This window comes from Pelobates fuscus, chromosome 5 (genome assembly GCF_036172605.1).
Source record: "Pelobates fuscus isolate aPelFus1 chromosome 5, aPelFus1.pri, whole genome shotgun sequence".
NCBI lineage: Eukaryota > Metazoa > Chordata > Amphibia > Anura > Pelobatidae > Pelobates > Pelobates fuscus.
In genome coordinates, this window is record NC_086321.1 from 367,336,962 (window position 1) to 367,452,698 (window position 115,737).

The following is a 115,737-nucleotide window of genomic DNA, read 5'->3' on the forward strand; positions in this document are numbered from 1 at the left end:
GGTGCGGATTAGGGTGGACCGGGATGACCCCCACCGGTCCAGGGGGGGGGGGAAACAGGGCACTTCTTACAGGCTTGGGAGGGCACTAGGTCGCACAGAGCGGGGGATCGGCCGCCTCACCCGTCCGGCGCCACTGCTAGGCCTCACTCCCGGCACCCTCTGTGAACGCTCCGTGCACCCGTGGGCGGCAGACCCGGGGCACCTCGGCTGGCTCCTGAGGTAGGTGCAATATGTTTGTGCGAGTCCTGGCTGGCTGGAGTGCAATTATTCCGGCTCGGAATGGAGATTAGGCTCGGAGCTCGCACGAGGCACGTCCAGCCGCCATGAAGCTCAGGCCCCGCCCCCTCCTCGACTTTTTAATACAAACTTTTGGAGGATCATGGCCCCTCATCCCTTTCTATATCCTTTTGGAATCTGAGGGAAAATATTGTCTTCCAAATTCTTTTTTTTTTCCTACCTAGGAAGTTCCCAGCATCCAACCTATCATATGACATATCACTGGAATGCCCAGGGTGTCCTTTTTACAATACAGCAGGGATTGATAGAGTAGCTCAAAATAAAAAAAGGAGATAAATGTGAACGAAATGACCAGTACAGATGACACAAGTTAATGGGCTGAGTCTCATGAGGATATCAATTGAAAATCTAAGATGGCACCGTTGCTCCAAACTTTGTGCCAACCATCATGTTTGCTGTTTGGTTCTCCTGCATCAGATACTGCTGCTATCTTTTCTCCTCCGGCTGTTTGTCAATACTATATTATATGAAAGCTCTACATAAGGAATGACTATAACTGAAAAAAATAAGTTACCGGAGGAAGTATTAAAATTCACAGAATTGTAAATTTAGATGTAGCTGGATTCCGGTAGAGGCATGTACAGGTTTTGTAGATGCTCAAGCCTTAAGTTAAATGAAAATGCCAGAGTCCACATTAACGAGAAAAGTAACGTCTCAATCCATAGGATTCCATTGGAAGAAAAGGAATCTTTATTGTAGTAGTGACACCTCAGCTCCAGTACACAGGGGGTAGGAATGAATCGATCTGGTGCGTTTTGTGCAAAAATATTTAGGAGGAAGTGCCACCTGTATACTGTAGCTGAGATGTCACTGGAACAATAAAGAGCTCCGTTCTCTCCGTTCTCTGATTTTCTATGGATTGTTATTTTTCTCTTTTAGTGTGGAATCGGGCAATTTCATTTAAATTTAAGTAATGGTTATTCAGAGGCATGCCAGGATACTGAATGTCACTTGTTTGAGGCTGTGATAGACCTCCTTCTAGCCAGGATTATTCTCCCTGCCTGAATCTTTCTAGGATGCGCTCTTCAATGTAAGAAACAAAACAAGACAACACTAACTTTGTGTTGTCTTGTTTTCTTTGTTATCTTGTTATGTGCATTGTCTAATGTTTATGTTTTGATTGGCACACTCAGTTGTCGATGGAGAAATACAGAACTCACCAAGGGCTACTCATTAAACCGTACATTTCGAAACGTTTCCAAATATTGGCCTAAATACTTGAAATTCTCTGGTCGATTCCCCACAATTCTCAGTTTAGTAAATAACCCCGATGGACTTTGTATTCTAAGAACAAAACTGATTCATTCTCCCAAAATATCAGCATGGCTTCCCCTATGCTGGTGCGACTAAATTTAAAACGCCTAATTAGATTTAAATAAAACATTTACTATTTGCATTTCAATAACCCAGTTACGTCTAATATAAAATCAGCACATTTTGCATCTGCCATCGTTTTTTAAGTGCACGTCGTTCACCGTGTTTAGGCTCTGTAAAGGTTAAAGTGATGTGTTCTGTGAGCTTGTGTAATGACTATTTCTTGCTATCATTGGTGCAGCCATCTCCAAACCATGTAAAATGCTTACGAATTTTGAGAAGTCAGTCTGCATCTTTCTTTGGGATACAAAGAGCTGGTCTTTTGCCAGTGTCATTCCAGACTGCTGTTTTAAGTGCTATAGGCTATGTCATGCTGGGGGATGTCTTGTGTGTTCCAATACTATTAATAGGCTTGAAATAAGGAGATATACTGCTCTTTATTGACCAAATATAGAACAAGACTTTGTGAGTGAAAGCAGGGACCCTTTATAAAGGAGTCAACACATGGATGGACAGATCAATCCATCCTTCTGCAGACTAAGGTATGTGACAACTGTACTATATTCAATGTTATTTCTTTATTATTTAACCCAGGCCGGACTCGATGTGCTTTCTGTTTGCTGAATCCAATGGTAGTTTTTATTTAACCCTGGTAGATGTATGTATGGTCTACTCTGAATTCATTTAAGGTCTTTAATTAATACATCCATGCAGAATTGTGAGTGATCTGTCTCTGCTGAATTCATAGTTTTTTTTTTACATTGGTACTTTTGTGCAGACAGAGCTTTCTTTGTGCTGAATTTAGTAGTGTTAGTTTAGAAATCGCGTGAAATAGGATTATTGCTCGTTCTGCTGAATTCGTTGTTTTTTCTTCATTGATAAAAACTTGTATAGAGGACAAGTGCTCTATGTTTAATTCACTGTTGTGTTCTTAGTTAATACGCTTGAGTACTTAGGAGTGCTGTCTCTGCTGTTCACTAGTACTTATTTATCAATAACTTCACAAAGAGCTATGAGTGCTCTCTCTGCTGAGCTCACTAGAATGTATTTACCAACAATAAAATGCAGCGGTATGAGTGCTCTCTCTGCTGAGTTCAATAGTACTTATTTGCCAATAATTAGACACAGAGGTATGAGTGCTCTCTCTTCTGAGTTCACTAGTATTTATTTACCGATTATTAGACCCAGGGGTATGAGTGCTCTCTCTGCTGAGTTCACTAGTATGTATTTGCCAATTATTAGACACAGGGGTATGAGTGCTCTGTCTGCTGAGTTCACTAGTATTGATTTACCAATTATTAGACACAGGGGTATGAGTGCTCTGTCTGCTGAGTTCACTAGTATTTATTTACCAATTATTAGACACAGGGGTATGAGTGCCCTCTCTGCTGAGTTCACTAGTATTTATTTACCAATTATTAGACACAGGGGTATGAGTGCTCTGTCTGCTGAGTTCACTAGTATTTATTTATCAATAATTAGACACAGGGGTATGAATGTTCTCTGCTGAGTTCACTAGTATTTATTTACCGATTATTAGACACAGGGGTATGAGTGCTCTGTCTGCTGAGTTCACTAGTATTTATTTACCAATTATTAGACACAGGGGTATGAGTGCTCTGTCTGCTGAGTTCACTAGTATTTATTTATCAATAATTAGACACAGGGGTATGAATGTTCTCTGCTGAGTTCACTAGTATTTATTTACCGATTATTAGACACAGGGGTATGAGTGCTCTGTCTGCTGAGTTCACTAGTATTTATTTACCAATTATTAGACACAGGGGTATGAGTGCTCTGTCTGCTGAGTTCACTAGTATGTATTTACCAATTATTAGACACAGGGGTATGAGTGCTCTCTCTGCTGAGTTCAATAGTACTTATTTGCCAATAATTAGACACAGAGGTATGAGTGCTCTCTCTTCTGAGTTCACTAGTATTTATTTACCGATTATTAGACCCAGGGGTATGAGTGCTCTCTCTGCTGAGTTCAATAGTACTTATTTGCCAATTATTAGACACAGGGGTATGAGTGCTCTGTCTGCTGAGTTCACTAGTATTTATTTACCAATTATTAGACACAGGGGTATGAGTGCTCTGTCTGCTGAGTTCACTAGTATTTATTTACCAATTATTAGACACAGGGGTATGAGTGCCCTCTCTGCTGCGTTCACTAGTATTTATTTACCAATTATTAGACACAGGGGTATGAGTGCTCTGTCTGCTGAGTTCACTAGTATTTATTTATCAATAATTAGACACAGGGGTATGAATGTTCTCTGCTGAGTTCACTAGTATTTATTTACCGATTATTAGACACAGGGGTATGAGTGCTCTGTCTGCTGAGTTCACTAGTATTTATTTACCAATTATTAGACACAGGGGTATGAGTGCTCTCTCTGCTGAGTTTACTAGTATTTATTTACCAATTATTAGACACAGGGGTATGAGTGCTCTGTCTGCTGAGTTTACTAGTTTTTATTTATCATTAATTAGACACAGAGGTACGAATGTCCTCTGCCGAGTACACTAATGTTTATCAATAAATAGACACAGAGGTATGAATGCTCTCTCTGCTGAATTCGCTGATATTTATCAATAATTAGACACAGAGGTATGAATGTTCTCTGCTGAATTCGCTAGTATTTAGCATCAATTAAACACAAAGGTCTGAATGTTCTCTGCTGAGTTTAATAGTATGTATTCATCAATAGTTAGACACAAAGGTATGAATGCTCTCTCTGCTGAGTACACTAGTATTTATTTATCAATAATTAGACACAAAGGTCTGAATGTTCTCTGCTGAGTTTAATAGTATGTATCCATCAATAATTAGACACAAAGGTATGAGTGCTCTCTCTGCTGAATTTGCTAGTATTTATCAATAGTTAGACACATAGGTATGAATGCTTTCGCTGCTGAGTACACTAGTATTTATTTATCAATAATTAGACACAGAGGTCTGAATGTTCTCTGCTGAGTTTAATAGTATGCATTCATCAATAATTAGACACAAAGGTATGAGTGCTCTCTCTGCTGAATTTAATAGTTAGACACATAGGTATGAATGCTCTCCCTGCTGAGTACACTGGTATTTATTTATCAATTATTAGACACAGAGGTATGAATGTTCTCTGCTGAGATGAAAAGTATGTATTTATCAATAATCAGACACAAAGGTATGAGTGCTCTCGCTGCTGAGTACACTAGTATTTATTTATCAATAATTAGACACAAAGGTCTGAATGCTCTCTGCTGAGTTAAAAAGTATGCATTTATCAATAATTAGACACAAAGGTATGAGTGCTCTCACTGCTGAATTCGCTAGTATGCATTTAGCAATAATTAGACACAGGGGTATGAGTGCTCTGCCTGCTGAGTTTACTCGTATTTATTTACCAATTATTAGACACAGGGGTATGAGTGCTCTGTTTGCTGAGTTTACTCGTTTTTATTTATCAATAATTAGACACAGAGGTACGAATGTTCTCTGCCGAGTACACTAATGTTTATCAATAAATAGACACAGAGGTATGAATGCTCTCTCTGCTGAATTCGCTGATATTTATCACTAATTAGACACAGAGGTATGAATGTTCTCTGCTGAATTCGCTAGTATTTAGCAATAATTAAACACAAAGGTCTGAATGTTCTCTGCTGAGTTTAATAGTATGTATTCATCAATAATTAGACACAAAGGTATGAATGCTCGCACTGCTGAATTCGCTAGTATGCATTTAGCAATAATTAGACACAATGTGTGATTGCGATCTCTGCTGAGTTCATTAGCATTTCTTTATCAATAAATAGTCACAACGGTATGAGTGCTGTGTCTGCTGAATTAACTAGTGTTTATATATTATTAAATGCAGAATTATAAGTGTCCCATCGCCCCATCCATGAGTGTGATATTCATGTAATTACCGTATGTGTTTTGTTTTTACAGAATAAAGTCTGTATCCCTATCTCCATTCATCAAGCCTTCGCTAAGAGTGACCGTACTAAAGCAGGTACTTTTCCCGCACATTTAATTTATTTATTGTATTAGATAAACAAAAAGATTTAAAAAAGACAACAAAACATATTGGGTTTCTTCCAATGTATTTGCTTTTTTTTTTACTACTTGAATGATGGGTGAATGTGCTCAATTCTTTGCATCACTTGTGAGTCGAACTTAAGTAGGCAATGCCATCGACTTTAGCCCATGGTTTCTCTGCACTTAGACAGATAATCTTGAGTAGGTGATGTCATTGGCTTGAGTTCATATTATACTTGTCGCTGCCACCTGTCTCTGAGGTCTGTTAGCTAAACATTGTGTTCAAGACCCTCCTGGTAAGGAAGGGGGGGACATGACTGATGCAGAGATAAGGGGATGGGACAATAGGGATACATTGTGACAATATGGGGACTGGATATATAGGGGACAGCTGGGTGGGGACTTACCGGTAAGCTAGGAAAACTGCAGACTATACTTGTCGCTGCTACCTGTCTCTGAGGTCTGTTAGCTAAACATTGTGTTCAAGTGAGTTAACAGCTGACTTGGAGCCTTTAGGGCAAAAGTTGGGAAAAAAATCCTCTTGCTTCCAGAATATTACTTATAGGAGACTAGTGTCATTGGCGCCGGGAAGGTTAATCGTTGTGGAGTTCTATTTACTAAACAGCAAATCACAGTGAATTGAAAACTGAATTATAAACTTTAGGTCCAAAAAACTGGATACGGAAAAAATTCTCGGCCCGCTTTAGTCAGCTTGGCTTTTTCAGCTTAAGGTTTAGAATAGTTTTTTCAGTACAATTCAGTTTGGTGTTTAGTGAATAAACACGTCTGGGCTTTGTGAATCATTTATTGGGTATCGTTTCGTAGATCAATCAATCAATTTTTAAGTTTTTTTTTCCCCCCTTGGGATATATAATATCAGAATGTATAAAATGATTTGGGCAGTTATTTTAATATTTTATTAACCCCTTGTGGCCAGTCAAGCTAAATCTGTATTTGTGAAGGAATCTGATTCCAATCATTCCCGACATCTGGCTGTAATCCTCCGCCTCGCTCTCTATAGACTTTCAAAGCAAGTCTGGAACTTGGAGAAATGTGAGCAGATTCGAATTCTAAGCTGATCTTCACATTGATGATTTCATGGAATGTAACTTAGTAAAGATGTGTTGATTCAAGGACTAGCCTCATCCTTTGGAATCAACGATAAAAAAGCTCTAAAACAACTGCTTCCTCTGCTTTGATGGACAAACTTTAAAATCCCATCCTTCCAAGAATGCAAAAAATCTTCTTGTCCATCACAGAGTAAAAATATAATCGCTTCTTTAGGAGCAGGGATAGATGGAATGTTCCACTTTTCCTCTTTTACTCCATTGCAATCCATTCATTGGTGACTTAAATCACAGATTTGATAGTTCACACTTGGTGAAGGATAGGTTTAAAGGACCACTACAGACACCCAGATCACATCAGCTCATTGAAGTGTTCTGGGTGCCAGGTCCCCCTAGTTTTAACCCTGCAGCAGAAAACATAGAAGTTTCAGGGAAACTGCTATGTTTCACTGAGGGTTAATCCAGCCTCTAGTGGCTGTCTCACTGACAGCCACTAGAGGCGCTTCCGCAATTCTCACTGTAAAAATCACAGCGAGAAGACGCTGGACGGCCATAGGAAAGCATTGAGTAATGCTTTCCTATGGGTGTTTTTAATGCGCATTTGGCTCCACTTGGGAGCCAACGTCGGAGGGGGAGGAGAGGCTACCAGTCCCGAGGGAGCCTGGCGCTGGATAAAGGTAAGTGGCTGGCGGGAGAAGGGCCATGAGGGTGGGGACACACACCCAAAAACGACATAGTGCCAGGAAAACGAGTTTGTTATGCTGGCACTATAGTGGTCCTTTAAATGTTGCTGCTTTGATGTATGTGACAAATAAAGGATTGCAACTCGCTGTTATTTCCCTGTCTTGGGGAATTCTGTTTTAGGAGTTAGTACAATTTGAAATGTATAAAAGTTCTATTTTCTTTAAAGAGTCTGTAAGACCTAATAGTAAGGTTCAGTTATATAAAGTTACATTTCAAACAAATGAAAATACATATCTTAAAGGACTTGTTTTCCTGGCACTATAGTGCCCTGAGGGTGCCCCCACCCTCAGGGACCCCCTCCCGCCGGGCTCTGGGATGAGGAAAGGGTTAAAACTTACCTTTATTCCAGGGAGCTCTCCTCCTCCTCTCCGCCTCCAATCCTCCCTTTCGGCTGAATGCGCATGCGCGGCAAGAGCTGCGCGCGCATTCAGCCGGTCGCATAGGAAAGCATTTTCAATGCTTTCCTATGGACGCTTGCATGCTCTCACTGTGATTTTCACGCAAGCGCCTCTAGCGACCGTCAGTGAGACAGCCACTAGAGGATTTAGAGGCTGGCTTAACCCTATTATAAACATAACAGTTTCTCTGAAACTGCTATGTTTATATAAAAAAGGGTTAAACCTAGCTGGACCTGGCACCCAGACCACTTCATTAAGCTGAAGTGGTCTGGGTGCCTAGAGTGGTCCTTTAAAAGTAATTTTTTTTACATTTTACCTACCAATACATAGTCTTTATTGTAAGTTAATTTAAGCAGGACCAACATTATCTATCTTTTGTTCCTGTTAACATTGGTAATAGCTCGTCTTTAATTTATTGCTTTGCTCCTTTTTCAAAATGTATAATGTTGGTGCCATATAAACGATAATGTAATATAGATTGCAAGCTTGTTTGACCAGGGTCCTTACCTACCTATTGTCCTTGTAACATTTCATTATTGTCTCGTTTGTTAAATTCCTCTTTTAATGTAAAGCGCTGCGGAATAAGCTGGTGCCAAATAAATACCAATAATAATAATAGGCTAAAAATAAGTCTCAAATGTAAAAACGTATCGAATTAGAAAGCTGGAATGCAATCTCTGGTATGTCCAGTTGGGGGCAGCAACACACCATTAATTCTTTTTTTTAGGTTAGCCTGCAAGGTTAGGCTCTCAGAATATGCTGTAACTTTTATCTCACCCCTGCCTACAGCATGATACATACACAGACCCTATTCCAACAGGTTTTGTGTTAGAAAAGATCAGTTTGCAACTCTCTCCTGCAGTTCATTACCTTCTGCTAACGCAGAAATTCCAAATATGTACCTGTGTTATCAGGGCTGCCATCAGAAATTTTGGTGGCCCCTGACACAGCTCAAGGTCTGGGCCCCCCGGCGCCTGCACCCGAGCCCCCCCCCCCCCTGAGTCCGCCCACAGGGATGCAGTGTCTGCAGGGCCGGTGCAAGGATTTTTGCCGCCCTAGGCAAAAGTAAAGTTTGCCGCCCCCCCATGTGACATCACAGTGCCCCACCCATATGATCTGCCATGTTAACTAACACAGTGCTGCAGTGCCGCCGTGTTTACAATAAAAGGCCTGCAGGGACAGGCTATAGACACCAGAACCGCTACATTAAGCTGCAGTGGTTCTGGGGACTATAGTGTCCCTTTAATGTGAGGTAAATTAAAGATTAGTGCCACGAATAATATACTAGATTGCCTACTTACAACCAGATGAGGATGATGATGGGCTTCAGCTGCCGTCTGGCTCCACTGGTCTGGTGTAGAACAGGCTCTCTGGAGGCGGTTTGTAACTGTGGTCACAAAAATCAATGTTCTGGGAGAACGAGAAGCAGCTCCATTTTTTGAGGGCCCTTTACACAGCTCAAGGTCTGGGTCCCAGGGTCCACCTTCATGTTCCACCAATGAGTTTGTTCACAGGGGTGTGTGTGTGTGGGGGGGGGGGGGGGTGCATTGTGTGTGTGTGTGTGATGGATGTCAATCTCTCCCCCTACCCCCGTCAATTTCCTCCTTCTCCCCCTCTCCAATTTCCTTCTTCTCCTCCTCCCTCTCATTTCCTTCTTCTCCCCCATCCTCTCATTTCCTTCTTCTCCCCCTCCCTCTCATTTCCTTCTTCTCCCCCTCCCTCTCATTTCCTTCTTCTCCCCCTCCCTCTCATTTCCTTCTCCCCCTCCCTCTCATTGCCTTCTCCCCCCTCCAATGTCCTTCCTTCTCCCCCTCCAATTTCCTTCCTTCTCCCCCCTCCAATTTCCTTCCTGCTCCCCCCTCCAATTTCCTTCCTTCACCCCCCTTCAATTTCATTCATTCTCCCCCCTCCAATTTCCTTCCTTCTCCCCCCCTCCAATTTCCTTCCTTCTCCCCTGATGTCCTGATGTGTGTAAGGAATGCATTGTGTGAATCTGTGTTTGTATGTGTAAGGGCTGCAAGGTGAGTTTGTGTATGTATGGGATGCAGTGTGTGTGTCTGTAAGGGATGCACTGAGTGTGTGGAAGGGGTGCATTGTGTGTTGCTGTGTGTAAGGGATGCATTGCTTGTGTATGTGTGTCTGTGTGTAATGCATTGTGTGTTTTTCTGTGTGCAAGGGGTGCATTGTGTGTGTGTGTGTGATGGATGTCAATCTCTCCCCCTACCACCGTCAATTTCCTTCTTCTCCCCCCCTCCAATTTCCTTCTTCTCCTCCTCCCTCTCATTTCCTTCTTCTCCCCCATCCTCTCATTTCCTTCTTCTCCCCCTCCCTCTCATTTCCTTCTTCTCCCCCTCCCTCTCATTTCCTTCTTCTCCCCCTCCCTCTCATTTCCTTCTCCCCCTCCCTCTCATTGCCTTCTCCCCCCTCCAATGTCCTTCCTTCTCCCCCTCCAATTTCCTTCCTGCTCCCCCCTCCAATTTCCTTCCTTCACCCCCCTTCAATTTCATTCCTTCTCCCCCCTCCAATTTCCTTCCTTCTCCCCCCTCCAATTTCCTTCCTTCTCCCCCCTCCAATTTCCTTCCTTCTCCCCCCCTCCCTCAAATTTCCTTCCTCTCCCCTCTCCCTCAAATGTCCTCCCTTCCTCTCCCCCCTCAAATGTCCTCCCTTCCTCTCCCCCTCCCTCAAATTTCCTCCCTTCCTCTCCCCCTCCCTCAAATTTCCTCCCTTGCTCTCCCCCTCCCTCAAATTTCCTCCCTTCCTCTCCCCCCTCCCTCAAATTTCCTTCCTCCCCCCTCAAATTTCCTCCCTTCCTCTCCCCCCTCCCTCAAATTTCCTTCCTCCCCCCTCAAATTTCCTCCCTTCCTCTCCCCCTCAAATGTCCTCCCTTCCTCTCCCCCCCTCAAATGTCCCCCCTCCCTCTCCACCCTCCCTCAAATTTCCTCCCTTCCTCCCCCCCCTCAAATGTCCTCCCTTCCTCTCCCCCCTCAAATGTCCTCCCTTCCTCTCCCCTCCCTCAAATTTCCTCCCTTCCCGTCCCCTCCCTCAAATTTCCTCCCTTCCTCTCCCCCCCTCAAATTTCCTCCCTTCCTCTCCCCCTCCCTCAAATTTCCTCCCTTCCTCTCCCCCTCCCTCAAATTTCCTCCCTTCCTCTCCCCCCTCAAATTCCTACCTCTCCCTCCCCTCCCTCAAATTTCCTTCCTCTCCCCCCCAAATTTCCTACCTTCCTCTCCCCCCCAAATTTCCTTCCTCTCCCCCCATCAAATTTCCTCCCTTCCTCTCCCCCCAAATTTCCTCCCTCCCTCTCCCCCCCACTCCTCAAATTTCCTCCCTTCCCTCCCTCTCCCCCCACTCATTCCAATTTCCTCCCTCTCCCCCCCACTCCCTCAAATTTCCTCCCTTCCCTCCCTCTCACCCCCACCCACTCAAATATCCTCCCTTCCCTCCCTCTCCCCCCCACTCATTCATATTTCCTCCCTCCCCCCCTCCCTCAAATTTCCTGCCTTCCCTCTCCCCCCCGCTCATTCAAATTCCCCCCCCACCCCCTCAAATTTCCTGACACCCGGTGACCCGGCGGGCGCGCGAGGGAGCACACTCCTCTGAATGCTTCCTCTTCAGCTCCCTCGCGCGCCGCGTACTGATGCCGGAGCCGGAAGATGATGTCATCTTCCGGCTCCGGCATCAGTACGGTGCGCGAGGGAGCTGAAGAGGAAGCACTCAGAGGAGAGTGCTCCCTCGCGCGCCTGCCGGGTGTCAGCAGGGCCAGCCTCTGGGGGGCCCTGAGGTGACCGGCTGCTGGGCCCCCCAGGAGAAGAGGCTGGCCCAGTGGGAACATACCGGGGTCCCAGGGCCCCCTGCGACCCGGTATGTTCCCACTGAATGTGGGGCCCGGACGACCTGAGCAGTCCGGGCCCCCCAGGACCGCCGGGCCCATGACAACCGTTGCGGTTGTCATGCCCTGATGGCGGCCCTGTGTGTTATGGTTACTGACAGCAGCACAGCATAGAAAGGAGGAATATACAAAACTGGACAATAAGAAAATACTCTCTTTGCATTTAACATTAGAGTTAATATACTAATTAAAGGAACCCTATAGGGTCAGCAACACAAACATGTATTCCTGACCCTATAGTGTTAAACATACCATTTAGGTGGCTTGCCCCCCTCTCAGCCCCCTTAAAAGGAAATAAAACTCGTCTTTTTTCCAGCGCCGCTCGGGACTGCCGGTACTGGCCCTGCCCCCGATCCGCCTCCTTTATGGCATAATCAGAATCGCCGATTTTTAGCCAATCCAATCCCATAGGGAAAGCATTGGATTGGCTAAAATCGGTATGGGGCAGGGCCAAGCACAGTTTTGGTCAATCAGCATCTCCTCATCTGAGGAGTGGCCAATTGGAGGTGCCCCTAGGGGCAATGTAAACACTGCATTTTCTCTCTCCCATGGTATTTCATTTCTTATTGAGCTAGAATATGGTTATTCAGTAAAGGGTTACAATTCCCCAGCTCCTCTATAGGCTCAGCGTGGTCATCTAAGCCCAAATAATGCAGTTTTTTTTTTTCAGTTATCTACCATTTAATGTTTAGTGAATAATATTTAGGGTGTTGTTCACTAAAGAGGGAAATGGTGGGGGGAAAAAAAAAGGAAATTGCAAGTTTTTTTTTTCTTTTCCCACCAGATATTTAATTGGCAACATTTCACAATACAGGTATTTTGACATTTATCTAAATGCTAATAGTCGAGAAATATTCTATTGGTTCCCATGGTTACTGGTCCTTACTTAGCACTTTGTATTAGAATAGCACCTATTTTCTGTTTGTGGTGTATTTGTCTGAGCATGGTCTGTTTTTGGTAAATACTCTGAATGGACCGCATTGCGTTTGTTCTTTGATAGCACAGAGAATAGACGTTCTTCTGAGAGTTACACAAAAAAACATCTGAGAGATCACCGTGTACTCACACCAGAATCCAAATCAACATGAATATTATATGTAATTATTGTAATAGATGCCTGGAGAAATACGGGGTAGAAATCATGAAGAATATAAAATTACAAGAAAATCATACCAGCATGGCTGACTTTGGGTTACAACCCTTACATATGTAAGGGGGCCTGACCCTGACAAGAGAGTTGTTTCTATACTGTAAAATGTCACTAGGCTCGTCTGGCTGTCATCAGTACTCCGCTAAGGGGCCTGGCCGATCAATGGCCTGTATGGACCAGGCCCCTTGACAGACATCACTAATTGCCTGATCTTCACTCCTGAATGGCAACGCAGGGAGCAAGTGATGTCAGATTCCTTCCGTCCAACGCTTGTGTAAGCGGCACGGGGGAAGAGGAGCTTAGAGCCCACAATCCGGTGCCCTGTCCCAGCCTGATTCACACTGGACACAGGGAAGCCACATGCCAACTGCAAAACGGTAATTAAAAAGGAGGGTGGCTAAACTAAACATCACTTTAAATGTGTGTACGTATATAGTGTGTCTATAGCAATGTGATTCTGATGAGCCGCAATCTATCCTAGCCATAAGATAAGAACAGGGACTAATGAAAGTATTTAGAAAATTGGGCAGATTAGATGGGCCGAATGGTTCTTATCTGCCGTCACATTCTATGTAATAAGAATTCTTGGGTCTCATTACAAACATAAACACACTGAGACAGAGATAGACATACATGTGTCTATATATAGACCTCATTACACACCACCAGACACACAGAAACACATTGTTAGACACACACACACACACACACATTAAACATATGCACATACAATCTCACTGATAAACACACACCCTTGTACACTCAGTGCATATTTATATTGCAACACATACATACACATATATTGATAAACATGCCACCAACTACATACATATACAATGTTACACACATATAATTACGTAATCAAACACAGCTGCACACACACATTGCTATAGACACAAGCTATATCTGTACACGAACACACACACATTTCAAATTATGTTTAATTTAGTCACCTTTTAATGGCCATTTTGCTGTGGCTATTTTTGGAGGGTGGCTTCCCTAGGTCCAGTGGGGATGTGGCTGGCACAGGGCTCCAGATTGTGGGCAGAAAGCTCCTATTCCAGCATTCTGCTCAGCTTCCACAAAAACTGTGAGGAAGATATTTGACATTACTCCCAGCTCTGCTATTCAGGAGTCGAAACAGTCAATAAAGTCCGTTAAGGGGCCCAGTCCATATAAGCCCCATTGATTAAGCAGGCCCTTGAAAGCAGCACTGTCGCCCCCTGTGCAAAATGAGTTTGTGACTGTGTTGTGATTTCACTGAAATTCCTATCCAGTCAAACGATATACTGAGACAACGAAAGGACTACCCTGTCACAGTATTTCTCCTCCACCTGACGCTTTTAAAAAACTTGGCGCAGCTACTGTCATCTAGAATTGTCAGTCCCCCAGCTGTCACCAGTGAGATCGCGGGATCCTTCACAGATCTCAATGCTGTACTCTCATGATGTGAGAGAGTATTGCATTAACATCGGTCCCTGGCACTGAAGCTTTAGGAGCAGAAGGGGACCAGTCGGAAGAAGACGGAGGCGCCCACAAGGGACAGGTTCAGGTAAGTTAAACTCACATTCCCCGGACCACAAGCAGTGATGTCATTCTAAGGGTCTTTGCATATTACGCAAAGTCCTCTGACGGTGACAGTGTCACTTTAATGGGGTACTGATGGTTCAGAGTAGAAGAGAGGAGGAACCCAATAAGTTCTTACTTTACAGTTACAAATTGTTGATTGAGGGGGTTAGTACCCCCTGATAGCTGCCCTGTTCAGAAGAGACATAGCTGCTTTACCTTTACTGAATCAGGCCTACTTTCTGTCTTAGTTCTAAGTTACCGATAGAAATGTATCATTCTAGCTTAGCGCCCCTGTCTGACTTATAAATGCTGACAGCTCGTTAGCGCCTTTAGAATATTTTTAGTAGGGCAGGTTCCCAGATCGTGGATTTATAGCTGCCACTGATTTGCGATATCATATCATTGAATTTCTAGGATGCGTATGTACAAAGAGACACAATCCTCTTGGACTGTAGCCTATGGAAATAGTGTAAGCTGTTAAAGGGGCTCAATAGACTGGGACCGAAACATTTTTTTTTTTTTAGTGCGTTTAAAAAAAGAAAAATAATCTAAAATAATAGAGGCTAAATAATAATGATGGATAAAAAAAAAGATACTCACTTTTAAAGCTGCTACTCTTTTTTTTTGTATCCTTACACATATAATTCTTATTCCGCTCTATAGCGTAAGGACTGTTGCACATTTTTAACACAACAAGGCAAAGGTTAAAGTGTGAAGGGGGCTTGGCTTATTAGCTCTCTGTATAGCCTTGGTTCTGCTCAGAACAAGAGTTTCTGAGACTTGTAGTTCAGTAGGTGGCTTAAAATGTATTGAAGTAGATGAACTACAACTCCCAGAAAGCTTTGCAGTGTGTCCTATGACGTAGGCAATGTATTGGATATTGCTGATACTATTGGACACTGCAGGTTAGGAGGGTAAGGACTGAAAATTAGCAATATACAAGTGCAGGAACCAACAAGAAGGGGTTGTCTTAGACATGGGGGAACAGGGATAGGTAAAGCAGGGCTAAGATCCCAAATATATATATATATATTTTTTTTTTTAAGAAACCAGTTTTTCCCCTGTTATACAAAGCTGGACATGTAAAAAAAAAAATGCCAGAAATGAAATAAATGTCAGAAAATTGCTCTGAAATGCCTTGTTCATGGGTAAAAATCATGTAGTGAAAATTATTTAAATTTAAAAAAAAAAATGTTTTTAAAACAAAATGCATCTCTCTCTCTCTCTCTCTCTCTCTCTCTCTCTCTCTCTCTCTCTCTCTCTCTCTCTCTCTCTCTCTCTCTCTCTCTATACATAAGTTGTTCACGGGGAGAAAATTAATGACATGGGTTAATGAGATCACCATTATTTTATTCCATGATAAACAGTTGATTTTAAACTGAAATAGTCACTGTTGCAGAGGGTTGTGGTATATGCAGAGTATTTGCTAGTGACAAATAATGTATCCCGCATTTAAATGTGGTTTTGGCTCTGGCCATGAAACTGCAGTTGGAAGCAATTATGAGTTTCTACTTTAGGAAGCCCTGGCCCCGTACCCTGGCATCGCATACAGCAGGCATATTACTTCTGAGATTAGCACCATTCTTATTATCTTGTTGGAATACGATGATGCCAACTACATAATTTCCAAGCACCATTTTGAGAATCTTACTACAACGAGTTGATGCCAACTATGTGATTTTATAATCTTCTTCACTCACTACTGCATTCCCAGAGACAGCCACGTGGCACTTGGCACAGGACTTATTCACTAACCTGTGAATCATGGAAAATTGACCAGAGAATTGAAAACACTTTGGGCAAAAACAGATAAATTTGAATAATTCACTATTTTAATATTTGGGTAGAAATTTGTGATGCACTTATAACTTCATCTCATGATTTATCAATTTAAATTAAAGGGACACTATAGTCACCTGAACAACTTTAGCTTAATGAAGCAGTTTTGGTGTATAGAACATGCCCCTGCAGCCTCACTGCTCAATCCTCTGCCATTTAGGAGTTAAATCCCTTTGTTTATGAACCCTAGTCACACCTCCCTGCATGTAACTTGCACAGCCTTCCATAAACACTTCCTGTAAAGAGAGCCCTATTTAGGCTTTCTTTATTGCAAGTTCTGTTTAATTAATATTTTCTTATCCCCTGCTATGTTAATAGCTTGCTAGACCCTGCAAGAGCCTCCTGTATGTGATTAAAGTTCAATTTAGAGATTGAGATACAATTATTTATGGTAAATTACATCTGTTTGAAAGTGAAACCATTTTTTTTTTCATGCAGGCTCTGTCAATCATAGCCAGGGGAGGTGTGGCTAGGGCTGCATAAACAGAAACAAAGTGATTTAACTCCTACATGACAGTGAATTGAGCAGTGAAATTGCAGGGGAATGATCTTTACACTAAAACTGCTTTATTTAGCTAAAGTAATTTAGGGGACTATAGTGTTCCTTTAAGAGATATTAAAGAAACCTTCCACTGGATTGATTACTGTTCTTCCATATGAATAAATTTTATATAATTTGTTTGAAATATATATACTTTTTTCAAATGTGCCACCAGATGTGTTTTCTATTATTTTGAGACTTTTATACTACATTCAAGAGGTAATAAACTCCTACTATCAAATACATTTTTTTTTCTCTTTCTATATTTCAGACACTACACAACCATGAGTGGGGACCGAGATATGTTGGCATTTGGGGAAGCGGCACAGTTTTTGCGCAAATCTGAGCAAGAACGCATTGAGGCTCAAAATCAACCTTTTGACGCAAAAACTTATGTTTACGCCGCTGACAGCAAAAAACTGTATGTGAAAGGAATAATTCAAAGTCGAGAGGGGAAGAATGTAACAGTCAAAACTGAAAGTGGAAATGTACGTAATTAATCTGTAATTTTGGAGAATTGATCAGTAAATGGCACGTTTCGTCAACAAGCTCTCTACGAGCTGTAAAATAGATGAATTGGATACATTTTCTTTCTTCTTTTCATTCAACGACTTTGAGCTGAAATATGCAAATTTGTAAATTTCCAAATTAGTGATGACATTCTTTACTTGTATTTTATTTTAGTGTATTCACTATATAGTTTTTATAATATATTTGTGTGTGTGTGTATTTATTTTTTTACAATTTTTTTAATGAATTTTTTTAAATTTAATTAAAAAAAAAGTTTTTACATTCACTAAAATTTGATTATTGCTAGTAATCCTGTACACCCCACATGATTAGTATTAATACACTACCTGCACCCTGTTATACTTCATTCATTACTCCTATAAATGTAATTCTCTGGATTCAATTTTTCTTTTTCTTCAGGTTGTTACGGTTAAGGAGGATGACGTTTTCCCAAGGAACCCTCCCAAGTTTGACAAGATTGAAGACATGGCTCTGCTTACTCACCTCAACGAGCCGTCTGTCCTGTACAATCTCAAGGAACGATACGCGGCCTGGATGATCTATGTACGTTATAATGTTCATTAATGTTGCTGAAACCGTTGGATAGTTTGGTGTCCAAGTACAAATTGTAAACCCTACCTCGCCCTCCTATCCAGCCCTCATTTATTTGTTATATCTTTTATAATCCAGTACCCTTACTCTATTGTTGTGGTTTTGATTGGTGGTGGTGGTTGTGATTTTTTATCTTTCTTTCTTATCCAGTTCATTACATTGCTATGTCCTCTTTTCTCTTGTGCTTTAGTGCCTCGTTCCGTATTTTAGCACATTGCTTGCCTACCAGAAAATGACTCTTAGCATTTTGCACTCTTTTGCACTTCAATATTACTGTTTTACTACACTAGTGAATAAGTGAGTAAAGGCCAGTATGTGGGTATATGTCGTTATTTATTTTGCTCTGTCCCCTCTTCTGTCCTTCTCACATACCCCTAGAGATACCTACAGTTGGTAGTATGTTCTTTAACGTTTTGAGCTCTGTCCTTAAATAGCTCTGATCCCCGCCACTGATGTCAACATGACAGGATGACTGTTAGAAAAACATGTATTTCTGGAGTCTTGGCTGGGTACAGGATGATATACATTGTTGTCTTCACCATAAGCTTGTGTACCAGTGTGATTTAAGAACAGATGCCTTCTTGATGTTGCCCCAATCCACTCTGTAATATTAATGCAGTGTAGCAAAACCTCATTGGGTCCTTACAGGACAGGACGGTATATGATACAATTTACCTTTTCACGCTTTCATACAACGCATTTATTTGCAGGACCCATAATTCTCTGTATTTTATGAGTCAAAGTCCAATCTCCTCACTCAGTGATGATACTCTGTCAGAGCAAAGTGTACTATGAAACAGTAATTCTGTTTTATATGCTAAGATTTCTGTTTAATGCTTCGGCTCCCTTGTCCTATAATTCAAACTTCTATCCAGTAATTAGAGGACCAGATTGTTTACCACTCTTTAGAGCGTTTTTTAATGAAGTGTCTGTCAAAGACAGATACGTGTGGCGAAGACTTTCTCTGTCGGCTACAGTGTGTGTGTTCAAAGAGTGATGCACCTAACTCCTACCATCCTAAACCCAGATCCATTGGGTTCAGGACTATATTGATTATTATTATTACTTATAAAGTGTAGCGCTGTACAAAAGGTGGACTAACAGACAAATATTCCCAACAAGACAAGAGGGCCTTGCTCAAACAAGCTTATATTCCAGAGGGAGTCGAGTAAAGTGGCACGAGGGGTAAGGGTAGGATATATTTCATGTATAACAAAAGTAGGTTGCTAGAGGTGTATTCAATGAAGGCGTAGTTGCTCGAGTATTGTTCTTCTCGATTTTATATTTTGTAATATTTTCAGAATCCCTAAAGTGGATGATTGGCACTTTCGGACGTTATTATTAGTTACTCTGTTGTATATTAATTGCTATATTCTTACGTGATAGAAAAATCTCAATAAACAGTAAAAACCACTTGTGATCAAATACTCGGCATATGATTGGGGAAAATGATAAAGTGTAAGACATGTTGCCTTTTGTTTTGTGTTCAATCTAGACCTATTCCGGCCTGTTCTGTGTCACAGTGAACCCCTACAAGTGGCTGCCTGTGTACAATCCCGAGGTGGTCAATGCTTACAGAGGCAAAAAACGTCAAGAGGCCCCACCACACATCTTCTCCATCTCTGATAACGCCTATCAGTTCATGTTAACTGGTAAGATATGAAGTAACTACCCACTGGAGAAGACAGGACAAATATGTTCTCAATGACGGAGAAATAATAATAAAATAATAATATTGCAATATGTTCTGTATGCAGAAACATGAAAGTAAAATATCTTCTATACATTTTTTAAACGGGGTGGGGGGTATATAAATTACATATTCAGTTATGTCATTCTCATGGTTTTGGGCTATTTCCAATATATGTACCATTTTTATTTATTTTTATTTTTTTTGTGTGCAGATCGGGAGAATCAATCTATTCTGATCACGTAAGTACAGTATTATCAATTATTACCTGAAAGGATAATGTGAAGTAGAATGTACATATTTATTTTGTTTTCTAATAGTATTGTTTTAACATTTCTGTCTGTTTAATCTAATATAATTTTCATTTGTCTTTTTTTTTTTTATCTTTGAATTTTTAGGGGAGAATCCGGTGCAGGAAAAACTGTGAACACTAAGCGAGTTATTCAGTATTTTGCAACAATTGCAGCTACAGGAGATGCCGGGAAGAAAAAAGAAAGTGCTTCTTTAAACAAGGTACGGATTGCCGAATGTACGAGCGCTATAATTAACGTATCCAACTGACTGTGCAACAAACTGCCAGGTGGACATTGTTTTTACAGTTGTGTCATGATCTCTTGTAACCCAAACAGTGAATACACTGCCTTTAAAATATTCATTAACGAAAATTAATTTAATAAAAACCTTTATGTATATGTGTGTCATGTTACTAAGTTACATGTTTGAGAATTAAGGAATCAAAGACAAATACAAGACAAGGTCTACAAAGGCACTTGACGCACAATTTTAGGAACGGATGATAGTTCTGTATTAGTCTATTTTTTTTCCAGATTAAATCAGCAGGACAAAGAATAATTCCATTCACAGAGGGGTCGTTTCACCTGTTATTTAATTTCAGGGCACTCTGGAAGATCAAATTATCCAGGCTAACCCTCTACTTGAAGCCTTTGGAAACGCCAAGACTGTGAGGAATGACAATTCGTCCCGTTTTGTAAGTTTGTATTTAAGCAATTGATAGGAGATTTGTGGAAATAACACTTGTGTAGCTGATCACATGTGTGACCACATTCATTAATCCCTCTTTTTTTTGGAACCAGGGTAAATTTATTCGCATCCATTTTGGAGCCACTGGAAAACTGGCATCTGCCGATATCGGAACATGTAAGTAGAATGTGTTCTAGGTTTATTGGAACTTATAGTAGTGCCAGTTACCAAGGTATCTAATAACCAGCTTCCTCCCTTTTCCCATTCTTTCATTTCATATGTTGTAGACTTTTGAGGGTAATTTAGGGGAAATCAGATTGTTTTGTCAAAACGTAACACAATTTCATTTGCCACAACCTGTGATGTCATTCAGTTTTGAATATCTGCTGAATCCACTTTTTGAAAATATGTGGTTTTGGGGGATTATTTGACTATTTCGGAAGCCAAGTGACTTGGAAAATTTTTTCTTGTGGGTTTTGTAAAAATACATCATATTCTACAAGATATCCTACATGTATTGAGCAGCATCTATTCTTCACAATTTTTAATATTCATAATGCCAGTTTGTTTCATTATGCTTCTATCTTAATACATAATGAACACTCTAACTTAAATTAGGATTTTAAGAACAACCGAATTTATCCTGGGAAAAGATACAATTTAGTTAAGTTTAAAAAAAAAAAAAAAAAAAAATTATTTACGGTAAGTAAATTGTGTGGTGAGATTTGATACAAACAAAAAGAAAAAAGAATGCTCAAAACTGTACTGACAAACTGTACTGACCTCTTGGATATTCTATGTTTAAACATTTCCTGGCACCAAAATAGGTAATTTTACATTATGGCAAATTTTTTGATGGTAATTTTTTTCCCCATGTTTATTAAGCTGTATATATCATACTTAAAAAAAACATAAACTAACTAACAAGGAAACCTATTTAACAGCAAATGACTAATTAATTGTGATTAGAACGTTAGTGTGTTTGGACTGAAGTCAAAGTTAGGCACGTTACAATGTTTTATTAATTGTAGATTTGCTGGAGAAGTCGAGAGTAACGTTCCAACTTCCTAATGAACGGAGCTACCATATATTTTACCAGATACAGTCCAACAAGAAGCCAGACATAGTTGGTAAGTAGCCGCAATGTATTCATTTTTTTTTTTCAATCAGCTACCTTAAAACTGGGTTTCTGGTCACTAATTTCAAGGCATACCTTTTCTTAGACTTGGGAGAAGTACCAGTGTCATCTGTCAGACTAGTGCTAAAATGTGTTACTAGGAGATGACAGAGGTCTTACTGTTGCAAGTGCGTTTCCATTACAAATGTCAGAGGGCATACCAAAGGCCTACATGCATCAAACCCTGTCTTAAAGGGCAACTGACACTTTGTTTTGATGTATTATAATCTACGAGGATTGCCCAATAACTAAATACCAAGATAGTCTAGAGCTCTCAGTATGCATTGCCAGCCTTCGCACCCCTGGTATCTTTACTTAGTAAATACTATTGTTGTATATGGCGTAATCAAAAATATACCAGACGTGCGTGTAAAATAGACTTGCCTTTTAAACCGCTGCGGGTCGAAGGTGGCCTCATTTTAACTAGTTAATATTTAAATATTCTGCTCTGTATGCATATCTGTTTAGTTGTGCCATGATTACTTGTCATTGTGCTGCGCTGTGGAACATTTTGGGCCTCTATAAATAACAATACGAGGTTATTAAGTAATTTCCAATTGTATAAAAGATGAGCTAGTACTTGATTTAATGCTCATAGAGGATATTGTAGCAGGCATATGTTTATAGAAAATAAGTCATGTCTGAGAATTACCTTATTTAATCCAGGGTAAGGCAAATACATTTTGTCATGAAGGCACCATTGCTATTTGCAGGTTCTAACTGAGAACAAAGATCACTGTGGAACAATGTTAGCCCCAACTGCTAAACACCATTCTAAAAAGAATATTCTTCTTCCTCTTTTTTATTTTTTATTTTTAATTGACATTTTCAATCGTTTAAAACACACCGGTTATCTAAAACACAAAGGCATGATTAACTAGCAAGGAAGCATTCGACACGCTGGGTGTAGCAAGACAGGTCTGAAAGAAAAAGTGAAACATAATTTACAGCTAATTCATAAAGAAACACAAGATCGTAACTTAAGAACAACATAAGGGTGCATTATATATCGAGTTATGTTTACAGCAATTAGTCAGGTAATACAATTTGTTAACGTGCTAACGGTGCCCATTATGATTGACGTGATTGAGAAACCACTTAACACTAAAATAGTGTAATGGTACTGGCCAGTCCGTAGGTATAACTGTTTTTTAATTTGTTCTTAGCAGCTGTGCTTAAAGGGACACTATAGGCACCTAAACCAACTCATTACAATGGTCCCTGTTACCCTTAGTCCTGCAATGTAAAACACTGCAGTTTTAGAGAATCTGCGATGTCTACATTGCAGCACTAAGATAGACTCAGCACTAAGATGTGCATTAGCCGTCCCTTCCCCCGTCAAATGATGGAGAAGGAGACAGAGCGCTGACCCAGCGCCAAGGGACATTGGTGCTGAGCCGGTAAATGAATAAAGGGTTTTTAACCCTTTATTGGGTGGAGGAGGGCCATGATGGAGAGGGGAATCAGAAGGAACTATAGTGTTAGGAATACAGATTTGTATTCCTAACACTGTAGTATCCCTTTAATAGTGCAATCTCGCAGTGACTGAGGATTTCAATTGATAGTTATGTGGAGCTCATTATGAGCAAAATCTTTAATCAAAGTACAAGTGCCACATGATAAATGCTTGCTGTCCCTTTTAGACATGTTACTGATTACCACCAACCCTTACGACTATCACTACACCAGTCTGGGAGAAATCGCTGTCAAAAGCATTGACGATGGAGCAGAACTAATGGCCACAGATGTAAGTGAACGAGCAGAAGTGCAGTTTTCTGCATTTTAAAGTGAAATGAATGACGTTAAAACATGCTTGTAACAAGTGGAATCTGGAGAACGTGAGACATTCCCCATTGTTTTTTTTTTTTTTATAGGAGGCTATTGACATTCTGGGTTTCACGCAAGAGGAAAAAATGAGTTTATACAAACTGACTGGTGCGGTAATGCACTATGGAAACATGAAGTTTAAAGAGAAGCCGCGGGAGGAGCAGGCAGAAGCTGAAGGCACACAAGGTACAGGATACTGTTTTACATACAATTTTACGATGCATATGGGAGGCAATGAGATCACCAAGAGAAAATTAGAATGTTGGCTTATTTCAACGTGTAACATTTCCACCTTTGAAACTTCCATACAGTGAAGTATTTTAGGATAAAGGTTTAATTAACCTAGTTGGTAATTAAACAAATGGCCGAGATACTACAGATGGAGCATTAACTCGCATACAGCAGAGGACATGGACATTACATTAAGAGCAATAAAGATGCGAAATTCTAAAGAGGTTGTCTTACCAGATTCTATAGATATGTTTAATAAAATGCCTGGATGCTTTTTTTTGCAAAAAACAAAAAAAAATATTTAAGTATTGCATTTAATATGTGTGTGAACTGGTTGTTGATCCAGGGAGAAATCCGATTGCCACTACTGAGAGAAGGAATTTTTTCCCCTTTTGTTGCATAATTGGAAAATGAATGCTACACTTGGGTTTTCTTTGCATTCTTTAGGAACCATAGCAAAAAAGAATGGGTTTTAAAGGCTGAACTTGAAGGACTCTTTTTCCAACCTAGATTACTATGTATCTGGTTCCAGTATCTCCCAGCCCCACTAATTATGTGTATGTTCATTGCCCTGTAGATGCTGACAAAGTGGCTTATTTGATGGGCCTGAATTCCTCAGAGCTGGTTAAATCTCTTTGTAGCCCTAGGGTCAAAGTTGGAAACGAATATGTTACAAAAAGCCAGAGTGTTCAGCAGGTAAGATGATGATATGATATCCTATTCTTTATTACCGTTGGTGGGTCAGCCAGGGTTTCTTGCAGAGTCTTAGAATTTTGATATTTGTTTCCTATAAAATCTTAAGCATTATGGGGGTTTACGTATCTCTACTCTTTTTTTTTTTCAGGTTTACCATTCTATAAGTGCTCTGGCTAGGTCTGTTTTCGAGAAGCTGTTTTTATGGATGGTAACGCGGATCAATCAACAACTTGATACCAAACAGCCGAGACAACATTTTATTGGGGTTTTGGATATCGCAGGCTTTGAAATTTTTGATGTAAGTAAAATGTGACCATTTTCTACACTCCTAGCTTTGTGAAATATTGTGAATTTGCATGTGTGCAAGTTGTACAAAGTTCGTATAGACTTTAGAAAGATTCTACTACCAGAAGAGAAATTATACTTTGCTATTTAATGACGAGCAAATTGTTGTATTGCTAAGTTTTGCAATTATTATGTACCATGAATATTTCCCCTTTCCTCCCAACATTCAGTTCAACACCTTTGAGCAGCTGTGCATCAACTTCACCAATGAGAAGCTGCAACAGTTCTTCAATCACCACATGTTCGTCTTGGAACAAGAGGAATACAAGAAGGAAGGAATCGAATGGGAGTTTATTGACTTCGGAATGGATTTGGCAGCCTGCATCCAACTCATTGAGAAGGTAACACTTTCGTTAAGCTGGTAATTCCTTTAAGTAAGATATATAATGCTGAGTTGGAATTACCTGAATATTCTACTTACTCTATCATACCAGTTAAATGTGAGCTCCAAGTTGAATTGCATTTTATTAAATTGAAGGTGGTTTAATAATTTTTTGTACAATGCTAAAGTCCCTATCACAAATTCTCATTAGGATTTAAGAGGAAAGATTATTTAGATTCCATAAATATATGCCTATGGCCCAAACCATCACTTCCGACAAGAATCATCTTGAATCATCAGGTTAAAGGTGTTCCATATGACCAGTCTGCAGTTCTACAATGGAACAAAAAAGTAGTTTGGACACACCAAGTAGTTTCTTCAGCAGGTAGAATTTTTTGTGGAGTACAACAAATTAGACAATGTTTGGGCTCCACTGAGGTCCCTTCTACAATGACTATATGCACTGTTAAAAAGAACAGTAAAACTGTTTGGCATGTGTAAGAATACTTTCTCACGTTTTCCCACAGCCCATGGGAATATTTTCAATCCTTGAAGAAGAGTGTATGTTCCCAAAGGCCTCAGACACCACCTTTAAGAACAAGCTTTATGACCAACATCTTGGGAAATCACCCAACTTCCAAAAACCCAAACCTGGGAAAGGCAAGGCCGAAGCTCACTTTACACTGGTTCATTATGCTGGCATAGTGGATTATAATGTCACTGGGTGGCTGGAGAAAAATAAGGACCCATTGAACGAGACAGTCGTTGGACTTTACCAGAAGTCATCATTGAAACTTCTTGCTTCTCTCTTTTCCAGCTTTGAAGCAGGTAGGTGACAATGAAGCAGAACGTGTCTTAAGATAAATTTATGTTGTGTGTTGTACAATCCCATATCTCATTATTATTATACATTATTTGTTCCAAGATGGATCTTGCCATTACTTAATTTTAGACTGTGCTATTTGTGTTAACCGTATTTTTACTCTGATTTTAGGTTCTGGAGGTAAAAAAAGGAAAGGATCCTCATTCCAGACCGTGTCTGCATTGTTTAGGGTATGATGTGAAACATTTGGGTGAAATGTCTATATCTATATAGACTATATCTATAATAACATTTTTTTCCATAATTTTTTTATGCAGGAAAACTTGACTAAATTAATGACCAATTTGAAAACCACTCACCCCCACTTTGTTCGTTGTCTGATTCCGAATGAAACAAAAACTCCAGGTGCAGTATATGTATATAATAAATATAGGCATTATGGAAATAGCTAAATCAAATTTTTTATAGTAAATTGTATAAGCTCAGGTAAAGTAAGGATAATAGGACAAAATTGGGTTTAAGAGAAAACTTAGTATAGACAAAAAACAGTGGATTGTCCTTAGTACCCACTCTTTCTTGTATATGTTTTAGGTTACTTGTGCTATTATAGAGAGAACCTGTACTATACTATTTGCATATTAGACCAATCCCACCCAGCATGGCTATCAATTACAGATATGCTAGCCAGGTCCAATCTGCATGCGAGGTACAATAACCCAAGACAGTTTCTGCCTTGTTTGGGCCTCATCAATGAATAAAAGCTGGTCATAGGCACATTTAGATGAGTGTTTATGGGATAGGTATACTTGAATGGAGGAATTATAGGGAAAAATAAGGGAAGGAATAATGAGAATGGGTTTTAAGACCAGGAGAGGGAAGGTGTTTTGGAGGGAATAATTACAGAACCAAATAATAATTAGAGTCATTAAAGAGAGATTGCAGAAGTTGTGGTTGGAAGAGTTACAAGGACTCATTTTAAGAGCCGTAGGGGGGAATAGCTTGATTATAGGAGCAATTGAGGGGTCCGGTTATAATTCGATGTTTTTCAAGCAGTGTGTGAAGAGTTCTAGGATGTGAATGTAGGTTTAGCTGGGATTGGGATTACAGAATAGTGATGGAGATATAGGATGTGGATGTAGGTTTAGCTGGGATTGGGATTACAGAATAGTGATGGAGATATAGGATGTGGATGTAGGTTTAGCTGGGATTGGGATTACAGAATAGTGATGGAGATATAGGATGTGGATGTAGGTTTAGCTGGGATTGGGATTATAGAATAGTGATGGAGTTATAGGATGTGGGTGTAGGTTTAGCTGGGATTGGGATTATAGAATAGTGATGGAGATATAGGATGTGGATGTAGGTTTAGCTGGGATTGGGATTATAGAATAGTGATGGAGTTATAGGATGTGGATGTAGGTTTAGCTGGGATTGGGATTACAGAATAGTGATGGAGATAGAGGATGTGGATGTAGGTTTAGCTGGGATTGGGATTATAGAATAGTGATGGAGATATAGGATGTGGATGTAGGTTTAGCTGGGATTGGGATTACAGAATAGTGATGGAGATATAGGATGTGGATGTAGGTTTAGCTGGGATTGGGATTATAGAATAGTGATGGAGTTATAGGATGTGGATGTAGGTTTAGCTGGGATTGGGATTATAGAATAGTGATGGAGATATAGGATGTGGATGTAGGTTTAGCTCGGATTGGGATTATAGAATAGTGATGGAGATATAGGATGTGGATGTAGGTTTAGCTGGGATTGGGATTATAGAATAGTGATGGAGATATAGGATGTGGATGTAGGTTTAGCTGGGATTGGGATTATAGAATAGTGATGGAGATATAGGATGTGGATGTAGGTTTAGCTGGGATTGGGATTATAGAATAGTGATGGAGATATAGGATGTGGATGTAGGTTTAGCTGGGATTGGGATTATAGAATAGTGATGGAGATATAGGATGTGGATGTAGGTTTAGCTGGGATTGGGATAAGAGAATAGTGATGGAGATATAGGATGTGGATGTAGGTTTAGCTGGGATTGGGATTACAGAATAGTGATGGAGATATAGGATGTGGATGTAGGTTTAGCTCGGATTGGGATTATAGAATAGTGATGGAGTTATAGGATGTGGATGTAGGTTTAGCTCGGATTGGGATTATAGAATAGTGATGGAGTTATAGGATGTGGATGTAGGTTTAGCTGGGATTGGGATTACAGAATAGTGATGGAGTTATAGGATGTGGATGTAGGTTTAGCTGGGATTGGGATTATAGAATAGTGATGGAGATATAGGATGTGGATGTAGGTTTAGCTGGGATTGGGATTATAGAATAGTGATGGAGTTATAGGATGTGGATGTAGGTTTAGCTGGGATTGGGATTATAGAATAGTGATGGAGATATAGGATGTGGATGTAGGTTTAGCTCGGATTGGGATTATAGAATAGTGATGGAGATATAGGATGTGGATGTAGGTTTAGCTGGGATTGGGATTATAGAATAGTGATGGAGATATAGGATGTGGATGTAGGTTTAGCTGGGATTGGGATTATAGAATAGTGATGGAGATAGAGGATGTGGATGTAGGTTTAGCTGGCATTGGGATTATAGAATAGTGATGGAGATATAGGATGTGGATGTAGGTTTAGCTGGGATTGGGATTATAGAATAGTGATGGAGATATAGGATGTGGATGTAGGTTTAGCTGGGATTGGGATTATAGAATAGTGATGGAGATATAGGATGTGGATGTAGGTTTAGCTGGGATTGGGATAAGAGAATAGTGATGGAGATATAGGATGTGGATGTAGGTTTAGCTGGGATTGGGATTATAGAATAGTGATGGAGATATAGGATGTGGATGTAGGTTTAGCTGGGATTGGGATTATAGAATAGTGATGGAGTTATAGGATGTGGATGTAGGTTTAGCTGGGATTGGGATTATAGAATAGTGATGGAGATATAGGATGTGAATGTAGGTTTAGCTGGGATTGGGATTATAGAATAGTGATGGAGATATAGGATGTGAATGTAGGTTTAGCTGGGATTGGGATTAGAGAATAGTGATGGAGATATAGGATGTGGATGTAGGTTTAGCTGGGATTGGGATTAGAGTATAGTGATGGAGATATAGGATGTGGATGTAGGTTTAGCTGGGATTGGGATTATAGAATAGTGATGGGGATATAGGATGTGGATGTAGGTTTAGCTGGGATTGGGATAAGAGTATAGTGATGGAGATATAGGATGTGGATGTAGGTTTAGCTGGGATTGGGATTAGAGTATAGTGATGGAGATATAGGATGTGGATGTAGGTTTAGCTGGGATTGGGATAAGAGAATAGTGATGGAGATATAGGATGTGGATGTAGGTTTAGCTGGGATTGGGATTACAGAATAGTGATGGAGATATAGGATGTGGATGTAGGTTTAGATGGGATTGGGATTAGAGTATAGTGATGGAGATATAGGATGTGGATGTAGGTTTAGCTCAGATTGGGATTAGAGAATAGTGATGGAGATATAGGATGTGGATGTAGGTTTAGCTGGGATTGGGATTAGAGTATAGTGATGGAGATATAGGATGTGGATGTAGGTTTAGCTGGGATTGGGATTATAGAATAGTGATGGAGATATAGGATGTGGATGTTGGTTTAGCTGGGATTGGGATTAGAGTATAGTGATGGAGATAGAGGATGTGGATGTAGGTTTAGCTGGGATTGGGATTACAGAATAGTGATGGAGATATAGGATGTGGATGTAGGTTTAGCTGGGATTGGGATTACAGAATAGTGATGGAGATATAGGATGTGGATGTAGGTTTAGCTGGGATTGGGATTAGAGTATAGTGATGGAGATAGAGGATGTGGATGTAGGGTAAATTAGTATCTGTATGGCCGTCTACCGCTGCCCTATAGTGATCCCTGCCTAAATGATGTTTTAGAATGATCCCTTTCCATTAATCACTAACAATGTTTCTGCTAACAGGTGAGATGGATAACCAGCTAGTCATACACCAGCTGAGGTGCAATGGTGTGCTCGAAGGGATCCGGATTTGCCGCAAGGGTTTTCCAAACAGAATCCACTATGGAGACTTCAAGCAGCGGTACTTCCAAAATAATTTATTCTAATTACTGGTCATAGACCATTCCACCAATTCTAGTGCGATGTACATTGGTTTTCACTAAGCTTTAATGGGATTATTTCAAAGATAACTAACTAAAGTTAATAATAGGTTCCGTCAATCTTTCTTGTGATAGGTATAAGGTTCTTAATGCCAGCGCGATACCTGATGGCCAGTTCATTGACAGCAAGAAAGCCTGTGAGAAGCTGCTTGGATCTATAGATATTGACCCCACACAATATAAATTTGGACACACTAAGGTTTGTACAATGCTGTAGGCATCGAGCATGCTGATAGCTAGATTGGTGGCATTCTGGAACTCAATTAGGGAGACTTAATTTTACTTCACATTGGGTCACACCTCTAAACACACTGCACTGGGGATGATGATACAGGTGTTTAAAAATCAGTTGTTTACACTTTTGGGGTTTGCTCACTAAACTTAGAATTGTGTCAATTTAAGAAGACACTTCCAAATATTAGCCTAATATCCAAAGTGGGAATGTCTCTAGTTTGGCTATTATTTTGGAGACTACCCTTTTTATCTCCAAACCAAAATAAAGCATGTTCCGTTACATGAGCCATGAGCAATCTACTTAGAAAATGTATTTTGGCCTTTCAGTCCCCAAGACATTAAATTCAATTCTACCCTCTTTGTTCCAGAGGCATTTTTAAATCTTTATATGAATTGTATTGAGGTCAGGTTTGTTGGATGGATTGTTTGAGAGAATAGAACATGTGTAAACATGGTTTGCTTTTCTGTTGCAGGTCTTCTTTAAGGCTGGTCTCCTTGGTCTACTAGAAGAAATGAGAGATCAGCGTCTTACTCAGCTGATCACACGTACCCAGGCCATGAGTCGAGGGTATATCATGAGGCAAGAATTTAAGAAGATGATAGAAAGAAGGTAAGAACTGACAGCTGATTTGATTACAGGCCAAAGGGAGAATGTAGATAGCATGGGGTATAGAATTAATGATTTTCTGGTTCTCATAAGAAACCATAAGATTGATAATATGTCCGCTTCGTAATCAAGAAATTGTATGTCTGTGTGCAGCAGCCATTTTGAACTGATGCAGACTCACCGCAATTCAGAACTGAATGTATTAATAAGTAATAACTTGATATCAGTACATACTTATTCATATGGTTAGCTCACTAGTTGTTATGCTGCCTAGAGTGCTGTTTCCCATGGGCTGTCCCCCGGTTTAATATAGAACAGTTTGGGAATGAATGGACCTAAATCGGTGCTCTTCTTAGCTACTACTCCATGTCAACCACGTTGATAAAGCACAATTAACACTTCTGCATTAATAATGTAAATTAAGGCCAACCTAGACAACTTTAGTTTTCTAAGAGTGCTGGGCTAACCTTCGCCATGTTTTTAAAATCCAGGTTGGATGAAATTGACACCAATATAATAAAATTAGCAATTCCTTTTGCTTAAACAGCCATCATTCTTAAATTGTGTGATGTTAACTTGGGGATGGTGCCAGATCCCTTTAGACCAGGAGGTAGGCAACCTTTGGTACTCCAGATGATGTGGACTACATCTCTCAAAATGCTCTTGCAGTGATAATGCTGGCAAAACACAGGGGAGATGTAGTCCACAATGTCTGGAGTGACGAAGGTTGCCTACCCCTGCCCTGTATAATTTGTAGACATAAAAAATAGCACTTGGGAAAACTGTGCAGGTATTTAAATCTCCATTTAAAGGTTGGAGTTTTTCTTCCGTGCATATTTGACATGTGACCCTTTTTTTTACAGAGATGCCATCACCACCATTCAGTACAACATCCGATCCTTTATGAACGTCAAACACTGGCCTTGGATGAAGCTGTACTTTAAAATAAAGCCTCTCCTGAAAAGTGCCGAAACTGAGAAAGAGCTGCAGAACTTGAAAGAGGAACTTGAAAAAACCAGAGAGGAACTTGCAAAATCTGAATCCCGCAGGAAGGAGATTGAAGGGAAACTGGTGTCAATCACACAGGAGAAAAACGATCTCTTACTCCAAGTGAATTTGGTATGGTTGTGCCATTCTGTAACTCACTGTCTTTATTTCACTTTGCAAAAATAAATCTTTAAATGAACACTAAAGTGTTAGGAATACACACCTGTAAAATGTTAGTGTCCCTGTCTCTAATTGTAGTAGCCCCCCCTCCTTGTGTGACATAAAAATAATAAAACTATGTTTTTTACTTCCATCTTTCAATTGCCGATGTTCCCTCAGCGCTGCTTACCTGTCCTACTGTCACAAAGTTTTGGGGGAGGCATGGCCTTCTCTGCCAATTTTTGTTTTTTAGGAAGTGCATAGGGAGACTGTGTGAATTACTAGTAGGACCATGATTTGTGTACCAAAACCACTTCATTAAACTAAAGGAGTGTTGTTGCTTAAACTGAAATGTTTGTGGCAATAATTTAAAAAAAACATTTTAATAATTACAGAAAGTAATGTAATATTATTTTCATAAAACAATGCTTATGCTGGTATGTAGTTACTTATAATGTGACAAATAATGGTGCATTGAGTTCCAAGTAAATTTGTTAAATTTCTTTTATACAGGAGAATCAGAACCTCTCGGATGCGGAGGAGAGGTGTGATGAGCTAATTAAAAGTAAAATCCAAATGGAAGCCAAAGTCAAAGAACTGGTGGACAGACTGGAAGACGAGGAGGAAATGAGTGCAGATCTCATTGCAAAAAAGAGGAAGCTGGAAGATGAGACCAGCGAGCTGAAGAAGGACATTGATGACTTGGAGCTTACGCTAAGCAAGGTTGAGAAGGAAAAACATGCAACAGAAAATAAGGTATGGATTAGTATTGTTATCGATTTGGTTGGAAATGATAAATTAAAAAAAGACCTCTAAGGCTCACAGAGTACTGTAATCATAAATAGTTACCCATTAGAAGGAAACTTGGTGGGCAACCTGAAGAAACCTTAAGGGGACATTTATTTTTATGGTAATTTAGAATGGTCAGAATTGTAAGGCAGTAATTTTTTATTTATACAGCACCAACATATTCTGCAAGGCATAACACATTTTTGTTGAGGATATAAAGCCAATATAATTCACAAACAAATTAAAGGTATCAGACACAAGAGACACAAAGTGGCTTGTTCAAATTTGTTTGAAATTTAGGTGTAAGGTTCAACACTGCAAACTGTTAATTTTGTATTTAGATGCATTTGATACTTCTGGGGAACTAAAACATGCAATATTTTTTTTTATTATTATTTGCATTGTCTGCAGAATGTTTATTATTTTTAAGTATTTTGGCTTTAATAGTGCTTTGTTGTGCAACTTGCGGTGGTAGGTTAAGAATTTGACGGAAGAACTGTCTGCACTGGATGAAGCCATCATCAAGCTGAGCAAAGAGAAGAAAGCCATTCAGGAAGCTCATCAGCAAACCTTGGATGATCTCCAGGCAGAAGAAGACAAAGTCAACAGTTTAACCAAACTGAAGTTTAAGCTGGAACAGCAAGTCGATGATGTGAGTAACCTGGATTTACATGTACTATGGATTATCCAATTCATATACCTTTATTGTATTAATTTCCCCCAATGAAATTCCATGTGTACTCCACATTTTTATGCATTATTATCCTCTTTGCCCTATGCCTACAGATCCTTACCGCATAATTCTCTACTTCTTGTAGTATAAGATGGCTCTATGGACCCATCACCCTTTCAGGGAATTAAAAAATGTCTTGCCTTTTAGTAATTCAGATGTCAGTGGTCTTTTTTTATATATATACAATAACAGTGGAAGTGATAGATACTTCTAGTAGCTTTAATTTAATTCTGCTAGGCAATATGGCCATTTCTATTCATAAGACTATCCCCAAAATAGATTCTGCCCATATGTTTATATTTAATGTTGGCAAATTCAACCTCTTTATTTCATATGCTGTACCAGTTGCTCTGAGCTTCTTACCAGTCATTGTTCCTATTTTGCAACTTAGGATGATGAGTATAGTATGTTCTACTCAGTAAGTGTCAGGTTTGTTATTTCAGTCTCATTTCCATCTCTGTCTTTATGTTCCACTTGCTGTCCTGGATCCATGTCCATTAGCTTGAAGGAAGTCTAGAGCAGGAGAAGAAGCTCCGTTTAGACCTTGAGAGAGGAAAAAGAAAGCTAGAAGGAGACTTGAAGCTGAGTCAGGAAGCGATTATGGACCTGGAGAACGACAAACTGAATTCAGAAGACAGACTTAAAAAGTATGGACTTTTTCACAGTATCATGAAGTTTGTGTATTTGATTTCCCACTGGTTCGTAGGTCCATATTGACCATTCATAGTGACTTCAGACAAATATTCTGACCTTTTGCTATTGTGAGTTCATTCATTCATTCATAAAATAGCAATTTCAGAGAATAGGGAAGAATTTACCTACTCTTAATCCTTTGCCATAATTACCAACTCTACATCCCTAGACAGGCCTCAAAATCGGGTGTAGGCAGGAAGTAGACAGAGGAGGGAGGAAGTGGTAGCAAAATGGTGGACAACAATGTCATCATCATGCAAATGCACCCACAAAGCCATACAAAAAATAAGAACATGAATATTTAAAATAATTAGTGGAAATCTCTGGATTCTATTAAATTGTGATATAAATATATATTTTTTATGTCCGTAATGTCACAGGAAAGATTATGAGGTCTCAGAGTTACAGAGAAAGATCGACGATGAGCAAATTATCAATGCACAACTGCAGAAAAAGATTAAAGAGCTCCAGGTGTGTATATTTCATGATAAATATATTTTTATGATAAATTCTATAAAAATATAATGCTTGCATGATTATTTGGTTCCTATAGTGTAAGACATTTTTTTTTGTTAGTTTGTTTTACTTTTATTGGTAACATTAATAGGTCAAAGCAGGCTATTTACGATATCTCTTTGTCTCTGACCCAATGGATTTTGCTTTATTGTAGGCTAATAATGAAGAATTCCAAGAAGAGATTGAGTCTGAAAGAACTACACGTGCTAAAATAGAAAAGCAAAGAGCAGAACTTGCCAGGGAACTTGAAGACATCAGCGAGAAATTGGAAGAGGCTGGTGGGGCAAGTGCAGTCCAGGTGGAAATGAACAAGAAGCGGGAGGCAGATTTTTATAAAATGCGTCGGGATCTAGAGGAGGCCACACTCCAGCATGAAGCTCAGCTTGCCTCCCTCCGGAAAAAACATGCTGATAGCATGGTGGAACTAGGGGAGCAGATTGAAAACCTGCAGCGTGTGAAGCAGAAACTGGAGAAAGAGAAGACTGAGTTTAAAATGGAGGTTGATGATCTGGCTGGTAACATGGAATCTGTTGCAAAGTCTAAGGTGAGGACATTTACGGGCAAAATTCAATGCTTATAAAAAATGTACGTTGGTCAAGATCCTTTTTTTTTTTTTTTTTTTTAATTCCTTTGTTTATAAGAAATAATAGACCATAAATAGAATATATAACATAAAATTAAAAAAACACTCTACGCACCAAAACTACTAGAGCTAGGTCAATTTTGTGCAGTTTTTCAGAGCATTCATTGGCTGAAGGCTTCAACTGAAGGTACATATCATGAAAGTGTTCTGTATTTTTTTCAGTTATCATTATAATAAAGTAGGTATTTTTATCTTCATCTCTGCCTTCTTCCAGACTTTGACTAGACACAAAATGTCTGAGAAGTAAAATTGTTGTATCTCCTCATCAGCTTTAGAGCTTTCTAATCACTCTCCTGTGCTGGAGTATAGAGCATCATTCTAGACAGATCGATGAACAGATAACATTGTGTTCATATCTCCTTGTTGTCATGCCGCAGGCCAATCTGGAAAAGATGTGTCGTGTTTTAGAAGATCAGCTCTCTGAAATAAAAGCCCAAAACGATGAGTACCAGCGCAGTGTTAATGATTTCACAATGCAAAAGGCTCGACTCCTGAATGAAAATGGTATGTACCCAGTGCTTGTTAGCCCTTTTATCTATTGTCGGTTAATGACGACTAGATAATATATTTTTGAATTAAGCCCATTGCCACATCTGCAGAAAATTTCTCAAATTCAGGTCTTAAAATGTAGTCTCACTTTTTAAGTTTTCCCCCCGGCAAGTGTGTAGCTTTATTTTAATATCTGCAAAATTATCAAATATATTGCGCACAGCGGCCAACATATATTGGCTGATTTTTAGGATGTAATGATAAAATGTACATCTTGATGAGGCAAGTAGCCTTTTCCCCATGTTTAGGACATGCAACGTTTACCCTGTATTAATGTAAATTCTAGCATATCAAAGAATATACATATCATTTTCAGAAACTTGCCTTGAGTTTCACTCTTTTTTCTTTGTGTAAAGTGGACCCATTTAATAGGAGAAACAAATTACTTTGAAAAAAAAAAAAAGAACTATTAATAAAGAAAAACAACACTCAGAAGGTGGATACTATCATCAGTCTACCAAAGCGATTTGTAGTCCCTTGGCCTACTAAATCCATGTGTGACCTGCTGAGTATTTATTTAACCTCCACATAAATTCTTCGCTATTACGGTACTTATTCGGGACATTGAAGGGATGAACAGAGCTGATTATTTGTGGCGTGATAGTGTGATACTACTAATTGTATTTTTCTGGTAAATCGTATTTAGGAGAGTTTTCTCGTTTGGTGGAGGAAAAGAATTCTATCATTTCTCAGCTTAGTCGGGGCAAAGCAGCCTTTACTCAACAGACAGAGGACTTCCGTAGGCAACTTGAGGAGGAAACGAAGGTATGGTATTTCACCTAGCAATGAGTTAATTCTCATGCCCTACCTCTTTAAAAATAGAGATAAGTAATCCCTTTATGGCTAATGAAATGCGAGATGCCATGGCGAAAATGTAATTATTTAAATGATGCTTTGTAGATTAAAATACACAATGATCTTTTTAATAACACAGGCCAAAAATGCTCTAGCCCACGCCTTGCAATCTGCTCGCCATGATTGTGATTTGCTCCGTGAGCAATATGACGAAGAGCAAGAAGCCAAGGCAGAGTTACAGCGCACGCTATCAAAGGCCAATAGTGAGGTGGCCCAGTGGAGAACCAAGTATGAGACAGATGCCATTCAACGTACAGAGGAGCTGGAGGAGGCCAAGTGAGTTTGCTGGCTGTTTGTAATATTGTTATGTACATTTCAATTAAAAAAAAAAAAATTTTAAGCTATGTTGTGAAGGTCTAATATTTTATAAGTCTGTATGTATGCGTTCCATACATTGGATGTTTCAGACACTGTAAGATGCAGGGATTTACGTCTTCACGAAATTCAGCTGTATAATTGTGTTTAATTATAGAAAGAAGCTAGCTCAACGTCTCCAGGAAGCAGAGGAACAAGTGGAAGCTCTAAATGCCAAGTGCTCTTCTCTGGAGAAGACCAAGCTGAGGTTGCAAATGGAAGTAGATGATTTGATGATGGACGTAGAAAGGTCAAATGCTGCAGCAGCTGCCCTGGACAAGAAGCAAAGGAACTTTGATAAGGTGATTGTAACTTGTTGGCAACATCCTTTATTAGCTTGCATTCCGTGACTCTTTGAATAGCATTGTCACCACTAGCAGGCCTTTAGAAACTTATATACCCAAATTATGTTCAAGAGGAGAAGACTTTTGTGTCCATTTTATACACTGATCAGTCACTAAATTAAAACCACTAACACGTGAGGTGAATGTCATTGATTATATTGTTACAATGGCACCTGCCAAGGGGTGGGATATATCATGAAGCAAGTGAAAACAGCAAGTCGTGGGGGGTGTTTCTGCTATGCAGTGGTTATAACTTATCAAAAGTGGTGCAAGATAGGAAAACCGGTGAACCTGTTTCAGTCATGGGCGCCCAAGTCTCATTGATACATGAGGTCATAGCTGAGCTGCCGCCTGCATTATAAATGGTTCTAGAGGCCAAGTATTGAGCAGCAGCATTTACTAGAAGAGGTTCTAGAGCTCAAGACAAATCCACGGTATTCACAAAAGTGTATTCTAACGGCTGAGTTGATGTGCACTGTTCTAGATTCCAAAACTCAGCTGCTATGTACATTACAATGGTTTCGGGGACAAGGCTGAGCTGATGCATATGAAAACACAGACTTTGGGTGATATAGTATATTGCTTGCACTATGCATGTCTATATTCCCCACTGACCTTTGACCACATAATGTTAATAATTTCAGTTTTCTATGTCTGTTTCAGATTTTGGCTGAGTTTAAGCAGAAGTGTGAGGAAAGTCAAGCAGAACTGGAAATGGCTCTTAAAGAGTCGAGGAGCTTGACCACAGAGCTTTTTAAACTGCGTAATGCTTACGAGATGAGTCTGGATCAACTAGAAACTGTAAAACGAGAAAATAAGAATCTTCAACGTAAGTTCATTTAGGTTTGTCTTCATTTGCACTTTTGAACAACTCTCAAGACAAGAAAAAAAAATGTTCTTACCCAGCTGAAATAATATAAGTTACTTTGAAATCTAATCATAATTTAAATCTAGAATATGTCCATCTAGCATCTAGCTCCAGGTGTGACTTCCCTCGAAGTGATGGGACAGCAAGAGAGTTGATGGCAGAATACAGAAACAGGGCATCGCTTGTTTTCACATTAGCATCATATTTGTAGCTATTTTAATTTTAAGATGGCATTCAAAGTCGTGTTGTCCACTTTGTTTACCAGATTTTTATTCTAACGCGTTTGTAGCAACTGTACCCAAAACAACACAGAATAGGCGCTCAGTGTAATAACAGGGTATAAAGCAGCAGTGAACCAGCAGGTATTCCCAAACCTTGCTAGAATTCAAAATGTGACAAAAGAAAGATGTGCTAAATAGTTTATTAAACACTGTTTTTTCATATACACTTTTATCTTTTGGCGCGGTTGACCACATTTTTTGTTTCCTGTCACGATGTGTAGCAACTGGAGGCATTGCCCTTTAATAAAAAGGTGAACGTTAAGGTTAACTATGTTATATTATTTGAGAGTTTAACGCCCCTCTTATGTGGAATCAATATATCTTGTATTATTTTAAATAAATGATTTCTTCAGCTATGACAAACAGTGAATATGTTAGAGTATCATTATAGGACTAGGCACTGTTACTGCTTTATCTAATTGAAGTGGTTATAATGTCTGGAGTCCCCGGGTGCTGTTCTTCCATTCAGTGTTAAACATGTTTAATGTTTTAACTCTAAACCAGTCCCCAGAAGCCCATCTACTCTGTGCTACTTCAGCTAATGTGAAGCATTAGCCTGAGCATCAATGAGCGGCTAATTCAGATTCTCATTCAGTTTTAAACTGCTCAACAATGGTTTACCATTAAATGGAAGAACAATGTCAGGGTACTCCAGGTATTATTGCCATTCAAAAGGATGAAATGGTTCTAGTGCTTACAGTGACCACTTACATGCAGACTCAGGTGGCGATCTACTATGCTTGATATTAGCTCTTTTTCACTTTAAATAAGGCTTCTGCATTGAGTTTTTAACTATGTTTTGATATTAGAGGAGATCACGGACCTCACGGATCAGATAGTTGAGAATGCAAAGAACATAAATGAACTGGAGAAGAGTCGGAAACAAGTGGAGCAGGAGAAGGCCGAATTGCTTTCTGCTCTGGAAGAAGCAGAGGTAAGTTAGATTACTGGGAAGAGGGGAAGAGATTTTAATTCAGGTGTGGCTAACCAAAAAGTGCGGCAGGATTCTAAAAATGGCGCAGTCAGCAGGAGCATTCCATTGGTGTCAATGCCCCACTTTTCTCGTAGTGACAGAAGTCTTCATAGTCATATTTATGTAATTAGCATTAAGTCGATAGTTTTATAACATTTTAAGCAAATATATTTTACTTACATATTCCCTCCTTATTGTAAGTATCATGTTTTATAACTGGTGCATGTACCAGGTGAGAAGAGGGTCTGGGTAAAAACCCAAAATGTTCCAAGCATAAAAAGTTCAAGTTAAATATGTTACATGATAAAGTTAGTGGGAAGACAATGTGTAATAAAAATTTGCTTGTAAATACTAAAATATTTGGTAGTATGTGTGTATATACTTGTGTGTGTGTGTGTGTGTGTAACATCTATACTGTGTTTGTGTGTTAATGATTGCATGGGCCTTTTCAAAAACTTTAATAAAATCGCTTTAACAGGGAAGTCTTGAACACGAGGGGGCAAAAATCCTGCGTATACAGTTGGAACTTAACCAAGTGAAATCCGAGGTGGACAGGAAAGTTGCAGAAAAAGACGAGGAGATTGACCAGATTAAACGGAATAGTCAGAGGGTGATCGACACACTTAATTCCACTCTGGAGTCTGAAATAAGGAGCAGAAATGATGCCCTCAGAGCCAAGAAGAAGATGGAAGGGGATATTAATGAGATGGAGATTCAAATGAGCCATGCCACTCGCCAACTGGTAGAGACTCAGAAGCAACTAAAGAATGTTCAAGCCCAGCTGAAGGTTAGTCCTGGCTCATACCCCAGTGTTCAGACCAGCTCAGCGTTGGCACTGACTCCTGGCACAAGCCAAGTTCAGGGCAGGTAGTGGTTGATTGCTGCCATCATTTATTTCCATATTGACCTTCATAAGACCATGGTGATCATGGTTTCAATACATCTTTATAGCTTTTATTGTTGACTTGCTTAAAAGGTAAAATCTTGCCAAGTCTTGCTTGAACTGATGCCTTGTACATGGTTTTAAATGTTGTTCTTTATGTTTTTGTGTCAGGATGAGCAATTGTTGCTTGATGACTTGGCTCGAGACAATGTGGAGTTGAAGGAGAATTTGGGCCTGGCTGAACGTAGGAACCACTTACAGCAAACCGAGATCGAGGAAATCACTGCAGCACTGGAGCAAACAGATAAAGCACGCAAACTGGCGGAACAGGAACTTATTGATTCTAGTGAGCGTGTCCAGCTTTTACATTCACAGGTATTTCTCTTCTGCAAAACATCAATCACCAAATGCAAATTTTGAGACAAAAAATGTCTGACAGGTACTTATTTTTTTGGTATGTTTATTTTTAATGCTTTGTTCCTGGTCTTACCTATTTTTCTTTTTTTGTTTTTGCAATGTTTGTAGAACACAAGTCTGATTAATGGTAAAAAGAAGCTGGAAAGTGATGTGTCTCAGCTTCAGATTGATATGGAAGAAGCCATCCAGGAGATGAGAAATGCAGAGGAAAAAGCGAAAAAAGCAATCACAGATGTGAGTTTTTTTTGTGGTATAAAAGATTTTCGCACATTTATCATAAGCGCAGAGCTGGTAGGTTATTACCTATCTTCCAACTAAACACAGAATACAGGAAGACCTTTTGGCTGGATCAATGTCCACTCCAGAGAATATTTTGCCAGTTTTTCATTCGGGCATAGAATCTGTGATATATAGAGATTGTGAACCCTCGTATTACATTTTTTTTTAAAACTTGCCTCTCTCCATTAATCCACCCTAGTTGATATTTCAGAGAACAGAAGTTATTTTTATACCGTTATTATATTCTATGACCATAACAGGTGCTGTCTGTGAATTCTAGCAACACGAAGGAAAATTCAAAACTCAAGTAAAACTACAGTAGATCTCTAGTAAGCACATAGGGTGTGAGAGACATATGCCACATCATGTATTTTATTACTTGGCCCTTCTATTAATACGGGCAATTTGCTTGCCAAGTTATCTGGTTGTACTGAGCAGAAATGCCATCTGACACTTTTGGTGAAATTGAATAGGACTCTATGTTAATGCCTGCTAAAATGTTGATTTGCTTTGTCATCATAGTGTTTATTGTATCACTCACTACCTGCAATTTTCATCCTCTTATCCAATACTAAGGGCAAATATTTTTGAATAATTAGTAAAAAAAAAGTGCTTTGAATAGTTATTTACTGTACTTTATTATGAAAAGACAACAATTGGTTTATTTTTAAAACCATAAAAATCTGCAGTGTAAAATGAAAAGACACCAGTAATTCAAAAGTTTTTTTTTTTTTGTGTGATTCTGTTTCGATTTTCGCGGTTTGTGATAGAAACCCCTAGATGTATTGATCCTTTAGCACGCTTCTCTCTTTTCAAAGGCTGCTATGATGGCTGAGGAGTTAAAGAAAGAACAAGACACTAGTGCTCACCTCGAGAGGATGAAGAAAAACCTGGATCAGTCGGTGAAGGATCTACAGCATCGTCTTGATGAAGCTGAGCAGCTGGCATTGAAGGGTGGCAAAAAGCACATCCAGAAGCTGGAGACGAGGGTGAGCAGAAAATAATGGGAAATGTGAATAGAAGTTCAAAAGGGTATCACTATAGGGAATCTCTACTGCTTCACCAGGAATGTTTGGAGGCAGTGGATGTACAGTACAGCTTGTAAGTGGTTTGTAAGCTGTGGCTGTTCATCTGACCCTGAGATGTTATTGGGGCCCAAAACATTACTATGGTAAACGTCTAATATTTACTGATGAAGATAATTCCTTTCAGAGACATGTTACACATGAGACTGTGCTGGAGATGAATGTGTTTTTGTCTTGTCAAGCGGAACAGGTTGTAAGATTGAGCATGAAGTCCAGAAATACAGTATCATTTACCTTTCAAACAGTTTTCATAATAATGGTTTGGTTTTATTCATTTAAGGTACGTGAGCTGGAAAATGAGCTGGAGAACGAACAGAAACAGAGTAACGAAAACATCAAGGGGTTCAGGAAAGTGGAAAGAAAACTTAAAGAAATCACATACCAGGTGTGTAACTAGTTTGGGATAGCAATATGAATTGTATTCTGTATACATACCATTAGAAACGGTCTTGGATAACTTTTTGGGGAGTTGAATCTTCCAGTCCAACTTGCTTTTTATGTTCAGAAAAGGAATAACCATAAGTTGACCCTAGGTGGCCGCCTAGGGCCCAGAGGGTAGATAGGGTGCCCCACAAATATGAATTTTCTTGGCTACATTTACCATCCCAATTTGAAGAATGAAGGAAGGGGGAATCTGAAACCTTCTCTGTTTATGTTGGTATCTTCCCTCTTTAATATGTCTACCCATATAATACCGTATTGACCGCATAACCTAAATTGTATTTTAAAACCTTGATGTATCCCTCAATAAACTACAGCTTGCGTGTGGATAAGTTTATCTAATGTTTTGTGGGTTTTTTTTGCAGTCAGAAGAAGATCGCAAGAACATTCTGAGACTTCAAGACCTGGTCGATAAATTACAATCAAAAGCCAAGTCCTACAAGAGACAGGCTGAGGAATCAGTATGTATTTGAAAGATTTATGTAAATTGAGGCATGAATAAAAAGTTTTAGCCTTTGGGCAGTTCCAGTTTAACACATAAATAAAAACAAAAACAAAAAAACTAAATATGAATTTAAAATTCCAAAATGATAGGACTAATGCAAAGTACACTGTTTAGTTTTTTTCGTACACACTTAATGGAACATTAGATATAACCAAAAGAAAAGTGCAAAAAGACTTAGATCAGAGGATTCTCACTTTAATTAACCTCCTATCTCTAATGCACTTTTTCTGGAGGTGCAGATCATAACTGTTAGGATTTGTTAATTTTACTGTTGAATCCTATGTTCTGTGTATTAGGAAACTATAAAAGGAATGGGGAGATCTATATTCAATGTTATGTTGCAAAAATTCTAAAAGAGCGAGGTGGGATAAAAGAGCAGAAAGTCACTAGACACAGAGCTAGACACAGAGGCCTTGAATGGGCAAAAAGAACAGTGAGTGTAAACAGGGCCTGAGTTCCTGTTAGACGGAGTAGGTACCGGCTAGGAGTATACCTGGTGGTGATACCTGGTGATGGTGGTGCAGCAGGTCCTACTCTGCATGTTAAAGCCCCCTCCCCACCTGAACAGAGGCTGCAGGACTCTGGGATCCATGTGTTCTGTCTGAGAGATTTTAGTGTATTAGCATGTTATATATTCACAAATGGCTCTCAGATATTGTAGTAAAATAGAACTTCTCTTTACTTCAGTACACACACATAAAATGACATAACACAAGAGAGACTAACACAACAGAACAAGTGCATAACTTCACTATGCTGCCATCTACTGGAAGGTGGACTGCATAAACCTCAATACATCACAGAGATCGTGATCTGCTCATGACCTCGCCTACTTAGACTGGACAAAGTAATCTGTGCATGGCTCTGCCCGGTAAGATAGAACACAATGATCTGTGCATGGCCCCGCCCCATCAGACTGGACACAGTGATCCGTGTCTGGCCCCTCCCCCACGGATCGGACACAGTGCATGGCCCCATCCCCACCCAGACTGAACACAGTGATCAGTGCACGGCTACGCTTACTGCTACACACAGTGTTACACTCACACTGCTAAACATACTACTATCCACCACATTGTACAGAAACAAAGACTATTACCTACACTATATACAACACAGAACTACACACACATACTGCCACACGCACACCACTACACATGCTGCTAACCACAATGTCGTACGCACTTTACACATGCGCACAAAGATATGTATTCAGACATATGCACACACTTCTACACATGCGCACTCTACATGCGTGCGTGTAGTAACCTGATGGAGGTGGTGTAACTCTAGAATCACATAGACACACAAGCAAACCTACTTTAATACCAATTACAAGTAAAATATTTAGTATTGTTTGCATTACACACTATATTTATACTATAAAAGCCTAATTTAAACTACATTGTATCGGGATACAAGAAAAAGATACACAGCCTATTTGGGTTCTAGTTGTGAAATGTCTTGTTAGTCCTAATCATCACAGCAACGTTTTTCTAACACAGGATGAACAAGCCAATACCCACCTTTTCAAGCTCAGGAAACTTCAGCATGATTTAGACGAGGCAGAGGAACGGGCAGATATTGCTGAATCCCAACTGAATAAGCTCAGAGGAAAAAGTCGAGATTTCGGTGGGAAAGTGAACGAGCTGTGAGAAGTTTTACTACAAAGAGTAAACAAAAGGCAAGCTTTATACTATTGTTAGAATAATTGACAAATGCATACAATGAGAGGAGATTTATAGAGGTAAAATCTGGTGGCCATCACTAAAACTACTGGTGATTGCTCCACTTTTACACCTTTGCACCACTTTTCAGATCATGGAACTTTGATACATCTCCCCGACTGACCAGCTTTACAAAACCTTATTATACAGACTGTGACAGTGCAGTACAGGAAGGTACTCCTGTCCTCCAAGCTAGCAATCTAGACCATACTTTATCAAAATTGTCATAAAAAAAAAATGAAATTCCGTTACTCGCGGGTTCTCGTGGGTTCTGATCCATTACTCGTGGATTCATATGATTGCATGCCAGGAGCTGAAGAAAGACGATTTTGACATTCGCAAGGCAGAGCTTCAGTTAACTATAACGTTCTTCATCTGTACCCTGGGCCACCACACACTGTGTGGGGTATGCTGCAGAGCCAATTTAAAAGGCCAATGATCACACACATGCAAAGACCTTGCCACATGCAGCTTTAGTAGTGAATGTGGAAGGTTGAGACAGCTTTGTCAAAAAGTAAGACTAAGGTTCCATCGTGTTGTGGACCTGAGTTTAATGATCTCTTGGTAAGAGACAAGCTATCACAGCCAGTCAAACTATTGAGCCTTGATCCTAGGAAAGTGCATGCAAGTTCTTAACTTAAAGTATTTTACGTAGATCTTTAGCAGGTCCACCTCTTCTCACCTTATGAAATACGAAATATGAGGTAGAAGAAAAGATGGCTCTTAAATTTTGTAAACTTGGTGAGCTAAATCTGACAGGTCAGGTCTTCAGGTTGTCCCTAACTGAGCACACGTGTAGTGATGACGCATGTTCTTACTCTGGAGTTGTCAATTGTCAAACATTACTGTTGTTGATTTTGTAGATATGAGAAGTAACTGTGCAATTATTGTGTTTCTTTGCAGGTTGCAGACCGTAAAGCAAAACTTGCACTGATGTGGGTATTAAACAGGAACTGGGGATCTGGGGAATATTTTTTAATGTTGAATAAAGCTGGATTTGTTAAATGTCATGATTTTCCTTTGCATTTTTATTTTGATATGTTATAGAGCACTGAAATACTCACTTAAAACAAAACCCTGCATATCGGTAAAAGTAAAAAGTGATCTGTAAAGAAAAAAATCAAATGTGTCAATGTGATAAATTAGATTATGCTCGATTTTGATATAAAATCACAATTATCCCACAGTTAACTGGAGTAGCTATTAATTCTCCAAAAAATATTGAAACTGCAATGTTGAGGAAAAAAAGTGGAAATGATCATTAATCAGAGAGCGGATAATAGCCAACATGGTAGAAAAGATTAATTTAAAATATAGTGTGAAATTTATCAAAGTGTTATAAATAACAGTGCAAACAATGCTTAGAGATTAAAGGGACACTATAATCACCAACTTTAGCTTAATAAAGCCGTTTTAGTGTATGGCTCATACCTCTGCAGTTTCACTGCTCAATTCTCTTAATTTCGGAGTTAAATCCATTTTGATTCTGTTTATACAACCCAAGCCACACCTCCCCTGGCTGTGACTGACATAACCGGTGTGAAAAAAAAAAGAGGATTTACTTTTAATCAGATGTTAACTTACTTTAGAAGTTTTTATTTCTTTAAGACTACACAGCTATAGATGTAGAGATATAGACAATCAGAGAGGATATATTTTCTTTCTAATACACTGTGTATATCTCCACATCTGTAGTTGTGCAGTCTTTATCAATTACCAGACAGGAGAGTTCTCGTTAGAAACATCTTGATTCTTTTACTTAGTATTTTAGTATTTTATATAGTACAATAAGGGTACACACCCAGGATAGTACTGGTGCTATCCAAACTGGGCAGATTAGTGGTGAAAAATCTATAGTCCATCTAGTTTTGGATAGTTTATAAATGCATCTTTCATCAGAGGATACAAGTCCGTCAAGACTGATATTAATGTGTTGCTCAGGGAGATATGCTCTCTTTTTCAAGCCAATTTCATTGCTGTTTGGAATAAAATCTCAACACACGTCACTTCTTAGCAGTCAAGGAACACATGAATGGAATGTATTGAATGAATGTATGGATTTGCAACAGGGTTGATGTTTCAGGAGGGATAAGCCATATGGCAAATGATTTCGGTAAACTAGAAATATGGTCAGAGTTGTGGGCACTTAATGTGGATAAGTGCAAGATAATGCACCGTGGACGTATAAACCCAAGGGCAGAGTATATAATATTTGGTACAGTCCTAACCTCAACATCCGAGGGATTTAGGGGTGATTATTTCTGATGACTTAAAGGTAGGCAGACAATGTAATAGAGCAGCAGGAAATGCTAGCAGAATGCTTGGTTGTATAGGGAAAAGGAATCAGCAGTAGAAAGAGGGAAGTGCTCATGCCATTGTACAGAACACTGGTGAGACCTCTCTTGGAGTATTGTACGCAGTACTGGAGACCATATCTTCAGAAGGATATTGATACTTTAGACTTCAAAAAAGGGCTACTAAACTGGTTAATGGATCACAGGGTAAAACTTATCAGGAAAGGTTAAAGGATCTTAACATGTATAGCTTGGAGGAAAGACGAGACAGGGGGATATGATAGAAACATTTAAATACATGAAGGGAATTAACACAGTAAAGGACAGTATATTTAAAAGAAGAAAAACTACCACAACAAGAGGACATAGTCTTAAATTAGAAGGGCAAAGGTTTAAAAATAATATCAGGAAGTATTACTTTACTGAGAGGGTAGTGGATGCATGGAATAGCCTTCCAGCTGAAGTGGTAGAGGTTAACACAGTAAAGGAGTTTAAGCATGCGTGGGATAGGCATAAGGCTATCCTAACTATAAGATAAGGCCAGGGACTAATGAAAGTATTTAGAAAATTGGGCAGACTAGATGGGCCGAATGGTTCTTAACTGCCGTCAAATTCTATGTTTCTATACACACACTGGAAGAAAACATGCCAAGAATCACGCTGAGTAGAGTCTAGAAGATGGCGGTTTGGTGAAACGTACATATTATATAAGTCTCTTGTTGGCCTCTTTCTCACCCTGGACCACATTTCCATTTACTTGAATACTATAGGGATGGGGTAGAAAGGGATGTTCTAGCAAAATCCCACAAATGCCTTCAAGCCTCTAACAAGGCACATTTCATGCCAACTGCATGGATCTGTAAAAAGTACGCAGCTGAGTTTGATCATCTCTACTTTTTTAGTATGCTTCAGGCCCACAGTTGATTGGTATTAAACTCAACCAGTCACGAATTTACCCAAGATACAGAGTAGAGTACAGCATACTGATGGAGGCCCCTTGAAGATCCTTATAGTCCCACAGGATGTCACAATCTACAGTAAATTTCCAAAACCACTAAGTTCCTTAAGGTCTTTGGACTTTCATATTGAGGGTTCCCTTGGGACATTCACAATATAATTTAGACAATTGTAATACAATTCATTACCTTGCAGAGAGCAGGTCTACTGGGGTTTTGGACATAGAGTGACTTTATATCTTAGGTCCTGGATAGGCAACCTTCGGCACTCCAGATGTTGTGGACTACATCCCCCATTATGCTCTTACACCCATAATGCTGGCAAAGCATCATGGGAGGTGTAGTCCAAAACATCTGGAGTGCCGAAGGTTGCCTATGCCTGTCTTAGGTTATGAATGAATATTTTGAATTGGGTTTCTCATGTCACTAGATACCCCCAACCACGTCTATATTCGTATGTCAAACCAAATGGCCATATAGATTGTATTTGTTTTCTTGTTACATCCTTTCCTAAAGCAGGTAAGGGCAGACATATCCTTCAACCCAAAGAGCGATTTTCTAGTTTTGATACAAATTATGACCTTCGATTTAATACATTTTCCAAATTAGTGAAACATTGAAGTCTATGGAAATGTTTGTAGAAAATTCCTTTGGAAAGTTATTTTAACAGTAATGAATCATTTGGAAGGCCTTTTAAATTGAGGATATTAGTCCACATAATCGACAGATAACACCTTATTGCCCCAACATTCCATTCTAATTTATTTACTAAGAATAATAATCTATTCTCTGTATACAAATGCGTTGGCTGTACACTGTACAATCATATTGAACTGTGCTTTGCCATTGGTAGATAGTGTACTAATCACTGCCCAACCATGTGGCAGTTAGCCTTCACTCTCTGTGTCTCTTTACTGTTTCTTTGGGTCGATACACAAACTTAAGCCCACATTTATTTTTCTTGATTCCCGTAGGAAAAGGTACATCACATTCATTAGGCCTCAGCCAACTGCAAACAAAAAAAGTTTTCTGTAGCAACATCCCTTTCCTAAGTACAAACCCGACTTGCCCCGGGAGATCTAATTGAGGTGTTTCACAAAACATAATTTAACTGTAGTTCAGTAGAAGAATTAGTAACTGAATTAGTTTTAGACATGTAGAATGGATTTCCAAGGTAAAGTCACCTACTTTGGGTTTATGACAAAAAAGTATAAGAATCACTGCTTTAGACTAAAGACTTGTTTAAGTGTGGCCCCTTTTCACCTCTGGTTCTTGTGTGATGAACATTTGTCTTTCGCAATTACGTCATCCACCCATTATACACTGTTGTGTAATATGTTTTATAAAGATGTGTTTTACTGTTTGATATCCATTTGTATCAGGAATACATAAAATTTATTCAGGTACTCCCATTAGCTCTCAACTCTCAGGCTGGTAAATCATTATACTGAAATTAAATATGAAAAAGACACAATACATAGTCATTTTTTGCTTGGAATTTATTTGCATCTAGAGCCCAGGATATTACATTACAGTCCCCCTATTTATAAAGCAGCCCATATTTTATGGACATCACTTGGAAATCATTTTAGTGTGTTCCTCTTCACTCTTCTACTTTCTGGAAGAAGGAAAAAAGTACAACAGGTTTAGTATACAATGGATGGATAAATAGACATGCATATACACTAGCTGGATAGAAAAACAAACTGGAATTGGGAACACATCTTTTACCTTGCCAACATCGCGACTCTTGGCTCGTAGCTTGTTGACCTGAGATTCAGCAATATCAGCCCGTTCTTCAGCTTCTTCCAATTCATGTTGGGTCTTCCTGAATCTGGACAAATGTACGTTTGTTTGTTCCTCCTAGAAGCCAAACAGGGCAACCAAGTGACTTACTGTGCTTGTTCAAATTATTGTAAATCTCAAACCCTTAAGCTTAATTGAAAAGGGGGTCCATTCATCTGCACAAAAATATTAAAACTTACTAATTCTTCTGCTTGTCTCTTGTAAGCTTTCACCTTCAGTTGCAGTTTGTCTACCAGGTCCTGCAACCTGAAGACATTCTTCTTGTCCTCTTCAGACTGCAAAACACAAGAGCTGTTTGAGTAACTAGGTTTACCAACACAGAGCATATATGCACTAGGAGCGTTGTGCCCATATAGATGTACAATACACAAGCTATAATCATGCCATGACACAACATGTACAACTTGACAAAGCCATGCATGTCCTATATATACCCCTTTATGACTATATACCCCTTCAAGAGGTATTCTGCCTACTTTTCCAACCATATTTAAAGCAACACCCAGGGCACTCTCCTCAAATTCCAGACTCTGCCTCGTATTTCTGGCCTTCGACATTCCCCTTATGTGTTAAGCCACCTCTCCACATATTTTGAACCATGTTTCCCCCTCATATTTCCCCTCCCCTCTCCCTTCCAGCCTCTATATCCACCTCCCCACCCAAGTATTGCAGACTCCCTAACGTATTCCAGCATATATGTGTGTGCCTACAAGTTTGGCTGATGGTCTCATCCCAAGTGGTATAAGATGCAAAATGCTCCCAGTCGGTGTGTCTGCTGAAAGCACAGGCCACAATATCTGCTCCCATATATGTACTGGTGTTTTAAGTCTGTCCACCAGAAAAGTATGTGGCATTATCTTTAGCACCGGTGCTCTGAGGTGGAACACAAGCGGACCTAATGGGCAGTGAATCTAATATTCTCTCCCCAAACTGTCCATAAAATAAAACTATGTAGTGCTCTTTCTCAAACTTGTGTTGCATGGTAGACTCATGCCACTCAAAGGCTTTATTGATTGTCAGTCTGTAAGTGACTTTGTACCTGGTAGGTCAATTCCTTCACTCTTCTCTCATACTTTCGTACACCTTTGATGGCATCAGAGCCTCTCTTCTGTTCAGCATCAAGCTCATTTTCAAGTTCACGAATCTGTTACATATAACAGTTATACTTATGACACTTGATCTCAACATGTGTATTTGCAAAAGCAGCATTACAATATTTAATTTGAGGATTTAATTTATAGGATTGTAAAATACAAATGTTACCCTGCTCTCCAACTTCTGGAGTTGTTTCTTTCCTCCTTTAAGTGCCAGCTGCTCGGCCTCATCCAGACGATGCTGAAGATCCTTAACTGTCTGCTCCAGGTTCTTCTTCATCCTCTCAAGGTGAGCACTGGTGTCTTGTTCCTTCTTTAATTCCTCTGCCATCATGGCAGCCTGAGGCAGTCAACAAATACATATTTATTCACAATGTTTTTGACAGAATGCAATATAATATAATATGCTCTAATGAGAATTATCACCTTTAACTAAGATCTAATTCTACAAGATTGTTTAGATTATAGAGTTGGATTCTTACATGGAGAACAGCAATAATGTAAACATTGACCAGCACTACATCTTTCTTTTATAACCATAAATCTCAATATCATTATTGTCATGAATAAAATGCCAACCTCTGTAGAACACACGATTAAATGATACAATGAAAATCTTCATAATAAAATTAAATAAGGACTTCGCTTACATCTGTGATGGCTTTCTTAGCTTTTTCATCTGCATTCCTGGCCTCTTGGACAGACTCTTCTACTTCACTTTGAAGTTGAGACACGTCAGACTCGATCTTCTTTTTGGTGTTGATCAGACTGGTGTTCTAAAAATATTGTGTCAAGAAAGTGAGAAAAACCCAGAACTCAATGAATAAAATGTTTGTGAAGTCTAGTATGATGACCAGTACTCACCTGAGTGTGGAGCAGCTGAACACGTTCTGTGACATCAAGAAGTTCTTGTTCTGCCACTTTGCGTCCACGCTCAGTCTGTTCCAGTGCAGACCTCATTTCTTCAATTTCAGCAGTCATGAGGTTGTTGCGTCTTTCAACAATAGCCAACTGTTCCTTCAAATCATCATTTCCTCTAACAGCATCATCAAGATGCAGTTGGACATCCTGTGTACCATGAAAGCTGTGTTATTATCAAACAAATATGTGTACAAGGTTAGCCTCTATTTTTACAGGAATTTACCTTAAGTTGCCCCTGTACATTCCTGAGTTGTTTCTGTGCTTCTGCAGCCTGGCGGTTGGCATGGCTTAGCTGAATCTCCATCTCATTAAGATCTCCTTCCATCTTTTTCTTGAGTCGGAGAGCATCATTCCTACTTCTGACCTCTGCATCCAGGGAGCTCTGCAAAGACTCTAGAGCTCTCTGGCTGTTCCTCTTCAGCTGTTCAATCTCTTCATCCTTTTCTGCAACCTTTCTATCCACCTCAGCCTTTACTTGATTTAACTCAAGTTGGACACGAAGTATTTTTGCCTCCTCATGCTCCAGAGATCCCTGTATGTATATATTTAGATTTATTTTTAGAGAAATGAAAGATGCACTAGATGAACATACTTTTTACCATTGTTAAAATTCTACTTGCCTCTGCTTCTTCCAGGGCTGATTGTAGGTCAGATTTCTCCTGTTCAGTTTGCTTTTTGGATTTTTCTAATTCATGGATCGTCTTTCCAGACTCTGCAAGTTGTTCTGTTAGATCAGAGATCTCCTCTGGAAAAAGAAAATGGTGGGGATAGGATTATGTACAATGTATTATATATATATATATATATATATATATATATATATATATATATATATATGTGTGTGTGTGTGTTCGGGGCATAATGCTGTAACGAGTTGTATAGTGGGTATATATATATGTATATACACACACACATTGTTCCTGCAAATTATGTTAACCTATTGAGGATAGAGGGAGGAAAACCACCTTCATTGAACCCAATTTTTCAACCTCTGGATTATACATACGTTGAAGGTTCTTGTTCTCTCTCTTGAGAGTCTCAAGATGGTCCAGAGCCTCCTCATAGGAATTCTTCATCTTGAAGACCTCTGTGCTTAGAGACCTGGACTCCTTCTGAGAGGCTTCCAGTTCTGCCTGAGCTTCTTCATACTTCTGCTTCCATTCAGACAAAACCTAAGTAATTTAATCAAGTGTCATTATAAAACCCATCAATACAGTCTGTGTTTACAGATAGATACTAGAGTGGTTTTAATTAAATAAATAAAAACCTTGTCAAAGTTCCTCTGCTTCTTATCAAGAGCTGCACAGGCGGAGTTGGAGCGCTCTACGTCAACCATGAGGTCTTCCACCTCTCCTTGGAGTCTCTGTTTGGTCTTTTCCAGAGATGCACACTTCGAGTTAACAGCCTCAATTTGCTCCTCAGCTTCCTGGAGACGCTGGGCAAGCTTCTTCCTGTTATTAATACATACTATGAGACCTTTGAATATTAAATGCAATATATGCATATATTTACAAAGGGGAGGCTATTGTTACAATTTTTTTTTACCAACAAGTATTAGACAATACAAATCTGTTTGGTAAAAACACACAGTAGTTATTTTAATTAGTAACACTGTTTAAAATAATATTCAAACTATGGCTTCTATCTGTTGAGACTATCCACTATAAAAGTAGTGAAAATTCCTGGTCCTTGTCTTCTGGAGGCAAAGGGGTGCCCCGATACTTCACCATTGGTTAGCCAAGGTCAAAGAGATTAGGCAAATGAGGGCCTAATGGCTTCTCTGCATGATAAAACCTGCAAATTCAACACAATCTGGTTCCTTTGGCTAGATTACATGACTGAGATGGAAAACCCAGGCTGAGCACCTCCCAGATGGTACTTTATAGTGCTATCGTCCTCTCCTTCCCATTTCCCATTGTCTAGCGTACAGCATCAATGGCAAGTCCATTCAATACTGATGAGAATTGTTCTACTTTAATATCTTTTGGCTGCCCGCTAACTATATAATAAATGTAGGTTCCCAAATATATTGGTGTGTTCTGATGATAAAAAAAGATCAACGTGATATCTCGCCCTAGGGAAATACAGGTTTTCATATACTATGACTATAGACTATTTTAAAGCTCAGATAAAGAAGAGCAAAATGTATTTAACCTTAAATGATATACTACAATCAAGATTGTATACATAAAACTCCATGTTTATGGTTAACGTACTTGGCTTCCTCCAATTCTTCTGTGCGCTGAATTGCATCAGTCTCGTATTTTGTCCTCCATTGGGCAACTTCCCCGTTGGCTTTGGACAGAGCTCTTTGCAGCTCACCCTTGGCTTCTTGTTCCTCTTCAAATTGTTCTCTGAGAAGGTCACAGTCATGTCGGGCTGATTGCAATGCATGAGCGAGGGCATTTTTGGCCTTAAGGATGAGTTAGTAGTAAATAATGAAATGTAAATATATTTTAGAAATTAATTTGTTACCAACTTAGGTTCTAAATCATGGAAATAGTTAAATAGTAGACTGATTTAATGGTTTTAATAAATTAATTGTGGATTACAATTGTTTTTTTTTTTTTATATTAGATTTTTCAAAACTAATTACCTTTGTCTCTTCCTCTAGATGGCGTTTCAGTTCTTCTATTTGTTGGGTGAAAGCCTGTTTGCCTCTGGAGAGCTGAGAAACTAAAGATTCTTTTTCTTCCAACTGACGAGAGAATTCCCCTAATGAATACAATGAACATGACGCTAAGTACATGCTTCCAAGTTTATTTCATTCTTATAGAAATCGTTAAAGGAACACTTTACAAAATACAAAGGAATACAAAGATGTGTCCCCCCCCCCGTCTGTCCGTTCATGAAATGGTTAAAAAACTCTTACAGTCACTGTCTGGTAGACAGCCACTGGAGGCACTTTAGTTTCTCTAAAAATGCAATGTTTTGCATGGCAAGGCTAAGGGGAACAGGAACACTGCATCCAGACCACTTCAATGAGATTAAGTGGTCTGGGAGCCTATAGTGTCCCCTTAAAGCACAGACCTACCGTTTTCTGTTTGAAGACGGGCTTTATGAGCATTGATGTCATTAATTACTCGAAGGTGCTCCTCCTCTTTAGCCTTCACTTCACTATATTGGTCCTCTAATGTCCTGGATATTTTCTCAAGATTTGCCTTTTGACAAGCAAAAAAAAAAAAAAAACAGGTTGTTTTTTTCTGATATGTTGCAATTGAAAAATAAATTAGATTCTCTCTCTATTTTTTTAAAAATTTTTATAAATAACTTTTTATTTTATTTTATTTAACATATCCAAAGTACACACCTTGGCTTTGGAGACAGAGTCCATGTTACTGGCCAAATCATCTATCTCCATCTTCAGCTCACTCTTTTCCTTTTCCAGTTTCTGTTTAACACGTTGAAGGTTATCAATTTGTTCCCCAAGTTCTGCAACACTATCGGCGTGCTTCTTACGGAGGGCGGAGGCTGTGGCCTCATGCTGCAGAGTGGCTTCTTCTAGGTCGCGTCTCATCTTCTGGAATTCTGCTTCACGCTTCTTGTTCAGCTCAATCTGAACTGAGGTTGCTCCACCAGCTTCTTCCAGACGCTCACTGATCTCTTCAAGTTCTCTGGATAAGTCAGCACGTTGCTTCTCAGCTTTAGCTCTAGCTGCACGTTCTGCTTCAATTTCCTCTTCCAGCTCTTCAATACGGGCCTAGAGTGGTGAAAAAATAACATAAGTATAAACTAATAGGTATAAACTTTAATTTTTAAATGTAACAAAATCCTTTGTCATACTTTGGTTTGAAAGTTGTACCTGTAGCTCTTTAATTTTCTTCTGCAGCTGAGCACCCAGAGCCTGTTCATCTTCAATCTTGCTTTGCAGTTGGCTGATTTCAAAATCCTTCCTGTTTATTGAGAAGACACACACAATATGTATTATTGGGAACACAAATGTCATTTTGATACCAACAATCTTCAACTTCGTTGACGAACAGTCTTGAGCATTGGCGCATACAAACCAATTTCTCACTTTTTTTATTGAAATGTTACATGGAAAATTAATTTGGATGATATGCCAAAAAAAATCCTTTACTTTGATAAAAAAAATCTATAATTATACTCTAATTCAGTAAAAAATATTGTAGAAGTAAACATAAGAAATAGAAATAACCTGAGAAAATGATACGACAATATCTCAGAGAGATAGACTAAGACAGGCTTCCTCAAACTCTAGCCCTCCAGATGTTGCTGAACTACAACTCCCATGATTCTATGAATGAAGTAGATAGGCTGAGAATCATGTGAGTTGTAGTTCAGCAACATCTGGAGGGCCGGAGATTGGGGAAGCCTGGACTTAGAGGTGAGGACGAAATTGGAGAGAGTGAAATAAATTACCCATATTCACATAGATTACGGTTTGTATACTGTGATTGAAGCAGTGAGCTTTTTCTTACTTTTTAACTTTTTCATCTAGCTGCTGCCTGTCATTTTCTAAATCCATGGTAGATTCCTGCGCCAATTTCAGATCTCCCTCCAGCTTTCTCTTGGATCTCTCCAAATCCATGCGGAGCTTCTTCTCTTGCTCCAGCGAGCCCTCAAGCTGTTTGGAATAATTAAAATGTGCAGTTATAACTTGGCTCAAACCTGCAGAGTCTGTGATTTAAAGCTAGGGTTCAATATGTAACTATGACCTTTGACGACCTTATTGCAAAAATATTGTGTAGCTTCATACAGCAAATATATGTATATAATGTATAGCATTTGTAATGGGCTAGGATATCACAATGAGAATGCTGCATGATATGTACGTACATCATCTACTTGTTGTTCCAGCTTGGTTTTGGCTTTGGTGAGAGTGTTGACTTTGTCTTCTTCAGCTTGCAAGTCATCCAGAGTCTGCTGGTGGGCTTCCTGAAGGGCTTTCTTCTCCTTAGTTAGCTTAGCAATGCTCTCATCCAGAACAGCCATTTCTTCTGTAAGGTTTTTCACCTAGATTTAGACATTATTTAGATTATTCAATTTAGTCAAAGTTGTTGCCTAGACTAAAGTCAGACTTGACATGAAAATAATTTACCTATTATTATATCTAAATTTCTGGTGTTTTTTTCTTTGTATCAATGGACATATTAAATATCCTCATCATAAAACAATTTTTTTTTTATAACTAGAAGTTATACTAGAATGATGGATGGATAAAATAAATACATAATATTAATTACTTTGTTTTCTGTTGCATGTTTCTCCTTTTCAACCTTGGCCAATGTTAGCTCAAGGTCATCGATATCTTTCTTCAGTTCGGAACATTCATCTTCCAGTTTCCTCTTCTTGGCTGTTAGCTCAGCATTAGATTCCTCCTCATCTTCCAGCCTTTCATTAATTTCCTTGACCTTTGCTTCCAGTTGAATCTTGGCTTTAATGAGTCCCTCACATCTTTCTTCTGCATCTGACACCGCTTCTGATTCCTGTGGAAAAGTATTTTGATGACAACTATTTATTTATGGTTAAAAATATTGCAAAATTACTGATGAACTACATATTCGTACTTCTAGTGAATGTAAAAATCATTTTGAAATGGTCTTATATTCCCACTGGCAGATTTAGCAGAATATGTTATATAGTTCAGTATATTTTAAAATATTATGTATACATTCAAAAGGTTTTCTGAAAAGTCAACTACCTAACTGTAATGTTATAGCTGTTTTAAGTAACTTACAGATGCAACTTGGAGTTGTAGGTCATTCTTTTCCTGGAGGATGCCGACCATTTTCTCTTCTAGTTCCTTTCTCTTGGCTTCTGACTTCTGAAGAGCCTCCTTTGTCTTCTCAAACTCTTCCTTCATGTTGGCCATTTCCTTCTCAGATTCTGCACTCTTCAGAAGAGGCTTGATCTTGAAGTACAGCTTCATCCATGGCCAATGTTTGACGTTCATGAATGAGCGGACATTGTACTGGATACAGAAGACAGATTCCCTAAAATAAATGTCATGGATTAAATTTATCATATGAACCCAACATTTATTGTATAGGTAATATATTTGTATGTTTATAATATAGGGGTGTAAAGTACCTCCTCTCCATCATCCTCTTAAACTCTACTCTCATGAGGTATCCTCTGCACATAGCCTGCGTACGAGTGATCAGCTGAGCTAATTTGTCATCTCGCATCTCTTCAAGGGTACCCAAGAGACCAGCTTTGAAGAACACCTTTAGTTATAACAATCAAAACACATTGTTTCAGTAACATTCTGGGATGTGTATAATATTAATTATAATATTTACAATGTATTATACAATTTAAGAATAGCTTAAATTAGCTGAGATTATATTTTATAATCCTAGCAATTATTAGACTCCAGTTACACTATTTACCTTGGTGTGACCAAATCTGTACTGAGTATGGTCAACATCAATGGATCCAAGAAGTTTCTCTGAAGCTTTCTTGCTGTCAATAAACTGACCATCTGGGATAGCACTGGCATTGAGGACCTTGTAACTGTTTTTAAAATGGAGAAATGCAAACTTTTGTTGTGTCTGACATTTATTGTATAAATACTCTTAAATATGCTACATTTAAGTTACCAAAAATCTTACGTGCTGTTTAAAGTTAAGAGTGAGTGAATAACTCATACCGTTGTTTGAAGTCAGCATATTGGATTCTGCTTGGGAATCCTTTCCTGCAAATTCTGATTCCCTCCAGGACACCATTACACCTGAGCTGATGCATAACCAGGTAGTGGTCCATCACACCTGGTAAAATAACAGCTCAATCAAAACTCCAGTATTTATGAAATTGCTTAAATTATGGCAGCACCTTTTGATGTAGAGTAATAGAAACATATTTATTTTTACTCACCTGGAGTTTTTGTCTCATTGGGGATCAGACAACGTACAAAGTGGGGATGAGTGCTTCTCAGGTTGGTCATCAGTTTGTTCAGATTCTCCTGTAGATTGAAGATATTATGTAATGTCAACATCTTCAACAATTGCAAAAATATAGGAATGGGTGGGGAAACTTTAATATTGCAATTACCCTAAAAAGAGCAGACACAGTCTGGAAAGAAGAGCCCTTCTTCTTACCCCCCTTCTTGCCACCAGTTTCTGAAGGAGAAATATTTTTTTTATTTAGTAGGATTAGTAGTTTATGATATCACCCTATTATTACAATATTACAGAGAAGCAATACTATAGACATGCTGACATGGAAAAAAAACATATTGTGTCCTCATCAAGATTACCTACCTTGGTCTGCAGCAAAAGAGGAGTACAGTAATGAGAGCAGCTTCACAGAAGACTTAATGTACAGCCCAATGACTGTTTCATTCAGTGGGTCCTTGTTCTTGTCCAGCCAGCCACTGATGTTGTAATCCACTGTTCCAGCATAGTGGACAAGGGAGAAATGAGCATCGGCTTTGCCTTTACCAGGTTTTGGTTTCTGGAAGTTGTTGGACTTGCCAAGATGCTGATCATACAGTTTATTGGTGAATGAAGTGTCCGTTGCCTTGGGGAACATGCACTCCTCTTCAAGGATGGAGAAGATGCCCATTGGCTATTGATTATACCATTAAAACAGTCAATGAATGGAACAATGCTTTAACACAGTGGTTCCCAAACCAGTCCTCATGGCCCACCAACAGTCCACGATTTATGTATTTCCCTGTTTTATTCCAATGGAGATACTAACAAAACCTGGACTGTTGGTGGGTCTTGAGAACTGGTTTGGGAAACTCTGCTTTAACACATATATTAATTGGTCAATTTCTCTATGGGAATATGTTTAAATAAATTGTGTATATAATTTTGTTTTGGTTTTGATTTGTAATTATTTTTAACTTCAATATCATCTGAAGGTTTTTTCTTGTGCTACAAGTGTTGTACTCATAATGAGAGATGCTGTGTTTTGAAAGATAACTTCTAGCGAACATTATTCTTTACCTTCTCTATAAGCTCAATGCAGGCTGCCAAGTCCATGCCGAAGTCAATGAACTCCCACTCAATCCCTTCCTTCTTGTATTCCTCTTGTTCTAAGACGAACATGTGGTGATTGAAGAACTGTTGCAGTTTCTCATTGGTGAAGTTGATACACAACTGCTCCAAACTGTTGAACTGATTAAGAAAAAATACAAATCATACATGTAAGTATCATATAATGTCACATTTTAAATATCTCATGTATGATTTGCCACAGACATATTATGTCATAATTCTTACATCAAAGATTTCAAAGCCGGCAATGTCCAAGACACCAATGTAGTGCTGTCTTGGCTGTTTGGTGTCCAACTGTTGGTTAATACGGATGACCATCCACAAGAACATCTTTTCATAGACTGACTTACTCAGGGCACCCACTGAGTTGTTAACCTTTCAACAAATAAAAAAAATCATTACAAGCAATGATGACTTTTTCACTCATGTTTGGCAGATATTGCACTGAAATTACCTGTTGCACAGTTTGACCTTTGGTCACAAATTCATTCCCAACTTTGACTCTTGGGTAGCACAAGGCCTTAAGTAGATCGGCAGAGTTGAGACCCATAAGGTAGGAAATTTTGTCAGCCACTGAAAGATAGTTAAGAAAAATACATTGTTATTCCCTGTTTGTGAAGCTACAGTAAGGCCACTTACTGTATCTAAGGGTGATGCTCAGATTTCCCAAGTTAAAACCTTACCTGAAAACAACATCATTCAGGTTTTCTTGAATTACTAACCCTTCACCCATAATATAATTTACATACCAGAAATGTATTGTAACAGCTGTTAATGAAGGGTAAGAAAATGTGACAATTAAAACACTTTGGGAAGAGATATATATTTACTGTTATTTGAATGCACTGACAATTCACTGTATGTCCATGGGTAATCCATTGGGTAATGTCCTATTTTTACCTTCTGTGCCATCTGGCTCAGCCTGCTCCTCTCTTTGTTTCTGCTTGAATTTCATGTTGCCATGGTGCATGACTGCTCCCGTCAGTTTGTAGATTCCCATTTTCTCATCAGAATTGAAACCCAGGATGTCAATGGCTTCCTGTGAAAACATGGAGTTGGGAAAATATTTATCATGGTGCAGAATGGAAACATGACATCAGAACATACATGATGTTGAAGGAACGTACATCAGTGGCCATCAGTTCCTCTTGGTCATCAATGCTGGCCACTGTGATTTCACCTTGGCTGACAAGTGGGAAGTCATATGGGTTGGTTGTAATCAGCAGCTGGTCTGTAAAATATGAAACATGAAACATATATTTTTGCAAATTCAAACCCCCCACTTCACATCTTTGTTCTTTCTTTCTTTTTTGGTATGAAACAAACCAAAGAAAACAGTAATGACAAAGACAATTGTAAGTAGCAAGTTCAAAATCAAGTATATATGAAGTAGATAATTGTATAAAAAGTATCTGTCCCCAAAGTTATGTGACTGAGTTCATAACATTATTTGTTTAGCAAATCTCTAAATGTTCCATTACACCTATTAATTACTTTCTTAGGATATAAATCTTAACGTTTTTTTTTGTTTTTTTTTACCAATCAACTCTGGTTTCTTGTTGGACATGACTTGGTAGAAGATGTGGTAGCTCCTCTCAGCTGACAACTGGAATGTGACTCTGGATTTTTCCAGAAGATCTAGTTAAATAAATATAAGTGTTAGGTGAAAATTACAATTCATTTCCTCAAGGTGTTCTTAATTCCTTAACTTACATGTTTCAATGTCTGCAGAGGATAGTTTTCCTGTTGCACCAAAGTGAATTCTGATGAATTTACCCTACACATATCAAACATAAACAATCTAATTAAAACAGAAAAATTATTGATGTCAGATTTACTTGTTTACGTAAGAAACAGGAGGTTTATTGCCGTTTGCACTGAAATGTGAAATGTTGTGCTATGATCGCTAGACTGCATTAGAAACATCGTGTTCGTGTTCGTGTTTGTGGCTATCTGGACAACTATAACGTTGGTGTTGATGTACAACAATGATTGGTGATCTGCTTAAAGAGTCAGTGTTCAAATGCAAATAATTTAATTTTTTTTTAAGTGTCTTTTAATTAATGAAAATGAAGATGCTCTGTAATCGACATAAATCAGGAAGTTGAAATGACATAATGTTAAAACTGGATAAAAAAATAACATTCTATTCATGTGAGTTAAGCTGGTTTGTGAGAGACGAGTTACAAAAAAAATAAAAAGGTTTCTATCTTTCAATGACGGTGTAGCCGACGTGGTCAGACTTACGAAGCGGGATGAGTTGTCATTCCTCACGGTCTTGGCATTGCCAAAGGCTTCCAGCAGAGGGTTAGCCTGGATGATTTGATCTTCCAGAGTGCCCTAGAAAAAGGAATATTATATACTCATTAAATATATTTTTATGGATGTTGATAAAGCACGAGTAAAATCTTAGGTGTATTAAGGGTTTGGTTTAATTTAAAATAGCAGGGTATAAATAATAAGTATGGCTTTTAAATAACCTGCTATATATTTCAAGAAACCAACCTTGCTCTTCTCCGCCTCCTTTTGCTTCTTGTCTCCAGTAGCTGCAATTGTTGCAAAGTACTGGATGACGCGTTTCGTGTTCACAGTCTTCCCAGCACCAGATTCTCCGCTGGGGAATACAAATAGATAAAGAGAGAAAGATATAATTGCAAAAAAAATAAAAAAATAGCACAGAAATTAAATCTAATTTAGGGCTATTTTCTTGGTGATGCCGATATCAAAATATACTGGGGGTTATTATGGGAGCTTTCCCAATAAAATCCATTGGAACACTGCTGTTGATGACTCCTCATTTAGAACTTTGTTCCAAAATCGCTCTTTGTAGATAAAACCTAGTATCACCCTAATGAAATATATATTTTAATGAATCATTATTTGATATAAAATATAAATAAAAGAATATGATTTTTTTTCTGTTTTGTTTTTAAAAAGATTTTATAAATTAAGATTATTTCACGATTATTGCTCAAACATGATTTTTTTTTTTGCCCCATAGGTTTAATTAATAATTAGAAAATCCTAATGTGAAACTTACGTAATTAGGACAGACTGATTTTCCCGATCTGTGAATAAAAATAAAAATAAAGTGTGTTCTATGAAATGTTATCACATATTTTATTCACATATCTCGAAATGTAAAAGCTGAATTACTAAAGTATATACTTAGTATATTGTTTATACGTGCACTGTATATTTATTTATATATTTATACTAAAATATATATTTATATATATATATAAATCAGTTTGAGCACAAAGGTTCGCTTCTCTTTCGAACTATCAATTATATTTCCGATTGTTTTGTTACATTATTACTGTGGCTAGATAATTGTTAGGGCTGCTTACCAGTTAACATGAACTGATAGGCGTTATCAGAGATGGAGAAGATGTGAGGTGGGGCTTCCTGACGCTTTTTGCCTCTGTAAGCATTGACCACCTCGGGGTTGTACACAGGCAGCCATTTGTAGGGGTTGACTGTAGCACAGAACAGGCCGGAATAGGTCTAAAGTGAACATGGAATAAATAAATAGGTGTTAGATCGTAGCTAATCATAGACACAGTTTGTTTTATTTCACAAAAACGTTATTTATTTCTGCAACTATTCATGGTTACGATATACAAATACATACAACCAGAACAATTGTTGTTAAAGCTGTAATTATGAATTATAGTAACATCTGAGCTATTGTGAATCAAATTGATAGAAACTTCCAAAGTCAAAGTTGAAAAAAACTTCCTTTTTAATAAAAAAAATATTTTGAACAAAGCATTTGAAATTTATTTATGCTGCAATTCCATTAAATGTCAGTATGTTATATGATTTGTATTTAAATAAAAAGACAATCCTGTTAATAGTCATATGTTTTCAGGGTGCTTGCTTGTAAAAAATGATTAATAATAGGAAAAACATTTACAAATGATTGTTCAATTCCCATGTTTGTTTGGCAGATCTATACCCAATGGTCTTTTGTTTAAGTTTTGGGTTTGTGTCCTATTTAGCCAATGTAAGTGCCCCTAAAGAACAAGAGTCCTTACGTAGATCATCCAGGCTGCGTAACGCTCTTTGAGGTTATACAGGACGGAGGGTTCATTCAAGTGGGTCATCATGGCCATGTCTTCAATCTTATCGTACTTGGGTGGGTTCATGGGAAAGACTTCATCATCCTTCACCGTTGCAGTCTAAGTCAAAGAACACATATACTATCAGAAGTATATACTTAATGAAAAGCTGGACATATATGTAATTCTCCTTGGATGACATTGCTCTCTCAACTTATTAGAATATATATTTCTCTAGTTTAGGAAGCCACAAGGTTTAAAAAAACATCTGAATTAAAATTGTTCTAATACCTCTCTATGTTAGTGTTTCCAGCCTTAACGAATGACACATTGCAACTTACCGTGTTGTCTTCTTTCTTCACAGTGACTTTGCCACCTTCTCTGCTTTGAATGATGCCCTTCACGTACATCTGCTTCGGGTCTATCACGAAGTATGATGTTTTGGCATCAAACGGTCGGTTCTGTGCCTCAATCCTCTCCTTGTCTGATTTTCGGAGGAATTGGGCTGCCTCCCCAAATGCAGCCATCTCACCGTCACCCATGGCTGGTGGTTTACTACACAAGAGGAAAGATATATGCAGAACATAGTGAGTAGACTAATTTCCCTGGTTCTTGAGAAGTTCTATGTAAAGCAGGATTCCACAGCAGATTGCTGCTAATACACCAGTCATCATGGAAACCAATGGAATGTTCCTGCTGATTGTTCCAGTCTTAGAACTTTTCCCCAGAATTGCTCTTAAGCATTCAGCCACCATTTTTTTTTTCAAATATAAACTGCACATGCACAGGAACATCAATTCGATCCCTACATGGTAGAGTACTTAACTTTAAAAGTGTTTAATAGGGTTATTTTTGTTTTGTTCCCAGGAATGAAAATTAACTGTTAGTGGTGTGAACTGTAGTTATTTGTTCAATAGATGTAGTTGTGCTAATTTAGTTGTATTCTCCATTAGCACAATTAGTTACACAATAAACACAATTAATGGGACTTTTCTGCGTTTGATTCTCATATTTTTTTCATTTTTTGTTTAGGTCACTCGACAGACATACCTTTAATATCCTTCTTGGGTGAGAAAAATGTGAAATGGAACCAAGCTGTAAAAGAAATGCAGGTAGGATTTGCTTAATTGTTTTTCACATGTTTCAGATTACGATTCATTTTTAATTTAATGGCAAAATTAAAGCACAACATCATGTTAAAATTCCTTACTATACTCGGTACTTTATAAATATGTGAATGTGCTTCAATAAATCGACTCAACGTGCCATGGAAGGGACAGAATGTATTCATGTAATGAATTTCTGCATACATATATAATTTTGTGCAATTAAAATTTGATTTTTTTGAGTGTGTATAACAGAGCGCCACAATACTCACTATACTCACAGTAATGTGTCTTTAAACCCCTTTTATATAAATAAGATACATTGTTCTTGTTCTTAATTACATTTTAGTTGCACAAATTGTTCTAAGTAAGTCATTTGCATTTTCTCAGAACTACCATGCCCCCGGACACACCCCCTCCCCTAAAATTAAAGTGTCCGCTTGAAATATTTGGAAGTATGTGTATCCCATATGGAGCTATATATGGAGTTTTTTTTTACATAGTTATTAGTAATATTAAAATACAGGTTTTAAAGTTCAATGCCTGCATGTAGACAAACTAAATAATAATTCATGGGCAAAATGATTCTTCAAGCTATATTAAGTTCCAGTGGCATTCACTGAAATTTTTGACACAGTGCAGCTTCAGTATGTTAGATTGCCAGTGTATACTAGACACTGCAACATTGTTATGCTATTTCTTTTTGGGTGTAATTAAACAAAGCAGTGATTGGCCCCCCTACTAGTGTTGGACTACATTACTCCATCAAAATCAGGGGAGGGGGGCGATGTTGGGTGCCCTTCTTCTAGAGCAGGGCTTCCCAACCCAGTTCTCAGGTACCCCCTAACAGTCCAGGATTTAGGAATTACCCTGTTATGTCTAAAGTGTTTTTTTTTTCTTTCTAAAAAGACTTTAAACACAACTGGGTAATCCCTAAATCCAGGACTGTTAGGGGGTACTTTAGGACCGGGTTGTGAACCCATGTTCACAATGTAAAGGATTATAAAATATATTAGCAAGTGCCTACATTTAATTACACCATGGAAATTTTAAATTTGTAATTCAGCCAGAAACTCATGTAGTAGATAAAAGTACAAGATACGGACAACTCTATTATTCATAACGTGAAACGTTTGCCTTCGTGGCGTTTCCTTACCTCTAGAAGCAGTCAGTGAAGGATAAAGAGAAGGATGGTCACGACTGCTTTTATACTTTTAATTTTGCTAATACAGCATTATCAATTTCTTTATTTGGAAATTAATCTCACAGCTGTAAATGTGTCAACGCTATCGTTTTCCCCTGGTTGACCACTGGATGATACAAGATATCTCTAACACACTACGGCCATATGGAAAACCGGTCTTCTACAAGGTGCCACAAGAAATGTGTTTATGAATGTGCTACTGTGATCCCAATATAGAACTGCGATTTCAAGCAGAACCGAATCGCAATAAAATGTTCTCGTGGATAAAATGGAAATTCTATATATTTCCCATTTAAGATAATTTGAACGGCACTAGATTCTTTGCAGGATATTCATTTCAGCCGTTCTAGAACAGATGCCTCTGTGTTGACAGTTGCTAGACCAACTATTTCTGCCTGCAGGCACTACATGAAGAATGTAATTCCGGTTTCTTATGCAGGTTTGTATTAAAAGTGCTACACTAGAGTATATAAAAAAATAAAAAAAATTATATATATGTATATATGTATATATATAAATATAAAAGCGTTTCAGAGACATTTTGACAAACCACTGGACTGAAGGTCAGATGCTTTTTAAGTGAGATAGCATCATTTTCCTCTAAAACATGTTTCAATGTTTACATTTAAGATTAATGATTAAGGTTAATATTTAGTGATAGTGTAGTATAGTGTAGGAGGTTAAAGGGACACTATAGGCACCAAGACCACTTCAGCTCATTGCAGTGGCCTGGGTGCAGTGTCCCAGGTCCCTTAACCCTACGACAGTAAGTATTGCAGTTCTTGATAAACTGCAATAATTACCTGCTAGGGTTAACTCCACCTCTAGTGGCTGTCTACCAGCCACTAGAGGCACTTCAAGGTCATTAGGTGACTTTTGGTCACCTAACTGACGTTGGATGTCCTCACGCTATGCATGAGGACATCCAGCGTCACCCAAAGCGATTGCCACGCATGCACATTAGGTTCCGCTGTCGGCTGATGAGTTTTTAACCCCTTCTGCACCACCTGGTGACGGGGGGTGAGAGGGAACGGGGCACCTGTAAAATGTGGATGTTTCTGTTAGGGGAGTACTGGAACATACATATCTCAGTGCAATCATAGACTAGTTGAGATCACAGTCCCAGGTAGCAGCGATTCCAGCTGCCAACATTAAAATGCAGCAGCAATGTTACTTCCTATAATTGTAATAAACGTTTTGTTTGGTGAAAATTTTAATATGGATATATACCGTACTTGTCTGGTATCTTTAAAATTAGTGAAAATACCACATTACTGTGACTTTGAAAATCGAGCCTGTTGACGCTGTTGTGGCGATACAGGCACTGTTGTACCTACCTGCATTCAAAAAATAAAGAATTAAAAAAAAATTAAATAAGTGAAAATAAAACATTGGCTAGTAATATTAGATAAAATGCAATTTAAGTAATTACCACTTGTGAACATATAAAATATGTGAACCCTAAGATTAAAGGACCACTCTAGTGCCAGGAAAGCATACTCGTTTTCCTGGCACTAGAGTGCCCTGAGGGTGCCCCCACCCTCAGGGACCCCCTCCCGCCCGGCTCTGGAAAGGGGAAAGGGGTGAAATCTTACCTTTTTCCAGCGCTGGGCGGAGAGATCTCCTCCTGCTCTCCTCCTCCGATCCTCCTCTTCTCCTCCCCGTCGGCTGAATGCGCACGCGCGGCAAGAGCTGCGCGCGCATTCAGCCGGTCACATAGGAAAGCATTCATAATGCTTTCCTATGGACGCTGGCGTGCTCTCACTGTGAAAATCACAGTGAGAAGCACGCAAGCGCCTCTAGCGGCTGTCAATGAGACAGCCACTAGAGGACATAGGGGGAAGGCTTAACCCATTCATAAACATAGCAGTTTCTCTGAAACTGCTATGTTTATGAAAAAATGGGTTAACCCTAGAAGGACCTGGCACCCAGACCACCTCATTAAGCTGAAGTGGTCTGGGTGCCTAGAGTGGTCCTTTAAGTGAAATTAGAACACTAGAATTCCATTTGACTTAATAAATAGGGAACATCTATAGAAATTAATATTGCACCACTCAAAGAGATGTCATACTGCACTAACATAGCTACCACAATTATATTTTATATTTTTAGAGATATGAATAGATATTATTATAAAGCTCCAATAAATTCTGCAGTGCTGTACAACGGGTGCTAACAGACAAGTTTTTGTAACCAGACGAGTTTAACGCAAAAGAGCTTTCATTCTAGAGAGAGTGGGGTAAAATGACACGAAAGGTAAGGGTAGGGTAGAAAGGTAAGTTGCTAGAATAGTTTTTAATGAAGGATTAGTTGTTTTTTCTTTTGGACGACACAGTTTAAGAAGAGGAAGCATGGTGCGAGGAATAAAAGCTAGTAACGGTATAATTGATATGCTGAAGAAATGAGTTTTCAGTGATTATTTGAAGAAATGGAGACTGGGTAAGAGTCTAAAGGAGGGGAAGGGAGTTCCAGAGGAATGGCTCAGCCCTAGAGAAGTCTTGAAGGCGAACATCAGAGGTAAGAGTATGAACAGAGGATAGACGCAGGTCTTCGTCAGAGTGTAGGGGCCAGCATGGACAGGTATTGGGGAGGATAGGTAGGTAGGAGAAGAATTATGTAGAGATTTGTATGCAAGCACCAGAATTTTAAGTTGAGCCCTATATATTATGGGAAGCCAATGTAGGAACTGTCAGAGGTGTGGGAGGTGCGGGCGGACAGGAAGATAAGCCTCGCAGCCGTATACATTATAGACCTTAAAAGGGCAAGTTGGGAACACGTTAGACCACAGAGAAGTGGATTGCAGTAGTCATGGCGAGAGAGGATAGCAGCATGGACCAGCAATTTAGCTGCGTCCAGCATTAAATATTGAGGGAGGAAAGACAATATGTTATGTTTTGGACAAGTTAAGTTTAACTAAGTGAGCAGCTATCCAGTTAGAAATAGCAGAGAAGCATTCGGAGACATGAGTAAAGAGGGATAGTAAAAGATCAGGGGAGGACAGATAGATTTGCGTGTCAACCGCATAAAAATTATATTGGCAGCCAAAAGAGCTGATAAGTTTACTAAGGTATAGAACATTAGGGGACCAAGGACAGAACATTGGGGAACACCAACAAAGAAGGGTTGTGGAGAAGAGGCAGAGGCAGAGCAAGAGCCAGAGAAAGAAACACTGAAAGAGCACTGGGAGAGGTAGGAGGAGAACCAGGAGAGAGCAGTGTCTCATAGACCGAGATTATGGAGGATGAGAAGAAGTTGTTGATGACAACAGGGTCCAAAGCAGCAGACTGGACAAGGAGAATTAGCATAGAGTAGTGACCACTAGATTTTGCAGCAATTGAATTATTGGTTACTTTGGTCAGAGCTGTCTCAACAGAGTGAAAAGTGCGGAATTCCGACTGAGTAGGTCAAGTAGAGAGTTGGATTCAAGGAAATTGGTACACAACTCTCTCAATGATCTTGGAGGCAAACTATAGTAGTGAGATGGGGCGGTAGTTGGGTGGGGAGTTATGGTCAAGTTTGAACTTTTTTTAAATTGGGCTTACGGCTGCATGCTTCAAAGGTGAAGGAAACATGCAAGAGGAGAGGGAGAGATTGAATATTTTAGTGAGGGGCAGAGCAAGCATTAAATACCCATGTATTTATTTCAAAATAAAGCAATTCTAACTTCAGTATGACTTCAAATAAGTTCTTCTTGTGTGTGTGTGTGTGTTTTTTTTAGCAAAGATACAAACTTGATGCACTGTGTGTTAAATATAGATTATTTCCACTGGATTAGTCAAAATATCTCTTAAAATAAATTCTTCCCTCTTATTAGTCAAAGAATCAGTTTACATCAAGCAAAATCAGGCTGAGATTAGATTAGTTTATCATCACTTGAGTTCCTCACGGTTCTTTATTAAATATATATATAAAAAAATTACCTTAAGACACCAGGAACCTGTTAGGTTAATAAGTATGAGTAACTAGGAGCCCCCTTCTATTTGTTTATGTTTATGTTTGTGTTTGTCTATATGTCATATGGCAATAGACATATTACATTCGTAATGAATATACCCGAAAAGCTCATCGACTAAGAATCTGGAACTTGGGGACAAATTATAGAGTTCTGGTAATTCCCTTATATAGTGTTTCTCAACATGTGTTGTTTCAGGACTTAGACTGGACAAAAAAACTCAACATACACCTTTCCATTTCATGTCCACTATTGAAAATGGGTGGAACCTGAAATATGGGAAGTATGAAAGTAGTGGTCATTCTATTGAGGAGGCTAGTTGACCTTTGATAAGATGTTGTGCTGGTCATAACTTTCCATGGAAATTGAATATATTTCCTTTTAAGTCCTGGCACAACCCCAAGCTAACCATGCCTGGATAAACTCTCCCCACCAACCCACATGGATTCATACACTACATATCCATAGCTTAGCAGGTCTCAGTTTAATGAGCTGTTTTACATCCAGATTATCAAGCAAATGTTTTGGCAAACGTTCTCCACTATACAATCCAGGATGCCGTGCCTTTTTAGTTTCTAAAAGAAAATGAGAGTCAAGACCTATCACAAAGCTAATGAAGCTGTAATTTGTAGACTTGAATTTAAGTTTTGTTTATTTTTATTTTTTTGGATTCCGTATTTCTGAATTGACATAGAAACTAATCACAAAAGCAATGGACGAATATGTTCGTTTGATTCATGATTCACAGTTCTCCCATAATGCCAAAAAATAAATGACAGATGCGAAAAAGATGGTTGACAGCTAGTGGAAATCTACAAAAAAATATTATTTATGTAATATATCCTATATAAATATACATTTTTTTGTTTTATTGGTCCTTTGTTCCCTCTGTTATTTACTATCGATTAACTAAATGGCAAATGCACCCCTCAGTGTTCTGCTAAATATATCGATAATATAATATTTATTTTTTGTATATATTAGTACACTGGTTGCCCCATTTTCACACTCTTTTGGTTTGTCTGATTTTGTTTTCTGTTTTTTTTTTTATAGTTAATTTTCTTTAATAAAACAATCACATTTCATGTTTTGCTTTTTGTCAGCAGAATTCTTCTGTTTTGTATGGATTTTTCAATTTCTGTTGTCAAGGACGTCGTAGAGGCCAGATTTTCACATTAACAGATCCTTAAAATAGCTTCAACACTAGCAGCTTTAGCTAGGTCAATTAACTAATTACCTAATTATGACGTCCGGTCCTTTAACCACTTAAGGACACACGACATGTGTGACATGTCATGATTCCCTTTTATTCCAGAAGTTTGGTCCTTAAGGGGTTAAATTAGTTATGCATAAAAATAAAATACATGTTCACAGTCATTTTCAGTTCTCTTTTTTGGTTAATTTTTTTCTCTGATGATTTTACCATTTATTACATTTACAAAATAAGAAGAAATATACGTTATGTTGCTTGGGGAGAAAAAAAAAGGCACAGTTAGAATTGAATGTATATTTTTTTTAATACATTAAATATAAAGGAAAAAGGTGAAAGTTGCATACCCATCACATAATAACTGCCAATCTGACAGTAGCATAACAATTTGTGGAATTGAAATATTTTGAGCACAAATAAAAAGAAATGGGTAAATAAAATTAAAGGAACACTATAGTCACCTAAATTACTTTAGCTAAATAAAGCAGTTTTAGTGTATAGATCATTCCCCTGCAATTTCACTGCTCAATTCACTGTCATTTAGGAGTTAAATCACTTTGTTTCTGTTTATGCAGCCCTAGCCACACCTCCCCTGGCTATGATTGGCAGAGCCTGCATGGAAAAAAACTGGTTTCACTTTCAAACAGATGTAATTTACCTTAAATAATTGTATCTCAATCTCTAAATTGAACTTTAATCACATACAAGAGGCTCTTGCAGGGTCTAGCAAGCTATTAACATAGCAGGGGATAAGAAAATCTTAATTAAACAGAACTTGCAATAAAGAAAGCCTAAATAGGGCTCTCTTTACAGGAAGTGTTTTTGGAAGGCTGTGCAAGTCACATGCAGGGAGGTGTGACTAGGGTTCATAAACAAAGGGATTTAACTCCTAAATGGCAGAGGATTGAGCAGTGAGGCTGCAGGGGCATGTTCTATACACCAAAACTGCTTCATTAAGCTAAAGTTGTTCAGGTGACTATAGTGTCCCTTTAAGGAAAAGGGGAGGCGAGGTAAGGAATATTTTGGTGCAAAGACAACAATGACAAACACCTAAAAAAGCATAAAAAGTAAATACAACACTTTATGCATATCCCGACAATTGTATAACAGATAGAGAGTCGAGAATCGCGTTACAAAGGGGCAAGTTAGGGTGACATGAAAATAAAAAATTGGTTAAAAATCCCATAATGCACTAGGCTTCTGCACAATAATGTTTTAGTTGGTACGAAAGAATCGATCAGTCCAGATTTACCTGCGAAATCTTATTTAGCTAATCAGACTCAACAAGTAAATTCCGAACTGATCAATATGTTTCAACGTAGATTAAAAGGAATTTGATTGGATCGTGCCAGCTAAAAACACTTGTGCACGAGTCTATAATGCAACAAAATTTTATTTAAAATGGCATTTACTATCCAATATCAGCAAAAAATATTGGGAAACATCTCTTCCAGTTACAAATGGTTTATAACGGCCTAATCAGGAGGATGTCTCTATAACGTAAAACTGGGTTAATTAAGAAATGTGAGCACGTACAAATATTCACATTGCTCAACATGTCCACTTTGCTAAACAATAAAAATGTTACTAAATTACTATAATTACTACCGTATTTCTCTTATTATAAGAGATCAATTAAAAATGTAATGATAATTGCACTGGATAAATGTATGCCTAGGCCACTTATATTCTCGGTACATGATGAGCATGCTGCACAATATGGACGCCAAGGATCATTGGACAACATGATAATCTACATAGTTTTTTTGGTGAAAGAATCTTTTTTTTCCGATCGTGTATCTATTTATTTACAATATAATTAAATTTATTTTTTAACAGTCGTTATCCATTTTCTTAGAATAATCTTTCTTGATTTTACTTAATCATTCAGTTACTCAATATTTTTTTTTTTATTAGTTTTTTTATTTTGTGTGAACGAGTTATTACTCTATAAATGAATGAGAAATGATTGTCATAAATATTAACGCATCCACTCCATCTCCTGCCAAGATAACTGCCTGCCCTTATCACTTTCTGGCTTAATGGTTGTTGAGTGTGGTATGCGTGAAGGAAAATTTAAGATGCGTTACCTTCCTCCTCCGTACATTGATGATTCCACCACATGTCCTGATATAACTACCAATCTGATCAACAGAAACATGCAACTTCAACACTTTCTGAAGTGGATCATTATAACATTATATCCCAAATATAAATTTAAATAATGCTGTATCGGCATATCCAGCTGTATTTAAAAAGTCTTGATACACAATGTTAGTTCCCTCGCTGTCTTTGTGCTGCACTGGGTAAGTCTGTTTGAACCCTCCCTAAATGATACATTTCTGATAGTATACATAGAAAACTGACAATGTGTGTTTACAAACATTTATTTGAGAACTTAGGGGTATTTAAAAGTATTTTAATTTACTGCTAAGACATTTCTAAGTGTAATTATTTCTAAGAGCAATTCATTTAGCAAACTTTTTTAATGAAAGTTTATTGGTCAAAGTGATATTGCTTGGAAATCAAACTGTGTAATTTTTAAATCTGTTTAAAATAGAATTTATTATCAATCGGGACAAATTTAGTTTTCAGAATGTGGGGCGCCTGACTCGACCCCCAGAATCTTTCTTCTACTTAGATTGTCATAGAATACAGAGAACTGAGAATAATACAGAGATCCTCCTACAATACAGAGAGCTGAGCATAATACAGAGATCCTCCTACAATACAGAGAGCTGAGCATAATACAGAGATCCTCCTACAATACAGAGAGCTGAGCATAATACAGAGATCCTCATACAATACAGAGAGCTGAGCATAATACAGAGATCCTCCTACAATACAGAGAGCTGAGCATAATACAGAGATCCTCCTACAATACAGAGAGCTGAGCATAATACAGAGATCCTCATACAATACAGAGAGCTGAGCATAATACAGAGATCCTCCTACAATACAGAGAGCTGAGCATAATACAGAGATCCTCCTACAATACAGAGAGCTGAGCATAATACAGAGATCCTCATACAATACAGAGAGCTGAGCATAATACAGAGATCCTCCTACAATACAGAGAGCTGAGCATAATACAGAGATCCTCCTACAATACAGAGAGCTGAGCATAATACAGAGATCCTCCTACAATACAGAGAGCTGAGCATAATACAGATATACTCTCTTCCATCTCTTCCATATCAGCTACCACCATGCCTGTCCCCCCTCCCAGGCTAAAGGTAAAAAGGGAGGGGGGGATTTAATGCCTGCTTAGTTTTTTATTTGTTTATTTACCCCCCTTAGTTTTTTTTATTTGTTTTTTTACCCCCTAGTTTTTTTATTTGTTTATTTACCCCCCTTAGTTTTATTATTTGTTTATTTACCCCCTTTAGTTTTTTTATTTGTTTATTTACCCCCTAGTTTTATTATTTGTTTATTTACCCCCTTAGTTTTATTATTTGTTTATTTACCCTCTAGTTTTATTATTTGTTTATTTACCCCCCTTAGTTTTATTATTTGTTTATTTACCCCCTAGTTTTTTTTTTGATTGCTGATAGTATTTTATTTCATAACAGCTTGCAGCACAAGTTAATACATTACTGGGTTGTATTATCTCGGTTTAATTTTACCAAATATTATTCCGCACGACTGGGACCCAGGCTTACTGTTTATGTTGGGGATGAGGAATGTTAGAGGATATTTAGATGGCGAATATGAAGACGACATTGAGCGATTTAGATGTCCTCTAGAGAACATGTCTCATTGTTTCGGGTCCATGTGAGGTATTGGGTGAGCTCTCCGCTGGCATAGATCTGTCCTCTGGTCTATTGCTGGAGTCGGATGAGAGATCCTGTCAGCATCAGTAAAGGGAGCCTGGTTTCTGTCCATTTCTATATCCTGAATCGTCTCGGGCAACTGGACTTGTGAAGTCTCGCTCAGTAAGAATGCCGCAGCCCCAGAGATTAGAGACATACAGCTAAATATAATGTGGGGCAAAAATACCCAAACATCTTCCAGCAGGATCACCAGAGGAGCCAAAGAGCTTCCCAGACGCATCATAAAGGAACAGAAACCAAGTCTAGTCTGCCTGAGGACTGTCGGGTACAATTCAATAAAGGAACGCAATGGTAAATGCAGCCTCAGAGAATCCCTTGCCCAAGATAGCCATCACAGATCGAGTATTTTCCATCCCGATTGGGTAACCGGTAAGCTTCCTTGAACACATCCTACAGAGAGATGGGGTAACCGGTAAGCTTCCTTGAAAACATCCTACAGAGAGATGGGGTAACCGGTAAGCTTCCTTGAACACATCCTACAGAGAGATGGGGTAACCGGTAAGCTTCCTTGAACACATCCTACAGAGCGATGGGGGTAACCGGTAAGCTTCCTTGAACACATCCTACAGAGCGATGGGGTAACAGGCAAGCTTCCTGGAACACATCCTACTGAGTGAAGAGGTAACCGGTAAGCTTCCTTGAACACATCCTACAGAGCGATGGGGGTAAGCGGTAAGCTTCCTTGAACACATCCTACAGAGTGATGGGGTAACAGGCAAGCTTCCTTGAACACATCCTACTGAGCGAAGAGGTAACCGGTAAGCTTCCTTGAACACATCCTACTGAGCGAAGAGGTAACCGGTAAGCTTCCTTGAACACATCCTACAGAGTGATGGGGTAACCGGTAAGCTTTCTTGAACACATCCTACAGAGCGATGGGGTAACCGGCAAGCTTCCTTGAACACATCCTACAGAGCGATGGGGGTAACCGGTAAGCTTCCTTGAACACATCCTACAGAGCGATGGGGGTAACCGGTAAGCTTCCTTGAGCACATCCTGCAGAGTGATGGGGTAACAGGCAAGCTTCCTTGAACACATCCTACTGAGCGAAGAGGTAACCGGTAAGCTTCCTTGAACACATCCTACAGAGCGATGGGGGTAACCGGTAAGCTTTCTTGAACACATCCTACAGAGCGATGGGGTAACAGGCAAGCTTCCTTGAACACATCCTACAGAGCGATGGGGGTAACCGGTAAGCTTCCTTGAACACATCCTACAGAGCGATGGGGGTAACCGGTAAGCTTCCTTGAACACATCCTACTGAGCGAAGAGGTAACCGGTAAGCTTCCTTGAACACATCCTACAGAGAGATGGGGTAACCGGTAAGCTTTCTTGAACACATCCTACAGAGCGATGGGGGTAACCGGTAAGCTTCCTTGAACACATCCTACAGAGCGATGGGGTAACCGGTAAGCTTCCTTGAACACATCCTACAGAGCGATGGGGGTAACCGGTAAGCTTTCTTGAACACATCCTACAGAGCGATGGGGGTAACCGGTAAGCTTCCTTGAACACATCCTACAGAGCGATGGGGTAACAGGCAAGCTTCCTTGAACACATCCTACAGAGTGATGGGGTAACCGGTAAGCTTCCTTGAACACATCCTACAGAGTGATGGGGTAACCGGTAAGCTTTCTTGAACACATCCTACAGAGCGATGGGGGTAACCGGTAAGCTTCCTTGAACACATCCTACAGAGCGATGGGGGTAACCGGTAAGCTTCCTTGAACACATCCTACTGAGCGAAGAGGTAACCGGTAAGCTTCCTTGAACACATCCTACAGAGTGATGGGGTAACCGGTAAGCTTCCTTGAACACATCCTACTGAGCGAAGAGGTAACCGGTAAGCTTCCTTGAACACATCCTACAGAGTGATGGGGTAACCGGTAAGCTTCCTTGAACACATCCTACAGAGCGATGGGGATAACCGGTAAGCTTCCTTGAACACATCCTACAGAGCGATGGGGGTAACCGGTAAGCTTCCTTGAACACATCCTACTGAGCGAAGAGGTAACCGGTAAGCTTCCTTGAACACATCCTACAGAGCGATGGGGTAACAGAGATACCTATACAATACACAGAGCTGGGCACAATACAGAGATACCTATACAATACACATAGCTGGGCACAATACAGAGATACCTATACAATACACATAGCTGGACACAATACAGAGATACCTATACAATACACAGAGCTGGGCACAATACAGAGATACCTATACAATACACAGAGCTGGGCACAATACAAAGATACCTATACAATACACATAGCTGGACACAATACAGAGATACCTATACAATACACAGAGCTGGGCACAATACAGAGATACCTATACAATACACAGAGCTGGGCACAATACAAAGATACCTATACAATACACATAGCTGGACACAATACAGAGATACCTATACAATACACAGAGCTGGGCACAATACAGAGATACCTATACAATACACATAGCTGGACACAATACAGAGATACATATACAATACACATAGCTGGGCACAATACAGAGATAACTATACAATACACATAGCTGGGCACAATACAGAGATACCTATACAATACACAGAGCTGGGCACAATACAGGGATACCTATACAATACACAGAGCTGGGCACAATACAGAGATACCTATACAAGACACATAGCTCGGCACAATACAGAGATACCTATACAATACACATAGCTGGACACAATACAGAGATACCTATACAATACACATAGCTGGGCACAATACAGAGATACCTATACAATACACAGAGCTGGGCACAATACAGAGATACCTATACAATACACATAGCTGGGCCAGGGGTGTATCCTGGTTTTGTGCTGCCCTAGGCAGGACAAAACTCAGGCGCCCCCCTCACCCCCAACCCCCCCCCCCCCTGCCACCCCCACCCAACCCTTCCCCCGCCTTCTAAATACACACACACTGACAGATACGCATCCATTAGCTAACTGTTAGCTAATGGATGCGTATCTGTCAGTGTGTGTGTGTGAGTGTATGAGTGTGTCTGTTAGTGAGTGTGTCTGTTAGTGAGTGTGTCTGTTAGTGAGTGTGTCTGTTAGTGAGTGTGTCTGTTAGTGAGTGTGTCTGTTAGTGAGTGTGTCTGTTAGTGTGTGTATGTCAGTGTGTGTGAGTGTCTGTTAGTGAGTGTGTCTGTTAGCTGCTAACAGACACACTCACACACTCACTAACAGACACACTCACACACACTGACATACACACACTAACAGACACACACAGTCAGACACACACACACACACTCTAACAGACACACTCACTAACAGACACACTCACTAACAGACACACTCACTAACAGACACACTCACTAACAGACACACTCACACTCACTAACAGACACACTCACATACAGACACACTCTCACACACACACACACTCTAACAGACAAACAGACACACTCACACTCACCAACAGACACACATTAACAGACACACTCACACACACTGACACACTCACACACACTAACAGACACACACAGTCAGACACACTCACACACACTCTCACACTCACTAACAGACACACACAGTCAGACACACTCACACACACTCTCACACTCACTAACAGACACACACACACACTAACAGACACACTCACACACACTAACAGACACACACACACTAACAGACACACACACACTAACAGACACACTCACACACACTAACAGACACACTCACACACACTAACAGACACACTCACACACACTAACAGACACACACAGTCAGACACACTCACACACACTGACAGACACACACACACTAACAGACACACTCACTCACATTAACTCATTTTTTTTTTTAATTTACCCCCCCAGCCTCCTTACCTTTGGGAATGCTGGGGGGGTTCTCCCTCTCCCTGGGGTCTAGTGGGGCTGCCGGTCGGGCTGCTGGGCTGGTTGCTGGGCGGGCGGCTGGCGAGGGAGCACTTCCTCTGAGCTGTCTGCTCAGCTCCCTCGCGCGCCGCACAGTGAGGCTGGGAGGCGGAGCCGGAATATGACGTCATATTCCGGCTCCCAGCCTCACTCTGCGGCGCGCGAGGGAGCTGAGCAGACAGCTCAGAGGAAGTGCTCCCTCGCCAGCCGCCCGCCCGCCCAGCAACCAGCCCAGCAGCCACCAGCCCAGGATGTCTGTTAGCCGCAAGGCTAACAAGGCATTTGCCCTGGGCGTTTGGGGGCGGCTTTTTTTGCCGCCCCCTGGAAAATGCCGCCCAAGGCAAATGCCTTGTTTGCCTCGCGGCAAATACACCCCTGAGCTGGGCACAATACAGAGATACCTATACAATACACATAGCTGGACACAATACAGAGATACCTATACAATACACATAGCTGGGCACAATACAGAGATACATATACAATACACATAGCTGGGCACAATACAGAGATACCTATACAATACACAGAGCTGGGCACAATACAGAGATACCTATACAATACACATAGCTGGACACAATACAGAGATACCTATACAATACACATAGCTGGGCACAATACAGGGATACCTATACAATACACAGAGCTGGGCACAATACAGATATATATATCTTCTATCTTCCTATCCCTCTCTTATATAATGTGCATTTATGTATAAATTAATTTAATAACAATGCACGTTTCACCGTTCATTATGCTAATGCTAAACTTTAATCTACGTACAATTTGTGCAGTTACCTTTGCCTTATATTAAACACATGTCGTATGAAAATAAAGATTAAATGTTATTGGTCGAGTTACGCGGCTCGGTCTCAAATTTGACTGCTGGGGGGCAAGATGAACTGTTTAGAAGGGGAGAGCTTGCAAAAGCTTCAGACAAGAGATCTGTAATTTTTGCAAGCTGTTTAAGATATATCCCTAATGAAACAAGTGCGTAATTAAATGAGCTTATGTTTCAATTTGGGGTATATCTACTAAATAGTGATGTTTGTATTGGGGCAGTGTCCTTGCACATATGTCACTGTCACGCCGCAGCAGCTCTGAAATTCACCATCCTGCCATTATTAACTAATTTATCTATCAGTGATGAGTGATTTGTTTTCCATTTAGTATGGAGGGGTATTGATTGAACACAAGTAGTTTTTTTAATCTGGGGTATGCTCTCTAATCGTGGAGGTATTCCATTGTTTTGTATGATAAAGTACCAAGGATATCCTCCTATCCTTTTCCATACAGATATAGCAAGTTACCTGTGGGGCTTCATCCCTATATATATTAAGTCTTCTATGTGGTAAGACCTTTGTAGGGGTAGGTTAGGTTTTGACTTTATTATTTTTATATATATATGTATGTTTTTGTATTTTCTTTGGTATTACTTGTGCTGAGATGTGAGCGATGTTATTTATTTTTTTAAACTTTATTAATTAATTTAGATTTTTATAAATTCCTCTTTAAGCACATATTTGGAATGTGTGCTGTTTAAATGTTTGAGTGTTTTCCATGCCATTATTTTTATTTTTTTTTGTTTTTTTTTGTGTATGCGGCCTCAATAATTTTTATATAATTTCATGTTTGAGAACATAAATTTTAATTTAAGTATTTATTTTTTTGTGATGTTTAGGAAATCACACACCTGATTTTTTTTTCTTTTTATCGGCACTGTAACTTTTACAAATGATCTTATAAGTTGGCATGCTGCGATAACAGTTGCATTATTTTACTTGTTAAATCAAATATTTAAAAAATAAATAAATGCCAGGTGAGTGGCAAAAAATAATGTGGCTTTAGTTACAGTATGTAGTTATGCAATGTATGATCGTATACTGTAACTAAACCCCTATTACTTTTTGCCTAGGTGAGGTGTTTTTTAAATAAAACTACAGGGAGTGCAGAATTATTAGGCAAGTTGTATTTTTGAGGATTAATTTTATTATTGAACAACAACCATGTTCTCAATGAACCCAAAAAACTCATTAATATCAAAGCTGAATATTTTTGGAAGTAGTTTTTAGTTTGTTTTTAGTTATAGCTATTTTAGGGGGATATCTGTTTGTGCAGGTGACTATTACTGTGCATAATTATTAGGCAACTTAACAAAAAACAAATATATACCCATTTCAATTATTTATTTTTACCAGTGAAACCAATATAACATCTCAACATTCACAAATATACATTTCTGACATTCAAAAACATAACAAAAACAAATCAGTGACCAATATAGCCACCTTTCTTTGCAAGGACACTCAAAAGCCTGTCATCCATGGATTCTGTCAGTGTTTTGATCTGTTCACCATCAACATTGCGTGCAGCAGCAACCACAGGCTCCCAGACACTGTTCAGAGAGGTGTACTGTTTTCCCTCCTTGTAAATCTCACATTTGATGATGGACCACAGGTTCTCAATGGGGTTCAGATCAGGTGAACAAGGAGGCCATGTCATTAGATTTTCTTCTTTTATACCCTTTCTTGCCAGCCACGCTGTGGAGTACTTGGACGCGTGTGATGGAGCATTGTCCTGCATGAAAATCATGTTTTTCTTGAAGGATGCAGACTTCTTCCTGTACCACTGCTTGAAGAAGGTGTCTTCCAGAAACTGGCAGTAGGACTGGGAGTTGAGCTTGACTCCATCCTCAACCCGAAAAGGCCCCACAAGCTCATCTTTGATGATACCAGCCCAAACCAGTACTCCACCTCCACCTTGCTGGCGTCTGAGTCGGACTGGAGCTCTCTGCCCTTTACCAATCCATCCATCTGGCCCATCAAGACTCACTCTCATTTCATCAGTCCATAAAACCTTAGAAAAATCAGTCTTGAGATATTTCTTGGCCCAGGCTTGACGTTTCAGCTTGTGTATCTTGTTCAGTGGTGGTCGTCTTTCAGCCTTTCTTACCTTGGCCATGTCTCTGAGTATTGCACACCTTGTGCTTTTGGGCACTCCAGTGATGTTGCAGCTCTGAAATATGGCCAAACTGGTGGCAAGTGGCATCTTGGCAGCTGCACTCTTGACTTTTCTCAGTTCATGGGCAGTTATTTTGCGCCTTGGTTTCTCCACACGCTTCTTGCGACCCTGTTGACTATTTTGAATGAAACGCTTGATTGTTCGATGATCACGCTTCAGAAGCTTTGCAATTTTAAGAGTGCTGCATCCCTCTGCAAGATATCTCACTATTTTTGACTTTTTCTCAGCCTGTCAAGTCCTTCTTTTGACCCATTTTGCCAAAGGAAAGGAAGTTGCCTAATAATTATGCACACCTGATATAGGGTGTTGATGTCATTAGACCACACCCCTTCTCATTACAGAGATGCACATCACCTAATATGCTTAATTGGTAGTAGGCTTTCAAGCCTATACAGCTTGGAGTAAGGCAACATGCATAAAGAGGATGATGTGGTCAAAATACTCATTTGCCTAATAATTCTGCACTCCCTGTATTATAATCTGAGAGACGGGAAAACGCTTTTCAGTGAATGAGCGAGTGCGCTGGATTTAGTAATTTGTATGTTGTATAACTTGGCCCCAGAAGCACCCTATAATATATGCATGTTCGGGTGAGTGCAGCCTTATATATATATATATATATATACATTTTGAAAGCTTGGCACCCTCTTTCCTTGGAAAAAATAAGAATAACTAGCCTGGGTGCCACCCACGTTGATATGTATACAAAATAATATGAATCCAGGGTGCACTCACAGTTCTTTTCAATGGTGATTTAATAATAATAAAAAACAAAATTACATCCGTAACATTGATCAATTTTAGGAATATTCAGCTTTTAGTAACGCTGTGGCTTTCCTAACATCAAAACCGTATTCACCCATAAATAACAAATGTGTGAATAATCTACCATGCAATTTCCAAAGTAGATATATATATATATATTTTTGACTAGAAAATTAGATTGAGTTAATTGATTGTTTGCCGTGTCAGGTCTCCGATCGTTGGGTCAGGGGTGTGATGCGCCTTTGGCGATTCATCCGATACCTCGCTGGGGCTGTGCAGCGACCCACCATGGGCGCCCGTGCAGTGGCATTTCAATGCGCTGAATCTCCAGGCGTGATGGGTGTCTTTGAGGTAAGTCATTTAGCTGAGGCATGGTTGCTCCTAATAGGGAGGGTGTTCTGGGCGTGATGGAGCTTGTTTTCAGCGCTGTTCTCTTTGTCGCCGCTCTGTGCCGGTGAGATGCCTGTCTGGCCCTCCGCCGCCTTCCCGCCATTTTAGGCCACAATAGGGCTGTTGGTTGTTGCTGTGGGTCTTGCGGTGGGCGGTGGGGTGCGCAGCTTGATGCGGGTTTCTGCAGAGTTCCCTGCCGCAGCCTGTGTTCCATTTTGAGCCAGAAGTTCGTAAAGATTTGTTCCAGGCTGGTCAGTGAACCCTGTTGCGTTGCTTGGCTGCCTGCAGGCCGCGTGGTCTCTGCCATCTTTAGTAGGCCACTCGGCTCTCCGCTTGATTTCCCCTTCATTTCTGCCCTGTCTGGGAGGACTCCCAGGGGTGGACCAGGATCACCCCCACCCATCCCGGGGGGGGGTAGTGGGGTACCCGCTTGCAGCAGTCGGTCCCTGGGCCGCTCCAGGCGGGGTGCTCGCGGCCGCTCCTATCCAGCGCGCCCCAGGCCGCATGCCTTCGCGGGTGTTGCCTGCTGTCCTTCGTCTAGCTGCATCACTGGTTTAACGTGGGGACAGTAAGTCGCTTGGGGTCATATTTCGTCTTTTGTATTGTTTTAAGGGTGCCTTTTCATCTGTTTTGCAAAGATCTGGAGGGAGCTTCAGTTTGGCACGTCTTCCCTCCATGACAGGCAGGCCCCACCCCAGTTTCTGGGAGATACTTGTGTTATCCCTAACAAAATTAACTATCTCCTGGACACAAAGGGTAAAATAAAAAAATACCCAAAAAACCACAACAAAACTGACAGGAACCCCAACAGATGATATATCCCCAGATAGCTCTGATCCGAGTGCTCATTTTGGCCAAATAGCACTTGGATCCATGCAGAATTGACTAATTGTCACCGAGGTAAAGATCTGACCAGCCGCTAGCAATGTCCATGCCTAAAAGAGTTCCATAACAAATGAGGCTTTGGCAGGTCAAATAACTTGAGCACCTGGGGACTAAAAATGAGGTGCTCTTCCTTTCTCTCAGGTAGCGATTTTTCCTCTTAGTCTCTTGTACCTCCGCCCCAACTAGCGCTCTCCAGGTTGATTTTGGAGCATTTTCTGTTATTAAAATTTGGTGAATGGTTGAAAAGATATGTTTAGCTTTAGCTTCTCACTGTTAAAACACCTGTGTTCACAGAAGTCCCCTTACAGAATGGATTCATTCTCTTGGTCTAGTTTGGGTGGATGGGGGATGGGAGACTCTAAAGAGATGTATTTCATGAAAAGACTGCATAGAATTTCAAGAATGGAAAACACATCACATTAGGAGGAAAACACATCACATTAGTAAAAATATGCAAATTTTAAAAAAGGGACAAAATTATTTTTGTTGTTGTTGTTGTTGTTGTTGTTGTAGTAATCAGTATCAAATGTAGTTGTTTTTTTTTTTTTTCTTAAAAAAACATAAGAAGCTAATCCAAATTCTCCCAAAAACGCAAGGAAAAACTAGACTGGATAAAGAGGACAATGCGGCTCTATATTAGGATTAAAAAGATAATCCAGACGTGGACCACTTGCTCACGGTTCCTAGAGGGGTATCAGCTATACCTCACTGACAATGCCTAACAAGGCTGAAACATTCGTCTGGGGTTGCTGTAACTCTCGTGCAAAGAGAGAGGCGACCGACATTTTGGATCTCTTCTGCCCTTTTTGGTGGGATAAGTCTGATATGCTAATGGCCCTGGTTCTTTTTGTAACGGCACAAGATGAACTATAACCAGCTTGATGTCTAGGTGTGGACCCATCGATGGGCAGGCTATTTGAGCTGTTGTCCGTTCTCAGTACTCTCTTACACCTTGTTTTTTGCTCTCTATATTAGGATATGCCATCTTAAACATCCCTTGCACATGGCTATGATGAACCAAGAGGCTGATGTTTGATTTAACCCCTTAAGGACACATGACGTGTGTGACACGTCATGATTCCCTTTTATTCCAGAAGTTTGGTCCTTAAGGGGTTAAAGGAAAACCTTCCAAAGCACATTTTACCCATCCTGAGTCTCCACATGTTACAGCACAGAATTGAGTAGATGTTATTAGTATCATTAGAATAATTGATAGCACACACAGAGGTCTGTATAAACACAGGGTTTATTTGCATTCTACACGAACTACATTAAATCAAATGACTTTAATTACAATGAAGTCCATATTGTACGAACTTGTGTAAACCACGTCTTCTCTTTATTCTTCCACTATCTGTGAAATAGAAAATTGTACACATTGTATTACAGTAGAATGTAACCAAACTCAAATCACCCACTCTAGTTTATATATTGGATAGAAAGCTTTTAAACTCAATGTATACAAAATGACAGTAAAGGCAGGGTTAAAAAATTACCACTTGCCACTAGCCAATACTGTGTGAAAATGTAGACTTGTTGAGTAGAACATTTCTCCTGGCCAACAGAAATTCCAGACTTGCAGTTGTGAGTAACGTTTAAGGTCTGGCTAGTCATATACTTGAAAATTTAAGCCCTGCTAAAGGTAATATATTTTACTCTCCCCCCCCCCCCTCCTCATACACACACACACGATTATCCAATGCATTAATTTTAGCATTGACACTGTAGTTTAATTCTCCTGAAAACCTGGCTGGGCCTTTCATTCGTGGTACCATCTGACCTCTTCATCAATAGTCCCCGTTAGACCAGCTCATCTGACTTCATTAATATGTCCTATTCTCCATACTACCCATAAGTGAACCTATCTATCCTTCTATCAGTTAAAATAAATAGTAATCATATTAAGTTGTAAAAGTGCCTTTTAATACAGTCAGCAAGATATGACCTGTCAACATTTTGACTCTAAAGTGAGTCACTTCTTAGCGGAAACATTGAGGATCACTATTTGGTGGTTGTAATAAAAACACATTTGTAATTGTAAAAACATCTCAATATTTCATACCGATATTACACTAGACTGATTCAACTGGATGCAAAGGTAAAATGCTCTCCTTTATGATTTCATAATGACTAGGATGATCAGCGTTATGTATATTAACAATCAGAGTATAAATATCACTGTATCAGAAACGTTCATACCTTGGTGATAGTGCGGCTCTTGACTCTAAGCTTGTTGACCTGAGATTCAGCAATATCAGCCCGTTCCTCTGCCTCTTCTAGTTCATGTTGAGTCTTCCTGAATCTGGAAAGATGTACATTTGTCTGTTCCTCCTAAACCAGAAGAATGGGTTGGTTAGAATGTCTGTTGCATCTTAGTAGTGAAATCCAGAAAGGGACTAGGCAAATAATACTTACGCTCTCCTCGGCCTGCCTCTTGTAAGCTTTCACCTTCAGCTGAAGTTTGTCTACTAAGTCCTGCAACCTGAAGACATTCTTCTTGTCCTCTTCAGACTGTGATTTATTAAAACATATTAAGATTTGGGCTCATTATATACATAATTAAATATATTTGTCTAATAGGCCACTAGATTAAACGAGCGAAAATAAAAAATAATTAAACCAAGCCTACCTGGTATGTCAGCTCTTTTACTCTCCTCTCGTACTTGCGTACACCCTTAATGGCATCGCTGCCTCTCTTCTGTTCGGCATCCAGCTCATTTTCCAGCTCACGCACCTGGATAGCGAGGACATTATATTGTTATGGTACATACTTTGTACACATTAATTAAATATATAATGCTGTAAATATAGATCTAAACTCACTCTGGACTCTAATTTCTGGAGCTGCTTCTTTCCTCCTTTCAATGCCAGTTGCTCGGCCTCATCCAGACGATGCTGGAGATCCTTCACTGTCTGTTCCAGGTTCTTCTTCATCCTCTCAAGGTGAGCGCTGGTGTCTTGTTCCTTCTTTAATTCTTCAGCCATCATGGCAGCCTAGTAGAATCACCAAAGTATATTTCAGTTATTGGATTTATGCCCCTCCTACACATAATGCACATAGCCTGAAAAATATAGTATTCATTGGTAACTAGACATACATCTGTGATGGCCTTCTTAGCTTTTTCTTCTGCATTCCTAGATTCTTGCAGAGAATCATCAACTTCGCTCTGTAGTTGTGAGAGATCAGATTCAAGCTTCTTCTTGGTGTTGATGAGGCTGGTATTCTGTTTGTTGAGAAGAAGGAGAACAATTGAGGTCCTAGTTCATAGATATGATTTTCCTTTAAAAACTGTAAAAAAAAAAGGAATCTTAGAACATCCATACCTGAGTGTGGAGCAGCTGAACACGTTCTGTGACATCAAGAAGCTCTTGCTCTGCCACTTTGCGTCCACGCTCAGTCTGTTCCAGGGCAGTTCTCATTTCTTCAATTTCAGCAGTCATGAGGTTGTTGCGTCTTTCAATAATAGCCAACTGTTCCTTCAAATCATCATTTCCTCGAACAGCATCATCGAGGTGTAGTTGGGAATCCTACAAACATTAAAAGCCATGTTATCCTCAAACACATATTCATGCAAGATTAAGCTTTGTTTTTCACAGTTATTTACCTTAAGTTGTCCCTGGACATTCCTGAGATGTTTCTGTGCTTCTGCTGCCTGGCGGTTGGCATGGCTTAGCTGAATCTCCATCTCATTAAGGTCTCCTTCCATCTTCTTTTTGATTCGGAGGGCATCATTCCTGCTTCTGATCTCAGCATCAAGGGAGCTCTGCATGGACTCCAGAGATCTCTGACTATTCCTCTTCAGCTGTTCAATCTCTTCATCCTTCTCTGCAACTTTTCTGTCGACCTCAGACTTTACTTGATTTAACTCAAGTTGGACACGAAGTATTTTTGCCTCCTCATGCTCCAGAGAACCCTAGGTACAGATTCAAGTATGTGTTTAGAGTATTGCAGAAATATCATATGAACATGTTTTTAATATTGTTAAAACAATACTTGCCTCTGCTTCTTCTAGAGCTGACTGCAAGTCAAATTTCTCTTGCTCCACCTGTTTTTTAGCTTTTTCTATTTCATGAACAGTCTTTCCTGTCTCTGCAACTTGTTCTGTCAGATCAGAGATCTCCTCTGGAAAAACACAATTAATAACAAGTTAAAAACTGGTGAATCGGCGTGAAGTTTCGGATTGTGTTATATACATGATATTGGAAGTTAACACTTTCATGAAATCAACACCTTGATTTAAACAGTATTATCAACATTCACATCATACTCACGTTGAAGGTTCTTGTTCTCTCTCTTGAGAGTCTCAAGCTGGTCCAAAGCTTCCTCATAGGAATTCTTCATCTTGAAGACCTCTGTGCTTAGAGACCTGGTCTCCTTCTGAGAGGCTTCTAGCTCTGCCTGAGTTTCCTCATATTTCTGCTTCCATTCAGACAGAACCTATATAATAAAACCAAGTATTTTATGTAAAAGTCTCTCACACACATCAAAAGATCCCAAGGTGAGAATTTTGTTCACTCAAAGATAAAAACTTACAGTGGCTTGTTTTTGCTCTACATTGTTTTAAATACATTTACCACATTCAATTAAAATGTGTAATATATAGGAAATAAACCTTGTCAAAGTTCCTCTGCTTCTTATCAAGAGCTGCACAGGCGGAGTTGGAGCGCTCTACGTCCACCATAAGATCTTCCACTTCTCCTTGGAGTCTCTGTTTGGTCTTTTCCAAAGATGCACACTTAGAGTTGACAGCCTCAATTTGCTCCTCCGCTTCCTGGAGACGCTGGGCAAGTTTCTTCCTATTATATTAATATCAAATTGGATGAGTGTCTTTCTAGGTATAGAGTTTCTAGTTATGGAAAAAATAAATGTTGACAGGGTGATGTACAGAAAACCAAAAAACAGCAGATAAAAGTCCATTTCTAAAAATCTGTACTGTTACATTAGAACATTATTCATTTTTACTTCTTATATTTTAAAAATAACTAGTGGTAAATATGGACATTTTAATTTGGTTTCAAGAGTATTAGTTGGCTAAAATATTGTAAAATGCCTTTGTAGTGATAGGAACACCACAAACATAGCCCTCAGGAGAAATTGCCATTGTACTATCAGTTGTTGACAATGTAAAGTAATATTTCAGATTCCACATGGTGAAAAAAATGGGCACCAATGATTCTAAGATATCGTTAGTCTTTATAAATTAGTTTAGTTTTATATCACTATTCCTGCATGCAAACTTATTTGAAAACAAACATGTTCTTTCACAAGGAATAGTACTCTATTATAAGTAATCTATTGTAGACATACTTGGCTTCTTCCAGTTCCTCTGTGCGCTGAATAGCATCAGTCTCGTATTTTGTCCTCCATTGGGCAACCTCTCCATTGGCTTTGGATAGAGATCTCTGCAGCTCACCCTTGGCTTCCTGTTCCTCTTCATATTGCTCCCTGAGAAGGTCACAGTCATGGCGGGCAGATTGCAATGCATGAGCGAGGGCGTTCTTGGCCTTAAAGGTGACATGGAAATATATTAATGTTAAACAAGGAAAAAAATTATAAATCTTTTTTTTTTTTATTCTCTATTTTATTGTGCTCGAGAAATACAGTGAGGCAAGCAATGCAGAAAATTATAAATCTATATTCATCAATGTTATGTTTAGACAATATTAGCTGCCGTTTTTTTTTAAATTTTTGTGTTTACCTTTGTCTCCTCCTCTAGATGACGTTTTAGTTCTTCTGTTTGCTGGGTGAAAGCCTGTTTACCTCTGGATAGCTGAGAAATTAGAGAGTCTTTTTCCTCCAACTGACGAGAGTATTCCCCTAATGAATACAATGAGCATTACACTAAATTAAATCTTCCATTTCTATGAGATACTTATATTAACATTTAATGCATGGGCCAGTTACCATTTTCCGTCTGAAGACGGGCTTTCTGAGTATTGATGTCATTCAATACACGAATGTGCTCCTCCTCTTTAGTCTTCACTTCACTATATTGGTCCTCTAATGTTCTGCACATCTTCTCCAGATTTGCCTATTGAGAAGCAAATAATTGAATTTTAGGAAAATTGCAAACAGATGTAAATATTTATCAACACCTGCTAATGAGTCACTAATGTTGACAATACAATCACATTCTCACCATTCCAGTTATATTTTACCTTAGGAAAGGAATTAGCAACACTTTAAGGATCGATCAAAAATAAACGATTTCAATGCCTCAAAAGACTTGAAAGGGATTTGAATACACTTTCCTAACAAATAACTAATATTCTGAAATATAATATATATATATATATATATATATATATATATATGTATGTATGTATATCATTACTTAAGACCTGCTTTTTTTGATAACCTTGCAATTTCAACCTATCCTGCTCCACTTCAATATTCAGGTAGGTTAAGAAATCATAGTTTAGGCCATTTTTAAAGATAATAATGTTTTCTGTCTTTAACTGTATTACTGTCAAAATATGAGTTCCCTTAAATTGCTGTCCCAATATACCGGCCAAAAGTTAGAAAATATTATCAGCAAATTAGTGATGCCGGAATATGCTTAGTCCTTACCTTAGCTTTGGAGACAGAGTCCATGTTGCTGGCCAGGTCATCAATCTCCATCTTCAGCTCACTCTTTTCCTTTTCCAGTTTCTGTTTCACACGTTGAAGGTTATCAATTTGTTCTCCAAGTTCCGCAACACTATCAGCTTGCTTTTTACGGAGGGCGGAGGCTGTGGCCTCATGCTGCAGAGTGGCCTCTTCCAGATCACGTCTCATCTTTTGGAATTCTGCTTCACGCTTCTTGTTCATCTCAATCTGAGCTGAGGTTGCTCCACCAGCTTCTTCCAGACGCTCACTGATCTCTTCAAGCTCCCTGGATAAGTCAGCACGTTGCTTCTCAGCCTTGGCTCTAGCTGCTCGTTCTGCTTCAATTTCCTCTTCCAGCTCTTCAATACGGGCCTGAAATGTTAATAAAAGAATAGTCAGAAACTTGTCTTTGAACCTCAAAGATTGTATGTTGTGTTTTGAATTGGAAGGTACCTGTAGCTCTTTAATTTTCTTCTGCAGCTGAGTACCCAGAGCCTGTTCATCTTCAATCTTGCTTTGCAGTTGGCTGATTTCAAAATCCTTCCTGTTAAACAAGAGTTATATGTCTAACACCAGTGATACAAAACCGTTATCAATATCAATAAACTTATTTGCTAATAGTATCAGACATTAACAAACATGGGTTCTCTAACTACATTGCATAATATTTAAAATAATTCACAAAAAGCTAAATATAGATGTATTTTAATTTGCAGATGTCCAATAAATCAAGATGTAAGCAATAGAGGAATGAGTGTAGTGAACATTTTTGGATTTATTTACTAAAGTAAAAATTCTGAATTAATTCAAAATAAATGTAAAATCTAAGGCCAGAGGAGCTAATGTGCAATTATAGTTGACTTAGATCATTTTTCCTGTTTGCCTATTTTGATCTTAAATTTGAATTTGACCTTGATATCACTTCTAATTCTAACGTTAGCGCATAAACCTGTTTGAGTTGATTGTCCAAGACATATATGTTCAGATTAACACAACATTTTACTGTTAACGAGATGAAGGAGATGGAAAAGGAGAGGAGAGAGAGTGAAAAGAAGACATTAGTGAAAATTAATTAGGGAAAAGAGAGAGACTGGGGAGAGTATATATTTCTTCTACAGAGTATGTTTCTGGTTAGTAAGCTGTAGATGCAATGCCAGTTGTATTACTTTTTCACTTTTTCATCCAGCTGCTGCCTGTCATTTTCTAAATCCATGGTAGATTCTTGCGCCAATTTCAGATCTCCCTCCAGCTTTCTCTTGGATCTCTCCAAATCCATGCGGAGCTTCTTCTCTTGCTCCAGTGAACCCTCCAGCTAATGGGACATTGAAAAGATTTATTGAACACTCAACACAAGACTGCAGTTTTCATAATTCCAAGTCAAGCCGAAAAATTTACAACTGTAGACTAAGTTATGTAATATACATCATCAGTATCACAAAACAAGATATTGATATCGCGTATTATTGACATGGGCAAGAATGTCGCTGAAAGTCAGAATTTTACATCACATGTACGTACATCATCTACTTGTTGTTCCAGCTTGGTTTTGGCTTTGGTGAGAGTGTTGACTTTGTCTTCTTCAGCTTGCAAGTCATCCAGAGTTTGCTGGTGGGCTTCTTGAAGGGCTTTCTTCTCCTTAGTCAACTTGGCAACGTTCTCATCAAGAACAGCCATTTCTTCTGTAAGGTTTTTCACCTAGATTTTGACATTTTGATTAATTTATGTGTGTCAGGCGTGTTATGTGTCATTTGTATGACTAGAATCAAAGTATATGAAAACAAAATCATATAATAATGTTTCCTAAGCATTATTCCACTTTTTATTTTGTTTATTTTTTACATTGTTTATTTAAAATAATATTTAAGGCTTATAATAGATAATAACTTGGATTAATATCTGTAGTGAAAGTAATTTACATGACTAGAAACAAACTGTGTGAAGAAAAACTATGATGTAATGTATCATTAGAACTATACTACACAGTAGTTTATTTTTTATTTTTTTTACAATACTTATCTGCTGTAATAGTTAAGGCTTATAATAATTAATAGGGATGATTCATTACTTTGTTTTCTGTGGCATGTTTCTCCTTCTCAACTTTGGCCAATGTTAGCTCAAGGTCATCAATATCTTTCTTCAGTTCAGAACATTCATCCTCCAGTTTCCTCTTCTTGGCTGTTAGCTCAGCATTAGATTCCTCCTCATCTTCCAGCCTTTCATTAATTTCCTTGACCTTTGCTTCCAGTTGAATCTTGTTTTTGATCAGTCCCTCACATCTTTCTTCTGCATCTGACACAGCTTCTGATTCCTGTGAAAATGTATCCGAAAGACAAGTTTTTATACAGATATTGTTAACTTATTAAAAGACATTTGTTTAAAAATGAGTGTCTTTATGGTTAACATTTAATAATATTTAATGTTGTCCAGTTGATTGATATTTAAAACAGCAAATAAAATACTTTAGCTGTATGCAGAAAATAATATTCAAATGTTGCAAATTAAGGTTTTTCTTAACTTAACTGAAATTAAATATATCCCGCATTTGTTAAATAACTTACAGATGCAACCTGGAGCTGTAGGTCATTCTTTTCCTGGAGGATGCCAACCATTTTCTCCTCTAGTTCCTTTCTCTTGGCTTCTGACTTCTGAAGAGCCTCCTTTGTCTTCTCAAACTCTTCCTTCATGTTGGCCATTTCCTTCTCAGATTCTGCACTCTTCAGAAGAGGCTTGATCTTGAAGTACAGCTTCATCCATGGCCAATGTTTGACGTTCATGAATGAGCGGACATTGTACTGGATACAGAAGACAGATTCCCTAAAATAAATTTCATGGAGTTGATTTATCATATGAACCCAACATTTATTGTATAGGTAATATATTTGTATGTTTATAATATAGGGGTGTAAAGTACCTCCTCTCCATCATCCTCCTAAACTCTACTCTCATGAGGTATCCTCTGCACATAGCCTGCGTACGAGTGATCAGCTGAGCTAATTTGTCATCTCGCATCTCTTCAAGGGTACCCAAGAGACCGGCTTTGAAGAACACCTGTAAGATTTTACAATGCCATGATATTTCCTGAAAACCTCCAATAATTGTCCAACTGTTTTGATGTTTTTTTTTTGCAAACTTGACTTGAGTAATAATTTGTATAAAGATATAAAGTTACCAAGTACAGGTCTGATTTACTTTCATTTTTAAGGCATTTATATTGCTGTAATATATGTGCTATTAAAATAAGTAAATTTTGCAGTGATTATATGCTATAGATCTATCAGGTTAGTAAGGATCTTCGGCTGCACCATTTACCTTGGTGTGTCCAAATCTGTATTGAGTATGGTCAATATCGATGGAACCGAGAAGTTTCTCTGAAGCCTTCTTGCTGTCAATAAACTGACCATCTGGGATAGCACTGGCATTGAGAACCTTGTAACTGTCATTAAATAAAGAAATAGATTTCATATTCATTTCCTAATATTTTTAGATGTGTTAAAAGAACTTTGTCAAATATGTACATATTGCTAACAGAATAATGGAACAAACTAATTTTCTCATCCTGGAGGTTTTTTTTTAATTGTTCATACCGCTGTTTGAAGTCAGCATATATGATTCTGCTTGGGAATCCTTTCCTGCAAATCCTGATGCCCTCCAGGACACCGTTACACCTGAGCTGATGCATGACCAGGTAGTGGTCCATTGTACCTTAAAAGGAAAATCTCCATTAACATTCAGACAAGTGCTAAGTCAATAATCATCCTCTACAGTTATGGCAGAGCCAAGCCACATAAGATTCACTTATTTATTTTTTTGCTTCTATTTACCCACCTGGAGTTTTTGTCTCATTGGGGATCAAACAACGTACAAAGTGGGGGTGAGTGCTTCTCAAGTTGGACATCAGTTTGTTCAGATTCTCCTGTAGATTGGATATATTACATAATGACATATTCCATACGTACAAAAAAACAAAAAATAATTGGTAAGGAAGACTTTAATATTGCACTTACCCTGAAAAGAGCAGACACGGTCTGGAAAGATGACCCCTTCTTCTTACCACCCTTCTTGCCACCAGTTTCTGAAGTAGATTTTTTTTTAAATTTAGTATAATAGTCTATGACCATTATTATATCACCATGTTACTACAATAATATAGAGAAACAATGCTATAGACACGCTTATATGGAAATTTACCATATTGTGTTCTTATCAAGCTTACTTACCTTGGTCTGCAGCATAAGAGGCGTACAGTAATGAGAGCAGCTTCACAGAAGACTTAATGTACAGCCCAATGACTGTTTCATTCAGTGGGTCCTTGTTCTTGTCCAGCCAGCCACTGATGTTGTAATCCACTGTTCCAGCATAGTGGACAAGGGAGAAATGAGCATCGGCTTTGCCTTTACCAGGTTTTGGTTTCTGGAAGTTGTTGGACTTGCCAAGATGCTGATCATACAGTTTATTGGTGAATGAAGTGTCCGTTGCCTTGGGGAACATGCACTCCTCTTCAAGGATGGAGAAGATGCCCATTGGCTATTGATTATACCATTAAAACAGTTAATGAATGGAACAATGCTTTAACACAGTGGTTCCCAAACCAGTCCTCATGGCCCACCAACAGTCCACGATTTATGTATTTCCCTGTTTTATTCCAATGGAGATACTAACAAAACCTGGACTGTTGGTGGGTCTTGAGAACTGGTTTGGGAAACTCTGCTTTAACACATATATTAATTTATCCATTTCTCTATGGGAATATGTTTAAATAAATTGTGTATATAATTTTGTTTTGGTTTTGATTTGTAATTATTTTTAACTTCAATATCATCTGAAGGTTTTTTCTTGTGCTACAAGTGTTGTACTCATAATGAGAGATGCTGTGTTTTGAAAGATAACTTCTAGCGAACATTATTCTTTACCTTCTCAATAAGCTCAATGCAGGCCGCCAAGTCCATGCCGAAGTCAATGAACTCCCACTCAATCCCTTCCTTCTTGTATTCCTCTTGTTCTAAGACGAACATGTGGTGATTGAAGAACTGTTGCAGTTTCTCATTGGTGAAGTTGATACACAACTGCTCCAAACTGTTGAACTGATTAAGAAAAAATACAAATCATACATGTAAGTATCATATAATGTCACATTTTAAATACCTCATGTATGATTTGCCACAGACATATTATGTCATAATTCTTACATCAAAGATTTCAAAGCCGGCAATGTCCAAGACACCAATGTAGTGCTGTCTTGGCTGTTTGGTGTCCAACTGCTGGTTAATACGAATGACCATCCACAAGAACATCTTTTCATAGACTGACTTACTCAGGGCACCAACTGAGTTGTGAACCTTTCAACAAATAAAAATGTTGAAATCATTACAAGCAATGATTACTTTTTCACTCATGTTTGGCAGATATTGCACTGAAATTACCTGTTGCACTGTTTGACCTTTGGTCACAAATTCATTCCCAACTTTGACTCTTGGGTAGCACAAGGCCTTCAGTAGATCGGCAGAGTTGAGACCCATTAGGTAGGCAATTTTGTCAGCCACTGAAATATAGTTTAGTTTTTTAAAAATGCATTGTAATTCCCTTTTTGTGAAGCTACAGTAAAGCCACTTACTGTATCTAAGGGTGATGCTCAGATTTCCCAAGTTAAAACCTTACCTGAAAACAACATACTTGTTTTTTGAATTACTAACCCTTCACCCATGATAGAATGTACATAACAGAAATGTATTGTTACAGCTGATAATGAAGAGTAACAAAATGTGAAAATTTAAAAAGAGATATTTCTTTTTTTTTATTATGTTAATGCACTGGTAATTCTTTTTTTCACTGTATGCCCATGGGTAATCCATTGGGCCCTATCTTAGTGTGATGCTTAGATTTCACAAGTTAAATGCTGACCTGCAAGCAACACGATTCTATTTTTCTTTAATAACTAACCCTTCAACCATAGTATTATTTACATAACAGAAATGTATTGTGACATAAGTTAAGGAAAGGTAAGAAAGTTTCAAAATCAAAACACTTTGGGTAAAAGTGCTTTGTTTTTTTACTGTGTTATTTTATTCACTTTGTCCATGGGTAATCCATCGGGCAATGTCCTATTTTTACCTTCGGTGCCATCTGGCTCAGCCTGCTCCTCTCTTTGTTTCTGCTTGAATTTCATGTTGCCATGGTGCATGACTGCGCCCGTCAGTTTGTAGATTCCCATTTTCTCATCAGAATTGAAACCCAGGATGTCAATGGCTTCCTGTGAAAACATGGAGTTGGGAAAATATTTATCATGGTGCAGAATGGAAACATGACATCGGAACATACATGATGTTGAAGGAACGTACATCAGTGGCCATCAGTTCCTCTTGGTCATCAATGCTTGCTACTGTGATTTCACCTTGGCTGACAAGTGGGAAGTCATAAGGGTTGGTTGTAATCAGCAACTGGTCTGCAAAATATTAGAAATACACTTATTACAAAAAAAGTTCCCAGTTTCAGAATATTATTTGTATATTGCCTTTTCTATTTTTAACCCCTTAAGGACCAAACTTCTGGAATAAAAGGGAATCATGACATGTCACACATGCCATGTGTCCTTAAGGGGTTAAACACTGTTTTACATGTTTTACTGACAGTTGTGATTAATACCAACTTACCGATCAACTCAGGCTTCTTGTTGGACATAACCTGGTAAAAGATGTGGTAGCTTCTCTCTGCTGACAACTGGAATGTGACTCTGGATTTTTCCAGAAGGTCTGAAGAAGCAAGTATACCATATTAATGACTTGACTTACAGTCTTTCACTTTATGAAGTTATATATTACGTTTTCCAGCTTACATGTTTCAATATCAGCAGATGACAGCTTGCCAGTAGTCCCAAAGTGGATTCTGATGAATTTACCCTAAAAATGTTAAACATTAATAAATGTAAGGTCATAATAAATAAAAATAAAAATTATAATAAAGGAATTTGTCAGAAGAGGAATGTGTAACATTCAAGTTGTTTTGCTATGGAACATAATTTGAGTGCTGATTGGTAAATAATATTAAATGAATTGGATGATATATTTTAATTATTATGATCAGGTGAGATCCAATGGGTGTATGGAGTTTCTGTGAGAGGCAGTAGCAGTTTGTTTTAAGAGTCATATATCTAAGCTTACAATTTAATTGGAAAGGAATAGGTGAGACACATGGGCTGTGTGAAGGTTCTGGGGCGGATTAAAACAGAGGAAATGAGTTTCTTTTGTGGATATTAGGAGATTTAGGGTGTTGTCATACATGGAATGTTCAGGAAGCAAAATTGACGTATTTTGATCCTCGGTTGATTCTTCTTTTAATCATTTTTGTGACTCTGGTTTAACACCTTAAGGACCAAACTTCTGGAATAAAAGGGAATCATGACATGTCACACATGTCATGTGTCCTTAAGGGGTTAAACAGATACTTGAAAGACTATTGATTTCACCGGATCTAACCAGGAATTAGTAGAAGTTCTACAGGTAGCTATAACTCTGTATATGTCAGAATATCTCCATAGGAAAGGAGTTCCACCATCCAACCGTCTCCCAATTAATTAAGGCTCGATTATTGAGTCTCAATGAAACTTGTTTTTACTTTTTAGCCTTAGCTTCTGTCCGTGCTAAGTAACTTGTTTGCTAAACTTGTTTGTTAACTGTATCCTGCAGGCCTTGGTTCTTGTATTCTTCTCATTGTATCCTGAAGGCCTTGCTCCCTATATTCATAGGGACTATTTTGTTTTATGGTAAAGTCTGAGTTTCACAACAGCTGATAAAAGGTGGAGATCCGCCGTCAACTTTTGTCAAATATCAGCAGCCGTCACTTGTGACGGCTATGGGATTCAAGCTTTGTCTATGGAGGATCCCGCTGTACCCAATACTACTAGGCACAGGAACACTATGAAGTTATAATAGATTTGTATTCCTAACATTATAGTTTTTCTTTAAGAGAGATAACTGATGGATAGTGGTGAGTGTTTAGACTTTTGAAATTGAATATGCTTTATTTCTAGGTGTTACAAGGTGGCACAGTTTAGTTTGAGGGCTGACTTACGAAGCGGGATGAGTTGTCATTCCTCACGGTCTTGGCATTGCCGAAGGCTTCCAGCAGAGGGTTAGCCTGGATGATTTGATCCTCCAGAGTGCCCTAGAAAAAAGGAATTTGTACTGATTCATGTAAATCTCCTTACTTAATTTATATAAGCAAGGCTAGAATCTTCAATTTATGATGTATAATGTTTAAAACAATATATAAAGAGGTTCCATTGAATGCAGTATATTTTATTAATTCACCTTGGCCTTCTCCGCCTCCTTTTGCTTCTTGTCTCCAGTAGCTGCAATTGTTGCAAAGTACTGGATGACGCGTTTCGTGTTCACAGTCTTCCCAGCACCAGATTCTCCGCTGGGGAGCACAAGAAGAATATTTGTTTAGGTAAAATAATAGAAATAAATTGCCAATTAGGAACTGTATCTGCATTTTGTTTAGTTTTGCTATGAAATGGGTCTAATTTAATATTGTTGGATAAGCTTTACAAATTATTTAATATTTGTGGATACACTTTTAAAATTAGTTAATATTATGAAGCATATTTTAATATTTGGATTTTTGTTTTAAAATATTGATACATATGATTTTAAAAAATATATATTTATATTGATGTATAATGAAAAATACACTTGCAACGTTTATCCAATAATATGAAAGGCCTTAGTCTGAAATGTTCTTGGACTACAGAACACTGGAGGCTATGTGTTAAAAAGCAAAAACAAAAAAAGATTTCAAGAGAAATACGCTACAAGCTGAGCAATCCCTATCGGAACCAATGGATGATTCCACTGATTGCTCCAGATTCAACCCTTTGCTCCAGAATTGCTTTTTAAATATAGAACTCAGGGGGACTTGTGATTCGATTAAATAGAGGATGAAGCATCTGCATTGAGATTTTTGCTTTTGCGGCATAGATATAAGAGGCTTGCCAAGAATGGATTTGTTTTGAGATTACTAAGTAATCTCATAATTAACCCCTTAAGGACAGACGGCGGATATATTCCGTCATGATTCCATTTTATTCCAGAAGTTGTGTCATTAAGGGGTTAAAACTTGGTTTGCACACTGTGCCTTTAGATGTGGAAATCATTTAATTAAGAGACAATTAAGAGACAATTTAATTAAGAGACAATGCTCTAATTAGAACAGCGGATACGGCTAGTTGAAGGTCAACTATTGTAAAAAAACCAGATAATTTTGCCGCTATTGAAAACAGATATATATATTTCACATTATAGAAATGATATTGATTTGGAAATCCTCACTTTTTGTAATTTATGTAACACATAAAGTAGTTTACTTGTGTGAGCAATACAAAAAGTATACTTACGTAATGAGGACTGACTGATTTTCACGATCTAGAAAGAAAGAAAACATAAAAAACATCAAACAGCATGAATACGTTAACCAAACTGGATTTCAAAAACTTTCATAGGCTAAGAGAAAAAACAAAAAAACAATGACAAACAAAAGGACATTTAATCTATATCTTTGTCTCTTGATCTTAAACAAATGAGCTGCTTACCAGTTAACATGAACTGATAGGCGTTATCAGAGATGGAGAAGATGTGAGGTGGGGCTTCCTGACGCTTTTTGCCTCTGTAAGCATTGACCACCTCGGGGTTGTACACAGGCAGCCATTTGTAGGGGTTGACTGTAGCACAGAACAGGCCAGAATAGGTCTAAAGAAGAATAAAAAGTACAGTTAAACATGTATTGACTCCCAAGTCACAACAGAGGTATTAATATGACCCATTGGAAGCATGATGTTAAAAATCTTTGCAACTAAAACCACTATTGTAACAAATGTCAGTATGACTTATTTTATTAACAGAAGTAGCATAGGACAGACCAACTGAAATGTAATATATCAAATTACATTATATTTTTATTCAAATATTAAATAACCCCTGAAGCATCTCTATATTTTCTGTTTACTCATGGTTCTGTTTTGTCAGATTTGGGGAATTTAACAAAACCATGAACAAATCCCTAGAATGTGTACTCATGCAGAATGGGGTTCTTAAAATAATTTGGAGATTCCATGGTATTTATAGCATATTAAACAGAAAAAAACATGATTAAAAATAAAAAACTGAAATTTTGGTACTGTGACGTAGTGGTGGGCTTCACACGATATGGCCATAGGATGGGATTGCATCCCTATATTTGTTTGCTGAGATGAGTGTTGGACTCATCCCAATGCACCATATCTTTTTCAAACCCCTGTTTTCCAGTTTTGTCAAATGTAAGTGTTGAAAAGTGTTAAAAACCCCATGATCCTTACGTAGATCATCCAGGCTGCGTAACGCTCTTTGAGGTTATACAGGACGGATGGTTCGTTCAAGTGGGTCATCATGGCCATGTCTTCAATCTTATCATACTTGGGTGGGTTCATAGGGAAGATTTCGTCCTCCTTCACTGTGACAGTCTAAAGAAATGAAAACGTTGGACAACATGAGTATGGCTGGGCATATGTTTAATTCCACTTGGAAGACATTGCTCTCTCTTAATTAATCAATTGTAACATATACTTCTATAGTTTAGGAGGTAGTAATTTATATAACATCTGAACTAAAATTGTTACTTTTACGCCTTTAGTGTTTTCAAGCTCTAAAGGTAAAGAAATGCCAACGTACCGTGTTGTCTTCTTTCTTCACAGTGACTTTGCCACCTTCTCTGCTCTGTATGATACCCTTCACGTACATCTGCTTCGGGTCTATCACGAAGTATGATGTTTTGGCATCAAATGGTCTGTTCTGTGCCTCAATCCTCTCCTTGTCTGATTTTCGTAGGAAGTGGGCTGCCTCCCCAAATATAGCCATCTCACCGTCACCCATGGCTGGTGGTTTACTATATAAAAAACATAAAATTATAAAAGAAGGTGAGGTTACTAAAATTTGCAAATGTGAAATAGAACTACTATGATTTTTTAAACGTATATTTATATATTTGTGGAAGCAGATGAGGTATGAAGACTTTTATGTATGTAAAATTCAATTGGAATGTGTCTTAAAAGATGTCCCACCAGAAGGTGGAAGAATAAACAAGTTAATTAACGAATGTGCTTTTTTTTTTCTATAAAAGTAATTGTTGGTTCTTATATTATCTTTTTTTTAGATCGACAAATAAGAAGACATACCTTTAGTAACCTTCCCAGGTGGAAAAAGTTTGAAAAGGGAATAGGCTGTAAAGAAATATAGGTAAGACAAGCTTAATTTAAAAAATATATATATAATTTTAAGATGTATTTGAAAAAAGAAATCAATACAAGTTAAATTAATCTTAGAAATGTTGAGGAAAAAAGTTTTAATGTTTTATAATTCAATTATTGTAATTTATACCTGTCAATCTTTAGGAACCCCCAGTAGCATACCTCAATAAATGAATGATGTCTACTATAAAAAAATAAGCTTTTGATAGATGCTATGTATCTAATTTAATGTATTAAACTATACTTTACATATTTACTTATTCACATTATTTTTTGTAATGTATCTAACTACCTTTGGGTTTTTTATTTGTTTATTTTCTTTTTCAAAAAGCCAATAAATTTGCTAAAAAGCGACTTGAATACTTTTGCATTTTATGTTTTTTTCGTTTGATGGTTATATAGACATGTGCCACATTAATGGTTTACTTTGGCACGCCAGCTGTGAACTGATACTTTCCATTAGCCAATAATAGGTGCAGTTGGTGTTTTAGGGACCAAAGGAATGTTTCATGTTGTTTATACCAGAATGTCATGGTGTGTTGGTAGGTCCTATCCGAGAAGGGTTAGAAGGACTATGATTTATGATATATTATCACACCAAACTCAGCCTCATGTGTGTATTGCAATCAAATATTGATTTCAATAATTTAAATACAAAACAAACAAATGAAAAAGAGCCTTAAACGTTTCAGAATCTAACTTCTAGATTGAACGAGATCTGCTAAACCATGAATATGTTGCAATTAATGTTTCTATATTTACCCGTCAACCTGACAGATTTTACCCCTAATTTCCTGAAGTAATTGCATGAAAACTGGAAAATAGGATAACTGTGCACAATGACTCACATGATATTGAAGGCCTTTGTCTCAAACCTGCTAAAGGCTCACAGGCAGAGATGGTAGCCTGTCATGATTGAGACTCTACAGCTTTGGATAAATGGCACCTAGGCCAATTCAAGGCTAGACATACTCCTCCGGTTTTGGAAATGCTACCTCCACCAAAGGAAACATTGCAGCTCTTTGGAATGACATCAGAAATATAAATATATATATATATATATATATATATATATATATATATTTTTTTTTTTGGCATTCTAAATTGGTTTATTGTGGTGGCTAAAGTGATTTACACTGTTGAATCATCTTTTCTGGACACCTACTGCATCAGATAACTCAAACAGTGCGTACGAAGAAGTACCTATTGGAGTCTTCACATTCATTAAACGACAACTGTCACCTCAACAGTATTTTCAAATATAATGACCCTTCCATCAAGTTTTAAAAGGAAATAGATTCTGTGTTAAATGAAATATATCTAAAAAAAAACAAAACAAAAAAAAAACTCATCCCTACATTTAGTATATGACGGGACCCTTCAGCCATATACATGCAACTTGGGCCAGATGATGTTTGAACACCTCCATATAGTCTCCAAGGTCTTCCTGCACAGTGCATTAATATCTATCTATCCGCTATCTGTCAAATTCAAGCCCTGTCTGACCCAAGATGTATGTATATATCTAAAGGTATTCCTTTTACTTTGGAGGGTCAGGACGTCCTATTATTTCATCTACAGAAAACAGTTTCCATATTTTTAGCACCCTAATGGTATAATACATCGGGTAACAGACAATATTTGTAGAAGATTCTGTAGGACAGTTGTAGCAACCTTCAACACTCCAGATGTTGTGGACTTCATCACCCATAATTCTCCTACACCCACAATGCTGGCAAAGCATCAGGGGAGATGTAGTCCACAGCATTTGGAGGGCCTAAGGTTGCCTGTGCCTGCTGTAGGGCTTAACTAGTTTAAATAGAAATCAACATTTCCCAAATGATCAACACTACTATAAACTATCTAGTTTCTCCTAGAACAGGCATAGGCAACCTTCGGCACTCCAGATGTTTTGGACTACACCTCCCATGATGCTTTGCCAGCATTATGGGTGTAAGAGCATTATGGGGGATGTAGTCCACAACATCCGGAGTGCCAAAGGTTGCCTATCCCTGTCCTAGAATGTTCTCCCATACATGTATTATTGCCTAGCCCTAGACTGATATTTAGATTGAATTTGCTATTTGGCGCTTTTTTTTTAATTTTTTAAAATTCTTTATTTTTATTCGTGCATGGAGTAACAGTAAAGCGTACAGCGCCACAACAGCTGCTGCAAGCGGTTTGTCATCATTTCAACATGTGGCTTGTTATACAGCACGATTTTTATATTTTAGAACATGAAAAGAAACAAGATGTAGGCAGTTGCATAAAAATACAAAATATATATGAACAAGCTTAAATCATGCTGTTAAGGCATTGTATAGATTGAGATTCTGTCAACATCAGTTTAAAATACAGGAAGATAGCTTTGCTATAGAGTTATCAGTTGCTGCCAACGTTAGGTTAAACAACACAATTAGTTTTTTCTTTTAAAGAGACAGGAAAACAGCAGCGTGTGTAACATTAGCAATATACGTTAGGCATGCTAGGCTAGTAGTGAAGCAGTGTTGCCTGAAGGGTTACCGAGAGTCCATATAAGCTCTACATGTGGGTGTCTGAGCTGTTGGCATAATGTAGAGGGACTTGAAAAGGACTTAAAAGGCCTGGATTCTCTGCCCAGGGTGCAGCGGGGATACTTTACCCTTGATGTATTTGGCGCTTTTTAAACTAAAATAAGTTTTGTATTCTCTCACTTCTAATTCATGTCAGTATTTCTTTGTGATGTACTCAATAAACATTTCACATTTTTCATTTCTATTTACGTTTACTTAAAGATCAGCATTTATCTACAAATAACCGCAAAACTTTAAGTGGGCTAAGTGGGCTAAAACTAAGTGGGCTGGCTTTAGAAATTCACTTGGCAGCTTATTACAATATTTTATCAAAACCGTATTACAATATTACATATTTTATCTTAACCTACTGCCTGACACTTACCTTCAGAAGCAGTCAGAGAAGTCCTAAGATACTCAGAGCGCAGCTAGTTTTATACAGTTCAATTTGCCGATACAGCAATATTGATCTCTATATTTGGAGATCACATTAAGACCATCTGTAAATGTGTTTAGGCTATAATTTTTACCCTGTTGACAATGAATGACACAAGATATGATGAGAGCATACTACCACGTAAAAAACATTTTTTATCTATGGTGTTTGCCAAGGGCAATGATATCCCAATTTAGAACTGTGAAGCAATACAGAATCGTAATAAACCCTCCTGTGTGTAAGTATTAATGATATTTAAATCTAATATGAAATACAAGTCTGCTATATTCAAAGTAATTTTATTATATTTCTATTTACATGCAAATTATTTTTTTTCTAAATGGATACCATAGTATATTGAGTGAAAAGGTATTGGTAAACGTGAAAATAAACTTTAAATGACGAACATGAAGATTATCAAGATTAAGTAAAGTCAGAATAAAGCAAACACTTAAAAATATTTGAAAATGAATTGCTCACCAGCTGGTGTGACCATCACTGTTATCTGGGCTATAGCGTCTGTTAAATGAAAAATGGAACATTGCCAGTTTGTCTGCAGTGATATGCATAGTAAGGAGAAAAGAAAACACAATGCCACAATTGTGTAGCTCGGGTTTAGACAGGGTGAGTCAAAGAATGTTGTGAATAAAGTGAGACAAAAAGAAACTAAATATACGGCAAGATCAGCTATAAACAAGACATTTTTTCATCCAGAGTAGAGACTACGTTGAGTGCCCCCTTTATTTTTCCTTTTAAGTGCAGGTAGCTGGTGCATGCTAGGATCAGTGAGATACCAGCATGCACCCGCCCGCCGACTTCAAAAGTGGTTGTGTTGTGGGCTTTCTGTGTTTTGTGATAGTTGGGAGGGGTGGGTAGGTGGGTGGGTGAGAGAGAAAGAGTTAACGGCGAATGTGAGGGGGTGAGTGTGACAGGGTGTGTGGCACTGTGAGGGGTGGTGAGTGACTGGCAGGGTGGTGAGTGTGACAGGGTGTGTGGCACTGTGAGGGGTGGTGAGTGACTGGCAGGGTGGTGAGTGTGACAGGGTGTGTGGCACTGTGAGGGGTGGTGAGTGACTGGCAGGGTGGTGAGTGTGACAGGGTGTGTGGCACTGTGAGGGGTGGTGAGTGACTGGCAGGGTGGTGAGTGTGACAGGGTGTGTGGCACTGTGAGGGGTGGTGAGTGACTGGCAGGGTGGTGAGTGTGACAGGGTGTGTGGCACTGTGAGGGGTGGTGAGTGACTGGCAGGGTGGTGAGTGTGACAGGGTGTGTGGCACTGTGAGGGGTGGTGAGTAACTGGCAGGGTGGTGAGTGTGACAGGGTTAAGAAATGTGTGAGAGTTGAGGGTTTGGTGAGGGTGACAGGGTTGGGGGGTGACTGTGATAGTTGGAGTGGTTGAGTGTGACAGAACTAGGGGATGAGTGTGAAAGGGTTTGTGACAGGGTGAGGGTTGGTGAGTGACTGACAGGGTGAGGGCAATGTGACAGGGTAAGGGGAATGTGACAGGGTGTTTGACAGGGTGAGGGACTGTGGCAGGGTGGTGAGTGTGAAAGGGTTGGGGGCTGAGTGTGAGAGTTGGGGGTTGGTAATTGTAAGAGTGGGAGAGAAATTAAGTTGGGCAATGCCTTTTTTCTTTTTTTTTTTACATATAATAGCATTTGCCCCTCCTGTGCAGGAAGGGGGGCAATAATTAATCCCCTATTGGTATAGTGGGCTCCCTGGTGGCCTAGTGTTCTGCTTGTGCTGCCGCAATCCTCCCAGTCTGGAGCTCTGTGATCACATCAGAGTGCTGGCTGGGAAATTCAGCGCCTGCACTCTGACTCCCTCACAAAGCACTGGAACCACGAGGGAGTTTGGCTGTACCACGGACCACCGGGAGTGCGTTTCTAAAGATCTTTTGCTAACATTGCCAGCTCGAGGAATGGCGCCAATCAGAGCCGGAGGTTATGGGTTTCTGCCTCTGGTGTAGCCCCGGGGCTACTTGCACCCACAGCCCCCCAAAATTAAATATCATTGCTTACTAACCAAAAAGTAAGAGTTCTGCATAGCATTTATATGTATACATGTATATAAAGACTAGATATACTGATATCTGGAATTGTGAATGGCAAAACCATTTGGTTCCACAATTGAATCGTCTGAAAAGTTTTTTTTGTGTTGATCGATTGTGGATTCTTTCATGTGGTGTTTTGATTCAGACAAATTTTGCCCATGCAATTGTTTAAAAAAAATGTATAATTTGACAAAAGAAAAGGGCCAGTCAGTGTGCTTGAAAATATATACATACACTTATCGGCCACACCATTAAAGCCACCTGCTTTATATCATGTAGGTCCCCCTCTGGCTGCCAAAACAGCTTTGATGCATTGAGGCATGGACTTCACAAGACATTAGGACTAAGCATAAGCACTAAGTTGTGAGGAGGGGCCTCCATGGATCGAATTTGTTGTTCCAGCACATCCCACAACACGCTCAATCGAATTGAGATCTGGGGAATTTGGAGGCCAAGGCAACACTCTTTATCATGTTCCTCAAACCATTGCTGAACAATGTTTAATGTGTGGCATGGTGCATTGTCCTGCTGGAAGAGGCCACTGCCATCAGGGAACACTATTGTCATGAACGGGTATGCATGGTCTGCAACAATCTCTTTGAAGGTGATATGTGTCATAGTGACATCCAATACACAGCCATTAATGTCTAAACCGTTGGCCACAAAAGTGAGTACAGTCCTAAGTGTAACTGTCCAAATTGGGCTCAAAGTGTCAATATTTTGTGTGGTCAACATTATTTTCCAGCACTGCCTTAACCCTCATGGGCATGGAGTTAACCAGAGCTTCACAGGTTGTCACTGGAGTCCTCTTCCACTCCTCCATGACGACATCATGGAGCTGGTGAATGTTAGAGACCCTGCGCCCCCCCTACCTTCCGTTTGAGGATGCCACATATGCTCAATAGGGTTTAAGTCTGAAGACATGCTTGGCCAGTCAATCACTTTTACCTTCAGCTTATTTAGCAAGGCAGTGGTCATCTTGGAGGTGTTTGGTGTCATTATCATGCTGGAATACTGTCCTGCGGCTCAGTCTCCGAAGGGAGGGGATCATGCTCTGCTTTAGTATGTCACAGTACATGTTGGCATTCATGGTTCCCTCAATGAACTGTAGCTCCCCAGTGCCGGCAGCACTCATGCAGGCCCAGACCATGACACTTCCACCACCATGCCTTGACTTTAGGCAAGACACACTTGTCTTTGTACTCCTCACCTGGTTGCTGCCACACACGCTTGACACCACCTGAACCAAATAAGTTTATCTTGGTTTCATCGGACCACACAACATGGTTCCTGTAATCCATGTCCTTAGTCTGCTTGTTTTCAGCAAACTATTTGCGGACTTTCTTGTGCATCATCTTTAGAATAGGCTTGCTTCTGGGATGACAGCCATGCAGACCAATTTGATGCAATGTGCGGCATATGGTCTGAGCACTGACGGACTGACCCTCCACCCCTTCAACTTCTGCAGCAATGCTGGCAGCACTCATTTGTCTATTTCCCAAAGACAACCTCTAAATATGACACTGAGCATGTGCACTCAACTTCTTTGGTCGACGATGGCAAGGCCTGTTCTGAGTTAAACCTGTCCTGTGAAACCACAGTATGGTCTTGCCCACCGTGCTGCAGCTCAGTTTCAGGGTCTGGCAATCTTCTTATAGCCTATGCCATCTTTATAAGGAGCAACAATTCTTTTTTTTTTTCAGATCCTCAGAGAGTTCTTTGCCATGAGGTGCCATGTTGAACTTTCAGTGACCAGTATGAGAGAGTGAGAGAGTGATAACACAAAATTTAACACACTTGCTCCCCATTCACACCTGAGTCCTTGTAACACTAACGAGTCACATGACACCAGGGAAGGAAAATGGCTATTTGGACATTTTCACTTAGGGCTGTACTCACTTTTCTTGCCTATGGTTTAGACATTAATGGCTGTGTGTTGAGTTATTTTGAGGTGACAGCAAATTTACACTGTTATACAGGCTGTACTTACTACTTTACATTGTAGCAGAGTGTCATTTCTTCAGTGTTGTCACATGAAAAGATGTAATAAAATATTTACAAAAATGTGAGGGGTGTACTCACTTTTGTGAGATACTGTAGATCTGATCTGGAAAAATTCAGCAGCTGAGTTATTGTCGCAGTTTGCAGGGACATTTTAGCCGCGAGGCAAACAAGGCATTTGCCTTGGGCGGCATTTTCCAGGGGGCAGCGAAAAACGCCGTCCCCAAATGCCCAGGGCAAATGTCTTGTTAGCCTTGCGGCTAACTGACATGCTGGGCTGTCGGGCGGCGCTAGTGGGCGGCTGGCGAGGGAGCACTTCCTCTGAGCACTCTGCTCAGCTCCCTCGCGTGCCGCAGAGTGAGGCTGGGAGCCAGAATATGACGTCATATTCCGGCTCCCAGCCTCACTCTGCGGCGCGCGAGGGAGCTGAGTAGAGTGCTCAGGGGAAGTGCTCCCTCGCCAGCCGCCCTCCAGTGCCGCCAGCCCAGCAGCCACTGGGACCGCCAGGGAGAAAGATCCCCCCCCAGCATTCCCAAAGGTAAGGAGGCTGGGGGGGAGGGTTAAATAAAAAAAGAAAAAATGTGTTAATGTGAGTGAGTGAGTGTGTGTGTCTGTTAGTGTGTGTGTGTCTGTTAGTGTGTGTGTGTGTTAGTGTGTGTGTGTGTGTGTGTGTCTGTTAGTGTGGGTGTGTATCTGTTAGTGTGTGTGTGTGTGTGTCTGTTAGTGTGTGTGTCTGTTAGTGTGTGTCTCTGACTGTGTGTGTGTTTGCCTGTTAGTGTGAGTGTGTGTCTGTTAGTGAGTGTGTGTGTGTGTGTGTCTGTTAGTGTGGGTCTGCTAGTGAGTGAGTGTGTGTGTATGACTGTGTGTGTCTGTTAGTGTGAGTGCGTTTGCCGGTGAGTGTGTTTGCCTGTGAGTGTGTCTGCTAGTGAGTGTGTTTGCCTGTGAGTGTGTGTCTGTTAGTGAGTGTGTGTCTGCTAGTGAGTGAGTGTGTGTCTGTTATGAGTGTGTCTGTTAGTGTGTGTGTGTGTTTCTGTTAGCGGGTGTGTGCTTCTGTTAGCTAGTGTATGCGTATCTGTCAGTAAATGTGTGTGTGTGTGTGTGTGTATTTAGAAGGCGGGGCGGGGGGAAGGGTTGGGTGGGGTGGCGCGGGGGGGAGAAGGGGTGCGCCTGAGTTTTGTCCTGCCTAGGGCAGCACAAAACCAGGATACACCACTTGCAGTTTGGCTATTTTGCCTTTGCTGTTCAGATACATTTGCTACAATTCAGTGGTTAGCAAATCTTTTTCTGTAAAAACGTTTCAAACTCTTATCCACTTCCTGTCAGTGTTGGCATCTGTCTCAGAATGTCTTGTGTATTAACCTAGGGAGTTTGAAATGTGAGGGCACTTTGGCAAATTTGAGATTGTCCGCACTGCATAAATGCTTTTACCATATGTCTGCACATCATATTTATTACCAGTACATCAAATCTGAACATGGTCAAAGACGGGGGAAACTACTAGCTCAACACTTTAGCAGATGCATCTAATATTAATCCCCCAAAATAGATGTTAATATTGCTGCATTAGCTAATCTGGCTGTACATAAGACGTCTGGCCACTCGCATGGATTCTTTCTTCGCCATGAAGTCCAGGGTAAGTCTGTGAATGATGCAGCTGAGGTTGTTATTTGACCTGTGTCTACTAAAACAAAAACAACAGTGATAAATTTTAAGTTTAACTCTTTTAAAAAAAAATATTTGAACAAAAAAAAACTTAATTTTTTTTATCAAGAAGTATACATCGAAATGTATTTTGTTTTCACGTATGTTTTTTTTGTTTGTTTGTTTTCTGTACTTTGTAAATATTTTCAATTTTAACCCTTTAGGACATGACATACTGATAGTTTATGTTTGAAACATTGCAGCATGTTCATGGGCAATTCTCATGCGATTGGTAAACCAATTTGTAAAGATATATATTGGAATACTCTGAATAACATAAATCTTTTTAATTTTATTTAACTCTGACTTGTAAGCGTTATGTGTTTTTCACCAACAATTCAATATGATTGGAGAAAAAAAAGTGGAAAAACATTACTAATGGTTTTGGCAGAAAATCAAAGCTCAATTTTCACTAGTATAAATAATTTAAAAAAAATATAAAGCCTTTATTAGGGTATTTTAATTGGTGGACTGTTCAAGAGCCCTGTATTGGCTCCAAATCGATTTTGCTCCTTGTGTTATTTGACTTGAAAATTCCAGAATTATTTGTTAAAAATTAAACAAACTTGCAATTTAAAAGCAGTTGTATCTTATGTTAATGGCAGAGTACAGACTATGCAAAGCAAACATGGATTGCTTACATTAAAATGTAGCCCTTAAATATTATTTCTCTTAAATACTGCCAAAGGAGAAGCTAGGATTCAGTAAAGATAATGAAGATATACGCAAAGAAAATACATTAATGATGAGCTGATATGCCTTCTTTAAGATGTGAGTTATTCAATATTTATTAAAACACTGAAGAGCAGAGGAAAGATTAATTGACTGGGGAAAGAAATTCCATAAGAATGGTGCAGTCTTAGAGAAGTCTAGGAGTCAAGCGTTGGTGGTGCGCCACAAGTCTTCGGGAGAGTAGAACACCTGAGGCTATGTAGGCTCGGACACTGTAATGTAAAACTTTATAAGCAAAAGCTAGGCTATCAAATTGAATTCTATAACTTATAGGGAGCAAGTGTAAGGGCTGACAGTGGTTTGAGATTTTAGAGGAGTGGAGATTAGATGATTGAGTCTGTTCGACATTGTGAGGACTAGGTTGCAGTAGTCAATCTGGGAGATAATGACATTGTGAACAAGCATTTTAGTTGCCTTCGTTGACTAGCAAGAGACTGATTTTATATATTTTTTATTTTGTGATGAAAGTAGCAAGATTTGGAGTTTGGTTGGATGTGGGAAGTGCAGTCAGAGTCAAACAAAGGCAACCATGCAGGGCAGAGTTAATGGTAACACCATCGTCCTAAAGAGATACTAACTAACAAGTGTATGGAAGAGGAAAAAGAAGAAGTTCAGTTTTCTATATATTTATTTAAAACTGATGTACAGTCATACAGTCAGCAAGAAGACAGCTGGTGACACAATATAGTTAAATGAATAGTTATTTAGTCAGGAGGAGTGAAGACTAGTATTTGATGCTATCGGTTTTAATTTGTTTCAATAAATGAAAATGGGAGTTATGATTGGAGAAAAAAATGCAAAATGCAACCATCCTTAATGAGTTGCAAAACTAAAAAACTGCTTATTCCACCCCATATCTCTGAGAGAGTCAGAGGCGGCTCTAGACTTTATGAGGCCTTAGGCGAAACGCAAACATGAGGCCCCACTAACAAAAAAAGTGTCACATATACACATTGATGCACTGTCTACCTGTGTATGTGCCTGAGAGTGTGTCTGACAGAGAGTATCCTTGTGTGTGTGAATGTATGTCTCCGAACATGTTTGCGTTTTTGTCTGAGACCCTATGTGTATGGGGTAGCTGCTTGAAGTGTGTTGTGTGTATGGGGGGGGGGAGGGGCGGGTGATGGTGAGGGTGGTGGGGGATAAGGGTGAGGGTGGTGGGGGATGAGGCTGAGGGTGGTGGGGGGAGGTGATGCCGAGGGTGGTGGGGGGGGTGATGGTGAGGGTGGTGGGGGGTGGTGAGGCTGAGGGTGGTGGGGGGTGGTGAGGCTGAGGGTGGTGGGGGGTGGTGAGGCTGAGGGTGGTGGGGGTGAGGCTGAGGGAGGTGGGGGCTAGGGGTAGTGATGCTGAGGGCGGTGTGGGGAGTGATGGTGAGGGGGGTGATGCTGAAGGTGGTGGGGGTGAGGCTGAGGGTGGTGGGGGTGATGGTGGGGGTAGTGAGGCTGAGGGTGGTGGGGGGTGATGGTGAGGGTGGTGGGGGGTGAGGCTGAGGGTTGTGGGGGTGGTGAGGATGAGGGTGGTGGGGGCTAGGGGTGGTGAGGCTGAGGGTGGTGGGGGTGATGGTGAGGGTGGTGGGGGTGAGGCTGAGGGTGGTGGGGGTGGTGAGGCGGAGGGTGGTGGGGGGTGATGGTGAGGGTGGTGGGGAATGAGGGTGGTGGGGGATGAGGCTGAGGGTGGTGGGGGGAGGTGATGCTGAGGGTGGTGGGGGAGGTGAGGCTGTGGGTGGTGGGGGTGATGGTGGGGGTGATGAGGCTGAGGGTGGTGAGGCTGATGGTGGTGGGGGGGTGAGGCTGAGGGTGGTGGGGGTGGTGAGGCTGAGGGTGGTGGGGGGTGATGCTGAGGGTGGTGGGGGGAGGTGATGCTGAGGGTGGTGGGTGGTGAGGGGTGATGCTGAGGGTGGTGAGGGGGTGATGCTGAAGGTGGTGGGGGTGATGCTGAGGGTGGTGGGGGGTGATGCTGAGGGTGGTGGGGGTGATGGTGAGGGGGCTGGGGGTGGTGGGGGGTGGTGAGGCTGAGGGTGGTGGGGGGTGATGGTGAAGGTGGTGGGGGGTGAGGCTGAGGGTGGTGGGGGCTAGGGGTAGTGAGGCTGAGGGTGGTGGGAGGTGAGGCTGAGGGTGGTGGGGGTGAGGCTGAGGGTGGTGGGGGTGAGGCTGAGGGTGGTGGGGGTGAGGCTGAGGGTGGTGGAGGGTGAGGCTGAGGGGGGTGATGCTGAGGGGGTGAGGCTGGGGGTGAGACTGAGGGGGGTGATGCTGAGGGTGGTGGGGGTGGTGGTGAGGGTGGTGGGGCTAGGGGTGGTGAGGCTGAGGGTGGTGGGGGGTGATGGTGAGGGTGGTGGTGAGGCTGAGGGTGGTGGGGGGTGATGGTGAGGGGGGTGGGGATGAGGCTGAGGGGGGCTGGGGGTGAGGCTAGGGGGCGATGCTGAGGGTGGTGGTGAGGGTGGTGGGGGCTAGGGGTGATGATGGTGGTGAGGCTGAGGGTGGTGGGGGAATGGTGAGGCTGGGGGTAAGGCTGAGTGTGGTGATGGTGACTGGGGGGGTGAGGCTGAGTGTTGTGTGGGGTGATGAGCCTACCTTGATTTCCCTGGTGGTCCAGTGGACTCCCTGGTGGTCCGGTGGCCACAGCTCCCGGTCTGCAGCTCCGCAGAGCTGCAGACCGTGTAGTCTCGCGAGATTTCAGAGCGTTGCCGTGGTAACCCGCGGCAACGCTCTGATTGGCCAATTCTCGCGAGTCACATGGTCTGCAGCTCTGCACACTGCGGAGCTGCAGACCAATGTCTGTGATGGTGGCCGGGCAGCCAGGAGGGGCCTCGCACCCGGCGGCATACCGGCAAGCCGCCGGGCCCCCTCCTGGTGTCAGGTCCTCGGTCAGTGACCGAGGACCTGACACACTCTGCCCACAGGCGGTTTAGGCGGCCGCGAGGCCCCAGCCAGCGCGAGGCCTTAGGCGGCTGCCTAAACCGCCTAATTAGAGAGCCGCCTCTGGAGAGAGTGAGATGCACAACCGCTCTCCCAATATTCCTGGACCTTTGTTGTGAAGTTGGTCAGATGTTCTATAGATATATCCATCTAGTGGGGTCCACATAGAGTAGGACTATGTATTGCGCTTCATGCACACAACGTTTGGCATGAAATTGTCTACTTGTGTCTCAAGCTTCTCCTTTTCTGATTTATTTTACTCTTATTATTTTTTTTAGGTGTTTTGCCTAAAAAGATATATAGCTCACTATCACCCAAGGAATAATGGATTCCGGCAGAGGAGGAAGAAGAATTGAAGAGATGCTCTTCTAGGCCCATGGTAAGTTATATATAAAGCAAAATTCCGCAGCTGAGTTCTAACAATGGAGTGGTCACCATGGAAACCAGAGTGCCTGCTGATTGCTCCACTTTTAGAACTTTGCCACATAATTGCTCTTTAAACATAAAACGCCTATTGATGCAAGTTAATCCAAGACAGACTACATCAACTTGGGAAGCAATGTAATCCCAAAATGCCTGCAAAGTCTAGCTGCTTTTAAAATCATATTTTTAAAATGTTATAAGCAACAGGGGACATGCAATTCACCGCTAGAGCACTTCAGCAAGCTAAAATGATTTATGGGACTGGAGTGTCCCTTTAAAAATGTCTGTAGAAATTAATGTACAACTGAATCACAACAAAAATGTTCCTGAAGCCGAAAGGGGAATTTTATAACTTTCCTGTTTAAGTCAAAATAAACTGCAGTAATATTACTTGGAGGATATATATTTCAATCGTACTAAGACAGATGCTTCTGTGCTGACAGATGCTACACAAACTATTCCCACGGCAGTCACTAGATGACCTGAACAGACAGAAATTGATCGTGTGTTGCTGAAATGACCAAG

General features: G+C 39.4%; 3 protein-coding genes and 1 long non-coding RNA gene across 4 annotated transcripts; 2 read left to right on the forward strand and 2 right to left on the reverse strand.

The window, feature by feature from the left end:
• The first annotated feature begins 2,109 nt into the window (after window positions 1-2,109).
• Window positions 2,110-45,124, forward strand: LOC134611833 (myosin-1B-like). The gene is made up of 40 exons (XM_063456092.1): window positions 2,110-2,153; window positions 5,558-5,621; window positions 17,116-17,332; window positions 17,775-17,918; window positions 19,462-19,618; window positions 19,871-19,898; window positions 20,055-20,169; window positions 20,552-20,644; window positions 20,751-20,814; window positions 21,669-21,767; window positions 23,458-23,561; window positions 23,689-23,827; window positions 24,450-24,568; window positions 24,717-24,866; window positions 25,084-25,254; window positions 25,763-26,063; window positions 26,230-26,288; window positions 26,376-26,463; window positions 30,054-30,171; window positions 30,326-30,449; window positions 30,958-31,094; window positions 31,955-32,210; window positions 32,751-32,993; window positions 33,502-33,678; window positions 34,261-34,406; window positions 34,833-34,923; window positions 35,123-35,512; window positions 35,989-36,115; window positions 36,807-36,925; window positions 37,095-37,291; window positions 37,488-37,671; window positions 38,377-38,542; window positions 39,672-39,796; window positions 40,314-40,622; window positions 40,890-41,093; window positions 41,244-41,369; window positions 42,233-42,403; window positions 42,780-42,884; window positions 43,306-43,401; window positions 44,951-45,124. The coding sequence occupies exons 3-40, from the start codon at window positions 17,129-17,131 to the stop codon at window positions 45,098-45,100; spliced, it is 5,796 nt and encodes a 1,931-aa protein (XP_063312162.1). The 5' UTR covers window positions 2,110-2,153; window positions 5,558-5,621; window positions 17,116-17,128; the 3' UTR covers window positions 45,101-45,124.
• A 4,779-nt stretch (window positions 45,125-49,903) lies between these two features.
• LOC134611846 (myosin-1B-like) lies at window positions 49,904-65,372 on the reverse strand. Its single transcript, XM_063456110.1, has 40 exons — window positions 65,328-65,372; window positions 64,619-64,832; window positions 64,254-64,397; window positions 63,564-63,720; window positions 63,254-63,281; window positions 62,719-62,827; window positions 62,461-62,553; window positions 61,927-61,990; window positions 61,753-61,851; window positions 61,341-61,444; window positions 61,114-61,252; window positions 60,668-60,786; window positions 60,439-60,588; window positions 60,163-60,333; window positions 59,470-59,776; window positions 59,261-59,328; window positions 59,084-59,171; window positions 58,860-58,977; window positions 58,600-58,723; window positions 58,298-58,434; window positions 57,945-58,200; window positions 57,451-57,693; window positions 57,044-57,220; window positions 56,686-56,831; window positions 56,046-56,136; window positions 55,554-55,943; window positions 55,278-55,404; window positions 54,840-54,958; window positions 54,460-54,656; window positions 53,511-53,694; window positions 53,250-53,415; window positions 52,864-52,988; window positions 52,467-52,775; window positions 52,187-52,390; window positions 51,973-52,098; window positions 51,492-51,662; window positions 51,268-51,372; window positions 50,408-50,503; window positions 50,154-50,285; window positions 49,904-50,040 (listed from the first exon to the last, which is right to left on the reverse strand). Exons 2-40 carry the CDS (start codon window positions 64,817-64,819, stop codon window positions 50,026-50,028), a joined length of 5,799 nt encoding a protein of 1,932 aa, XP_063312180.1. The 5' UTR covers window positions 64,820-64,832; window positions 65,328-65,372; the 3' UTR covers window positions 49,904-50,025.
• An 8,621-nt stretch (window positions 65,373-73,993) lies between these two features.
• LOC134611851 (uncharacterized) lies at window positions 73,994-115,162 on the forward strand. The gene is made up of 3 exons (XR_010090913.1): window positions 73,994-74,055; window positions 102,309-102,391; window positions 115,068-115,162. It is a non-coding gene; the product is annotated as an uncharacterized LOC134611851 (long non-coding RNA).
• On the reverse strand, window positions 85,770-102,375 carry LOC134611848 (myosin-4-like). The gene is made up of 40 exons (XM_063456112.1): window positions 102,331-102,375; window positions 101,828-102,041; window positions 101,476-101,619; window positions 100,714-100,870; window positions 100,519-100,546; window positions 99,434-99,542; window positions 99,195-99,287; window positions 97,960-98,023; window positions 97,778-97,876; window positions 97,466-97,569; window positions 97,239-97,377; window positions 96,551-96,669; window positions 96,317-96,466; window positions 96,041-96,211; window positions 95,348-95,654; window positions 95,135-95,202; window positions 94,956-95,043; window positions 94,715-94,832; window positions 94,440-94,563; window positions 94,042-94,178; window positions 93,689-93,944; window positions 93,196-93,438; window positions 92,649-92,825; window positions 92,297-92,442; window positions 91,584-91,674; window positions 91,113-91,502; window positions 90,447-90,573; window positions 90,241-90,359; window positions 89,850-90,046; window positions 89,155-89,338; window positions 88,814-88,979; window positions 88,540-88,664; window positions 88,147-88,455; window positions 87,866-88,069; window positions 87,640-87,765; window positions 87,365-87,535; window positions 87,171-87,275; window positions 86,957-87,052; window positions 86,741-86,872; window positions 85,770-85,895 (listed from the first exon to the last, which is right to left on the reverse strand). Exons 2-40 carry the CDS (start codon window positions 102,026-102,028, stop codon window positions 85,881-85,883), a joined length of 5,799 nt encoding a protein of 1,932 aa, XP_063312182.1. The 5' UTR covers window positions 102,029-102,041; window positions 102,331-102,375; the 3' UTR covers window positions 85,770-85,880.
• Window positions 115,163-115,737: the final 575 nt, after the last annotated feature.

What these genes read in the sequence shown, in the direction of transcription:
- LOC134611833 (XM_063456092.1), top strand. Translation starts at nt 17,129, where the DNA reads ATGAGTGGGGACCGAGATATGTTGGCATTTGGGGAAGCGGCACAGTTT. An exon ending in AAAGTGCTTCTTTAAACAAG is followed by an intron (nt 20,170 to 20,551) that starts GTACGGATTGCC and finishes ATTTAATTTCAG; the next exon opens with GGCACTCTGGAAGATCAAAT. An exon ending in CAGAACTAATGGCCACAGAT is followed by an intron (nt 23,562 to 23,688) that starts GTAAGTGAACGA and finishes TTTTTTTTATAG; the next exon opens with GAGGCTATTGACATTCTGGG.
- LOC134611846 (XM_063456110.1), bottom strand. Translation starts at nt 64,819, where the DNA reads ATGGGTGACGGTGAGATGGCTGCATTTGGGGAGGCAGCCCAATTCCTC. An exon ending in CTCTTTTGCTGCAGACCAAG is followed by an intron (nt 59,329 to 59,469) that starts GTAGGTAATCTT and finishes TTTCTCCTTCAG; the next exon opens with AAACTGGTGGCAAGAAGGGG. An exon ending in ACAGATTTGGTCACACCAAG is followed by an intron (nt 58,435 to 58,599) that starts GTAAATAGTGTA and finishes TTATAACTAAAG; the next exon opens with GTGTTCTTCAAAGCTGGTCT.
- LOC134611848 (XM_063456112.1), bottom strand. Translation starts at nt 102,028, where the DNA reads ATGGGTGACGGTGAGATGGCTATATTTGGGGAGGCAGCCCACTTCCTA. An exon ending in ATGACAACTCATCCCGCTTC is followed by an intron (nt 98,024 to 99,194) that starts GTAAGTCAGCCC and finishes TAACATTTTTAG; the next exon opens with GGTAAATTCATCAGAATCCA. An exon ending in TAAAAGAGCTGACATACCAG is followed by an intron (nt 87,053 to 87,170) that starts GTAGGCTTGGTT and finishes AATAAATCACAG; the next exon opens with TCTGAAGAGGACAAGAAGAA.